Genomic DNA, 123,281 nt, shown 5'->3' with positions numbered 1-123,281 from the left:
TCAGCTCTATTGGTTTTTTTAACTATGTATATATTACCTTTTTTATTATTTTAAAAGAATAACGAATAGCGTCAAATAGCCTCATTTGTATCTTTCAAAAAGTTAAAGGGAATATCTCATTTCAAAGCCACCCAGACAATAATATACTTAGTAAGTTGCATAAAAATTTAAAATTTAGTTCCCCAAACAATGGTTACATATTATTTACAAAATAGAAGGAATCAAATAGGTAAGAATAAGTGTTTATTTGACAAATTAAACACAGATATAATAAAATAAATCTTATATAGCAATTAAATATATCCCAGTTTACTCTATAAAACATTTTTAGCAAGTTACAAAAATATATTTAACAGAAAAAGTTAGATTGAGAATGAAATAGATATGAAATAAAAAACTGAAGAAGAGTGTATAAAATGTAAATAAACAAATCTTTAATTAAGTAATTTATAGTATCCACAGCATTTTCCTTTTCTAATATGGATTTCATTTTTTTGTTAAATAAAAGAAGTATATCATTGAATTTTCAAGTGACACCAGAAAATTATAAAGAAGCTAGCATTTCTCAACTTTCCAGCAACTGTACAACTGTTTCTGTATCATTCATGAGAAATCCAGTTGCCACAGAGGGAGAGCCAATTGCTCAAGGTCACACAGCTGCTATAAGGAAGAGCCCAAGGCTTATGGGTCTATACCAGGAGCTCTCTGCTCTTGTTCCAGACATCCATTCATTAAATGCTTACCAAGCACCTACAGGGACAGGTGACACACTAGTTGGAGGGGGCAAAGAAAAATAAAGTTCAGTCCGTTCATAAGGACTTTCTGGCTTAGCAGGTTGAAAAGGGACTTCCATTAACACAACTGGTTGGAGCATTTTGATCTCGCCAGGCAGTTTGTAACTGATAGAATTAACATCTATGGATATGTGTGCAGAAGGGGTGGCTGCAGACACAGCCAGGCTGATTTTAAAACATGATAAGTATATTCTAGAATTCTCCTAGGAAAGAGTGAATGTAACAAGGGCTGAGTCTCTTGAAAAGAGAACAAGAGCCTTGTCTTGCCAGATACAAAAACATATTAGAAATCTACAGTAGCAGATAAGTTTTGATATTGGCCAGGAGATAGACAAGCAGCTCACCAAGCAGCTGTGAACACATGGGAGCATTTGGAATTGCTGAGGGAAAGGATGGCTTCTTTATAATTCCTGGGTAGGGATAATTTTATGAGCAAGGCAAAACTACTGGCCACATGGAAAACACTGGAAGGTCTGACAAGACAAAAATGTGAAACGGTTGACAGAGAGACAACACACTCAATAACAGAGAGGAAAAAAATATTTAAGATATGAGTAACTGATAAAATATTTGTTGGTATCTATCAAAGGCTCTGCAAACCCTTTGATACAGCAATTCCAATTCTAGCAATTCCAATTCTAGCAATTCACATCACAAAAATTCTTACAGATGTACATAAAGTTACACGTTCATATCAGCATTATTTGTAATAGAAAAAAAAGAAAAAAATGTGTACAAAAAGAAAATTGGTCAAATAAATTGTACTACATCTGAACTGCAGAATACTCTGCAAGAATTAAAAGGCATAAAGTACTTGTATGGAAATACTCCTACGTTAAGTCTGAAGAAGGAAGTTGCTCTGTTTATGTTTTTTAAAAAAAATGTTTGAATACAGGTATGTATGTGTCTAGAAACTGTTCTTGGAGGATAGCCAACAAACTGTTCAAAGAGTTACCTCTGGAGAGGGGAGTGGAATTGGTGAAAATAGGATTTTCAAGTTTTATTCTGCATGCTTCCTTATTGCTTGGATGTTTAATGTGAATGCATATCACTTGTGAAACTTAAAAAATGTAAACAATGGAAAAGCAAGCCTTCTCATAGGTGGCGCCTTCTCTTTCTGTCCTCATGTGGTGGAAGAGGCCAGGGAACTCCCCTGGGCCTCTTTTACAAGGTCAGTAATCCCATTCCTGAGGGCTCCACCCCTGCGACCTCATCACCTCCCAGAGGCCCCACCTCCTAATGCTGTCATGATGGGGAGGAGGTTTCAACATATGAATTTCAAGAGGATACAAACATTCAAACTATAGCTTATTTGGTAAATTTGTGTTAACTTTTTAAAGAAACTGCCAAATTGTTTCCCAAAGTGATCGTAGCATTTTACATTTCCATCTGTTATGTATGAGGTTTCCACTTTTTTCATATCTTGATGATACTTGGTATTAACTAGGTTTTTTTTTTTGAGATAGAGCCCGGGCTAAAGTGCCATGGTATCTGCATAGTTCACAGTAACCTCAAACTCCTGAGCTTAAGTGGTCCTCCTACCTCGGCCTCCCAAAATGCTAGGGTTACAGGTGCGAGCCGCCGCGCTTGGCCTCTGTATATTTGAGGATGGCAGTTCCAGTGAATGTGTAGTGATGATGCCTCTTCATAGTTTTAATTTGCACTTGTTGGTGACTGAGAATGTTGACTTCCTCTTTCATGTGCTTATTACCATGTGTATGGCTGTCCTGGAAATGCCAAGTCTTTACACTCATTTGTAAATTGGGTTTTTAATTCTTATTTTTGAGTTGTGTTATTTATATCTGGATGCACATCCTTTATTAGCTATGTACTTTGCAAATATTTTCCTATAGTCTGTAGTTTGTTTTCCTTTCCTTCATGGTGTCTTTTGAAGAACAAAAGTTTTAAATTTTAATGAAATCCAATTTATCAATATTTTAATTTATGTCTCATGTCTTTGGAGCTCTATATAAGAACTTTTTGCTTAACCAAGATTTAAAAGACCTTCTCCTATGTTTCTCCTAGAAGTTTTATTGTTTTAGCTCTTACATTGAGGCCTACAGTCAACTTTGAGTTAATTTTTATATAGTGTGTGAAGTAGGGTCTTTCTTTTTTTGTCAAATAGATTTTGTATTAATTGCCTATGGCTTCTGTAACAAATTAGCACAAACTGGTGGGTTAACAACAGAACTTTATTTTCCCACTGTTCTGGGGGCCATAGTCTGGCACCAAAGGTCAGAAAGGCTACCCCCCCCCCGCCCCCCACCCCCCAAGGCTCCAGCATGGGGTCCTTGCCGCCTCCAGCCCCTGCTGGCCTTCCTTGGCTTGTCACCACCTCACTCCACTCTCTGCCTCTGTTTCCACTTTGCCTTCTCTTCTGTGCAGTCCCCTGTGTGTCTGTGTGTCTGTGTGTCATCTCCTTCTGCTTTTACCTCTAAGGGGACTTGTGACAGTAATTAGGGCCTGCCAGCGTCATTCAGGGTAGTCACATCACAGAACCCTTCACCTAAGGATTCACGTCTGCACAGATCCCTTTTTCCAGAGAAGGTTCCATTTGCAAGTTCCATAGATTGGGACTTGATCCTCTGGGTGGCCATTATTTAACCTACGACCATATCCAATTCTCTTGGCAACATTCGTTGAAAAGATTATCTTTTCCCCATGAATTGTCTTGGCCCTTTGTTGACAATTAAATGACCATAAATATAAGGGTTTATTTATTTCTGGACTCCCAATTCTGTTCCACTGATGTATCCTTGTATCAGTAACACACTTTGAAAACTTAGTATAACATGGCAGTTGATATGCCATGTTATACTAAGTTTTCAAATCGGGTGATATAAATCCTCCAACTTTGTCCTTCTTTTTAAAAATTATTTTGGCTACCGTAGGGCTATTGAATTTTTATAGAAGCTTTAGGATAAGCTTATCAATTTCTGCATAAAAATCTGCTAGAATTTTGATAGGGACCATATTGGCTCCATAAATCAATTTGGGGTATCTTCTAGTCCATGGAATGGCTCTCCATTTATTTAAATCTTTAATTTTATAGCAATGTAGTTTTCAGTATATAAGTCTTATATATTTTTGTTAAATTTAATTCTATTCTTTTTGATATTATTACAAGTTGAATTATTTAAAAATTTAAGTATCAGATTTTTGTTACTAATATAGAAACAAATTCATTTATGTATATTGCTCATATATCTTCTCTTGGTAGGCACATTTATTAATTCTTATTTTTTAGTGCAATCTTTAGGATTTTTTACTTGTAGTGTAATATCATCTACAAAAAGGAGTATTTTTTTTTACTTCTTTCTTTCCAATCTGACTACTTCTATTTTTTTTTTTTTGCCTTATTGTATAGGCTAGATTCTCCAACTCAATTTTGAATAGAAATTAAAGATATTTGTGTCCATGATTATGAGGAAATACTGGTATGCAGTATTCTTGTAATTTGTCTGGCTTTGGAATCAGGGCATTAATAACCTCATAGAATGAACTGGGAGATTTTCTACCTCCTCTATTTTTTAAAAAGAAATTTGTGAATTATTGATATTTTTTCTTGAAATGTTTCATAGAATTCACTAGTGAAGCCACCTGTATCTGTACATTTTTTCCAGAGATTTTAAGTTACTAATTCAATTTCTTTACTTGTTCTATTTCTATTCAGATTTTGTATTATTCTAGAATTTGTTTTGATAATTTGTGTCTTTCTTGGAACATGTTCATGTCACCCAAGTTGTCTAATTTCTGTAAGATTGGTAGTGATGCAACCTCTTTAGGTCCTGATTTTAGTATCTGTGTCTTCTCTGTTATCTTCTTGGCCAGTCCAGTTAAGAATTTGACAATTTTGCTGATCTTTTTAAAGAAAACCTTTCGGTTTCATTAATTTTCTATTATTCTGATTTCCTCTCTAAACTTTATCTCTTTCCTTCTGCCTGCATTGGGTTTACTTGCTTTTCTTTTTCTGGTTTCTTACGGTGGAAACTTAGGTTACTTAATGGAAACCTTCCATCTCTTCCGATGCACATTTAAAGCCTGTATAAATTTCCTCTTAACCACTGCTGTAGTTGTCTCACATAAATTTCGATTTGTTGGCTTATGGCAGCAGCAGGAGAGCAGAGTAGGAACTGTGATGGGGATCATGGCAAGACAAGCATTTAGAACGTTTCTTCCAACGTTTCTTCCTGAAGAAATGTTCAACTAACCTTTGAGTATTGGTTGAAAAGAGTGAAGCTGAACTGTATGCAAAAGAGACATTATGCTTCCAGAAAAATCTCAAGGGATAGTATCACAAGGTACAATCATAGCTGTTGGATTAGGGCATGAAAGTTGGAGATATGAGTTCTTCTTCCAGAATATGGAGAAACCAAAGTGGTTCTAGATGACAAGGACTGTTTCTTATTTAGAGATGGTGACATTCTTGGTTAACGTGTAGACTGAAATAAATCGCTGTAGAAAGAGCACCAACATGAAGCTCATCCACTGAAGTTCTGAAATCTCTCACCATGTAAATGATTTCCATGTCTCATAATAAACTAGCAAGGCCTAAATTTTTTGATACGTTGTATTTAATTTGTTCAGTACATAACATTTTAAAAACTTCCTTTGTGTACTTCTTTGATCCATGGATTATTTAGGAATGTGCTGGTTAATTATCAGATATTTGGGAGTTTTCTAGTTTCCTTTCTAGTGTGGATCTCTGATTTAATCATGTTGTGGCCAGAGAATATACTTTTTATGATTTCAATCTTTTTAAATTTATTGAGACTTGTTTTATGCCCAGCATGTGGTCTGTCGTGGAGAATGTTTCATGTGTACTTGAGAAGATGGTGTGTGCTGGGACCCTGGGTGAAGGTTCTGTAGACACAAGTTGGTTCTGCTCAGTGGATAGTGCTGTTCATGTTTCTGTCTCCTTTATTACTTTTCTTTCTGGCTGTTCTGTCAGTACTTAGAGTACTCAAATTTCCAACTGTTATTATTAAATTGTCTATTTCTCCTTCCAATTATGTCAGTTTTGCTTCATCTATTAATATTTTAGGACTCTGTTTTTAAGGCACATATACACTTAAGTTTGTAGTAATATTTCTTATCTTAAAGTACATTATTTTTCTATTATTAAGACAGGACACTCTAGCTTTCTTAAAGTTACTGTTTGCATGGTATATCATTTTTTATTTCTTTACCTTCTACCTATTTGAGTCTTTGAATCTCAAGTGTGTCTCTTATAGGCATCATAGTTGGTCTTTTTTTTTTTTTATTCAGTCCATCGCCTCAGCCTTTTGATTGGAGTTCAATGCATTCACATTTTAATGGGATTATTGATATGGTTGGGTTTTTGCTATTTGTTTTCTGTTTGTTTCATATCTTTTTTGTACCTCTGTCCCTTTTTACTGTTTTCTTTTGTGTTAAATATAAAATTCACTATTTTACTCTGTTAATTTATTATACTTTATTACTTATCTGCTCTAGCGATTAGAATTTACATTTTAATTTATCATACTCTACTTCAGAGTAATAGCAACGTAATCCTGGTAAAATAGAAAACTTTTCTTTTTATTCCCCATTCCTTTGAGCTATTATTGACATACATGTTATCTCTATATATGTTATAAACCTCAAAAGAACAGTTTTTTTTTTATTTTGGCATATTATGGGGGTACAGATTTTAAGGTTTCAATAAATGCCCATTTCCCTCCTCCCCCCAAAAGTCTGAGTCTCCATCATGACCATCCCCCAGATGGTGCACATCTCACTCATTATGTATGTATATACCCGCCCCCCTCCCCCCTCCCACCTGCCCAAAAAGAACAGTTTTATAATTACTGTTTTATATAATCTTACATCTTTTAAAAGAGTAAAGAGAAAAAATGAGGAACATAGTTTTTTAAAAATTAACTTACATATATACCATTTCTAGAGGACTTCAATTCTTCTTATAGATTTGATTTACTGTCTGGTGCTGCCTCCTTTCCACCTGATAAACTTTCTTTAGTATTTCTTTTTCTTCTTCTGTGTGTGTGTGTGTGTGTGTGTGTGCACGCACACGCCTGTGCATTCCCCCCCTGCCCCCCAAAGACAGGGTGTATGTTGCCCAGCCTGGACTTGAGCTCCTGGAATCAAGTGATCCTTCTGCCTCAGGCTCCTGAGTAGCTGGGACCACAGGCACGTGCCAGCCACTGTTCCTGACTAGTATCTCTTACATGGAATGTCTGCTTGCAATGAATTCTTTCAGTCTTTTTCTAGAAATGTCTTTTCTCATTTTTACTTTTAAATGATTATTTTGCCAGATACAGGATTCTGGGTTGACAGGGTTTTCTTTCAGCACTTTAAATGTGTCTGTCCACTGCATTCTGGCCTGTATTATTTCTGAGGAAAAATCAGTCATTAATCATGCTGTTGCTCACTTATACTTGATGAGTCATTTTTCTCTTGCTGCTTTCAAGATTTTCTCTCATTATTTTTCAACATTTTGACTAGGATGTGTTGAGGTGTGAAACTCTTTGTGTTTACTTTGTGTTTGCTGAGGTTTTTAAATGTGTAAATCAATTTTTTAAAAATCAAATTTGACAAATGTTTGGGTATTGTTTCTCCAAAAATATTTTTTGGCCCTTTCCCTTTCTTGTCTCTTCTTGCCTGCCTCCTGCTTTATAAATATGTTGGTATACAATACATTATAAATATATTGCTCCCAAGGTCTCTGATGCTCTATTCATTTTTCTTTAATCTTTATAGTCTCTCTTCTTCAAATTGGTTATTTACTACTGATCTATTTTCAAGCTCACTGATCCTCTGCTACACCCCTTTAAACCACTTTGGTACCAGCGTCGACTATAGTCGACAGCCACAAATGAACACGCACAGTGACTTTAGCTCTAGACTGCCGTGATATGACTTTTCTAATTTTTCATGTATCAACATGGAATTGTGAACATTTAAAAATAATGTAATGAAAGCATATATGTATATGTTACCTATTCTGATTGATATTACAAGTAAAGCTGCCTGTAAAGTAAAACAAGCTTTCAGTGCTTTAAACCTTTCCTCATCACACAAGAGCAAAACGGATTAGTCGTCACTGCACAGCACAAGCTGTCGTGTGGACTGTGAGTGCCGGTGTGGGCGAGGTGTTGCGGCCGGTGAGCGTGGTACTGAAGTGGTTAATAATAGCTTTTTAGTTATTTTACATTTCAACTCCAGAATTTCCATTTGAGTCTTTTTAATAGTTTCAGTCTTTGTTCAGTCATTGTTGTCATACTTTATTAACAGGGTTTCCTATACTTTTGGGATACGTGTAATAACTGCTTTAAAATCTTTGTCTGTTAAACATCTGGTGACAATGATGATAGCATCTTTCAACTGCTTTTTTCCCCAAGTATAGGGTGTACATTTTCATTTCTTTCAAAGTCTTGTAATTTATGAAACAAATACATGCTTTCTACTGCATGACCAATATCTGTGAAATTCCGTGTTTGAAAATACGTTATATTCTCTAATATCCGGGTGTATATTTATGAAATGTAGCCCATCTATACATCATACATAAAAATACACCCGTGTGTACATATGTATATGTGGCTATACATATATATATATTGCACATATACTATGATAGCTTGATGAATTGGTATATAATCTATCTTATATTGTTTAGGTCATCTAAAGCCCACTTAATTTTTGCCCACTTGACTTTTCTTGCACTGAAAAACTCAAATCTCCAGTGTGTTACTATTTTCCCTTGAGTCTCCTATAGTATGTTTTGTGAATGTGGGTTGTGTTTCCGAATACAAAAATACTTACATTTATCATTATTTTGAATTGTGTCCTTTAGTATTACATGCTTACTGTCTATTGGCCAGAACTCTACCTTGTCTGATATCAGAATTATCTCTGTTTTTTTGTTTCTATTTTTATGTTAGGTTTTCTGAGTCATTGAGCTTAAGGTGTGTCTCTTGCATAGCAGAATTTGCATTTTGCTTGTGAACCAATTTGAAAACTTTTTCTTAGAGTAGAAATTGAGTGCACACACATTTACTTATATGATTAATATGTCTGATCTCAACTTGTTATTTTGTGTATTTTCTGTATACATTATATACTTATTTTTCTTCTCTATGTGGTCTAATTTTGCTTTTTTAAAAAAGAATTTTGGAAAGTTTGCATTTTTGTTCTATCTTTATAATCAAAACTTCTTACAATGTCCTTAATCCCCCCCATTCTTCCATTAGTCCAAATAATATCCTTGCACTGAACTCCACTATTATTTACATCATGAGTTTATTTTGCATTTCTTGATTAGATGCTTTCCCCTAGTAGATTCCTCAGGAAGGGCTCATGAATAAGTATCAAATTCTAACTTCAAATTTTTTTTCTATAATCTTGTTACTTGAGTCTGCTTTGTGCATGTCAAATCTTTGATTCACATTTTTCTCTTGAATCTATGGAAAATGTTCCACTTTTGCTTGCTTTGTGTATTGCTGTTGAGATGATTTATCTGTGCTCCATCATCCTTAAGGCTCCTATTCCATCCTCCTCTTTACCAGGAAGTAAGTAGGGAAATAAGTAAGTATTCTGTACAGCCTGATTCTACCGTGGGTATTGGTTATGGATGTTTTGGTTTCATGTCATCACAAGGACAGTGTTTTGGGAAGATGTGTGAAGATATTTAGATTAGACATTCACTATTTTCCTTGGACATCTCTATCTTCTGGGACTAAGGTTTTATGTCCGCAAGGAAAAATGGCATCAGGCCCACACATCGATGATTACTGTCCTATTTCATAGATTTTAAGATGTACCTTCTTCACCCATATTATATTTCTAACATTGAAATACATATTACAGCTAATACCATATTACAGATTTGTTGTTACAGAGTTGTTTTCTTTCCATGGTACATAAAATAAGTACACATGGTATAATTAGTGAATTTCTGAATTTGATGAAATACTGGTCTTTTTTCTGTCTCAACTTGCCTCAAAGCCTCCCTTTTCCTGAGTTGGAACCTAACGCTACACAATAAAAAGGCCATGTGGTTCCTTCTCCCTGTGGGCAATCCTGTTGAATGGAAATGGTTCCATGCCCATCACCCCAAGTGACTGGCTTTTCAAACACAGGATTACTCAAAGGGCATGCAAGAGCTCTTTCACTCTTTGTAAAAGAAATTTGTAACCTGCTTCAGATTTGAGATGATTGTCCTTTCTCAGCATTTTGCTTCAGTTTGATCCAAATTTTACTGTTCCTAGCAGACTTTAATTTGGTAGTGCATATTACTGGACTGTAGTCACCCCAGTTTTAATATAAGGACTTTATTTTTGGTTCTTTCTGTTTAAAATGTTGGTATGTTTCAATGATTGAAGTAATGTGCCTTGCTCCATCTTGCCTAGAAACTTCTCATCAAACATTTAAATGCTGCTATTTTAACTTAGAAAGTACTATAAAAGCTGAAAAGTTACTATTCTTATCTGTTTATAAAAATAATGACTCTGGCATATATATATTGAGATGGTCTCACTCTACCACCCAAACTGGAGTGCAGTGGTGTGATCACAGCTCCCTGAAGCCTTGAACTCCTAGGCTCAAGTGATCCTCTCATCTCAGCCTCCCATGTAGCTGGGATTATGGGGATGTGTCACCACACCCAGCTAATTAAAAAAAAATAAATTCTTTTTGTAGAAATGGGGTCTTGCTATATTGCCCAGGCTGGTCTTGAACTCCTGGCTTCAAGTTATCCTGCTGCCTTGAACTCCCAAAGTACTGAGATTATAGGCCTGAGCCACCGTGCCTGGCCACGACTGTGGTATTTTTGTAGTCTTAAGAGACCAATGCTTAAATCGGCAGAACCTAGGAAATTTCAGATATTATATATTCTTGTATATTCACATCGTTGGGTGTAAAAAAAAAGAACTAAGGAATTCAGCTGTTGTTTTCTAAAATAAAAAAAAAGGCACACACACAAAGACTACCACCCTGAGTTTGCCCAAAAAAGTTAAAATTACATATGAAAATAGAATGATCATCAGGAATGTAGGTTTATTCCATTAAAAAACAAAACAAAACAGATTTACCCCCCCCAAAGAGTAATGTATCCTTTAAAGCAGCAGCAATCACAGGGCACATATATATGTAAGAAATACCTCAAGAAAAACAGAAACTGATCATTAAAAAAATACATGTTATTTAAAAAGATGTTGAAGACATTTGTTAATATGAACATAGATTATTACAATGACACTTTTTAAATAACTTTATTCCTTTACCTTTAATAAGAGAGGGAATAATGGTGTTATCTTGTGGCATGTATCACAAACCTTTATACCACTTAACTAGGGTTGCTAAAGAAAAAACAGGTAAAGGACAGTTTAAAATTTTTTAGTGCTTTCACATATTTTTTAGATATTTGGAATTCATATGCTGAAAAGAAAAATAATTCTCATTTTTCTGAGGTTAGGAAAAGCCTGCAGTTATACATTCCTAGGCAAACCCACTATACAAAAAAGGAATTCATTTGAGATATTCTAAAATGTGAAGGACATGATTTATATTTTAGGAGCAACATAATAACCAACCACCTCCTAAAACAGACTAAAAATCAACACATAATAAATGTAAAGGCCAATTATATTAAAATAAAATAGTATTTGATTTAAATTATTGTTCATTTAGGAACAATTCTCTGATTAGAGATGCTCAGGTTAGAAATGGTATAACATCAATATTTAGTATATATAAAAATTCTAGGATTCAAATATATTATCATGAAAAGTTTACAGTAATCACACAGAAAGTGTCCCTTTTAGTCCCATTTAGCTTCACATGATGACGACTGGAAAAGATGTGGTTGAATGAGATCTTTAATAACAAATTTTGTATCATGTATTTGGAGTGTTCCTCTTAGCCTTATGTTGCTAAGTCACTTTTCTATGAAATATTAAGGGGTTAAGGAGTGCTCACAGAATTGTTCTATCGGAAGGTAGAAAAGAGAAACAAACTCCAGTTTTAAATGACACCAATAAAGAATATAAAATACTAGTATAATAAAACATTTAAATAGTACTAAAGATACAATTTAAATACCAGTTACACTGTCATTAGTTTTCCTCTTTAAAAAATCAGTTCCTGGGCATATAGATGTGTTTTCTTTTTTAAAATAATAAGCATCCTTCTCCTGGTCACACATTTGGTCCATATCCACACCATTTGGTAACAATCCCATCAAATGTTCATGTGCTTGCACTCTCTTTTGGGCCACTCCCTGGCCAGCAGGAGGTCTGCATATTGTGTGGCAGGAGGCCACAGTCCTGGGATTCAGCCTAGAGCAGGACAGCCTGGGTCACTTCCTTGATGGTGGATGCAGCTCTCTCCAGTTCTTCTTCTGTTTGTTCCACTGTGACCACAACCCTAATGCTGAGAAACAGTAAAGGATACAAAAACTTATCAAGGGAGAAAAAAATTTACCAAGGTCAACCATCTGTGGCCACAGAGCCAAATCGAGCACCACCAATTTTTGCAAATAAGGTTTTGCTGCAACTCAGTCTGCTCGTCTGTGTACCTGCCATTTTCTCAGTACTGTGGCAGGTGAGCTGCTGTGACAGGGACTCTATGGCCTGTGAGCCTCAGCAGATACCACTAGGGTGCACACAACCTCCCGTGGGTTCTGCCACCAAGGCCAGGAAACAGCGTCCCGTCTTGCCTACTGCTTCATGCAGTGCCAGGAGCAGGAACTCAACCTTTCTCAAATTAGTGAGTTTGGTCTGGTGTTTTTTTCTTAAGTCAATAAGCAATGTGGAAGTTCTATAATACTCTGAGGCACAGCAGAAATTTTCCAGTTTTCAGGAATCTGAAGACATATTGGTCTTGGTCTCCCCTCACTTGCCTTTGCAAACATGTGTTCCATGCACTGGATACATTTATTGAGCTGCTCTGTGCTGGGCAGAGTCCCAAGAGCACACAGAAAAGCATGCCCCTCCCACTCATGCATTTGTGGTCTGACAACAAGTAAACACAGGATTGTGCCCTTGGATGGGTGTGGTGACAGGACAGGGGCATGGTCTCTAAGGTGCCTTGAGCTGCTGCCAGAGTGACCTTCCAAATCCTCATTTGGCCACCCCCGCCCCAAGCCTGCAGATTGTTGCCACTCCTCAGCGGGCTCTCCCTCGGCCTCCCTGACCTGGTGCCTGGCCTCCCCCAGGACCTGTTCTGCGGCCCCTCTGCTGCTTGTGCTCTGGGCTCCCAGATGGACCTGGAGGTCTCCGAGCCACTGCAAAATCTGAGCCAAGGTCACACCACCTCATGTGCTAAAGGGCCCCAATGCCCCCTGGTATCTGACACACACACTTGTTCCTCCAGGCTTGGTTTAGGCGTCACCTGCTCTTAGAAGCCCGGGTGTCATCTCAGGGCAGAGCTGGCCACACCTCTCCTGTGGCCGCCTGACCCAGTGCCATGTTTGGGTGTCCACCAGCTCTGGAGGCAGAATCCAATCTCCTTTAATATCTTTAAGCTTTGCTGTGTCTTGTGGACTCTGCAGATTTTCTCCACCTTTGCTCTGTGTTTCCCAAGGCGCTGAGTGTTTGCTGGAGGAAGTACCAGCAAAAGCGGCATGACCACCACGACCCAGACTGCTGTCCCTCCCTGCAGTGGAGGAACTGGCCCTTGTGGCAGGAACTGCTGGCATGGTGTGTGCCACCTTTGAGATGTGGGAGGGATGAGCTGATGGAACTGCAGCTTGCCTCGGTTCACTACCAAGATCCCAGACATTTCTCTGAGTTAACCGGGAGGGTCCACAATGAGTCCTGAGGGGCTTTTAGTTAAAATTTAAAAATATCTAGTTTAAAAGCAGAAAACAGGTGACATTCTATATTTTAACGACAGATATTCTTCCTGATCCTGTGATAGTCTTTCAGAATTTTTCAAAACATAATGTATTTCATAGAGTTTAAAGTAGGAAAGAAATGTAAGGTCATATTTTAATGCCAACCAACCTGGGAGGAGGGAGGCACTTCTCTTCTTTCTCTAAGTAGCGCGCCTGAGTCAATGCAATATTTCTGTTCATGCACTGTGTGAAGAAAAAGTCAGATATTTGCAACCTGGTCTTCATACACGGTGGAAATTCAAACAGGAGGATACACTGAGATCCCTCAACAGAAGTTTTCATTCACTTTTCCAATTATAACTGCTGGAGGCCACACTAAAATACCACAGTGAAACCTCCAGCAGCCTGGTCCACAGAACGTCCTACATTGTTCTGCGGTATCCAGTCCTGTCGCCATGAGCCTCATGTGACTGCCAAGCACTTGGAGATGTGGCTGATGCTACCCAGAGACTGAATTTCTAATTTTACTTACTTCTACTTAGTTTAAATTTAAACAGCTGTGGGTAGCTAGTGGCTACCATTTTAGACAAAGCAGTTAGAACATGGGGAAGTAGTATGAGTAAGGCCTGCAGGCATCAAGAGCCACACTGAAGATCCCCGCACCCCAGTAGGACCGTGTCAGAGAAACATTGCTACACTTCAAACAGTAGCAATAATTTGATTTCCACATGCTACACTTGGGCAAGGTGCTACCAGGACTAAAGAGTCTGGTATTAAATTTTTTGCAAAGCTTTCTCATATGTTAACCACTGTCAACATTTTTTTTCCCATTAAAACATTCTCTGCTAAAATTAAGCATAAAAATCAGAGTAAGGTAGTAGGACACAGGTCTTTCTTTTTAAGGTGATAAAAATGGTTTGGAATTAGATAGCAATGGCTGTACAACTTTGTGAATGTACCAAAAATCACCTAATCTTATACTTCAAAACAGTGAGTTTTATGGTATGTGATTTATATTTTTAAAAAACCCAGAGTAAGGGGTAGCATACAGGAAAGCACAATTATTCCACATGCCTGGCAGTCAAAGCATCGCCTGAAGAGGGGTCACACTATAAGGGGCAAGGACGGGAAGGAAGCAAAGCCAGGCTATGGCAACAGCCTCTCACTGACTCTAAGTGCTGGACGTATACCTGGGAAAGTGAACTCCTGAAAACATCTGGACTAGCTCTGTTTCTAGCCCTGGCTGGTTAAGAAACATTATAAATAATAGCTGAGTTTGTAAAAAATAGTGTCCTGTCGAGCAACTCAACAAACTTGGCAAAACCTCTAGTTCTACAAAGCTCTTAAACAAGAGTTAAAGCACCATGATTCTTCTTTCAAATATTAAAAAGAGGGGAGTGGGGCAAAAGATTTTGAAGACATTAAACTGTAAGATCTTCCTTTTTTTCTTCCTATAGATGAAAAATTTCCACATAGCATTCTGTTCTCCATCCCAGACTGTTCTCTTCTCACTCAACCCCCAAGACCACTTCCTTAAGACCTCAATATCACACTGGCCCATGGATATGCTTTTGGGATCTCAGAGTTGCCCATGGACTTTCACTTTCTCTTTGTGTTACATGGATAATCTATGCAAGTGCAGTATATTCATATCGAGTCATTTCATTCACATCTTCCTCTGTCTCTCTTTGGAACAAAGCAGCAGTAGGACTTTAACCATTGCTGTCTAATGAAAACAGAACAGAGGAGGATTTAATATGGAATCAGTGCACTGGCACCTAGAGGAGGCAAGTGTCCCGACCACGAAGTGTGTGCAGATGGCTGTCCTGAGGCTGCTCAAGGGGCGGCTCTGAGAGAGGATGAGGAGTCACCGCTCTGAACCCAGCACAGGCACAGGCAGCTCACACAGGCCTGCTTTGTGTGGGTCTTGGCCAGACCACAGGGGGGCGATTCCATTCACCTGTCACTCGAAGGCAATGTAATGAATTTGAATTTTATTGGCTTGTTCATTTAGCATGTATTAAATTAATAAAATTTGTTTTGGTTTTATATTTGTACAAGAACATCAATCATACAAATGCTGCATTTAGTTTTATGTTAGTATAGATTTAAGCAATATTATAATAAAAATACCAATGCAGTAAAGCAAGAAGCAGGATATTTTTTCCCTTCTAGGAAGGTCTGTCTTTCTGCACGTCTGCAGAGCTGTTTCCCAGGGGACATTGGTGACATTTCCTCACCCAGCAAGGCAAGGTGGCCACCCACTGTATGAAGTTCTTGATGAATCTTGAAGCCAAGTATGTATATTTCAGTATAAAGTGGCACAGAATGCAACAATTTTGGAGAGAGCTGAAGACTGATACATGGGAGGACTGCAGCCTGTCACTATGGCCAGACGCTGGGAAGGACCTGGAGCATTAGGACAATTCTGTGTCACGAGCAGGTGACCAGTAACTTCCTTTATACCCACTCTCTTGGGACAAAGAAATCTTTCTTAAAAATGATGTAAAAAATTGCTTGTGGTGGTTGCAGAAGTGGTGTGTGGAGATGCACTCAAGTAACTGGACACTTACCTGATCCACAATTTCCTGAAGCAGTTTCACGTCTTGCTCTCGAGACCCGGTGCTGTCTTCCAGCTGCAGGTGAAAGGCTGGGGAGAAGGACTCCCCCACCACTTTCAATCCAGAGATGCTGAAGGAAACACACACATCCACAAACACCTCCAGGCTTGAAGACAACTCACACAGAAACTATTTGAAAGTCTACACTGTTAGGGCCCACTGACTATAACAAACTTGTGGCTGATGGGAAGCATCAGGTCGTGGGATTCCACTTCTCACAAAGAAAGGTAGATCACGCCCTCTGGGCAGCACTTTCTTGGCTGGGAAACCACCTATGATGCTGCTTCTGTGAGCAAAGCACCAGGTTTCCCAGCCCCAGCCTCCTACCAGGGGGTCTGCGCTCACCGCCTGCTTGGCAGGCCCCTGGCCTGTCGTTTCCTGGCCTGATGTGCCCCCTGCCTCCTGCTCTCCCCTGTGCTGGCTGCTCATGCTGGGTCTCAGCCGCAGCGTCGCTGACCATGGGGGCCTCCTTCATCACCCAGCTCAGGGCAGTGCCACTGAAACGTTTCCTGTAACTCGCCCTGTCCTGACTCCTTCGTGGACCACGTACTGCAGCCTCTAATGTTACGCTTCCGTGCTTAGCACCTATGTCTTTACTTGGGTTTTGTCTCTCATAAATTATAGGGATGGTTTCTGACATTTAAAAAAATCATATTTTAACCACCAGCAATATGTTTGGATTGAAAAACTTCCTTATTTCCATGTTTTAAATTTTATGTGGATTATCTTCTTATTTAGGACTAATAGTACAGAAATCTGCAGCTTCTCAGGGAGGAAGATTTCTTTAGGGGTGAAATCCTATATTTTTAAATGATTATTACAGATACAATGAGAACTTTGTGCCACATTTTATTTAGTCAGTTCATTTAAAGGCCATTTTATCCTATAATAAAAAATAGTGTTTGATTTTTGATCTTCTAGGATACAAATGGTGAAACACATTTATTTGAAATTGGGCTAAACATTTCAGATTGCTTTCATTTAGTTTGTCCACCTAGAAAGATTTGTTTTTCCCTTAGAATGAAATGACCATAAAAAACATTAGGTAGCACAATTGAATCCTCCCAATGTAGGACTCAACAAGCTTTTATAGAATGACTACCGTGTGTTATAATCACATGATGTACTGGAAGCTATCTCACTTGGCTTTCAAAACACCCTTGGAAATAAGTAATTTGTGCCTCCTTTCTTTAAATGTAATACATCATGCTAGGATCTCTCAATAAAGCAGGCTGAAGGTACAAATCATGGAATCTTAGAATCTATGTGAGGGAGCCTTCTAGATGAATTCCTTTACTAATGTAGAAACTAAGCAATACATTTCCAAAACTCATTTCTTATGTGAATCTTGACTGTATTAAACTCATATACTAAGAAGTATCAATTTTTTTAGGTCATGGTCTCTTAGAACTTAAAAGATGCTTTTCAAATAGCATTCACATAAGTTGAATGGCCTAGATTTTTCTCAATATATACAGGATACCTGAAGCCCCAATCTAGCTTGTGCTTTGATCAAATGGGTTCATCTCACATGTTGAGTGGGAGAGGAGAAGGAATTAAACAAAATGCCCTATTTCTAGCTGCCTGGATGTTGAATATTAGAAGAGTTTAACTAAACCCAAATGGATACAGAATTGTAGCTCAGTTTCAGAAACTTAGAAGCTGTGTTTCAGAGACCATTATATACTCTTTAAAGACAAACTTTGGCAAACATATCATTTTATTTAAATATCCATATAAATACTGGACACTGGGTTAGGTCCCACAGCAGAGCAATCGCCATGGCAGCCATGGTCTCCACTGTGTGCTTATAGTCTAGGGAGAAAGCCAGATGCCCATAGATACCTCTATGAAAATCTGGGGAACCTTCCAGTTTCTGACAAGAGGCAAACTAGCATAGGCTGTTGACTTCCTCTCCCAAACTCAATCTCAGAAATGAGACAAAGTAAATCACTGATTAGAGAAAACTTGGGGGGAAAAATTACTTAGAACTAAATACTGAAGATACTGCCTCTGAAAATGTTTATCTTTAATATATTTATTGGGAAATGAGAACTATAACTAATAAGCCAAATGTTAGGAGCTGAAGAAGAGTAAGTATACAACGCAATGAAATAAGAGCATATAAAAATAAGGAATAAATCAATGCAAGGGAACAGACTATGACAAAAACACACAAAAACCAAACTAATACAAATTAAAAAAGGAAATGATATAGATAAGACTATCCTCAACCCAAAGGCACCAAAGGTAGAGAGCCCCAAAGCGGGGAATCCACTCGACATTGAAGAAACATAAAACCTGGTCCTAATGGCTCCATGAAGCAGAAAGTAAAAAACAGCAAAATAATTTACTGAAGCTACCAGAACACTGATTCCTATGTTACTTAAAGTTTGCAAAACAAAAATTATGGGATCACTTAAGCTATAAATATCAATGTAAAAGTTCAAATTAAAATATTAGCTAAATAAATATGAAAGTATGGAAAAACATAATCAAGTAGGGGTCGTCTCAGGAATATAAAGATGGTTTAACATCAGAAGATACATCAATGTAATTCGGCCATGGGATAAATTTATGATTTATCTTAATAGATATGAAAAATATTAATATTTGACAGAGTTCATCTAGTTATGATTTTACAGAAAGATCTTCAAATCTAAGAATAATCGGATAAAGGTCACCCACCAAAAATCTTTAGTATGATTTTTGATACTTAATAAAGGAATGCTTCTATACTGGGAATAAGACAAGGATGTCTGCTATTACTGCCATTGTTTAATACAGTATTAGAGACCCAGAACAATGCAATAAAACAAAAAAAAGAACTAGGATATATAAGAATTGGGAAGGAAAGAAAACTATTATTGCAGGTAATAGGGCTTTCATGCACATCATCATAATAGAATGAAACATACTACTGGAATTAATAAGAGCTTAGAAACACTGATGGATACATGATCAGTTTAGAGATAACAATAATATTCTTCTTAATCACGAATAGTCAAGTAGAAAATATAAGAGAAAAGGTAACCCTGTTCATAACAGCAACAAAATCTACAGGACATCTAGAAATCCCCTTTAAAGGTTCCATAAAGGTACAAGGGCTTGATGGAGAAAATATTCAAATTCCATTAAAGGACACAAAGGAAGACTCAAATAAATAGACCACATTCATGGATGACAATTCTCTCTCCTCATTAATCAGAAAATTTAATACAATTCCAATTATAATTCTAGCAATAATTTTGGAGGAACCTGTGCTCTAAAACTTACATAGTGATAAAACAGACACACTGATGAAGACAGAATCTGAGGACTGAGTAATTAGACCAATGAAATTGAAGAGATAGTTCAAAAACAGATCCAGGTACAAATATGAAACTGGTATATGATAGATAGTACCACCAACCAGCAGGAGAAAGGACGTGTCTGGATGTTAATCAGAAACTGACCCCAATAATCCTTAACCTGAGACATCCTTCTCCCTCCAGACTCCACTTGTCCTTCAGCCACCATCTAGTTTCAGTTCCTCCTTCAAGCAAAACTCCTCAAGAGTTATCTAAGCTGTGTCCGCCTGCTCTCTTCCCAGTCTCTTTGGAACCTCTGTAAATCAGGCATTTTGCCCACCACTCCCCTGAAACTGCCCATCAAGTCACAATGCCCTCCACATGACGAAGTCAAAGGACAGGCATTCAGTGAGCTGGCCTGGCCTGTTGGCAGCAGCACATCACATGCTGACCATCTATGAAAGCACTTTTTTCACAGGGCTTCTACCTGACTCTTCTGGTCTGCCTCCTCCTCACTGGCCACTATTTCTTTCTCTTTGGCTGGATTCTGACCTCTTCACACTGAAATGTTTGAAATTGTTATCTATAGGCTAATGACTCAAAAATTTATCTCTAGCTCAGTACTCTCCCTCACACTTCACACCTGTGTACCCAGTGGCTGCTCTCCACTCACTGTCCACTCAGTGTCTGATGGGCTGTTCAGATTACCATAGCTAGCACTGACCTTCCCCAATAAGCTTTCTTCCACAGTTCTTCCCTCTCTCTCACTAGCAACCCCATCTAGTGGCTCTGATCAAAAACCCTATGCTCAACCTGGAGCCTTCTCTTTCTCACTCACCTGGCATATGAACTTCAGCCAAATCCAGCTGGCTCTTCCTTCAAAATATATCCAGAATCCAAACATCTCATGGATACCATGAAGGTCAGGGTCACTGTCATGTCCTGCCTGCATCAATCTTCTAACTGGTCTCCTTGCATCTGTTCCTATTGCCGTATAGTTTATTTTTTTCACACCATGAAAGAGTAATTTTGCTAAGATGAAAGTTCGGCTGGGCTGTCACTTTTTTGCTGAAAATGATGCCAAGGCTTCCTATGTGGGCCAAGACTCTCATCACAGCCTACCTGGGGTAGCCTATTATCTACCTGGCCCTCATCTTCCACATGGTTCTCCTCTTCTCCTTCTTGTCACACTGGCCTCTTTTCTGTTTTGTTTGCTGTTCTCTTTAACCATCTAGATACCTGCACACAGGTACTTCCTTCAACCTTTTTTAGTATGTTTAGTATGAGGTGCTCGTGGGGTCCTCCCAATGTGGATACTGAGAGGCAACTGGAATGAAACCTGGAGCCCTGAAGAGTGGTACAGAGTAGAGATAGAAATCAGTGAGCTGTCGACACACAAGTGGCATGAAACGACGGGAAGCTACAGGTGTGGAAGAAGGGAATTCTTCAAAATGGTAATGAGAAGAAAAGAGGACCAAGGACTACTAAGCCCTGAAGAGCAGGGTGTTGGAAAAAAACCTTCAAGGGAGACTGAGATGAAGCCATTCAAAGACATAGAAGGAAACCCAGAAGTGCAGTGTAGCAGAGTCCAAAGGAAAGAGTGGTCATCTGTGCTGCAAGCTATGAAGACATCAATCAGATGAGGTTTGAAGACAGTCCACTGCATTCAGCACCATAGCAGTCAGTGTGACCTCCACAGCAACAGTCTGGGTGAAGTGCAAGAGTAGAAGCCATATCTCAGAGTTTCTAGTGTCAATGAGGGATGAAGATGTGAAGAAAGCATAAATAACTCTTGAGATGCTTAGCTACCCAGAGAAGCAAAGAAATGGGTAGTTGCTAGAGGGAAATGTGGGGTCATGGGCAAAAGGAAGTGTGCAAAGTGGACTCAGATGCTCAAAGAAGCAGCACCTGTGATGACTGCAGGGACATGTCTGGACTATGACAGGACGAAGGCTGGTTCAAATATCCACAGGTGTGTGGACTTGTTAGGAGAAATGCGAGAGTTCCCCAGTAGATAGCACAAGGCCAGGCTGCTAGCTGAAAATGGGTGGAGTGAAGGCAGAGGGTTAGGGATTTTGGAAAGAAGAAAAGCTATGACAGAGCTGGGGAAGGGGAAGATGGGGCTTAGGAAAAAACCCCACCAGACAGATGAATTTACAGGGACTCTAATGTGCTGGGCTATGTTGGTATATTACTATTTCACAAACCAATGTAACTGGAACCAATACAAATATATCTCTCTACCATAAATGTGATGCAAGAACTTCTGTTATTATCACACAGACAAACCCAGAACTTTGTCTTTGCCCTTATTTTATTGAGATCAGCTGTGTCTATTCATTTATCATGTGTCCTTTTAAAAGTCTCTAGTTTCCATATCTGGCTACAGACATAGGACTTGCATGACCAAAAAAGCTCGCTTCACCTTAGGAAAGGCAAAAAGAAACACCTTGGGCAATGTTGAGATCACTTTCTATAAGATCAGAAATATGCCTGAAAAAGTTACCAACCTCAATTTTTTTCTTCAACTTCAGAGGACTCTTAAATAACTATTTTTGTGTAGTAATTTTTTAAAAAAGAAACCTATAAACTCACAATTAATGGATGAAGAAGAAAAAAGAAAAAAAAAAAAAAAAAAAAAAAGAAACCTAGGCCGGGCGCGGTGGCTCACGCCTGTAATCCTAGCACTCTGGGAGGCCGAGGCGGGCGGATTGCTCAAGGTCAGGAGTTCGAAACCAGCCTGAGCAAGAGCGAGACCCCGTCTCTACTATAAATAGAAAGAAATTAACTGGCCAACTAATATATATATAGAAAAAACTAGCCGGGCATGGTGGCGCATGCCTGTAGTCCCAGCTACTCGGGAGGCTGAGGCAGTAGGATTGCTTGAGTCCAGGAGTTTGAGGTTGCTGTGAGCTAGGCTGATGCCATGGCACTCACTCTAGCCTGGGCAAAGTGAGACACTGTCTCAAAAAACAAAACAAAACAAAAAAAACCTAAGGTTCATATCAATTTCATTTGTTCCTTTTTCTTAATTTAAATCAAAACTTGGCAATTTACTAAAAAGGGAACATGGGCAGTACGAGCCCGCTGTCATCTCATCATGGAACACAGGGACATCTTCTATCTGTGTAGTTGTGGAGGACAGGCCAGCCTTTACCTTGGCTATTTCTGGTAGTAAGATGCTGGGTTGTTATTTTTATCTTTGCATCTTTTGTATTGCTATAATATTTAATTAATGAGTTTGTTTCATTTTCTGAAAAACAAAGTCATGATTCTTTAAGACAATGACAAAATGGATGCTCTCGTTTTAAACAAATAAACTAATTTGAGTAAACTAAATTTTTGGTTTGTTAGTTGCAATTTGGTCAACTGACCCAAGTCTGTAAAATTTAAAACTTTTCATTAGTTAAGTATGGTGCAGATAAACTTTATGTTGGTTGAAAATATGTTAAACTTACCCTTGTAAAGCTTTATGAATTTGCTTGCACTTTTCCTTCAACACTGCAAAAATACCTGAATGAAAAAAAAATATATTTGGTAGTCAATTTGGAATATTTGATGATACTAACTTAAAAATATTTTTAAAAACCCAGTTCAAGTTCATCAATTTAAAATGCTGCAAATCCTCACACATACTAACAGAGAGCCAGTAACTCACACTCCCCTGAAGGCCCATTTTAAGCTTTGGTAAGGTGGCACTATCACAGGCCACGTTTTAAATTCTTAGTTGACTTTTTATTTTTCCTACTAACTAAGCTCTTGTTGGTAAACCAGGTTTGGCCTCAGTACCAATTGAGGATTCAAAGACTAAAGGGGAAAAACAATATTTATAAAATTATATAGACCAAAAAGCAGTGCACTTCAGCTAATTTCTCAAAGAACTATAAAAAAACGATAAACTAAACAGCAACTGGTTTTCTTACACCAGTGGAATATGTGGGCCCAGAACTGACGGAGATGGAGAACCATTCCTCCTTCCAGCATCCCCACCCACATCTGAGTCGGCCTCACTTGGGCTCCAGCTCCAGCATGAGAGAAAAGCTCTGACCCCAACTGCCTGAAGCAGGGACAGCTTCTTCACTGCCATTCTTCTGTAAATGCCAGATAATGCAATTAAGGGCCAGAGTCTTGTCTGGTAAATAATTTCCTCTAGCTAATTCCTTCAAAAAGCAAACAAGTAACATGACTAACATAACCAAAGATGTCTTTGGTTTCCTGGGGGTCAAAGGTTATACCTGGATTCTCTTCCATGATGTTGAGGGCCTCAATTGCTGCAGCAGCTAACAGGGGAGGTAGCGAAGCTGAAAAGCAGTATCCCTGGCCAGAAAGTCGCTAAGAAGAAACAAACAAGTTAAAAACACATATACATTTTATATCCTTTTTGGGTAAACATTAGAAAGTGATTCTCTACACTATCTACTTAACAGTGCATACATGCAGTGAGGGGGTAAGATCCAGCCATAAATAAATGCTATACATGTAAAAATAAAACCAAGACCTTTTGTTAAAAGGGAGATAATTTCTAAATTATAAATATTTTGAGGGATTTTTAAAAAATTGACTTTTAAATTAAAAAGTCAATAAACTAAGTAATAGTTTATACTCTGAAGTTATATTTTGAGGTGACTAATGAAGCAATCAGTTTCAGTTTTTTGCTTGTTTTTAAAAAGAACCCACCTGATGGTCAATTACAAAAGATCTGCCACAGCAGAAACCTCCAATAGAAGCCAGTGAGTTCTCCATGTTGGCGCTGATAAGATCAATATCATCAATCTGCCAGAAAAATAGGAGTGAAAGTTATTCTCCAATTTCAAGAAAAAAAGAGCAGCTTCAAGCCTAGAGAAAAAATTTCAGCATTAAACACATCTGTTAACATCTGGATTCAAACAAACCACACAAAAATAAAAGATAAACCACAGAAAATCTATCTCTACAGGGATGGATTGTATTTTATGGTCCATCTCTGAAACTGTCTTATTTTATACTTTTTTTTTAACCATTTCATTATGCATTGACTACTCACAGTGGAAGAGATAAGTTAAAAGGAGATAAAAACCAAAGTTATTTAATATTAAAACTAGTCAGAGGTACAAACTAAGATGATTTCCTTACTAAAACAGTGATCTAGATGGCCTTTCCCGATGGAATATACTTGAGATAAATAAAAATAATCTATCAAAGTTTTGAGAACTTTATCCCTATATTCAATTTACCTTTCAGTATTTCATAAATGAAATCAATTTAGCCAAATCTCATGGCAACAGAATCTCTGACTAATCTCGACAGTGGATGAACCTAATGTGCTCTAATGACCTAATGGCCTCTGAGTTCCCAAGTCTTCCCAACTGCACGGAATGCCTTTGGTCCTCATCTTCCGCCCAGGCCCCAGCACCAAGTTCCACTCTGTGTTCACAGCAGGCATTTAATAACTACATATTGACAGCCATGATAATGGTTTGTCAGATCACATCAATGTATAACATTTTCTAAGAGTTCCACAGATCCAACAGAGAAACCTCTGTATTCTCTTAAAAATTTTTTTTAACCTTTTATTATGAAAATTTCAAGCCTATAAAAAGTAGAAAGAATAAAGAATCCCTGTCACCCAGATTCAATTATTAACAACTCAAAGACAAAACTGCTTCATTCTACAGCCCTGACTGCCCTCATCCTTTCTTTGTAGCAAACCCCAGACTTCACAGGGTTTTAGCTATAAACATTTCAGTGTTATTTCTAAAAGATATTGGGCTCTTTGAAAAATGTAATAACAAAACTGCTATTATTAAACTTAAGATGGTTCACAAAGTTGTTGTTGTTTTTTTCTAAACAGCATTTGTTTGACTCTGGATCAAAATAAAGTCCATACATTCTGCACTTTGAGTTGTGTTTCCATTTATCTTAAACTCCTCCATGCATTTAACTGCCAAACTTCAAGCTGTCTGGGAAGAGTGTGCTTCCATCTAACCTCATGTGACATCTACTCTGCTCTATTTTTTTTTTTATCTAGGACTGTATGGGTAGTATGATGTAGATAATCTAAGGCGACTTTCTAATTGTGTTCAATTCTGTAACACAGGTTGCAAAGCTTTTATGCACACGTTTTGGAGAAAAAGCTTCCTGTAACTCTATCCACCCCACCACAGCTGGTAAAGATAGCTGCTCAAGACTGGCCGACTTCTCTCTGCCTTAAGGCCCCCAGAGCACAACCCACTAAGCACTGTGGGCAGTCTGGGTCCATTTCCCTTCAGCACAAGGAAACACGACAAATTCATTCCAATTGTCTAGGACCTTGAGGGGCTTTACTGAATCTATGTCACTGGTGTTATATATATACACACACACGCATCTATGTAAAATACATTATAACTGTATCTACCACTCACAAATTACAAAGAACACAGAATTTTAAATTACTAGAAAGACTGTCCTTTCACTGCCATCATAAACACTTTCTAAAGGACTACTTAAGGAATTCTTAATGATTTTAAGAAGTAAATGGAAGGCAAATTTAATCACTTCTAGAAAAGAGACACTAAAAGCCAAGATCAAACACTACTATGTAAACAGTACACAAACCAAGGCACTTTGAATTTATAGGTTCAGAAGGAAGACCAGACTCCCTGGGCTGAGTGAAGTGACAAACACCAAAGTTTCATGATCCGCCAAACTGGTGAGGAGGACTGTTTTATGCTTGTAAAAATATGACTAGCAGAATAAAACTACACATTTCATATATGAGGGGAAATGTTCCAAAAAAGGAGAACTTACACTGATTCCATAGTGTTCAGTGACTCCTCGGCCATGCTCCCCTAGGACTCCAAAGGAAAGGCTTTCCTCTAGAAAGATTCTTGCTTTGTATTTGTATTTTAATTTAACCTAAGTGTTACATAAAAGACAACTTTAAAATACTGATGATTAGCAGCATATAGAACATACTGTGAAGAAAAGAATCAAACTTAAGATTAAAAAAGCATATACAACTGACCCTCAACATTCACGGATTCTATATTTCCAAATTTACCTACTTGTTAAAATTTATTTGTAACCAAAAACAATACTTGGGGCACTTTTTCAGTCATTCACCGATATGCGCATGTGCAGAGTAGTGAAGAATTTGAGTTACCAACCTCACTTTCCTGGCTGAGGTTGAACAAGCCACTGGTTTCAGTGACACTGTAAACAAGTGTCCTTTTCATGGTTGATTTATTGTCATGTCTTTTGCATTTTTGTTGGTACTTTTGCTGTTTAAAGTGACCCCTAGCATAGGGCTAAAGTGCTGTCTGTTGTTTCTAAGTGCAGGAAGGCTGTGATGTGCCTTATGGAGAAAATCCTTGTGTTAGAGAAGGTTCAGGCATAAGTTATATTTAGTGCTGTTGGCTGATCAATGGTAATGAATCAACAATAAATATTAAATAAGGCAACTTTAAACAGAAACAAACATAAAACAAGTTATGTACTGAATGACTGACGAAAATGAGGTCACCAAAGGCTCACAGAAACCTTAATCCTAGTAGCAGTAATTCAGTATTCCCTACTGCAGGGTTCATGGCAACTATAGAACATAACCATGTTGACTGTACTTTGGATTGTCTAAAATGATTCAATTTAACTCACCAATAAGACAGCACAATACCAATTTTTAAAAAGAAATACCCTGACATTTATGGATATAGACATGTAATCTATCTGTTAAACACTGGTCTGATTATACATAAAAACTGCTGAGGAAATATAGACATTCCTCCCTTGGTGGTTCTGTTTTAATTTGGACACATGGCATTTTTTTAATGCAGAAAAGGTTTTCCTTATTAGGTCTTTCCCTTGTTTTCAGGCTTATAAGAAAATCCTTTGCCATCAAGGATTTGGATGCATATTTATCTATAGCCTTTTCTAATTATTTCATGTTTTTTTTTTTAAAAAAAACCCACAATCCAACAATTCATTGGGAAGCTGAAACATGCATATTTGTGTATAGGTATTTATTTCCTATGTAATGGATTTATCCATATGTGATTTGTACATAATCATGACAACCAAATTAAAATACAGCAATCACCACCCACTAGATTTTTATATATATGACTTAAGAAGTTGTTGAGCTCTCAATTCTTCCTCTGACTCATGTATCTTGATGCCAGAATCATACTTGAAGGCTTAATTAGTAAGGCGCTTTCCTACTAAAACTACAGAAATAAAGCATAGAATGTATAAGATGGTTTGATGTACTATATTGTAATGCTCTAATAATTTATTTTTTAATTATCAAAAGTTTAGGCTGGGCATGGTGGCTCATGCCTATAATCCTAGCACTGTGGTAGGCTGACATGGGAGGATTGCTTGAGGTCAGGAGTTCAAGACCAGCCTAAGCAGGAGCAAGACCTCGTCTCTACTAAAAATAGAAAAAAAAATCAGCCAGGTGTGCCGGCACACACCTGTAGTCCCAGCTACTGGGAGGCGGAGGCAGGAGGATTGCTTGAGCCCAGGAGTTTGAGGCTGCTGTGAGTTAGGCTGATTCCATGGCAATCTACCCAGGGCAACAGAGTGAAACTCTATCTCAAAAAAAAAAAAAATTTACTTGCTATCTTATGCTAATCAATGTCAAATCGGTGGGGGTCCTTACTACTAGGCTATTGGTTGGATTTTCATTAACAATGAATAAACTACTTTGGAAAAAACCACAGCCTTTCAACACTGACTCTTTTCCATTCCTTAATATAAATGAGGTATTACCTAGTTTGTGAAAAGCATGTTTTAGAAAATATTTAATAATATTACTAGCACACAAATAGACAAATCAGTGAAAGAAAACAGATACCCCATAGTCAAACCCTAATTTTTTTTTTTTTTTTCTTTTGGAGGCCAGTCTACAGGGAGCAAACCCTAATTTTTATCATGTAATCTTTACGTACTCAATGCTTATATATACTTGATATGTTCACATGTTACGTTTCACTGTCTGGCTCTATATTTGTCAATCAGCATTGCTTTATTATTGTAGCCCTATAACATACATTTCTAGTAACAGTATCTTTTGGTCTACTACCTTCCCTACATTATTTTATCAGTCTGTGAGAAGCTTACAAAAACAGGGAGAAGAAAAAAAATACATCTCTTTTATTGATATTTAGGATGTACATAGATTTCCTTGGAAATAGTGAAAAACTTTACAAATAACATATGAAACCCTTATTTTGAATCCTTGTTCATTTAATGAACTCCTAGATTCAAATCTCAAAGGATAAATGCAAGCAAGGGTGGTCCAATATAGGAAAATGAACTGATGTAATACACCACATTAACAGACTGTTGGGGGAAAATCACGATCATCTCAATTGATGCAGAAAAAGCATTCGATGAAATCCAACAACTTCTCATGATAAAAACATTTCAACAAATTAGGAATTGGAAGGAACTTCCTCAACCTGATAAAGGGTATTTATGAAACACTCACAGCTAACATCATACTCAATGATGGAAGACTGAAAGCTCTCCCTCTAAGATCAAGCACAAGATACCTACTTTTGCCATTTCTAACCACTTCGGTAGGGCGCACAGCCTCAAAACCTTGCCCATAGCCAGCGCTCATAGTTCACGCTCGGCTGTGTGCGTTCATCTGTGGCTATCTACTATAGTTGACGCTCGTACCGAAGTGGTTAACACTATAGAAGTTCTAGCCAGAGCAATCAGGTAAGAAAAATAAAAGGCATCCATTTGGGAAAGAAAGAAGTAAAACCATCTCTATTCATAGATGATATGATCTTATATATAGAAAGATCTACAAAAGTACTATTTGAGCTAATAAATGAATTCAGCAGAAGTTATGCGATATAAAAACAATACACAAAAATCTATTGTATTCCTATAAACTAAATAACCTGAAAAATAAATAAATAAATAAATAACCTGAAAAAGGTTATTTTTTCAGTAAACAGCTTGAAAAAGGAATGAATAAAACAGTTCTATTTATAAATGAGTAAAAAAGAATCAAATATTTGGTGATAAATTTAACTGAGGTACAAGATATGTATACTGAAAACTATAAAACACTGCTAAAAGAAATTAAAGATCTAAATAAATGGAAATGTATCTCATGTTCATGGCATGGAAGACTTAATTACATTAAAATGGCAGTAATTTCCTAAATGAGCTACATAGTCAATGCAACCCCTATCAAAATCCCAGTGACATTTTTTTACAGAAATGGAAAAGCTGATCCTAAAATTCATCCTATACAACAATGGTCAGTTGATTTTGACAAGGGTGCCAATATCAGTAAATTGGGAAAACAAGTCTCTCCAACAAATGTTGCAGGGACAATTGGACAATCACAGGCAAAGGAATGAAGTTGAGTCCCTACGTAAGAGCATATACAACAATTAACTCAAATGAATAACTGATCTAAATGTGATACCAACAACCATAAAGAAGGAAAAGCAAAGGAGTAAATCTTCATAACTTTGCATTAGTCAAAGATTGTTAGATATGATACAAAAACACAAGTAACAACATAAAACATAAATTGGACTTCATCAAAATTAAAAACTTTTATGCATCAAGGGACACTATAAAAGAAGTGAAACAAAACCCTACATAATGGAAAAAATTTGCAAATCATATATCTGAGAAGGGTCTAGTATCCAGAATATATAAAGAACCCTTATAACTTAAAAAAAAAAAAAAAGACAAATCACCCAAATAAAAATGGACAAAGTACTTGAGAAGATATTTCTTCAAAGATATACAAAATGGCCAACAAGCAGAAGAAAAGAGGCTCAACATCATTAGTCATCTGGGAAACACAATCCAAAACCACAATGAGATACTACCAGGATGGCTAAAACAAACAAACAAAAAAACCCAGAAAATAATAAGTGTTGGCAAAGATGTAGAGAAACTGGAATCCTGTTTCTGGATTTACATTCTCACATAGCTGCTAGGAATGTAAAATGGTGTAGTCACTGTGGAAAATAGTATGCCAGTTCCTCAATAAATTAAACATAGAATTACCACATGATCCAGCAATTACCTAGGTATATACACAAAAGTATTGAAAACAGGGATTTAAACAAATACTTGTACACAAATGTTCATAGCAGCACTATTCACAATAGCAAAATGGTAGAAATAACCCAAATACCCATCAGCAGATGAAAAGATAAACAAAATGTATTATCCACACGAAAGAGTATCACTCAGCATTAAAAAGTAATGAAGTACTGACAATGGTACAATGTAGATGAACTTTAAAAACATTATACTAAGTGAATGGTGCCAGAAACAAAAGGTCACATATTATATATGATGCCATTTATAGGAAATATCCAGAATAGGTCAATCCATAGAGACAGAAAGCAGACTGGTGGTTGCCAGGAGCTAGGGAAGGGGCAAATGGAGAGTGACTCCTTAACAGGTATGGGGGCTGCTTTGGGAGTGGTGAAAAGGTTTTGGAACTAGAGTTGATGGTTGCAAAACGTGGTAAATGTACTAAATGCCACTGTCCTGTACACTTTAAAATGGTTAGTTTTGTGTTATGTGAATTTCACCTCAATAAAGAAAATCTCTATGGTCATGCTTTCTAAAAACATTATATTGTTTTCACTACCAAAAAGCTGAGTTTTACAAAATGCATATTATATGCTTCCATTTAGTAAAACTAATCTATAGGAAAAGGAAGCAGATCAATGACTGCCCAGGGCCAAGGATGGGTACTGACTACAGAGAGGCATGAAGGAACTTTCTGGAGTGATGGAAATGTTCTATTTCTTGACTGTGGTGGCAGTGGTAACAGGGGTATATACATTTGTCAAAACTTATCGAACTATACACTTAAAGTAGGAATATTTTATTATTTGTCAATTCCACCTTGATAAAGTTGGTTTTTACTCTTTAGAGGCCAGCACTGGTATTCAGTGTTCATCTACTTCTCTGGCATGATCAAAATATGCTTGTGATATCTACTGTGCAAAGCAATGCAGATGTTATACATTACAAGTGGTCATGAACAAAAGGCACATCTGCCAAATAGTCCCAATACTAAAATAATGACTGCACATGGTTGCTTACCAATTCTGGAAGAGGACAAATAGTTCCAGTATTCATATACAATCCTTCTACTACAATGAAACGTCGAGTTACACGAGCCTTGCGGGGATTCTTTAAAAGAAAAAGAGCAGACATCTTAAATTTCAGTAACCTCAAATATATAATCTATTACATACTCCCTAGCATTTTCACCTTAAAAGATTTCTTCATTAAAAAATTAGTGTGAATGAATTTAAAGCTCAGTGTTTGAAATCTGGTTATTCTGAAATGAATAACAGAACTGTCTTCTCTCAGACATGTTTTTCAGTTTACAATACCAACTAGGTGATCTCGAACACACACAATTTAGGCATTCTGAGAATACTAAAAACACAAATAAAACCCTCCAACCCCAAGGAGCCCAAAGGAACTTTCTGGAGAGATGGGAATATTTTATATCATGAAAGGGCCAAGATTTCTGGGTTACATGGGTGTAACCAGTGTTCAAAATTGTATGGCAAGGATTTGTGTGTTTCAGTGTCTGTACATTTCACTTAAAGAACTATAATGAAGAACCGTCATCATCACTGTCATCATCCTGAAGATGGGGTGAAGAGGTGGTGCAGGTATAGATGGTACACGAATGGCAGAATGTTGATAAGGCTGGAAGAAGGGTTCAGGGGGATTCACTATATACCATAGTTGTTTCCTTTGTATGTACTGGCTATTTTCCCTCATAAAAAGTAAAAAACCAGATAAATTCTGCTCTCCTTCACTTACTAAAAAACAGATGCAACCCTTTTCCTTACTCCCCAGTGACCTCTCACAGGGACAAGTAAACTAGACTATGATCTTGTCCAGTGATGTTCCCAGGTGGTGGAGTGGAGGGCCCTTTCCAAACAACACTCCCCCACTCCACTCACGGCAAGTCGCTCACATGCATTAATCTGTAGATGCTTCGGATGTGTTGGACTAAAAAACAATGACATCCACAAACAGTTTGCCACTACCTTCCTTTTTAAGGATTCTTGCCTCTAAGCTTCTGCTCCAAAGAACATTAGAAACTATCAAAATGAGAAAGCATCAGAGCAATGCTTTAAGGCAGTGGTCCCTAACCTTTCTGACACTAGGGACCAGTTTCATGGAAGACAATTTTTCCACGGACTGGGAATGGGGCAGAGCTCAGGTGGTGATGCAAGTGATGGGGAGCAACTGTAAATACAGATGAAGCCTTACTCGCTTGCCACTCACCTCCTGCTGTGTAGCCCAGTTCCTAACAGGCCACAGACAGGTACTGGTCTGCGGGCCAGGGGATGGGGACCGCAGCTTTAAGGGGTATTGTAGAACTCACAGCAGTAGCACTAAAAACAAATGTGTCTGTTGAGGTATAAAAAACCATGTATCGTTGAGGTTGCTCAATCACCTTCACTCTGTCAACTCAAAACCAAATGCCTAGAAGCTTGCAATACTGATCTGTTAGGAGTCACTGCTGAAGAGAAGCCACTTTTATTTCAACACATGGGCATCCTGCCTCTGCCTGCCATTTAAAAAATGAAATACTTTTTTTATGATTTAAAAATAATCAATGTAGGAGTCTTGGAAAATATAAAGAGAGTATAAAAAAGAATTTTAAAAATTAGCCAGTCATGCCACACAGTGATAACTTTTGTCTTTTTTTCTTGTAAATACACATATTTATAAATTACTTTGTTCAAAATCAGGATTTTGGCCGGGCGCTGTGGCTCACGCCTGTAATCCTAGCTCTTGGGAGGCCAAGGCGGGCGGATTGCTCAAGGTCAGGAGTTCAAAAAGAGCCTGAGGCCGGGCGCGGTGGCTCACGCCTGTAATCCTAGCACTTTGGGAGGCCGAGGCGGGCGGATTGCTCAAGGTCAGGAGTTCGAAACCAGCCTGAGCGAGACCCCGTCTCTACCAAAAATAGAAAGAAATTAATTGACCAACTAAAAATATATATACAAAAAAAAAATTAGCCGGGCATGGTGGCGCATGCTTGTAGTCCCAGCTACTCGGGAGGCTGAGGCAGTAGGATCCCTGAGCCCCGGAGATTGAGGTTGCTGTGAGCCAGGCTGACGCCACGGCACTCACTCTAGCCTGGGCAACAAAGTGAGACTCTGTCTCAAAAAAAAAAAAAAAAAAAAAAAAAAGAGCCTGAGCAAGAGCGAGACCCCGTCTCTACTATAAATAGAAAGAAATTAATTGGCCAACTGATATATATATAAAAAAAAAATTAGCCGGGCATGGTGGCGCATGCCTGTAGTCCCAGCTACTCGGGAGGCTGAGGCAGAAGGATCACTCGAGCCCAGGAGTTTGAGGTTGCTGTGAGCTAGGCTGACGCCACGGCGCTCACTCTAGCCTGGACAACAAAGCGAGACTCTGTCTCAAAAAAAAAAAAAAAAAAAAAAAAAAAATCAGGATTTTATTGTAATAGTTTTAGGACCTGATTTTAAAAAAAATTATGTTGTGAGCATTTCCACATTATTTAGCATTATTTAAAACATGATTTTAATGGAGATATTCTACCTTGTGGGTATACCACAAATTACCATTTCTCTAATGTTCAATTTAGGTTTATTTCCCCTCATGTTGCTTTTTTTATATAACATATAAATATCTCTGACACCATTGCTGATTATTTTCTAAAGAAAACACCCTAGGTATGGATCAAAGGGTATGGATATTCTAGGATCCTAGAATATATCTGCCCATTTACCTTCTAGAAAGACAGTGGATTTTCTTTCGAGTGTTACAGGAGTATCCTTTGTCTCACCACACCCGTGTTGGAACTATTATTGTTAAAAATGTGCCCTATTTTGACAGGCAAGAACTCCTAGCCTAATTTCCTTACTTATTAGTGAGGTCAAGTTATATTTTCACTTTCATAGCTATGTGTACTCTATGAGTTACTGTTGATATCTATTGCCCATTTTTTCTATAAGAATTAATATGGGACAAAAGACGCCTGTAGGAAAAGAGATTTAAAATAATCCATGAACCACAACACTTGGAAAATTGTCAAAGTTAAAACATTCAAAAAACTAACGATTGTATGAAAATGAAACTGGAAAACAATATATCTAAAAACCCAAATGTAAAATTATTTAGAAAGCCTATTCTTGGCAAGACGATGTAGTATAAATTAATTAGTAAAAAAGTAAAGATTATAAGGTAAAAATAACTTTCAAGATACTTAATTTTATTTTTTGTTCTTAACTCATTAACAAAAAAGTTCCAAGGATTACAAATCTTATAAACTGCCCCCCCCCCGCCATATAACACTGGAATATGATGTTTTCCAAATTTATACAATAGTAACTTGGCAGCAGACTGGCTCACTGGTCATACTTTTCCAGACAATGTTCATCAATCTGGTGGCTAGCATTCTATTACTGAATCAGAATAAGAGATACCTTTTCACAGTCTGTAGAAAGAAATTAATCAGTGGAATGATATCAATTTTAAGATTTTTCCCTGTAGATTTTTCTAAACTGTATAAATATGAAACACTGGGCTATAGCAGATCTAACATAAAATAGTGAGTTCATGCATATTCATCATGAGAATGTGTATATTCAGTAAGGACTACACTTGGGCTGATACCTAAACAAAGATGACAGAATCCTAAATGAATAAGGCAAATATCTGGGAAAGTGGAAATTAACACACAATTAATGTGAATGTAATAAGCATTTTTATCAGTTATTTTGGTTATGAATGAGTTGCACTAGCAAAATCCACTTGGAAGTGGTGTTTGAGACGGAGGTTGTGGTGACCAGATTCCCAGTGCAATAAACACAGCATGTTGTGCATAGATACACAGACCAGAGCTATCCTATTCATCCATGTTGTTAGGCAAAAATAAGCTGTAATTCTAATGGTGACACTCTAAACACACTTCCTTTGTTCCATTCTCTCATCAGAACACCAAGGAGCTATTTCCAAACCATCATCGCCAGGGGATATGTAGGTTCCTGGGAAAGAAGAATAGAAAACAGGCCGGGCGCGGTAGCTCACACCTGTAGTCCTAGCACTCTGGGAGGCCGAGGCAGGCGGATTGCTCGAGGTCAGGAGTTCGAAACCAGCCTGAGCAAGAGCGAGACCCCGTCTCTACTATAAATAGAAAGAAATTAATTGGCCAACTAATATATATATATATAAATCAGCCGGGCATGGTGGCGCATGCCTGTAGTTCCAGCTACTCGGGAGGCTGAGGCAGAAGGATTACTTGAGCCCAGGAGTTTGAGGTTGCTGTGAGCTAGGCTGACGTCACGGCACTCACTCTAGCCTGGGTAACAAGCGAGACTCTGTCTCAAAAAAAAAAAAAAAAAAAAAAAAAAAAGAAGAATAGAAAACAGGGCTGCAAGCTGTAAGGAGACCATGTTTGGGACAGTCATTTCCAACAAGCAGCAATTGCTCAGAGCACCAGGATAGAGGTGAGGTGGGGAAGAATGGGTCTCACTTTGCTCATATATTAATATTAATTAAGATTTGCTATCATTGTTTCCTCCATGTAACTGATACATGATTTATTCTGATATGAAAAAGTCCATTTTGAATTTACTAGGTATATCTAATTCAGGTCCTAATGAGTTTTGGTATTGTTATGCCTAGTTGAGGGTGTATTATCTCCCCCACTTATCAAGTGCAGGCTGTTTCTCTCCCTCTCTTGATCTCTCTTAGAAAGCTGCCCGGATTACCTCCCTCAAATGTGCCATCTATGATTATGGCAATGACAAGGCAATTACATTCAGACCTGGCTCTCCAACATGAAGTACATTTAATAAGTAGGAACACCCTTCCTTAATATCCAAATGTGATCCGCAGGCAAGCTTCATGACAAATTACTATTTCATATATAATTTAGCTGGTGGAAAGTACAAAAGAACTGTATAATTTTCTTCAAAAGAATCATACCTTCTGATCTTCAATCTCTTGTTCTTTTAGTAGTCGCTCCAGGTCAGCCATATCATTATGCTTAAATAACTTAATGTCACTACGGGATGCCTGTAATCCTTTCTGAATAGCAAAGCAGGCAGCTTTATCTCTGCAAGGAAGAGAGACCCACCAAATTAGGGTTTAAAGGGCCTTGTCAACATTCTCAGAAAAGGAATGCTTGCTTTTGTAAGTTGACCATCTCCAATTGTTAACTTGAACACAGCAAGTAAATACAACATGTTTGAACATTTATACGTTATTGTTTGCTCTTTACTCTTCAAGTCCCTTTCACATAACTACTGTATTGAAACTACTTCAAGAAGCATACTCTTGCCATAATTTAGCCTCTCTGAAATCAGCATGCATCTTACTATGGATGACGGCACATCGGTTTATTCACATACTTTCCTCTTTCTAAGAAATACATAAAATATTGGTGCTTACCTCACCATCAGTGGTATCTCCAACTCTACTGACACATTACTCTGCCATTATTTTGCCATGAGAAGCAATACTGGCAGGCCAGCTAGAAAGAAAACTTTTGGACACGAACCACTCTACTGCAGCCAAACACCACAGAAAAACTGTTGCCCCCAACTGCATCCACACCTTCAAAGGCTGAGTAGGGAACTAGACTCTGACCCTTGAAAGCCTGTAACAAGGCACCCCAACATCCCTCCTAAAGTGATGTCAGAAAAGGCCAGTTGGTAACAAGTGGACACCCCACCACCCCATGGTGTCAGTGGATACCACATGGAGAATCTGAACTTCTACCTCCACCTAATAGGGGATTCTCCCCATCTCCACTGGGGCCTACAGAGTGTCAGCACTATCACCATTACTCAGCAACAACAAAGAACCTCCCCGACCCTGTGTCTATGGAGGCTGAGTAGAGAATCTCAAGTGTACATCCCCACAGTAGTAATGAAGCAACATACCCCTAATCCCTTTCCTTGTTAGAATAGTGTCTGAGAATGCCAATTAAAATAGATGGCTTAAATAAGGTATAGATGATAACAGCATAGTATGAAAATGTCCAGGTTTCAATCAAATATCACTTATACCAAGAATCAGAAGACATCAAACAGAAGGAAACAAAACAACAAATGCCGATAGTGAGATGATGGAGATATCAAGATTATTTGACAACAATTTTAGAGCAGCCACGATAAAAATGTTTCAATGAGCAAATTATGAACATGCTTGAAACAAATACAATAATATAACAGAAAGCTTCAGCAAAGAAATGAAAGATACAAAGAAGAGTCCCCTGCAGATATCAGAACTAAAAAACAAAATAACCAAGATTAGAAGCTCAGTGGATGGGTTCAAGAGCAGAATGAAGGAGAGAGAGGAAAGGATCAGTGACCTGAAAGACAGGGCAATAGGAATTATTCGCTGCACAACAGAAAGAAAATAGACTAGAAAGAAATGAACAGAGCCTCGGGGACCTGTGGGATTATAATAAAACATTTATGTCATTAAAATTCTAGAAGAGAAAGAGGGTGGAGCTAAAAAAGTACTCAAAGAAATAATAGCTAAATATCCCCCAAATTTGCCATGTGGCTTAAACCTGGAGATTAAAGAAGATGAGCAAAACTCACAGGTAAACCCAAATAAATATATGTCAAGACACAACACAGTCAAACTTCTGAAAGCTAATGACAAAGAAAAAAATCTTGAAAGCAGGCAAAGAAAAAGGCACCTTACACAGACGGAAAAATAATTTGAATGACAGCAGATTTCTCATCAGAAACAAGACGCCATAAAAAAGTGTCACCATATACTTCAAATGATGAAAGAAAAGAACTGACAACCAAGTTTCCTATAACCAGCAAAAATATCCTTTAGGAATGAAGGAGAAATCAAGATATTCTCAGTTGAAGAAAAACTAAGAGACTTTGTCACTAGCAGATCTACTCTAAAGGAATGGTTAAATAAAGTCCTCTAAATAGGAAAAAGAGCCATAAAAGAAGAACCTTAGATCCTTAGATTATCAGAAAGGAAGAAAGAGTACAGTAAGTTAAACAAACAAACAAAAGAGGGGAAAATACACTAGGCTTTTCTTCTCCTCTAGAGCTTTCTAAATCATTTTTGACAGTTAAAGCAAAAGAGTATAAGATATGGTTCTCACTGTATGTACAGGAAATATTTAAAATGATCATAATATAAGTGAGAAGAATAAAGGGATGTAAAGAGGTAAGGGTTTCTATAACTGAACTGGTAACATGGTGACACCAGTAGACTGTGATAACATATAAATATATATATATATATGTAATGTATTATTATACTTAGAGCAATGACTAAAAAAGCTATACAAAGAGAAACACTTAAAAATACTATAGATAAAGATGTAATTCTAAGACAGTTTCAATTAACCCACAGAAAGGCAGGAAAAATAAAATAGAGACAAAAAGTAGAGAGAAGAAACAAGAAACAAAAAACAAAATGGCAGATTCAAATCTTAAATATCAGTAATTACATTAAGTGTAAATGAACAAATGCATGATTTAAACACAGAGCAGGTTGAGTGGACTAAACAATGTGACCTAACTATATGCTGTCCACAAGAAACTCATTTAAAATATAATGATATAGGTAGTAAAAATTATATATATATATACACACACACACACACAAATACACAAAATAAATACGTAATGAAAAGGACATCTGATAAAGTAGACACTGGAAAAAAGAAAATTACCAGAGACAAACACAGACACTGTATAATGCTAACAGGGTCAATTTACCAAGATAATGTGGCAATCCTAAATATGCACCAACCAAACAACAGAGTTACAAAATGTGAGACGCAAAAACTGATCCAACCCACACAAGTTACCAAAACCTGTGGGACACCGCTAAAGCAGTCCTGAGATAAAAGTTTATTTCCATAAATGACTATATCCAAAAGTTGAAAAGATCACAAATAGACAACCTAATGAATCATCTCAAAGAGCTGGAAAAAGAAGAACAGACCAACCCCAAACCCAGCAGAAGAAGTGAAATCAACAAGATCAAATCAGAACTAAATGAAATTGAAAACAGGGAAGCTATTCAGGAGATTAATAAAACAAAAGTTGGTTCTTTGAAAAAATAAACAAAATTGACACACCATTGGCTACACTAACGAAAAGCAGAAAAGAAAAATCTCTAATAAGCTCCATCAGGAATAATAAAGGAGAAATTACAACTGATGCCACAGAGATACAAGATATAATTTATGAATACTACAAAAACCTCTATGCACACAAACTGGAAAATGTGGAGGAAATTGACAATTTCTTAGAAACACACAGCCTCCCTAGGCTCAACCAGGAAGAAATAGAATTCCTGAACAGACCAATATCAAGTACTGAAATTGATACAGCAATAAAAAACCTTCCTAAAAAGAAAAGTCCTGGACCAGATGGTTTCACACCTGAATTTTACCACACCTACAAAGAAGAACTGATGCCTATCCTGCAGAAATTGCTCCACAACATCGAGAAGGATGGAATTCTCCCCAACACATTTCATGAAGCGAATATAACCCTGATACCAAAACCAGGAAAGGACGCAACAAAAAAAGAAAACTACAGACCAATATCCCTTATGAATATAGATGCAAAAATTCTCAACAAAATACTAGCCAATCGAATCCAGGTGCTTGTCAAGAAAATAATTCATCACAACCACGTGGGCTTCATCCCAGGGATGCAGATATGGTTCAACATACACAAATCTATAAATGTAATTCACCATATAAACAGAAGCAAAAACAAACACCATATGATCCTCTCAACAGACGCAGAGAAAACATTTGAAAAAATTCAACATCCTTTTATGATAAGAATGCTCAACAAATTAGGTATAGACGGGGCTTACCTAAAAATGATACAAGCCATATATGACAAACCCACAGCCAATATCATACTGAATGGGGAAAAACTGAAAGCATTCCCACTTAGAACTGGAACAAGACAAGGTTGCCCACTATTTCCACTTCTGTTCAACATAGTGCTGGAAGTCCTCGCAACAGCAATTAGACAAGAGAGTGGAATTAAGGTGTCCAAATGGGAGCAGAAGAGATGAAACTCTCACTCTTTGCTGATGACATGATATTATACCTAGAAAACCCCAAGGATACAACCAAGAGACTCCCTGAATTGATAAACGAATTTGGTAAAGTCTCAGGATACAAAATCAATACACAGAAATCAGAGGCATTCATATAGGCCAACAACAGTAAAAGTGAGAACCAAATCAAAGACTCAATTCCCCTCAAAATAGCAACAAACAAAATAAAGTACCTTGGAATATATTTAACTAAGGAGGTAAAAGACCTCTCTACAGGGGGAACTATGAAACACTGAAGAAGGAAATAGCAGAGGACATAAACAGATGGACGAATATACCACGCTCATGGGTAGGCAGAATCAACATTGTTAAAATGTCTATACTACCCAAAGTGACCCACACAGTCAATGCAATCCCTATCAAAATACCATCATCATTTTTCACAGATATAGAAAAAATAATTTTACGATTTGCATGGAACCAGAGAAGACCCTGTATAGCAAAAGCAATCCTAGGCAATAAAAACAAAATAGGAGGTATCAATTTACCAGACTTCAAACTATACTACAAGGCTATACGCATTAAAACAGCTTTTTACTGGCACAAGAACAGGGACATTGACCAGTGGAACAGAACAGAGAACCCAGATATAAAACCAGCCTCATATAGCCAACTAATCTTCGACAAAGCAGACAAAAACATACACTGGGGAAAAGAATCCTTATTCAATAAATGGTGCTGGGAAAACTGGATAGCCACATGTAGAAGACTCAAACAAGACCCACACCTTTCACCTCTTACAAAAATCAACTCATGCTGGGTAACAGACTTGAACCTTAGGTGTCAAACTATTAGAATTCTAGAGGAAAGTGTTGGAAATACTCTTCTAGACATTGGCCTAGGCAAAGAATTTATGAAGAAGACCCCGAAGGCAATCACAACAGCAACAAAAATAAACAAATGGGACCTGATGAAATTAAAAAGCTTCTGCACAGCCAAAGAAACTGTCAAAAGAACAAACAGACAACCCACGGAATGGGACAAAATTTTTGCAAGCTACACTTCTGATAAAGGGCTGATCACTAGAATCTTTTTAGAACTCAGGAAAATCAGCAAGAAAAAAATCAAACAACCCCATCAAAAAATGGGCAAAGGACATGAACAGAAACTTCTCAAAAGAAGACAGAATAATGGCCAACAAACATATGAAAAAATGTTCAACATCTCTAATCATCAGGGAAATGCAAATCAAAACCACAATGAGATATCACTTATCTCCAGTGAGAATGGCCTTTATCAAAAAGTCCCCAAACAACAAATGCTGGCCTGGATGCGGAGAGAGGGGAACACTCCTACACTGCTCTTGGGACTGCAAACTAGTTCAACTTCTGTGGAAAGCAATATGGAGATACCTCAAAGTGATACAAGTGGATCTATCATTTGATCCAGCAATTCAACTACTGAGCATCTATCCAAAAGATCAAAAGTCACTTTATGAAAAAGACACCTGCATTCGAATGTTTACAGCAGCACAATTCACAATTGCAAAGCTATGGAAACAACCCAAGTGCCCATCAATTGATGAGTGGATTAATAAAATGTGGTATATGTATACCATGGAATACTACTCAGCTTTAAGAAACAATGGTGATATAGCACCTCTTGTATATTCCTGGATAGAGCTGGAACCCATTCTACTAAGTGAAGTATCTCAAGAATGGAAAAACCAGCACCACATGTACTCACCAGCCAACTGGCGTTAACGGATCAACACCTAAGTGGACATATAGGAGTAACATTTATCGGGTGTTGGGAGGGTGGGAGGGGGTGGCGGGGAGGGTTATATACAACCACAACGAGTAAGATGTGCAACGTTTGGGGGATGGACACGCTGGAAGCTCTTACTCGAGGGGGCAGGGGGGCATGGGCAATATATGTAACCTTAACACTTGTACCCCCATAATATGCTAAAAATAAATAAATAAACAAACAGACAAACAAAAAACTGATCCAACCCAAAGGAGAAATAGACAAACTCACAATTACAATTGGAGACTTTACTACCCCTGAACAACTAATAGAACTAGATAGAAAGTCAAGGAGCTACAAGAACTCAACATCATTAACCAATATGATCTAATTGACATTTACAGAACACTCCAACAAAAAACAGCAGAATACAATTCCCTTTTAAGTGCCTATGGCACATATTCCAAAATAGACTACATCATAAGCCATAAAACAAACTACAAGAAATTTAAAATCTCCAAACACCTGGAAAGTAAACAACATACTTCTAAATAATCCATGGGAAAAAAAAAAAACAAAATTCAAAGCCATACGTGTTGGCACATGCCTATAGTCCCAGTTACCCAGGAGGTTAAGGTAGGAGGATGTCTTCAGTCAGGAGTTTGAGGCCAGCCAGAGCAACATAACAAGACTTTATTCAGATATTTCTTTCTTTTTTTTTTTTTTTTTTTTTGAGACAGAGTCTCACTTTGTTGCCCAGGCTAGAGTGAGTGCCATGGCATCAGCCTAGCTCACAGCAACCTCAAACTCCTGGCTCAAGCAATCCTCCTGCCTCAGCCTCCCAAGTAGCTGGGACTACAGGCATTCGCCACTATGCCCGGCTAATTTTTTGTATATATTAGTTGGCCAATTAATTTCTTTCTATTAGTAGAGATGGGGTCTCGCTCTTGCTCAGGCTGGTTTCGAACTCCTGACCTTGAGCAGTCTGCCCGCCTCGGCCTCCCAGAGAGCTAGGATTACAGGCGTGAGCCACGCGCCCGCCCAGGCCCAGATATTTCTTTTAAAAAGAGAGGAGAGAGAGAGAGACAGACACTTAGGGCAAATAAAAAAAAATACAATGAACTTAATAAAAATGAAAATATGACACATCAAAATTTGTGGGACACAACGCAGTGCTGAGAGGGAACACTAACTGCATATATTACAAAAGAGAAAAGGTCTCAAATTAATAATTTAAGTTCCCACCTCAAAATCGAGAAAAAGAACAAAACAGACTAAAGTGAGCAAAAGGCAGGAAATAATAAAATAGCAGAAATCAATGGAATTCAAAACAGAATACAACAGAGGAAAAAAAATCAATGAAATATAAGAGCTGATTCTTTGAAAAGACCAATAAAGTTGACAAACCTCTAGCAAGACTGACAGAGAAAAAAAGAGAAAGACACAAATTACCAATACCAGGCATGAAACAGGGGATATCACCACAGACCCTGCAGACACTAGTAATGAGGGAATACTGCAAACAGCACTACGCATATAAATTTGACAACTTAGAAAAAAACTGATCAATTCCTTGAAAAACACCAATTATCTCAACTCATTCATTAAGACACAGATAATCTGAATAGCCTAATAACTACTATGGAAATTGAATTCATAATTACTTCCAAAAAGAAATCTCCAGGCCCAGATGGTTTCACTGAAGAATTTTACCAAACATTTAAAGAATTAAAAATAATTCTATATAATCTGCTCCAGAAAACAGAAGAGGAGGGAACACTTTCCAAGTGATTTTATGAAGTATTATTCTGCTATCATAACCAGACAAACTATCTGCCTCATGAATACAGATACAGAATCCTTAACAAAACATTAATATTACAATTCAGCTATATAAAAAAAACAATTATACACCATAACCAAGTGGTGTTTATTCCAGGTATAAAAGGCTAGTTCAATATTTGAAAATCAATCAATGTAATCTACCATATTAACAGACTAAAGAAGAAAAAAATCACATGATTGTATTAACCAATATAGAAAAAAATATTTGACAAGATGTAACACCCATTCATGATAAATATGCTCAAAAACATGGTGGGTGTGGGATGGGGTAAGGAGATGTCATAAAGAGCATCCACCTAACATTATACTTTATAATGGTGAAAAATTGAATGCTGTCTCTCTTAAGATCAGGAATAAGGTAACGATATCTGTTCTTATTACCCTTAACACATAGTCGCAGAAGGTCCAGCTAATGCAATAAAGCAATAAAAGGTATACGGATCAGAAAAGAAATAAAACTACTTATTTGCAGATGACATGATTGCCTACATGGAAAACCCTAAGAAAGCTACAAAAACAATTCCTAGAACTAGTAAGTGAGTTTGGCAACATTGTAGGATAAAAGATTAGCACACAAAAAACCCAATTTTATTTCTAGACATTAGCAATGAACATGTGAACATCAAAATTCTTTCTGCAAACCATATATTTGATAAATGACTATTAACTAGAATGTATAAAGAACTCTCAAACTCAACAGTAAAGAAACCAAATAATACAATTAGAAAATGGGCAAAGGACACAAACAGACATTTCACTGAAGAGATGGCAAATAGGCATATGAAAAGATGTCCAACATCAGGGAAACATAAGTTAAAACCACGACGAGATACCATTACACACCTATCACACTGACTAAAGAAAAAAAAATAGTGACAACACCAAATGCTCTAGAGGATGTGGAGAAACTGCATCATTCATACATGGTTGTTGGGAATGTAAAATGGTATAGCCACGTTGGGAAAATAGCTAGATAGTTCCTTACAAAACTAAATATGCAACACTATAAATTGCACCCCTTGGCGTATATCCAAGAGAAATAAAAACTTTTGTTCACACAAAAACCGGTACATGAATGTTTAGAGTAGCTTTATTTGTAATGCCTAAAACTGGAAACAACCCAGATGTCCTTAATGGGTAACTGGTTCAACAAACTGGTGTATCCATGCAATGAAATAACACTCAGCAATCAAAAGGAATCAAGCCTTGATATAAGCAACAACTTGGATGAGTCACCAGAGAATTATGCTAAATTCCAAAGGCGATTCCAAAACGCTATCTACTGGATAATTTCATTTATGTAACATTCTTGAAATGACAAAATTTTAGAAGTGGAGAAGAGATTACTGGTTGCCAGGAGTCAAAGTGTGAGTAGGGTGGGAGGTACGTGGGTATGGTAACATGAAAGATCCTTGTGGTGATGTAAATGTTCTGTATCTTGACCACAATAAGTCAATACCCTGGCTGTGAAACTGTGCTAGTTCTGCAAGAGGCTACCAGTAGGGGAGACCTGGTTAAGAGTATACAGAATCTCTGTATTATTTGTTATAAGTGCTTGTGAATCTACAATTATCTCAATGTACAAAGTTAAATTTTAAAAAATATATGAAGTAATATGAACACAGACTTAGTGCAGTGACAGGAGACATTTAATTACATGAATGACCACTATGCTAAGACCTACCATTGGCAAAGCATTATCGCTGTTTACTGAAAGGAAGCATCAGACAATGTCTACACCTAACAAATTTATCAAAACCAATCTACCAAACACCATTTTTACCTCTAGCAGTCCTGCATTCAGGCAGAATATTTAAAATTATGTAGAACAGAATAATCAGGTTGTCTAATGATTCACTGGAAACTGAAATTTTAAGACACTGAGTATAACACAGAAGTGAATTTACCCTAGGCTTCCTGGTAGTTAAAACAAAAAAGACAATGTAGTGTTTATTATCAAACAAAGGATGTATACATGTTCACCTGTAACCATAAACTTTTTCTGGATTTAAACTCAAAAAGCAATTTTAGTGCGATGTTTATGGATAAAATGATACTAGATGACACTGCAGTTGTCTGTACTCTGTTTTCACTAAAAACCTAGACACAATGTTTAAATCAATGGCTTTCAAGTTTGTGAGGAGTATTTCTGTGATTTTTTTTTAACTTTGAAAAAAATAAAAATATTCACTTTCATGATCACATCAGAATACAATACTACTTAGGCTCAGGCCATTGCTGGAGTTATCATAACCAGGTTGTTGTAGGGCCATGGTGAGGAACCGGTGCCATGAGTCCTGAAAATCCCAGGTGGAGTCAGAGTCAGCTCTGCAGAAAGTGTGATGGAAGATTCTGCCACTGCACAGGCAGGAGTTTCAATGGTGAGTGACAAGTAATAGGACAATGCAGGTGCTGAGGAAGGTCACATTCCAATGTTCAGTCACTTGGATGCCTCTTTGGAGTTCTAGCTTCTATTCAATCATTTACTGAACTAATGTTTATTTAGCACTACTAAATGATAAATGCTATCCTAAACAATGGGCTCTCAGTAAGAAACAGAAGCAAATAACCCTACAGATATAAAATTATAAGCTGTTGTATTACAAAAGAAGAGTGCAGCAAGTGTGAAACAAGTGAGCAGAGTTGGGTATGTACACCCATGCACATGTGTGTACAAGGGAGGCTCCAGAAGCATAGTGATCTTGACAGGCAGTGTTGAGTGCTGGTGTGAGCATGGACTCACGAGGATACCAAATACTCTTTGGCTGTAAGATCTTCCCCACATGCAGCAGGGGTCTTGACCTGCTCTGAGAGGTTGGGGAAGGCCCCTCCACAGAGGTAATATGTGTGTGTAGGATGAGCAGGAACTAACTAGGAGAGGAATGAAGGAACAGTATTTTAGACATGGGCACTAGCATGTGGAAAGGCCCTGAGGGGAGAGGAAATCAGTGTATATGGCTGGCAAGGCTACACCTTAACCACTTTAGGGGAAATGATACACAATTAGCCTGAAAAGGTGTCCAGAACTCACAAGAACATAATAAGAACTTGGGGGTCTTTATTTTAGGAATAACAGAAGCTCTTACGCATATCAATAGAGTGTGACATATTCAGATGTGCATTTTTAAAAGATTACTCAGGCTATAGTGTTAAAAAGGAAAGGAGGAAACCAAACTAAATTTGAGACTGTAAATTAGGAGTCATTTAATAGTTCACTCAAAAGAGGACAGAGTCTTGGGCTGTAGTGGCGGTCGCTTCTGATGGGTGTGAGCAGCTGCCTGGGTGAGGGCAGCCCTTCTGTGTCTCCTCTCGGGCCTTTCCCTTCACAAGAAACAATAGCCCAATGCAGCGGCTTTGGGGCATTCAGAGAAGTTCCCAATTCATGGCCCCTCTGTCCTTAATAAGCTTAAGAAGCAAGATTAGCAGAGACAAGGAGTTTGGAGTGAGTGGGAGATGAGACATGGAGTGACTTTACAAGGCAGAGTGAATGGCCATGTGAGGCTGTGACCAGGGACTCACAAGGACACCACACAGCCACAGCTGCACAGGGAAGGCAGACGGCTGGTCTCATTTGGATATCAATAAATAAAATCATAAGGGCAGATAAGCTACTACTGACACCTTTAAGCATATTTGAGTGAAGGTCTTATACATTTTGTAGAATTACTTGGCTGAGGTTACTATACCTTTCTTTAGAAACAAAAAATATCAACATTATTTTAGGCAGATAACTTCTATTGACATAATTCTCTAAGATGGTGAGTATTATTTCCAAAGAAATTTTGATTAGAAAAGTAGGTAAAGATTACTTACGCAAATACAATGTCCCCTCTCTTGGAGTAAGCAGGAATAGCACTGGCTATGGTGGCAAATCCATATGAGTATATAATGGCTTCTTCTGTCTTCATAAATTTTGCCAGGCGGTCTTCCAAATCCAAATGAACATCTATTTCAATAAAAAAGTTAAATGGTTAAACCATCTTACAATTCTTTTCTCTGTTCAAGACTAAAGAAAAGAACAGGCCGGGCACAGTGGCTCACGCCTGTAATCCTAGCACTCTGGGAGGCTGAGGCGGGAGGACTGCTCGAGGTCTGGAGTTCGAAACCAGCCTGAGCAAGAGTGAGACCCCGTCTCTACTATAAATAGAGAGAAATTAAGTGGCCAACTAATGTATATATATAAAAAATTAGCTGGGCATGGTGGCGCATGCCTGTAGTCCCAGCTACCTACTGGGGAGGCTGAGGCAGGAGGATCGCTTGAGCCCAGGAGTTTGAGGTTGCTGTGAGCGAGGCTGACGCCACGGCACTCACTCTAGCCTGGGCAACACAGTGAGACTCTGTCTCAAAAAAAAAAAAAAACAAAAAAGAAAGAAAAGAACATAAGCAGTTTAATTATCAATACTTTCACTTCATGGCCAATACATAATTATTTTTAAATAATAAATTATATAAGATCTATTAAAATAATTCTGAGCCAAAACTAATTCTAAAATACATGAACTGAATCAGCTACTCATCTGTCTGCATGGCAACTCTGAGGAGCAGTAGACAGTGTGGCCTGGCAGAATCCAGTGTATTTACAGACTTCTTAAAGGACATTACACAACTGTTAAAATGAGCTATTTATCCCATTCTAATCAAAAAATGATAAAACATGAAGCATGCTTCTTTCTATTTGTAAGTTAAAATGTATATAAATGTGGCCTACCATCATATAAAAAAAACACGAAATATCACTTGATGTCCATTACGAATTGCTTATAGTCACTTTATAAAAGTGCTTATAGTCACTATATACACTTTTCATTGTAACCACATTAAATACATGTGGAATTTTGCAAGAACACAAAGTCTAGAAGAATGTATCCCAGTTAATCTTCAAGTATCGGATCTGTGACATTAACATAACCAAAGTCAAGGCCTTGACCCCTTGTGCTTGACAGCCGCCTTTTGGGAGAGATGCCAACAGTGAATGGTTTCAAGCAAAATTTGGCAAAAACAAGGAAAACAGCCAAGTAGCTGAGCACAGGTTAGTCTCAGGGGTGTCTTCCTTTTCATCCTTGTTAGTATTCTCTGAGTGCCATCACTCTGCCACCTCTCACTTCTGCATCAGGCAGAACCCCAATAGGAGACCTCCTAATTGTAACACTGCCTCTAGTTGGGAATATCGAACACAAACCTTCACAATTTAGCTGGCAGATGGACATCCCAACTGCACTGAATTGCTTTCATTTGCTGTCTTCATGTCAAAAAGAAAAACATGCTATGGATATAGACAGACTATTTTTGCTAACTACTAAAGGGATTTTAAATAATTCTATAGACTTCTTAGCTCTAAATGACTCTTCACTGATGAGTGACAGATTATAAAACTAATATGACTCTGGTTCAGGCCTTTAGAGTAAATTTCCCAGTTGATGAAAATGGGCATATTATGAATATTCTCATCATTAAGTACACTCATAACCACTTATACACAGTTGTTGTAAAGTCATAAGAACCTCTAAACGATACACCAATGACTTATTGGCTCTTGTCTAGCTCCAAAAGTTTAAAAAAGATTGGCCCTTTTCCTTCTATCAAAAGACACTGGGTTTTAGCTGATGTCAGTCTTGCAAAGCAGGTTTTGTGACAGGTGACTGCAGAACTTGTTTCTCTTGATGCTACTTTGTGCAATGAAGAAACTCTCAACACAAGGTAGGGTGAGGCAGCAAGTGGGAAAACTGCCAGGGCAATTTTCAACTTCTGATGTCCTTAACTTCTGTGTATATGATCCACTTCACCAACTAGGGCTATAGATTTACATGGAATAAAACTAAAGCACTACATTCTCTGATCCATTGCTAGGAGCAAACACAATACAGAAGAAGCCCTCAAGGCAGGTGCCCTAGAAAGCCTCCACGTGCCCCACAGCACCTGGCACTTTCCTGTGCTTGCTTATCTGCCTGTCTGGCTCCCTTATCAGAACCTCAGAGACAGGAGGCCTGGCCACCTTGGGCATCGCAGAGCTAGCTGACTGCAGCCAGGCCTCGGGCATTCAAACCTGGACACTCTCATCACCAGGTGCTTGTTCAAGCATCTGGACAAGCTTGAAATGGCTCTGTGCCTTACCGCGCTTTCCTCTGTCTAACAGGGTAACAGCCCTGACTTCCTCAAGGGTTGGTAGGTGGTGTGAACTAAAATCCTCAACCCCTACCGGCTGACTGAATGGACCCCCTCCTGGCCAGAGGAATATTCAAGGGCAAAGTTGCCTGCCAGGAGGAGGGAGGTCAGACAGGCCTTATCATGCCCCCCTCCCTTCTTGGAGACTTCCTTTGTAACCTATTAACAGGCCTGAGGGTATGCAAGACAAACCTGCAGGCCTTCTATTTGCAACAAATGGTGGCTTACCTCTGGTAAACAGTTTATGTTAAAACATTCCACCTCTTTAGACAAAGCTTCATGTCTTTAGCCAATTACGATCTAAAGAATCTTTAAACCCACCTATAACCTGTAAGCCCCCCCCCCCTTCAAGATGGCCCTCCTTTTTGGGCCAAACCAATGTATACCTCCCACACATTGATTGATGGCTTTACCCATAACCCTTGTCTCTAAAATGTATAAAACCCAAACTGTAACCCAGCCACAGCGAGTCCACTTGCCCAAGGCCTCTTGGCAGTGGCTCCGGGTCATGGTCCTCAAATTTGGCTCAGAATAAATCTCTTTAAAATTATTTTGCAGACTTGGCTTTTTTTTCCGTCGACAGTGGACTATACAAGTTAATGCTAATAAAACACTCGGAATAATGCCTGGCATGGAACAAGCAATATGCTATGTAAGAATTTGTTTAATTAAATCAATATTTGTAGAATAAAAGGTTTTCTTTTAAAAGGAAAAACATGATCATACTTTAAGCTATCTTTTAATTAAACTATCTGAATTCTGTATGGTTAAAAGACTATATTCTATTAAGAGTCACAAGGCAATATATGTAACCTAAACATTTGTGTCCCCATAAATTTCTGAAATAAAAAAGAAAAGAAAAAGAACAGCAACAAAGAGCCACTTGTTCGGCTTCTCACAAGAGAGATTATGGGCTTCTCAGTTGTTTTCCAGGGAAAGACCATAAAATAGTCAACTTTAGAACCATTTAGAAACAATGAAACAACTGCATTTTCTCTTAAGGCTGAACTTATAAGGCCTTCACATTTTGCATACATACTATCTTAAAAAAATTTCTACAGAGATGGATAATTTTTCTTATTCATTAGAACCTCAATATAGTACTGCATGTTTTTCAAAATGTTTTCCCATGCAGTATCTTATGTGATTCTTACCAAAATGTTCTAAGTTTTACAAACAAGGATTGTTCCCATCCTACACCTGAGAAAACTACGATCCCATGACTGGTAGAAAGAAGAAGCAGATCTAGGAATTTTATAACCAAATGTTCTTCCTATTAAAGCACACAGTCATGGATCAGCTGGCTGCTCTAAAACAAACAAGGAAAATACTTTTGAAAACTACCCAAATGAACAATTGTTTACTCTAGACTGGCTCTAGAACACAATTAAGTACCATTATCTCTCACAATGAAACCCTGCCACACAATTTTTTTCTTGATCTAGTTTAAGACCCAAGAGCCATTACACATACAAAACAGCTTCCAGGGCATGAGGGATAAATTACAGATAAATAAGACATTAACGGATTCAAACAAAACAAAACAAAGTTCAACAAATGATACTATCATAAGTGCTTTGGGACCCCTCCAGCCTTAGAAGGAAGGCAGGCTCCACAGCTCGATAAAACCACTTGCTCAGTTCTAAAATACACACAAGTAGGTGGGAAGAAATTCAGATCACACAGCCCTTAAGAAACTATTCTTAGAACCTGGGTAGTTCTACCTGCCAGGCCTCTAGGAATTAGGGGAATATTTAGCCTTAAAAACTAGATGAATTTTAACTCTGTTGCTCCCTTTTCTTGTTCTGTATTAATCATCTAACATATATGTTACCATGAAACAGTAACAGGAGAGAATGTTTAATAAGGAAATTTATTTTTATAAGTAAAATGATTTACATTCATTATCTGAAAAGTTGAGAAAAGAGCTATAAGAGGTAGTAGGCTTTGGAAATAGATGCCTCAATGTGATACTTTAAGGATAAAAAATAACAACCAAAATTAAAAGCAACCCAGAGCCCAGAGAAAGAGATCTTAAGCCTTGACCTAACCTCTTGCAGAACACACAAGCAACTACATAAAAGAGGCAAGCATCTCATATCTGCTTTACCGCTCAGCACAAAGGGCAAACCTACCTTAAATATTTAGAATAATTTAATTGTACAAGGTATTTTAGAGATTTAAAATTTAGCCTGAGATGACCTTCTCTGATTTTATTTAATGCTAAAATTTCAAGGTAATTTAATATAACTATAACAATTCAAGTAATTACTTCCAGAGTTAAGAAAAACAGAAACAATACTGTTGGAAAACCAAAAAAGTACAAATATGAAATATATATATAATAAAGAAAAAAAAGATGACAAGTAAACATGGGAAACTGTTAAGAAGGAAAGAAAACAAGTTTATCTGAAGGACAATGCACCCTAAAAACATCACATATTGCTTCAAGACATTAGTGTCTTATTACAAAACTGTCCCACTGCAAATTAACTTGCAATCTTTGGGAGCCAGTCTGCATGAACCTTCAACTACAGTTTTAGGATAAGGATGACTCAGTCACCAATAAAGTAGTTTACAGAGGGTCTGATAAACAACTGTATATTCATTTTATACTGCCTCTGGTGGCCCATATAGACATCTAAAAGATCAAATCCAATTTAAATTTAAAACACACTCAACTTCAATAGCAAGGTACAGAACAATGTGTATGGTATGCTAGCATTTTTGTAAAAATGGTGGTGGGGAATACATGTATGGAAGTGGTTTGCATATGCTGAAAGTCTCTAGAAGAATTAACAAGAAACTATTAATAATAGCTTGTCTTTTGGCGAGTGGGATAGCAGTAGGAAGATAGAGCCGGGATTAGAAGACCTCTCACACCTATCCTTACACACGTTTTGAAGTTTATATTGCATACTGAAGTACCCAATCAAGAAAATTAATTTAAAAACCATTAATCTAAAGACCTCATGTTTGAAACTACCAACCATGCAGGTCATGTAAATGAAAAACTGATGGTTTTAACAACATATTTCACAGCTTTGAGAAAACTGGTCTCGAAAATTTGAAACATTTTTTCCTCTACAATTTGATCTGGCAATAAATAAATCTCTCATCTATCTTTCCAGATTAAGTCTCAACCAAGGGCCAAGGTCACACATGTAAATAAAATCCACTAGAAAGAGAAGCTTTTAAGAAAGCAATTCCTTTTCCCCAGCAAGCAGTCACAGAAAGAGAGCCTTGTTAATTAGATTACAACCAATAATCCCATTAAAAAATACCTTTTCTAGCTTACTAATTCTTGTCAAGGAAATAATTCTCTACCAATAAAAAACAAGTAAACAACTCATGTTCACATTAGACTAAAGGAAAGTGGGAGACTGATCTGAGCTTATTTCTTTGATCTTGCCATCAAGTCTTAGAACTGTGTCAGAATATCTGCTTTCCAACTTTGGGCTGAAACTAATGAGCTGTGTGGCTGTGAGAAAGACACTTAACCTCTCTGGGCTTTCTCTTCCTCTTCTGAATAGGTGGAATGATGGAATACTAGATTTTTAAGATCCCTTCCAAGCTGCAGGATCTCAGGCACTAACTCTTCTCATCTGTTTCCAAAACAAATAATGGAACTAACCACCAAACTAGCTAAGGAATAAAAAAGGTGCTTCCTTACATTAAAAAACAAACAAACAAAACTTTTAAAGCAAAAAACCACAAAAAGATCCAGAAATAGAAATAAGGATAGAAGACAACATATTTCCCTTGCTCTACTTTCTGCACACTCTGACATTTTGTAAGCCAGATGTTATTTCCAGCAATATATTGTTTGAACAATTTTTTAGTGACATTTTCAGAAACAAAAAATAATATACACTTAATAAAACAACCATAAAATGACAGGGTCTTTCTCCTTTGATGACTGAGTTAGGGAGTTCACAGTATTTGAAATCATATACTCATCGAATATTTACTTATTCACACACAAGGAAATCAATGATCCTTCCTTTTCATTCCAGAAAGAAACAAAACTACATAGCTTATCCCATCCTCCTCTTGAAATCTGTTCTGGACTTTCCACCTGGCACATGGTTGCCTAGTTAAAGCTGTTTCCCAGGCTTCTTTGTGGCCAGTCACTGCCTGGGGTTACAATCTCATCAATGGGCTGTGGGTGGGACCATTAAATGCCACTTCCCCTGCATTCTGTGGATGCAAGACACAGTGTGTGATGCCACCTCCCTTCATAAAGGGCACTGTTGCTCTGCATTTCTGGTCCCCATATGTGACCCCCACACATGCAAACAAGGAGAGTGCCCACAGACACTAAGGCAACAAGGTGGGAAGATCCCAGTCCCGAAATGACTATGTGTGAGCAGAGCCACTCACACTGAACCCTTTACCTTGCAGCTGTTAGGCACAACAGAAACAAACTGTCTTCTCACACCACTGCCCCTTGGGGCACATGCAACAGCACCTCTGCCTTCACCCTCCTGGTGTGGCATAGCTTTGAGGGCTCCTTTGCTCCCTTCTCCACAAGTCCCACTCAATCTCAGACCAAGGCATTTCCCACCAGCAGTTCCCAACCACAAAATGTTCTAGAAAGTTAGTAAGAAATCACACATATCACCTTAACACCACAACTAAGTAAGGATATGTTTTCTAAGGTGTTTTGAAATAAAATTAAATCTTAATCCTTGAAAGTAATAGCATGAAAAAGAACACAACAAAACTTACCAAACGTGCCATAAAATCCTCTAGGTCCACAAGTCCCCACGCCATACTTCTTCAGAGATGCTAAAGCTGCAGCCTTTATTAAAGTAAAAAAAAATACTTCAGTAATTTATCTTTAAGAGTACAAAACTGGCATTTCCTATTCTTCAACCTACATAGCTCCTTTCTCCTTCCTTTACTTTTCTTCCTTTCTTAGGACTATGATAATTCTAACAGGATATAAAGAAAAGACATATGTAAAGATTTAGTATATGACTTAAAATATGGAAAAATTATATTAGCTTGATTCTGAAAATCTGGTTAACTTTTCTGCCTTTGTGGGACTAAGTATCTCCTGAAAAATGCTTATTAGCCTACAATCTCAACAGGAAACAGAGCAATTTCCCAGACATTTTCCCAACTGTTACTCAGGTCTGGCTTATTCAGTTCTTTGGCTCTCACACAACACTAAGCCAGATTAGACACTCTTGCCTCCCTCTGTGTAGGTCCAGGTCACAAGTCTGTTGGACAAAGAGTAATGGAAAACACTTACATAGACCCTTTCTGATATTCTGCACTAGTCTTCTATGTCCAGTTTCTTAAGTTAGTAATGTCATCTGTCCATGTCAACATTTTGTGCTACTTACCTTAACCCTAGGGTTATCCAACAATCCAAGAAAATTAAATGAGGCAAAGTTTACACATTCCTTTCCATTCACTACAATGTTGTGGCTTGGAGGGCTAGGCAAAAGAGACAAAGAGAGGTACATTTTAACACACATTTATGTTACACATTATTGTATCACCCTAGTGGCAGGCATGACACAATGGTGTTGTCATTCTACACATTGGCATCCTGGTTTTCTCCTTTATTTCTTGTTTTTAAGAAGTCAAATTAGAGAATGGTACATTAAAAACCAGATACTTTCCCACTAATTTTATTTTTAATAAGCTACCTTGTATGATTTAAATAAAAAGAAAACGACCTAGAATTCCAAGATAGCAGAATGGCAGATCTTTGCTTTGGCTTTAAAACTCACTTGAGAAAGAAGTTGCTAAACATTTTAGAAAAAATATGGAATAAGAGAAACAGGGCAGAAATATAAAATGATCAAGATTAAAGGCAAGAATGGGCAGAGTGAGTTACAATCTTACAGTTATGTGGTTTAAAATAAATGTTATCTATAGGTAGTCACTAAAAGAATAAGTGAGATATGTTCCCAATTTCTAAAGTTAACGCTGGAATGCTATTTAAGAGGTACCCCCACCCTCTGGGGCTGGCGCTGGGGGGAGACCAAGGATGGCCAGCTGCACAGGAGCTGGGTCTGAGCATAGCTGAAGCAGGGGAAGGGGCTTCCAAGGAGACAACCTGTGAAGCCTTCTGCTGACATCTATTCAAGCCATACTTCACAAGCCCAGGGTCAAAATACAGGTCACAACCGGCCTACTTTAACCAATGGAAACAAAAAGACAAAATAGAACAGAATAGAAAATATGAGAAACATCACACAGGGTGAGGGAAAGAACTACGTACTGTGCTGCTCTGTGTACTGGGTGGCTCCATAAAATGCACCGCAGCCAGAGACAATAGAGAAACACTGTTTTCATCAATACCTTTTAACAGAATTAGTAATCCATGAGCAAAGTAACACAAGATGCTGGGAAACCAGGGGAGGAAAAGAATGACAATTTGAAGTAAATTCACAAAAGCTGATCAACTCACATAAAAGGCAAGAAGACTTAGTGAAAAAAACGTGGGTTGTGAAGTCAGTTAGGGAGACCTCACTGCATTACAGCTGCTGATGACTTCAGAAGCAAGGATGTCACCTGGTCTCTGTGATCCTCAGTTTCTTCATCTATAAGTAGGGGGAGAATCTACCTCTCCTCTCAGGTAATTGTCGTAAAAGTGCTTGGTCCATAAGAGGCACACTCTACATATTTTTTTCCTTCTTTCCTGGGGCTTCAAGGGCTTCTCTTTCAATTCCAACATCACTTACCTCCTCAACCACCATGACTCTGAATCCATCATGTTATTTAGTTTCCTACTTCTCAGGGTTTAAGTTTCCTAAGTTCCCCCTGATTACAGAGGTATTTGGCAGTCACAAAAAGATGAGAAAACAAAACACCTAGGTAGACACACCTTGTAATAAAAGTTGCTGCTGTGAAAGTTGAGACCACTATATACAAATTGTAACACACAGGAACAAAACTATCAAGAATAAGTACATTTAGAGCCCCTTACCACAACCCAAAAGCTGTCAGGAAACAGCATGATGTGATGCAGGGATGCTATTTCTGTCTAGCAATTGGAGTAGGGAAGGAACAAAGTTTCCAATGAGAACACCTGTGCCTCATGCAGGCTAACAGTGATAAGTCACACTGGGCACTTGATACAGGAATCCTAGAGCCTAAAATTCTATAGGGTAGGTCCCAGAAGCAAGTAAAACCAACCAGAAAGACAACTCCATCATCAAGGCCTAACAGGACTCAAAGGAGGGAAAAGGAAACCCTTCTCAATCAAAAACCACACTACCACTACATGTGAGAGTCAGCAAGCAAAACATGCAGAAGGACCTACTTCTGAGAACTTGAGACACTGGAACGTTAGAAAGTGCTGAAGATCAAAAGCATAAACATAAGAAAAGTTTAAAGAACTATTAAGAAAAAGACAGGGAGATCTGTAAAATAACCAAATATAACTTCCAGAAACAAAATCTAAGAGTCAATCCAAGACATAGATTAAATACCCAATCAGACACAGCACAAAAATGAAAGGACTGAGAAAATTACAAAGAGATGTCAAAATATGAAATAGTGCATAATGGACACAGAGGATATAAAGAAAAGGTTGGGGCATCAAACAGAGGTTCTAGAAGAATGGAGGAAAAAAAGTGAGAGAATGTTTGAAGAGATAGCTAAAAAATTCCCAGATTTCATACAAGCCAGGAATCTGTAGACTGAAGAGGAAAAGTGAATCCCAAGCAGGATAAATATGAATTACAGGAAGACATACTATAGTGAAACTGCAGAATTCTGAAGATAAAGAGAAGTGTAAACGCCACCAGAAAAACAAAAGATGGACAACAACCGGACTATCACTAGTCTCATCAGAACAGACACCAGAACACAATGAAAGAATTTTCCAAGGGCTGCAGGGAAAATAACTATACACCTAGAAACCATTATCCACTGTCACTCAAGGAGGTAAAATAAAAACATTCTCACTAAGAGATTATCTTCTACAAATCCCTACTGACGGATCTGATAAAGAATATACATTAGAAAAAGGAATTTTAAACCCAAAGAAGTTGCATGGATAAAGCAATAAATATCCAAAGATCAGTGGAGACATTGGTAAATAGGTAAAGAAATGGTGATTTACAAAAATAATAATCTTGGGGATAAAAATAAAGGGAACTCAAATACCAAACTAGGATATCATAAAAGGTAATGTGGGGAGGGAGAATCACTGAAGTAGGAGTCTAGTAAGTCCCTATACTAAGGAGGAAAGAAATATTTATTAAAATTTAGACAAGAAATACTCATGTTGATTATGATGGGAAGGGAGGAATGAAGAAAACGCAATCAAGAAAACTTGATCAAGTAGACAAGAAGGAAAAAAAATGAAAAAGTCAGTCTTGTATCTAGAAAAAAAGATGATAGGAATAGTGTAAGACATTTTTTTCCTAGGTATTATCCTTAAGGTAACAGGGAGTGCCATACAGTGTTCTCAGTCCCCTGTATCACTGTGTACTCCTGCAATCACACTCAGCACAGATCAACAGTTGCCAACTCAACATGTATCTCCTATTCCTACAATACCCTGGAACAAAAGACCATGCCTGTCAGTTGCTCTTGCAACTAGGTGTGGCCAACACTGCCTTAACCAAGCTTACAAAGCTGGAAGGGGCCTCTTTTCTGCCCATTTGCCTGTCATCCTGTCTTAAGGTGACTCATGAGAGGAAGCCACATGCCTCAAGGGCAGAGCAACAGGATAGTAACCTGTATCCCTGACCATCTGTGGAGCTGCCTCTCTCCACACTTGCACATGTGGACAAACAAACTCCTACTTTGCTTAAGTCATATAAGTTTGGAATTCCTAATATATGCAACTTAACCCAATCCTAACTAGTTACAACTTCAGCCAGAACTGATCTCTATTAATGCTACTTCTAGGTGTTTTGAAGAATTCAGGGTTTTTGTTTTGTTTTGTTTTTAAAGAGAGGTGAAATAATTTGACACAGATATAGTACATATGTTCATTTATAGTACATATTCCTGGGAGTGGGACTTCACAATGCAAGCACTATGTACGCAGGTAAACAAACCTTTTAAAGACCACAACAAAAAGCAATACTGCAAGGGGTCAAATGTAGGAATCACAAATACTGAATGGATATTTGAGGCTTGGGTAAATTTTTGAGGGACAGCAACATATACTCATTTAAAAAGTTATGAATTTCAAGTATTCAGATAGAAGTGAAAATGAGAGACTTTGAAAAATATAAATTTTTCAAAAAAGTGATTCTACTGATGAATGTGGTGCCCAAAAATCTCTATAAAGAATGAGAATAAAATTACTGCACAGGGTAAGGGAAAAAGCAGTATTTTTGAATATATTATTTGTACAATGTGATTTTAAATATATATTTGCAATTAAATTAATACATTAAATAAGATTATTTCTGGCTAATATTTCTTATATACCCCTTTAAGTTTATATAACAAAGTGGCCAAAAAATGGTTTTAAATCTTACTGGGAAAATTGTGAATCACCTTACATTTCAGCAGATATTAGTGTTAATTATACAAATAAGTTGGTAATCATGATAAATGTAAACAGATTAAACTTTTCAGTTTAAAATGAAGATACTAAGATTGGCTTTTTAAATTCAATTATGCACGAAAGAAACAACTACACATAAGGGCACAGTAAAACTGAACACTGAATTAATCATATGCTAACTATGTATCACAAAAGCTGGTATACCTATACTGCTATGAGACAAATGGACTTTCAGGTAAAAAGTATTATTAGAGATAAGAAAGGTCATTTATAATGCCAAAAGGAACATTCAAAAAGATGTAAAAATGTGAGTCCACATATATCTAATAACAACCTTTCAAACTAAAAAACACAGAATAAATCCACACAGTGGGTAATACTGATCTCTCTTTTTCATTTATATATCAAACAAATAGAAAATGGCTAAGACTGTGAACTATTTGAACAATAATTAAAATGCTTGATGCAACAGACATAAGAGACCCTGAAATAAAACAAATATAGAATATACATTTTTGTGATAAATCCATGAAATATTTGTAAAAATTTACAATGAAGTGAGAAATAAAGCAAGTCTCAAAACAGTACTAGCATCATTCATAAAAGGTATCATCTGGAGTATGTTTTCTGACCACCTGGAAATAAATTTTAAATCATTGAGAAACAGCTCAAAGAAAACATTATGCTTTGGTCAAAGAAAATAATCAAAATAAAAATTAGAAATATTTAAATCCCAATAACACATTTAAAGTATAGGCTTTAGCTAGAACAGTACTTAGAAGGGAATTTAAAGTCTTAAACACAGATACAAAAGTTCATTACCTCTTACACACAATTTTTAAAGTTTGCAACAAATTAATTTGGCAGCAAAACCTGTCCTAAACTGATATGAAACTGCTTATTGCTTTTGTTTACCCCACTGAATGAAATATCCATATGGCATGCTGCCCCAGACGTCATGAGAGCAATTCTGTAATAAGGAATATATACTTCATTATCCTCTAAAATCTAATAAACTCTGAATTCCGAATTGTACCCTTAGGGTTTTTGGAAAAAAGATGTTGAATCACTATTAGAAAAGATTAAAAATGCATAAATGTTCAATGTGGAAAAAGAACAGAATAAACCTAAAAGATATGGAAGTTAAATAACAAAGCATGATTTAATTTCAGAAAATATACTTAATGAAAGAAAGAAAAAATCATGTGATGATCTTAATAGATGCAGAAATGACATTTGATAATGTTCACTATCTGTTTATAAATTAAAACTCTTAGAAAACTAGGATTAGAGGGGAATGATCTCAAATTGATAAGACTATACACCTAAAACTTAGATAGTAAGTGGGAAACAATGGAGGCATCCCTTTAAGAATAAGAACAAAACAAGGATGCTTGGTATCTTTTTACTGTTCAGCATTCTATTATACTGAAGGCCACACTGGTACTCTAAGGCCAAAAATATAAATATACAAACAAACATACACATGGCTGAGAAGAGTCACATTATTGTTATCTGCAGTGCTATGATCATGTTACATAAAAAAACTCAACAGAATCAACAAACTATCCAAATTAGTAGTAATAAAGATAATAAAATACAAAATACTTATAATATTAAAAAATATAAAGACAGAAATAAATAAATGATAAGATGTTATGATATTCATTTGAAGGGATGGCTCAACATTTTAAAGATATTACACTGTGCCAAAATAAACTATAAAGTCCTTGCAATCACAATTAAAATTCCTTTAGGATTTCTAATGGAGCTCTACAAACTTCAATGATTACATAGAAGGATAAAAGTTCATAAATGGCTAACTGAATTTAGAAATAGGGAGGAGGGTGCTTTATAAGAAAAAAGCAAATATCATAAACCCCTGTTAACAATAGGTTTGCTACTGGTGCAGGTAGACAAATACAATGAAAGAATCCAGAACACAAGAGGACTGTGTATACATGTTACCTGGAGAAGGACGGCAGGTGTCTCATTAAACTACTAGCTTATACAGAATTTTTTTTCAATGAGTAAAGTGGAACAGCCACATACAAACGTGAATTCCAGACATATCAAAAACCTTAAAGATATTTTAGAAAAGATAACAGAAGAAAATATATAAGTATATCTTTGTGACCTTGGGATAGGAAATGATTTCTTAAGTCTCCAAACACATAAATCATAAGGCCAAATTTAATATTTGACCACGTCAAAATTAAGAAATCTGGTTTAACGAAATATACCAAAGACAAAGTTAACAGGTGGGTGATAGAGAAGAGACTGATTATATTTCATTGAACCTAAGATGTCAACAATTATATTTTATCTACCACTAACAAGAAAAATACTGCTAATTAAAATGTAACCGTGTTTGCCTATCATGTAGAATTTTTTATCTTTTTTTTTTTTATAATTTTATATTTGTGGGGGGAGGGAAAGAGGTGGGGGAAGAGACAGGATAAATGCTTATTTGTAGAAAGAAATTCAAGTAAGAGCCAAGTCAAAAGTTTGCCCATGTCTTTAGCACTGGCTGGCTGGTCAACACAAATCTCCCTGTCTAGTTAGTGAGGGGAGCTGCAGGCATGAGCTTGGCTGTCAGGGTCCATTGAAATCTTCCAGTTGATTTACCTTGATTCTATTTTCACCTAGCAACTGATGTTTTGAGGCTGTTTCCCAATTAGACTTTCCTCTCTGGCAAATATATATGCTGGCCCAGCCACACAAGTATTCCACTCTTGTCAGTAATCTTTCTCAAAACAAATTAGTAAATGGATAAATAGAAAACACCAAAATTCTATAGAATGGTTATAAGAATAGATTCTGAAGCCAGATAGCTTGGGTTCAAATCTTGGTTCTAGTATATTTCAGCATTTTGACCGCAGGCATGTCATTTAACCTCTATGCCTCAGTTTATCTGTAAAATGGAAATAATTATATCTATTTTAAGGGACTTAAAGGATTGTGGTGGGAATTAAATGAGCTAATATATGTAAAGTACTAGAACGATGTGTGGCACATGGTGAGAGTAATGTTTTCAGGCAGCAGTGAAAAGAAGCAAAGAGAGAGAGAGAGACAGAGAGAGAGAGTGTGGGGCCAAACAACATGGCTTTATTGAGAGCTCCCAGATGAGGTTCATGAGTCCCAAGGGGGGGCAAGAAGCCACGTTTGTAAATGGGGAAGGCTTTTATACCATTTTAAGTGGGCTGAGGACTTTTGATGGGAAGAGCTGGGGTGACCTTTGGTGGTCATTGAGAAATAGGAGGGGCTGTCTGTATTTACAAATTCAAGAACCAAAAACTTTCTTATCTGGGTGGATATCCAGGTGGTGTTGTTCTCAGTGGGGCCTGGCAGTTGTCCTTGGCAGGTCCGCCTATCATGTAGAATTTTTTATTTAGTTTAGTTTTAGTTTTAATGAAAGGGTCTATTAGGCTTTCTTAGACATAGATTTCTGTCATACTACCTGTGTACTTAGGAAAAGGAAAATATATTAATAATAAGATAAATCAATCAAGATATTCCTAAATTCTCTGTACCCGAGTTTTGTCTCTCTCCATCAGCATCTCAGTCATCAGCATCATGGGCATTCATGCTATATTCTCCCTGCTTTCAGGAGCATTCTGGCATTGCTTAAAAGGATGCTCCACTATCACCTCTGAGATGATCTGACATGTTACTGTCACTGGAACTTTCCTATTGGACTAACCTTGCAGTTTGGATTAACCTTGCAGTTTCATCTTTCCCCAGTCAAACCAGATTTCTAGAAAGTAAGCTGCTACTATCCAAAGGCAACAGGAAACAGATGAAAAGACCTTCAAAACCTTGTCATAGCAGCCTGTGTTCACCTGCTCAGTGGGTCTGGCCATTTCTCCTATAGTCAGCTGCCTCACTAACCAGCAGTGCACATACCCCAACTAGAGAGCTAACAGCAAGCCTACCACGACCAAGTTCAGTACACAGGCAACGACAACCACATATTCCAGAGAAACTCAAACATAGGTCCACAAGGGAACATTAACCACAGGATTCTTTGCAACAGTGGGAAATGGGGGCAGCTTAGGTATCCATCATAAGAAAAATGGCTAAGTAAAACATACTGGCTGTACACAACAGAAGGATATGTAGCAGTCAAAAGAACAGAACAAGAAACACATACAGCAACCCCAACTGTTTACCCTGCTTTGATATTTCTTCATACCACTTAATATCAGCTAACATTAAAGCCCCTCACCCAGCTGACAACAACCCATCAGTGACTCTCAGCAGCCATAAGATTCACTCCCTCTTCAGACATCTTAAACTAGGAAAAATGTGTATTAGAACAATGATGGTCCCCAACATTTTTGGCACCAGGGACTTGCTTCATGGAAGACAATTTTCCACAGACTGGGGAGGAGACGGATGGGGGGCCGGGGCGGGGGAGGCGGAGCCCAGGCAGTAATGCGCAGCCATTTACTAATAGGCCAGGGACCAGTATCCAGCCCGTAGCATGGGAGTTGGGGAACACAGTCTTATAATTAATGTAACAGAATATGAAATAAAAAGTTGACTAAGGATTAAAATCTACAAGGTATCTAAAATACTTGCTACTCAAAAGAAAGGCTGGAAATCTAGTAGAAAAATAGGTAAAAGATATGCAGAGGCATTCACAGAAGCAGAAAACCCCAGCAACTAAGTAGGTGAAATGATGCCCAATAAGAGAAATGCAAAATAAAACAATGTTATTATACTAAACAGGGATGTGTGAGGGCTGGAAACCCTATACTAACCCAGGGGAGCATATATGACATAGAAAAGTCCTACAGAAAGATTAAGTAGGCATATATCAATACCCATTCTTGGTTCTATATTCCAGAGAAACTCAAACATAGGTCCACAAGGAAACATTAACCACAGGATTCTTTGCAACAGTGGGAAATGGGGGCAGCTTAGGTATCTATCATAAGAAAAATGGCTAAGTAAAACATACTGGCTGTACACAACAGAAGGATATGCAGCAGTCAAAAGAACTGAACAAGAAACACATACAGCAACCCCAACTGTTTATCCTGCTTTAACATTTCTTCATACCACTTAATATCAGCTAACATTAAAAATCACTTTGACTTCTGATCTCTTCTGAAAACACAATGTGAAAGCCCACAGAAATGCCTACAAAGTTTAAAGATCTAAACTTACCCAGAGCAGCAGAAGATAGACAAAATGTTGGAAAATGGAAAGCAAATGGACAAGTTGTATTTGATAAGTCAAAGAGGATCAGAGAGAAAGCTGAGCCTAGGCTGGAAGTAAAAGCCTAGCAGCACCTCAGGAAAAATGTTTCAAAACTGGGGCACCAGCTCCTTTTAAACACGCAAGAATGGGAGGGGCTAACAACAGGAGAATTGGCTGGGTACCTGCACAAGAGGCAGTCATTCCCTCAGATCCCCTCTCACACCCTGAAGACAGGCTAGAGAAGTGCTCTCCGGAAAGGCTGGATATAAATTAAAACTTCAAAGGACGAGTAGGGCAAAACTGACATTCTGAAGATGAAAAGTAAGTGTGAATTATATAATGAATAGTGAGACTCTGAGCCTCCTCCCTCCCACTTAGCTCCGATGCTGGAAACCAGCTTTTTGTCACCAAAGTAGCACACTAAAGTATTCTTCTCTTGGGAAACTGAAAGCCAAGAGAATATAAACTATAAATACTAGCTTGGGGTCCCCCCAGATAAACAAACAGGACCCTGTCTGATGATCCTAACATGAAGCCCACCAGTCAAGAAGCTCAGTCTATCCTTACCAACCACCCCATAGCAACTAAATGTGGCGATGAATGCGTTAATTAACTTGATTAATCAATCAATTAATTAACTTGATTCTGGTAATCATTTCATAATGTATGCATATATTAAATCATAACATTGTATATCTTAAATACGTATATTTTTTGTCAATGATACCTCAATAAAACTGGGGGAAAAAAGCCCAGCTCATTTACATAACGCTTCCAATTAGCATTCTAATGTTTCTTTCTTGAAAACAGACAATCCTTACATTTATGGTGAACTGATTTTTAACAAGATAATTCAATAGAGAAATAACAGTTTTTCAACAAATGGTACTAGGACAGCTGGATACCCATTTGCAAAAAGATGAAATCAGACCTCTACCTCACACCACATACAAAAATTAACTCAAAATGAATCATAGATCTAAATGTAAGGGCAAAAGCTACAAATTCCTAGAAGGAAACAAAGGAGTAAATCTTCATAACATTGGATAAAGATTTTTAGATGTGACACAAAAGAACAAGCAACAAAAGGGAAAAACAGATAAACTGGATTTCATTAAAATTAAGAACTTTTAAATTTCAAACATTACTAACAGATGTAAAATAGGTATTTTACTGAGAGGAGTGGCAAGATGGTAGATGTGAAAAACTGCCAGCCACAGTGTCTCTGCAAGACAGACATATTTTAGAAGAAAGGAAAAAAATAAACAGGCAGACAAACATGGATCGGACTAGGTTTGGAAGGAAGGGTGAGTGAAACTATCGGAGATTCCACAGGAAGAAGTTGCAGAGGAGAACTGGAAGGAGAAAGGCCTACAAGAGGCTTGAAGACCAGTGACAAGTATAGGTGGAGCAGTTAAATTTCCTTTCCCTTGGATCTTGGACTTCTGATGGGCTCCTGAGTGGTTGGAGAAACCTGCCAACATCAGCCCAGAGACCTGCTCCAGACTGCAAGTCTCAGAGAGCCCCACTCCCCCACACAGACTTTTTGGCTGAGTGGGGCCATTTCATTCCCTCCCTGACAGCTTTGCCCAGAAGCAGAGAACAGATCTTTGACCCCTGCTAACAGCATTTGTGGAGCCTGAAGGCAGGCTTACCCAACCCAGCTCTGCTCAGACTCATTCCCCCACCTGTCCCCATTGAGGTGGAGAATAAAGACACACCTGGAAGTCCCAGGGCACCACCCACAGCATGAGACACAAGAGTGCCTCTCCACAGGAAAAAGAGCTGGTTACAGGACCCAAAAACAACACTGTAGCCTGCTCCTCCCAGCAAGTGCCACCTACTGACAGAGAGGTCATTAGGCATACCCTTTTACTGCATCAAATGACTCATCACAAAGGGTGTGGTTGAGTCTCACCCACAAACACCTACTGGCTCAAAGACTAAACAGGGCGTGTCATTATCCAAATGAAAATCTAAAGGTAAGAAGCCACAGCTGATGCAGATGGGAAGGAGTTAGCGAGAAAGAACTCTGGAAGTATGAAGAATCAAACGAAAATCACATTCCCAAAGGGGTACACCAGCTCTCTAGCAATGGACATCAGCCAAATTCAGAACACTAAAATGGATCAAGGTGGCAGATGAGAAACACTGCCAGACAGAGTGTCTCTGCAGAAACAACAGATTCTAGCAGAAATTCGAAGAAAGAAGCAAGAAGACGAGCATACATCGGATGAGGGTCGGAAGGAGGGGTACTTGAAACCATGGGAGGCTTCCCGGGAGGAGGTTGCGGAGGAGAACTGGACACAGAGACCTTCAGAGCACCCTGAAGAACAGCGGCAAAGGTAGGTAGAGCGATTAACTCTCCCCTCCTTTGCATCTTGGACTACTGGTGGGTGCCCCAGTGGGTGGAAAGTCCTGTGGACATCAGCCCAGAGACAGCTACCACCAGTGAGTGGTAAGCCTTAGCGGATGCGACACCAGGCTCCCAACTCCCGCAGAGCACATCCCTGTGCACAGACCCGAGCCACAGGGCAAGTGCCATATTGCCTCCTTCTCCCCTCCCCCAAACCTATCCGCGGCTGCCGAGAGAGACAATATAGCCACTAGCTGGAGGCACCTCCGGGGAATGGGACCTTCCCTTTTGGGGCCCTACAGCAGACTGAGGGGAACTCAGATGGTGAGCTCCCTACCCGCCAGCCCTCCAAGGTGCTGCTGGTGCGGTGATCCCAGGACAATGGGGCAGACCCTGAGGCTGAGAGACATAGACCCAGCATGGGCTCCTGGTGGGTGAATTGAGATTGGCACTCCTCTCCCTGGTGGGGATATAGTTTGAACTCTGGGACCCAGAGGTCAGACCTGCAGACCAGATCCCGTGCACCCAGGTCTTACATTACCCGGGACACAGAAGGGATATATGCAAACAGCCCACTGAGGTGTGTGTACCTTCAGAGGCAGATCAGCTTCCTAGAGGGCAACCCTCCTCCCAAAGGGAGGCTGTGTGCCCAACACAGGTGGCGTTCCTGCCCAGGGAACCTCCCGGGTGGCAGCACAGCCAAGGGAGGCCTGGTGGCATGAGATCTGGCCTGCTGGCAGAGGCCCAGGAGTAGCTGTGGAGTTGGAGAGGATGGAAAGAAGCCAGGCCCGCTCCAAACTGCGGGTCTCAGACAGCCCCACCCCCACACACAGGCTTTCTGAATGAGTGGGACCATTCCAGCCCCTCCTTGGCAGCTTTCCCTGGAAGCAGAAAACAGAACTTTGACCCCTGCTAAGACACTGGTGGTGCCTGAGGGCAGGCTTACCCAATTCAGCCCGGCCCAGACTCACTCCCAGACCAGCCCTCACTGAGAGGGAGAAAAGGACACACCTGGAAGCCCCAGAGCTTCACCGACCACCTGAGGCACTAGAGGGCCTCTCTAGAAGAACAAGAGCTGGTCGAAGGGAAAAAAACAACAGCATAACCTGTTCCTTCAAGCAAGCGCCCCCTACTGACAAGGAGGACACCACATACACCTTCTTGATGGCACCTACTGACTCATTATACAGGGAGTGGTCGAATCTCACCCACAGATACCACCTACCGGCTCAGACACTAAACAAGGCGTGTGAATACCCAAATGAAAACTTAAAGGAAAGAAGCAACAACTGATCAACATGAGAAGAAATCAGCGAAGGAACTCCGGAAATATGAAGAACCAATGGAAACCACACCCACACAGAGGAGCATCAGCCCCTTAGAAATGGACACCAACCAAAATGATAGAAGAGGAATTCCGAATGTGGATTATAAGAAAATTCAACGACTTGCAAGAACAACTCAATAACCAACAGAAAGAAACCACAAAAAGCCTCCAGGACCTGGAAGAAAAGTTCACTAAAGAAATTCATACAATGAAGAAAAGTTTAACTGAACTCCTGGAAATGAAGAATCAATTCAGGGTACTACAAAATTCAATGGAAAGTGTCAAGAACAGAGTAGATCAAACAGAAGAAAGAATCTCAGAGATTGAATATAACACCTTCCAATTAAATAAATCAGTCACAGAGATAGAGCAGAGAAACAAGAGAAAAGAGCAAAGCCTCCAAGAGATGTGGGATTATGTGAAGAAACCTAAAGTGAAGGTCACAGGGTTACCAGAAGGGGAAGAAGACAAGACTCAAGGATTGGACACGCTATTTGAAAATATAATAGAGGAAAATTTCCTAGGCCTTGCTAAAAATCTCGATATACAAATTCAAGAAGCACAGAGGACCCCTGGGAGATTCAAATGGTAAGACATCACGACATGCAGTCATCAGACTGACCAAAATATCAACTAAAGAGGCCCTTCTAAGAGCCGTAAGACGAAAGAAGCAAGTAACATACAAAGTAAAGCCAATTCGAATAACACCAGACTTCTCTACTGAAACATACAAGCAAGGAGAGATGGGGGCCCTATTCTCATTCTCCTGAAACAGAACAATGCACAGCCTAGAATCTTATTCCCTGTAAAACTAAGTTTTGTATATGAAGGAGAAATCAAGACATTCTCAAAAAGCAAAGACCAAGGGAATTCACCAAGACAAGACCAGCCCTTCAAGAAGTACTCAAAACAGTGTTACCCATGGATCAGCACAATAAACACTCACGAATGTAAATCTACTCAAAGCTAAAGATCAAAGCCCAGAAACTACAATGGCTCAAGAGAGAAAGCAAAGCAACAAAGTTCAACCCAACATAATGAACAGAAATCTCCCCTACCTATCAGTTATCTCAATAAATGTGAATGGCTTGAACTCCTCACTCAAGAGACATAGGCGGGCCAAATGGATAAAAAAACACAAGCCAAGTATCTGCTCCCTTCAGGAAACACATCTAACCTGCAAGGATGCAATTAGACTAAAGGTAAAGGGGTGGAGAACGATATTTCAAGCAAATGGAAGCCAAAAGAAAGCTGGCATGGCAGTGCTGATTACAGATAACTTAGTCTTTAAATCAACAGAAGTAATAAAAGACAAAGAAGGTCACTATATAATGGTGAAGGGTACAGTTAAACAAGAAGACATAACAATTCTAAATATATATGCACGCAACCTTGGTGCACCCAGATTCATAAATCAAACTCTACTTGATCAAACAAATGGATAAACAACAACACCATAACAGTTGGAGATTTTAACACCCTACTGACAGCACAGGACAGATCCTCCAAACAGATAATCAACAAAGAAATAATGGACTTAAACAGAACCCTAGAACAAATGGTCCTGACTGACATTTACAGGACATTCTAACCCAAAACCACTGAATATACATTTTTCTCATCAGCTCATGGGTCATTCTCCAAGATTGACCATATCCTAGGACACAAAGCACATCTCAAACAATTTAAAAAAATTGAAATTATACCATGTTATCTTTTCAGATTATAATGGAATAAAATGTAGAAATCAATCCTAACAGGAATTCTCATTTCTACACAAAGTCATGGAAACTAAACAACCTTCTGCTGAATGATCACTTCATAAATGAGAAAATCAAGATGGAAATCAAAAGATTCTTTGAACTAAACGACAAAGGTGACACAAGTTACCAAAACATGTGGGACATAGCTAAAGCAGGCCTGAGATGAAAGTTTATTTCCATAAATGCCTATATCCAAAAGTTGGAAAGATCACAAATAGACAACCTAATGAATCATCTCAAAGACCTGGAAAAAGAAGAACAGACCAACCCCAAACCCAGCAGAAGAAGTGAAATCAACAAGATCAAATCAGAACTAAATGAAATTGAAAACAGGGAAACTATACAGAAGATTAATAAAACGAAAAGTTGGTTGTTTGAAAAATTAAACAAAATTGACACACCATTGGCTACACTAATGAAAAGCAGAAAAGAAAAATCTCTAATAAGCTCCATCAGGAACAATACAGGAAAAATCACAACTGATGCCACAGAGATACAAGATATAATATATAAATACTACAAAAACCTCTATGCACACAAACTGGAAAATATGGAGGAAATGGACACTTTCTTAGAAATACACAGCCTCCCTAGGCTCAACCAGGAAAAAACAGAATTCCTGAACAAACCAATATCAAGTACTGAAATTGAAAGAGCAATAAAAAACCTTCCTATAAAGAAAAGTCCTGGACCAGATGGTTTCACACCCGAATTTTACCACACCTAAAAAAAAGAACTGGTGCCTATCCTGCAGAAATTATTCCACAACATAGAGAAAGATGGAATTCTCCGCAACACATTTCATGAAGCAAATATAACCCTGATACCAAAACCTGGAAAGGATGCAACAAAAAAAAGAAAACACACCAATATCCCTTATGAATATAGATGCAAAAATTCTCAACAAAATACTAGCCAATCGAATCCAGGTGCTTGTCAAGAAAATAATTCATCACAAACAAGTGGGCTTTATCCCAGGGATACAGAGATGGTTCAACATACAAATCTATAAATGTAATTTACCATATAAACAGAAGCAAAGACAAATAACATATGATCCTCTCAATAGTCACAGAGAAAGCGTTTGACAAACTTCAACACCCTTTGATGGTAAGAATGCTCAACAAAATAGGCATAGACAGGGCTTACCTAAAAATGATACAAGCCATATATGACAAATCCACAGCCAATATCATACTGAATGGGGAAAAATTGAAAGCATTCTCACTTAGAACTAGAACAAGACAAGGTTGCCCACTATCTCCACCTCTGTTCAACACAGTGCTGGAAGTCCTACCTACAGCAATTAGACAAGAGAGCAGAATTAAGGGTATCCAAATGGGAGCAGAAGAGATCAAACTCTCACTCTTTGCTGATGACATGATATTATACCTAGAAAACCCCAAGGATTCAACCATGAGACTCCTTCATCTGATAAATGAATTTGGGAAAGTCTCAGGATACAAAAACAATACACAGAAATCAGAGGCATTCATATAGGCCAACAACAGTAAAAGTGAGAACCAAATCAAAGACTCAATTCCCTTCAAAATAGCAACAAACAAAATAAAGTACTTTGGAATATATTTAACTAAGGAGGTAAAAGACCTCTACATGAAGAACTATGAGACACAGAAGGAGTAAATAGTAGAGGACGTAAGCGATGGAAGAGTATACCATGTTCATGAGTCAGCAGAATCAACAGTGTTAAAATGTCTATACTAGCCAAAGTGACCTACAGAGTCAACGCAATCCCTATCAAAATACCATCATCATTTTTCACAGATATAGAAAAAATAAATTTACGCTTCGTATGGAACCAGAGAAGACCCCGTATAGCAAAATCAATACTAGGCAATAATAACAAAATAGGAGGTATCAATTTACCAGACTTCAAACTATACTACAAGGCTATACGCATTAAAACAGCTTTTTACTGGCACAAGAACAGAAACATTGACCAGTGAACAGAACAGAGAACCCAGATATAAAACCAGCCTCATATAGCCAACTAATCTTCGACAAAGCAGACAAAAACATACACTGGGGAAAAGAATCCTTATTCAATAAATGGTGCTGGGAAAACTGGATAGCCACATGTAGAAGACTCAAACAAGACCCACACTTTTCACCTCTCACAAAAATCAACTCACGCTGGGTAACAGACTTGAATCTTAGGTGTGAAACTATCAGAATTCTAGTGGAAAATGTTGGAAATACTCTTCTAGACATTGGCCTAGGCAAAGAATTTATGAAGAAGACCCCGAAGGCAATCACAACAGCAACAAAAATAAACATATGGGACCTAATGAAATTAAACAGCTTCTGCACATCCAAAGAAACTGTCAAGAGAGCAAACAGACAACCCACAGAATGGGACAAAATTTTTGCAAGCTACACATCTGATAAAGGGCTGATCACTAGAATCTTTTTAGAACTCAGGAAAATCAGCAAGAAAAAAATCAAACAATCCCATCAAAAAATGGGCAAAGGACATGAACAGAAACTTCTCAAAAGAAGATAAAATAATGGCCAAGAAGCATAAGAAAAAATGTTCAACATCTCTAATCATCAGGGAAATGCAAATCAAAACCACAATGAGATAACACTTAACTCCAGTGAGAATGGCCTTTATCAAAAAGTCCCCAAACAACAAATGCTGGCGTGGATGTGGAGAGAGAGGAACACTCCTACACTGCTCTTGGGACTGCAAACTAGTTCAACCTCTGTGGAAAGCAATATGGAGATACCTCAAAGTGATACAAGTAGATCTATCATTTGATCCAGCAATTCCACTACTGAGCATCTACCCAAAAGATCAAATGTCACTTTATGAAACAGACACCTGCCCTCGAATGTTTATAGCGAGACAATTCATAATTGCAAAGCTATGGAAACAACCCAAGTGCCCATTAATTGATGAGTGGATTAATAAAATGTGGTATATGTATAGTATGGATTACTATTCAGCTTTAAGAAACAATGGTAATATAGCACCTATTGTATATTCCTGGATACAGCTGGAACCCATTCTACTAAGTGAAGTATCTCAAGAATAGAAAAACAAGCACCACATGTACTCACCAGCCAATTGGTGTTAACGGATCAACACCTAAGTGGACATATAGGAGTAACATTTATCAAGTGTCGGGAGCGTGGGAGGGGGGAGGAGGGGATGGGTGTATACAACCACAATGAGTAAAGATGTGCAATGTTTTGCGGATGGACATGCTTGAAGCTCTTACTCGAGGGGGGAGAGGGGCATGGGCAATATAAGAAACCTTAACACTTGCACCCCCATAATATGCTAAAAAAAAAAAAGAACACTAAAATGACAGAAGAATTTCAAACATGGATTGTAAGAAAACTCCATGATATGCAAGAAAAAAAAAAGGATAACCAACACAAAGAAACCACAAATAAATCCAGGACTTGGAAGAAAAATCCATGAAAGAAATTGAAATATGAAAAAAAAAAAATACCAAACTCAGAAATGAAGAATTTATTCAAGGAATTACAAAACACAGTGGCAAGGCCGGGCGCTGTGGCTCACGCCTGTAATCCTAGCTCTTGGGAGGCCAAGGCGGGCGGATTGCTCAAGGTCAGGAGTTCAAAACCAGCCTGAGCAAGAGCGAGACCCCGTCTCTACTATAAATAGAAAGAAATTAATTGGCCAACTGATATATATATAAAATTAGCCGGGCATAGTGGCGCATGCCTGTAGTCCCAGCTACTCGGGAGGCTGAGGCAGAAGGATCGCTCGAGCCCAGGAGTTTGAGGTTGCTGTGAGCTAGGCTGACGCCACGGCACTCACTCTAGCCTGGACAACAAAGCGAGACTCTGTCTCAAAAAAAAAAAAAAAAAAAAACACAGTGGCAACCTTCAAGAACAGGGCAGATCAAATAGAAGAAAGAATATCAGGGATTGAAGATAACACCATTTAGTTAAATACGTCAGTCAGACATAGAGCAGAGAAATAAGAGAAAAGAGCAAAGCCTACAAGAAATGTGGGATTATGTGAAGAGGCCTACTGTGAGCATCACAGACATCACAGAGGGTAAAAAAGAAAATCTACAAGAATTGGATAAGCTATTTGAGGACATAATAGAGGAAAATTTCCCAGGCCTTGCTAAAAATCTAGATATCCAGGTACAAGAAGCTCGAAGGACTCCTGGGAGATTCATTGCAAACAGGAAGACACCATGACACACAGTTATCTGCTGACCAAAATAACCACCAAAGAGGCCCTCCTACGAGCTGTAAGAAGAAAGCAGCAGGTAACCTACAAAGGAAAACCCATCTAAATAGTGGCAGACTTCTCAAACGAAACCTTACAAGCAAGAAAAGACTGGGGCCCCATTCTCACTCTTCTCAAACAGAATAATGCACAGCCTAAAATGTTGTACCCTTCGAAAGTAAATTTCGTATACAAAGGAGAAATAAAGACCTTCTCAGAACTGAGGAAATTCATTAAGAATGGACCCGCCCTCCAGGAAATACTCAAAACAGTGTTACACAGGGATCAGCACAATAAACACAAATATAAAATCATCCAAAAGCTAAAGGTCAAAGGTCAGATGCCAGAATTGCTCAAGAGAGTAAACAAAGCAACAAAGTTCAACTCAACAGGATAAACAGAAATGTGCCACACTTATCAATTCTCTAACTAAATGTGAATGGCTTGAACTGCCCACTAAAGAGATACAGGCTGGCAGAATGGATAAAAATACAGAAGGCAAGTATCTGCTATCTTCAGGAAACACATCTAACCCACAAGGATGCATTCAGACTCAAAGTGAAGGGGTGGAAAACAATATTTCAAGCAAATGGAAGCCAAAAGAAAGCTGGTGTGGCAGTTCTGATTTCAGATAACTTAGTCTTCAAATCAATAAAAGTAATGAAAGACAAAGAGGGTCACTATATAATGGTGAAGGGTATAATTCAACAAGAAGACATAACAATTCTTAATATTTATGCACCTAACTCAGGTGTACCCAGATTCAAAAAGCAAAGGCTACTTGATCTAAACAAAATGATAAACAGTAACACCATAATAGCCAGAGACTTTATCATCCTGCTTACAGAACAGGACAGATCCTCCAAACAGAAAATTAACAAAGAAACAATGCACTTAAACAGAACTCTAGAACAAACGGGCCTGACTGACATATACAGAACAATTTACGCCCAAACCACTGAATATATGTTTTTCTCATCACCTCATGGGACATTCTCTAAGACTGATCATATCCTAGGCCACAAAGCATGTCTCAAAAAATTAAACAAACAAAACAAAAAACACAGAAATTATACCATGCATCTTCTCAGACCATGGTGGAATAAAATAAGAAATTAACTCCAACAGAAACTCTCATCTCTGCCCAAAGTCATGGAAACTAAATAACCTTCTGCTGAACAACTATTACATTAAGGAGGAAATCAAGATGGAAATCAAAAGATTCTTTGAACTAAATGACAAAGGAGACAAGTTATCTGTGGGACACATCTAAAGCAGTCTTGAGAGGAAAATTTGTATCCATAAATGCTTACATCCAAAAGACAGAGTGATCATGAATAAACCATGTAATGAATCATCTCAAAGAACTGGAAAAGGCCAAACAAACTGACCCCAAACCCAGCAGAAGAAGTAAATGATCAGAGCAGAACCTTTAGTTCTGAAATTGATAACAAAAAAGCTATAATGGAAGATTAATAAAAACAAAATGTTGATTCTTTGAAAAAGTAAAATTGACACACCTCTGGCTAGATTAATGAGAAGCAGAAAAGAAAGAACTCTAATTAGCTCCACCACAAATGAAAAAGTGGAAATTACAACTGATGCCACAGAAATATAAAATATCATCTATGAATACTATAAAAACATCCATGCACATAAACTGGAAAATTTGGAGGAAATGGACAAATTATTAGAAACACACAGCTTCCCTAGGCTCAATCAGGAAGAAATAAAATTCCTGAACAGACCAATAGTAAGTCCCAAAATTGAAACAGCAATAAAAAACCTTCCCGAAAGGAAAAGTCCTGAACCAGATGGTTTCACACCCGAATTTTACCAGACCTACAAAGAAAAACTGGTGCCTACCCTGCAGAAATTATTCCACAACAGTGAGAAGGAAGGAATCTTCCTCAACATGTTTTATGAAGCCAACATCACACTGATACCAAAACCAGGAAAGGAAGCAAGAAAACTATAGACCAATATCCCTTATGAATATAGATGCAAAAATTCTCAAAGAAAATCCTAGCAAACCAAATTCAGGTGCTTATCAAAAAAATAATTCATCATGACCAAGTGGGCTTCATCGCAGAGTTGTAAGATGGTTCAACATATGCAAATCTATAAATGTAATTCAACCATAAATAGAAGCAAAACCAAAGACCATGTGATCCTCTCAATAAAGGCAGAAGAAACATTTGACAAAATTCAACACCCTTTTACGATAAGGATGTGTAAGAAAACAGGCACAGATGGGACTTACCTAAAAAATGATACTAGCCATGTATGACAAACCCACAGCCAACATCATATTGAATGGGGAAAAATTGAAAGCATTCCCACTTAGAACTAGAACCAGACAAGGTTGCTCTCTATCACCAATGTATTCAACATAGTGCTGGAAGTCCTAGCCACAGCAATCAGACAAGAGAAGCAAACCAAGGGCATCCAAATGGAAGTAGAAGAGGTCAAACTATCACTCTTTGCTGAGAATATGATCTTATATCTAGAAAACCCCAAAGATTCTGCCACGACACTACTGGAATTGATAAACAAATTCAGCAAAGTCTTAGGTTACAAAATCAATGTACAGAAATCAGTAGCATTCCTATATGCCAACAAGAGTCAAACAGAGAATGAAATCAAAGACTCAATACACTTCATAATACCAACAAAGAAAATAAAGTACCTACGAATATATTTAACTAAGGATGTGAAGGACCTCTACAGGGAGAATTATGAAACACAGAGGAAGGAAATAGCAGAGGACGTAAACAGGTGGAAAACCATACCATGCTCATGGGTCAGCAGAATCAACATTGTTAAAATGTCTATACTACCCAAAGTGATCTACAGATTCAATGCAATCCCTATTAAAATATCAACATCATTTTTCACAGATATAGAAAAAATAATTCTACACTTATATGGAAAGAAAGAAGACCTGGTATAGAAAAAGCAATTTTATGTAAAAAGAATGAATTGGAAGGTATCAATTTAATAGTCTTCAAGATATACTACAAGGCTACAGTAACCAAAGCAGCTTGGTATTGGCACAAGAACAAAGACATAGACCAATGGAACAGAACTGAGAACCCAGATATAAATCATCCTCATATAGCCATCTAATCTTTGACAAAGCAGACAAAAATATACACTAGGGAAAAGAATCATTCAATAAATTGTCCTGGGAAAATTGGATAGCCGCATGTAGAAGACTGAAACAGAATCCGCACCTCTCACTTCTCACAAAAGTCAGTTCATGATGGAGAACAGACTTAAACCTAAGAGATGAAACCACAAGAATTCTAGAAGAAAACATCTGAAAAACTCTTATAGACACTGGCCTAGGCAAACAATTTATGACGAAGACCCCCAAAGCGATCACAACATCAACATAAATAAATAAATATGAGACCCAATTAAATTAACCCTTTGCACTCGCTTGCTTTTTTCTCGATTCCTTTATTCTACTTGGGATTTAATTTTTTAAATACCCCAGATTTTACAAAGCGTGGCAGTAGAATAAAACCTGGAGTTTCTTTTCATACAAACTTATTTATTTGGATTTTTTAATATTTCAAATTATTGATACATTCAAAGAGTAATTTTAATCTCTATAATTTTTGCTAACCAAGTCACACTCGACATCCGAGTGCAAAGGGTTAAAAATCTTCTGCAGAGCCAAGGAAACTATCACGACAGCAAACAGACAATCTACAGAATGGGAGAAAATATTCATATGCTACACATCTGATAAAGTGCTGATAACTAGAATCTATATAGAATTCAGGAAAATCAGCAAGAAAAAAATCAAAGAACCCTATCAAAAAGTGGGCAAAGGACATGAACAGAAACTTTTCAAAACAAGAAAGACTAATGGCTAACAAACATGAAAAAATGCTCAACATCGCTAATCATCAGGGAAATGCAAATCAAAACCTCAAGGAGATATCACTTATCTCCAGTAAGAATGGCTTTTATCAAAAAGCCCTAAAACAATAAATTTTGGTATAGCTGTGGAGAGATAGGAACATTCATACATTGCTGGTGGGACTGCAAACTAGTACAAACTCTGTGGAAAGCAATATGGAGATACCTCAAAGAGCTACAAGTAGAACTACCATTTGATCCAGCAATCCCATTACTGGGCATATACCCAAAAGAACAAAAGACATTCTATAAAAAAGACACTTGCACTCAAATGTTTCTAGCAGCACAATTCACAATTGCAAAGATGTGGAAACAACCCAAGTGCCCATCAATTCATGAGTGGATTAATAAAATGTGGCATATATATACCATAGAGTTCTACTCAGCCACAAAAAACGATGGTGACATAGCACCTCCTGTATTATGCTGCATACAACTGGAACCCATTCTACTAAGTATCCCAAGAATGGGAAAACAAGCACCACATGTACTCACCAGCAAATTGGTTTTAACTGATCAACACTTAAGTGCACATATAACAACAACATTAATAGGGTGTTGGGCAGATGTCAGGGGTGAAGAGGGGATGAGTATATACACACCTAACGGGTGCAGTGCGCACCATCTGGGGGATGGACATGCTTGAAGTTCTGACTTGGGTGGGGCAAGGGCAATATATAATATATGTAACCTAAACATTTGTACCCCCATAATATGCAGAAATAAAAAGAAAATATAAAAGAGTAACAAACAAAAAAGATGTAAAAGTAACAAAAAAGATGTAAAATTAAACCCCACACAGTGGGAGAGAATTTTGCAAATCATATTTGATAAGGGACTAGTACCTAAAATACATGAAGAACTTTTACAACTTAATGATAAAAAGAAACCCCAACTAAAAAATGGGCAAGTCATCTAAGTATTGAATGTACAGGTTTTGCATATACTGAAGACAAGTAACACTGAATTTATCCATATCAATAAAACATCCCTCAGTTTTTATTACAGTTTTTACAAACAATTTACATAATGTTCTTGATTATAATAAAATATTCTGCATATTGGGCAAAAAAATGAATGGATGCTAAAGATCACCAGATACAGAGAAGGTATCTAGCAGATCAATAAAGACAGATTAAACAATCAGTATAGTGTAACAGGATAAAATAAAAAAAAATTTTAAGATGTGTAAGGTTTTTAAAAATTCACCTTCTGTATACTCTGCTCAAGAGTATATCTATACGCTATTAATATAATGGAGTAAAACCAGAAAGAGGAAATAGCCAACATAAGCAAGAGACAAAGGGAACTCCCAAGCTAATGATGATGGGAGAGACTCCAGGGTCACCCTGTGCCCCAGAGCAACCAGTCAGTATTAGAGCAGGACAACACAGAATTCACTGAAGAAAACAGAAAATGAACCCAAAAGATAACAAATACATATGAATGTTCTGAACAGAGATTTGCACTCCTGAAGGAAGACAACAGGATGAATTACAGACTGAAATGTAGAACCAAGCAAGTGACAAAACAAAGCGACTAACTCTAGGGAAAACAAAAGCGTACAAGAAAGAAAGTGTAGTCAGTCACACAGCACTGACTCAACTGAATGATATTAATGAAGTCATAAAAATGGAAACATTAAATAATTTAAGGACACATAATGATATAACTGAACTCTGCTAGAAAGAAAGGAAAGAGCAAAACCCCTGCATATAGCTGAGCAGCTTGAGCTCTGTGGAAGGTGCCAAGTGATCTGCATCACAGCCCCAGATCCACACCAGGCTGCTCTACTTGCTGGAGGAAGAACATATTTTCCTAATCCACACAAAGGCAGGACAGGGGCTACCATAGGCCTGGGGAGACCAAACATAGGTGTGTTTTCAGAGTGCAAGTCTTTCTCTCCCACAATTAATGGATATACAGTCATGTGCTGCATAATGACGTCTCAGTCAATGGCAGGCTTCTCATACAACAGTGGTCTCGTAAGATTATAACACCGTATTTTTTACTGTATCTTTTCTACTTTAGATATACAAATACTTACCACTGCATTATATTGATAATTGCCTACAGTGTTCAACACAGTAACATGCTATACAGTTTTGTACCCTAAGAGTAACAGGCTACACCATATAGCCTCTGAGTGTACTAGGCTCTACCACCTAGTTTTTGTGTAAGCATACTCTGTGATGTTCGTATTATAATGAAATCAGTTAATGACACATTTCCTAGACTATATCCTCGTCATAAAGTGATGTGTAACTGTAATACAAAGTGAGAAAGAAAAAAAAATGAGAAATAATGGTATAAGCAAGTTCCTTAGAAAAACAAGAGGTAAATATCAGAAAAAAAGTTAAAGAAATAGAAAGTACCTCTAGAGAGCAGGAATGTGGGGTGAGAAGGGTAGCATGGAAGATTCCAGTTTTTCTTATAAAAATTTTAAATTATACATGTCTAATTAAAAGAACCTATCAGTAAAATTTAATATAGTAACTGATTAGAGGAAAAAAGTCATGATTATCTCAATAGATACAGAAAAAAGTGTTTGATAACATTTAATACTCTGATTTAAGAAACTACCACAAATTTCCCTTAGCAAACTAGGAAGAGAAAGGAATATCTGCAGTTCAATACAGGTTATCTCTTACTTTTTAAGGTATGGGAAAGAAGGCCACTGTTACCACTGCTATTCAACACTGACTACAAACTGGCCTAGCCAATATATTAAGAAAATAAACAGTAAAAAAAAAAAAAAAGGAAAAAAAAGACAGAAACAAAAACTCTCTGGTACCTACACATGAATCTATTAAAAGATATGCAATATCAATCTCCCAGCTGTGATACTGTACTAGTTATGCAAGACATTACCATTGGGGGAAACTGGGTAAAGGGTATAAGGAATCTCTCTGTAGTACTTCTCACAACTGTATGTGCATCTACAAATACTTCCAAATAACAAGTAGAAAACAAAAGAGTGCCTTTATAACAAAAATTATGTAACTTTATTGTAGGAAATAAAAGACCCAGTGTACAAGTGATATACTATATATATGGGTGGTGAGACTTAGTAATAGCAAGACACCAATTCTCCCACAAAGTAATCCTTAAATTCAATGCATATCTAATAAAAAAAACAAACAGATATTTTGGTCAAATTTGATCATCTAAACCTAAACTCATAGTGAAGAAGAGAGCCAAGAACTGCCTAGACAATTTTAAGAACAAGGAGGTGAAAGGACTCATTCTAGTCAAGGTTTATTATAAAGCTATGGTATTTATGAGAGTCAGGCCCTGGCACATGGAGAGAAAAATATACCAAAAGAATAGAAATAAAAGCCAGAAATGGATCCTTTGTAAGGGAACTTGGTATACAACAGAAGGGACATTCCAATCAGCAGGTAAAAACTGGACTATACAACTAATAATGTTGGGACAACTGACCATCATATGGAAAACAGTTAAGTTAGACCTTTGGGGTAGAAAAGGATTTCTTAACACCTCAAAAGAACAAACTACAAGATAAAATACTGGTAAGTTTGATTTTAGAATGCATAAAACTTTTATAAGACTAAAGAGATCCACAGAAGGAAAAAAGCCTCTCTTAGATCAGATCAGAATTAGAAGAATGTACTCAGGAGAATAATTCACATCACATTTTTAAACAAAATACTAAATGTCTTCAAGGGAACAGGCATATGCAATAAAACTATAAATATAAACAAAAGAAAGACATCTACTAACTTGAAGACACTGGTTATCTTGTATGGGAGGAAAGAGTAAATGATGGATGGGAAAGAGATTCTTGTTTTTTTGTAAAGACAGGATCTTGCTATTGCCCAGGCTGGTCTCAAACTCCCAGCCTCAAGTTATCCTCTCACCTTAGTCTCCCAAAGTGATAGGGTTTCAGGTGTGAGCCACTGCAGCGGCTCCAAGAAAAGAATTTCTTAAACTGTATTTGTAAATGTTTTCTTTTTAAGAATAGATTTGATGTAAAGACAGCAAAACATTAATGCCTATCAATTCGGGGGATGGTTACATAGTTGTGTGATATTTTCTGTATTATTAAAATACTTAATTAACAAAAACACCTACAATAAAGCAAAGATAACTAATGGGATTAAAAATAAAAAATAGATCAGATTTGGAAATAAGGAGGGAAATGGTATAAGCAAGTTAAAGTTCCATAATTCATATTTGGAGGATCAACGGGTATCGCCTATAGTTGATGAACCAAGAAACAGTAGTGTAACCATGCTATTAATATCTAGAGTTATCAAAGTAACCTATAACAGATCTAAAATCAGAAACAAACTAGGTGGAGAAAAGCATGAGTCTGTCTTTTATTTTAAGTGTGCTTGACCAATTAAAAGATTAACATGAGCGTGCATTAGTTTGAAAAAACAAAAGATGTTTTTGGAAAAAAGAGCAAATGTTAATGCTCAAATTGAAGACTTAAAAAATGCCCATACTATCCCTAGAAGAAATTTTTTTACTGGGAACTATTGACCATTTAAAAGATTAACATGTACATACATTAGTTTGAAGGAAAAAAAACGGGTTTTTTTAGAAAAAAAGAGCAAATGTTAATGCTCAAATTGAAGACCTAAAAAAAGCCCATACTATCCCTAGAAGAATTTTTTTTTAAATTGGGAACTAAAGTAGTTAGCTATTCCCAAGAATTTCTAAATGTTTTATTTCAGTTATTAAAGGAATACTATATAAGCTACCATATACTGTAGCAAATATACCTACAGGAAACCAAATACAAGTTCTTCAAGTAGCAAAATCAATTTACCCTGAAACTATATTATAGTTGAGAGCGGGATGGTCTTTTGGGACAGGAGGAACGAGAGGTTCTGGTTGCCACTCTTCAATCAGTTCTTCCTTTTCCTACAGGAGAAAGAGAGTTAAAATACAGTGCAGTGCTAGTCACCTCACATTGACTTCAGCAATATCTAAACAGTTTCTTGTAATAAGAAAGTCATAATGAATATACTGTTAGAAATACCATGTCTAGCTGCTGTGGCTAGAATGAAAACCCAATTGCTCTTGAGTTCTGTGCACTAACACCCTCGCCTATTTCCTCATAACAAGTGAAATGATCTTTTTCCAATAACTTGACAATTTATGAAAATTTTATTTCTCTACTGAGCAATTTTTTTCCTTATACACAACACATCAAAATTCAATTTGGAGTGGGTGTTGAGTAGGATTCTTTCAAATGTCAAATCTCTTTTAAGAAGACCACAGGGGAAACTTTCCCTCAGGCTTCAGAAACAGTTGTACTTTTCCCGAGCAACTCCTGTAACCTTCATATGAACATTCACAATACAGTAGTTGTCCATGCTTCCATCTATCTGTGAAATGGCTACTCACCCCTAGCAAAGTACACAGGGCCAAACTACGGTATTCCTCTAGGTATTGACTATATCCCTAGCTTTCCCCTTATTTTGCCTACCCTGATATTTCATTTCCCTTGATTTCCTTACACTACAGAAAACATTTTAACATAACATAGTTGAGCCACAACAAATTCTTTTGGAAAAATGTAGCAACTGTAATGACACATCAAGTAATAAAATAGAGATTTAGTGTCTTACCTTGACCGTAAGATCAGATCGTTCTTGTAATTTGTAGGTTTTAGAGAAAAGGAGTCTGACTATCCAGAGTATTAGAATTCCTTCCAAAATAAGATGGTAAGCAGGAGCCTAAGAGTAAATCAAAAATAAAACAATAAAAGAAATGAAACATACACTTCCAAAACCTGTACATAAAAGTTTAACACCTGCATATACTGCCTCCCATGACTTTTAACCTATTACTTCTTACAATTTACTTTCAAAGCTCCCTTAATTTCTACTTATTCCTTTTCCCATTTCTAATAGCAGGCAATTTCTTCTTCATATGAAAAACCTCTAATATTTTCAGCTTTTAAAACTTCTATACAACTGTATTAACTCCCCTAAAAAAAAAAGAAAAAAAAAAAAACTTCTGCAGGAATAAAAATTAAAATTTAAAAAATAAAATCCAACACAGAACCTCAATATCTAAAACAATATCAACTATCAGATCCTTTAGGTAATTTAAATTTTTACCTGTGGGAAATGACTATAACAAAACATTTCACAGCTTAACAAGCCTTCTATCAATTTCATCTAACCATAGATAAGTTAATACAGTCATGTGGAAACCAGTTTCCACAATTCTTAAAGTTCTGTGCATCTTGCACTCTCTGAATCCCTGATAAACTTCTTTTAATCCTTCTTGGGATATGGCAGAGGAAAAAAATGTGATAATGTTTAAATGCTTAAAGGAATAGAAGGTCTTGTTTCTACCACAGTTCCCCAAAAGTATATAGTGTTTTCCACTCAATAGGCATAAAGATACTTTATCCTCAGATCTTCTTTTCAACTGTATGTTTTCTGGATAAAGGCTAGGCTGACTTTTTTGTTTTATGTAAACAGACATTAGTGTTGTACACGTGGAAGATTTCAGATATCAACTAAACCCCCAGTCAGTCATGGAGTACTCTACTCCAATTGGTTACCCTTGGAAAAATCACATAAAAGAGGCATTTGGAAATGTAAACACAAATTATTTTCAAATATTAGAAAGAAAGAAAATGATAATGATTCACATTTAAAAAACAAATCAGAATTTGGAGACTGGAAAACTGCTGACAAATTTGTATGCAAACCTTCAAGTCAATGCATAACTAACTTTAAACCATATACATATGCTACATACACACACAGTTATTTCTTTTTGGGGTACATTATACAAGACTCCTCAAGTTCTACATACAAAGCACATCAGAATTAGGTCAAGAAGTCTCTTTAAGATGATTTTTAAAATTTTCTGATCCTCTTGAATATAATTCATTGAGGAATAAGTCTAAATACCCTTTTAGTTTTCTAAATAATTGGATTCTAGCAGGCAAACATCTGCCCAAGCCACTAGTTAAACAGCCTGTACCACAAAGAAATCACTATAAGAAAAGTTGAGAAACTATTTATCTAGAATTAATAAAAATCACAAATGCCACTTCTTTTCCTCCTTAGGAAATGTAATATACAGGAGGTGTTCTCCCAAGTCTCACTGTTGGACAATTTCAGAGTATGAGAAGTTACCCAGTCAAACAGTCTTCAAAAAGGGAGCAAGCAACATAAGACATAAGACAATTAACTTCTAAAAAAAATCACTTAAAAAAATCATTCCATTTTAGTGGCCCTTCTAGTTGATTGAATTAAACTAATACTGCACATTACTTAAACAATATGTGAGGACAGGAGAGAGCCACAATTGCTTTCTTAGCTATTTTTCGAGAAAATAATTCCTCAATGTCTTGCAATGGAAGACACCATCCTTAAGCCTGCCAGTAAACAGTACTATTAAGTTTCACTAAAAAATTATCAAAAGAAAAGTAAAATTCACTTTAAATGAATGTATGTTCTAAAAACCACAGGGCCTTTTACCTGTTTCTTGTCTGTGCGGTTCAATACAGTAGTCACTATTCACATGTGGCTACTTAAATTTTTATTTAAGTTAAAAATAATAGCCATACATGGTTAGGGACTACTGTACCTCGTAAATAGAAGGCGCAGAAAGTGCTACAGGACGGCGCGGGGAATATCAGGTGTTAAATGAACATTCTCTGACATTGTAAGTGCATATTATCTGAAATAGCTAGCCTTTTAAAAAACTGTTAGCTCTTCTTTCTTTACAAATTTACTAAAATAGCTGTATCTTTATATGAAAGAAAATGGGATCTATGCGGAAGAATGACAAACTATTTTTTATTCCTAAATCCTAAATCACTCGATTTCCCGCGCCCCCTCCCACGTGTTCCTTTCCTGCGCTCCGACAGGACCGAAGACCGGGAACCGGGAACCGGGAATCGGGAACCGGCCGCCAGTCCCTTCTTACACTTTGCCGCTGGGACTGGGAGCCCCCAGGATCTCTTCCAGCGAGAGACGCTGAGTCGCTGTGGGGCGGGACCGAGCCAACCCGGCTGAGGCCTCCACAAATCCACACGCGCCGTCCTACCCTCCCCAGGGCTGGGTGTAGTCATGGGCCTCTAGGGCGGCGGTGCCCACCTCGTAGAGCGCCTGTACCATCTCCACCAGCACCCACTGCTCCGCCGTGGTCGCCATCGTCTCCAGGAATTTCTTCCGGAAGGCGGGCCACAGGTACGTCTGAAACAGCCCGCGGCGCGGCTCAGTGACGTCTTCGCCTTTGCTGGGGCGGGGCGGCTTACTGGACGCGCTTCTTCGCGCTTGCGCACTGACTGGCGGGTGGGACTCAACGTGGCCAGATGCTCCAAGTATCGTTTATGGCTTGTCACTGATGTGCCAGGCCCCCTGCTGGACTCGGGATGGAGGGAGTAATAGTAAATGGCTTTTGCTTTGGCAGTCAGTTGAGCACAGAGATAAGAAATCCAGTTGTGCATTATGATTAAAAAATAAAGAACTATACACAAAAACAGCCAACTCTTACATAGCACTTACAATGTGTAAAGCATAGTCTAAGGCTTTGCGGTTATTAAGTCATAGAGCAGTTTGGTGCTGAACCTTTTAGCGCCTTCGTGTGCACATGCAAACTATGCACATGCATGCACACTCACACGCTTAATTGGATTGGATTTCTTAAATATAATTGGGGCCCACATAAATATATGATCATGTGTAATTTTATCTGCAACTTACTTTTTTCTTATTTGTTTTTCTAGCAGTTGTTTCACTGTGTATCTTGTATTTTTAATGACTGAAGACTATTTTCTTGAAATAATTTGTTGTGTGTATGTCTCCATCTATTTTATTTAAACATTTCTCTGTTGGTGAACACTTACAATATTTCTACCTTTCCCCCCCTTACAAATAATACTACCCTAAATGTTGATGTTCTGTACGCATATATTGCTGTGTATATCTGAGTATTTCTGACTGGTTTCTTTAAAGTGAAATTTTAGTCAAAATATTATGCACGTTATTAATTTTTATAAATACTGTCATACTGCTCTTCAAAATGGCTCAACCAATTTCAAATATTTGAAAGTGTTTCCATGCTCTAGTCCACAATGGATATTAACTGTCTTCTAAAATATTTTTTGCCAATTTAATGGAAATAAAATTGAGCTTTCTCTTTTATGCTTCTGGTTACTCATGAGGTTGAGCAACTTTTTGTATGTTTATTGGCATTTACCGACCTTCTATGGATTGCCAATTCATATTCTTTATCTGTTTTTCTATAGGTTAATTTTTTTCTTATGGATTTGTAGGAACTCCATGCATTTTGAATATTGTTTTCATGTTTCATATGTGAAAGCTATTTTCATTCAGTTTCTGTCCAGTTGTTTCTGTTCTTTTGTCATGCCTTCATTTCAAATTTTATGTGGAGTGATGATTCAATCTGCTTCTTTATTGCCTCTGACTGTGTCTTGCTTAGAAAGGCCTTCTTCACCACACCTGTGCTTTCCTACCATTCTCACATCAGTTTTCTGTTGTTACAGCTCTTTGCTCTGCAAATTATATTTTTGTATGATGAGAGGTAAGGGACTTAATTATTCTTTTACAAAAGAATAACAAATTTATTGAGTGCCATTTATTTGAATAATCCTAATCCTGACTTTCCCTAATACTCTGAAATGGCACTAGGACTACATACTACGTTTCCAGAGTTAGCATTATTTAGCTGTAATGTCAGTGCTCTGCCCACATTCCCTCATATGCATTCCTACGCTTGTGCACATTGCCTCCCCTAGGCGCTTTCATTCCAACAGACCACACCTGCATTTCTCAGAGGCCTACCTCAAAGGCTGCCAGATCCATGTTTCCTGCTCTTGTGGAGAGTTGGAACTATCTTGAGAATTTATCCTCTCCTGGCCAGTACTTAATAGCATGAGTGATTGATGATTGGTGGGATACAAATATTGCAGCTTCCTTGCCCCTCATAGCAAGACAACTCTTAGGGGTGAACTTCACCACCTGCCCTGCAATTCTGAATCAGTGGTACTATGTACGAATTATTTTACACACCCATCAAGAAGTGTAGTCTATGTTTCCTTCACTCAAGGCTGGGAATATCTTTGTGACAGCATCTACAATAGAATGCTGCTGCCACGTAGAGAAATCATGGGGGACTACATGGTTAAGGGGCCACATCTGCTCCAAACTTTAGTTATTTGAGTCCTTAGGTGTCAGACACATGAGGGAAGACACCTTCAAGACTGGCCCAGCCCCGGCCACCTCTGGTTACAACCCCTGAGAGACCCTGAGTGAGATATGCTTAACTAAGCCCAGATGACCCCAAATGTGTGAGCAAAAGAAATGATTGTTACTGTTTTAGGCCACTGTCTTGGGATTAGTTATATAGCAGCAGATAACTGGAACAGATATCCTGTGGGACTTTGCTTGATTTTGCACTCTTGCTTGACTTCTGTATTAGTTTTCCAGGGCTACCATGACAAATGATTGCAATCTGGGTGCCTTGAAACAGCAGAAATTTATTCTCTCACATTTCTGGAGGCCAGATATCCAAAATAAAGGTGTTGACAGGGCTGCATTTTCTCCAAGGGCTCTGGGGAAAAATTCTTCCTTGCCTCTTCAAGCAAGAACCTTAGCTTAGTCACATCTGCAAGGAACCTTTTTCCAAACAGGGCCACATTCACAAGTTCCAGGGATTAGGATGTAGACATGTCCTTTTGGGGGCTGCCATTCAACTCTCTGGCCTCCCGAATTCACATCTATCTCATGTAAAAAATACATTCATTCCATCCCAACACTTCAACTTTCATCTACATATCATAAATATTAATTCAAAAAGTTTCAAATATCATTTTCTAAATAATATAATATAATATAATATAAAATAATATAATATAATAGGTAAGTCTCTGGGAATGATCCACACAGGGGCAAAATTCCTGTCCATCTGTTGACTAGAAAACAAGAAACTAGACACTAAAAAACAAGTTATCTACTTCCAAATTACAATGGTGGGGCAAGTGTATAATATGCACTCCCCTTCCAAAAGGGAGAAAATGGAAGGAATAAAGGGGTCATTAGTCCCGAGCAAGTCAGAAATTCAGCAGGGCAAATTTCATTTGCTTTTGAGGCCTGAGAAATAATCTTCTGTGGCTTGAAGCTGCATCTTCTGGACCCATGACATCGTAGGCCTCTTTGCTCATGACACCTTGGTAGGTCTCTGCTGCTGCACCTTCATTCTCTACTGCTGTGACCACGACTTTGCTCTTGTAGTCACTCTTGCTTTTTCTTGAAGGGCAGCACAATGGTTATAGCAAAGTAGCTCCATCAGCCCTGCCTGTAGAATTGTGGAAATCTGACAGCCCTCTTTTACTTTGTCCTGCCTCTGTTCCTTCAGGCCACGCTGACAGTGTTTCTACTGATAAAACATTCTCAAAAAGCTTGTGAGTTTCCCATGTATGTCACAAGGATCCATGCCATTAGACAAAAGGGCCCTGCACAGATCTTTCCTGGATAACCCAATATCTATTCCTAGATCTGCTGAGATCGTTGAGGGGATCCATTAGTCATACATCAAATCTCTTTAGCAAAAGTTGTCTAGGTATACCCTTGGCCCTATATCCAGAGCACTCCTTTTCAACAGTGAATTCGCTAATTTTAGCATCCTTTGCAATCTGGATAGGCCAAGAAACTCCCAAATCATCAATTGCCGTTTATTTTTGCTTAACAGTACTTTCCTCAATTTACCTCTTTCCTTCTGTGTTTTATTATAAGCAGCAAGAAGAAACCAGGCCATACTTTCAACATTTAGAAATTTCCTCATCTAAATATCGAACTTCATCACTTACAAGTTCTACTTTCCTCATTTCCTTCTTAGCCTTCAACAGAAACACCTTTAACATCCATATTTTTACTGTAATAACATTCTGCTCATGTTGAGGTATAAATTCTTTAAGATGATAAAAGTGTTCTCTACTATGCTCTTCACTTCCTTCTGTGCCCTCACTAGAATTGCCTTTAAAATTCACATTTCTACCAATAGTCTCTTTAGTAAAGTCTAGGAGTTTTCTCTCAAGCATCTCAAAATTCTTCCAACTTCTACTCATTACCCAATTCCAAAGCCACCTTCTACATGTTTGGATATTTGTTATAGCAGTATCCCATTTCTTGGTACCAAAATCTGTGTTAGTTTCTTAGGGCTACTGTAACAAACTGTCACAAACTGGGTGGTTTAAAACATGAAAAAGATTCTACTTCTGGAGATGAGAAGCTCAACATGAAGGTGATGGCAGAGCCCACTTGCTCCAAAGGCTCTAGGAGACTCTCCTTGCTGCCTCCAGGTTCTGCAGGCTCTGGCATTCCTCAGCTTGTGGCTTCACCACTCTAATTTCTACCTCATCTTCCCATGTCCCTCTCTTTCTTTGTATATTTCTCCTCTGCATCTCCTAAAAAGACATTTCTCACTGGACTTAGGGCCCACCTGGATCATTCAGGAAAATCTCATCTTGAGATTCTTCATTACATCTGTTAGGACCCTTTTTCCAAATAAGGCTGCATTCATAAGTTCTGGAGTGTATTAGTCAGGGTTCTCTGGAGAAACAGAAACAAAACCAATAGGATATGTGTGTATGTGTGTGTGTGTGTGTGTGTGTGTGTGTACATATGTATATCCTATATATATAGGCACATATGATTATGGAGGTTGAGAAGTCCCATGATCTGCCATCTGCAAGTTGGAGAACCAAGAACATTGGTGGTATAAATGAGTCCTAGTCTAAAGATTTAAGAACTGGGAGCACCAATGTCCAAGGGCAGACGAATATGGATGTCCCAGCTCAAACAGAATCAAATTCATCCTTTGTCTACCTTGTTGTTCTGCTCAGGCCCTCAACAGATTGGATGATGCTACCCACATTGGGGAGGACCACTTGTTTTATTTATTAATACAAATGCTAATCTCTCCAGGAGACACCCTCATAGACATACTAGACATGTTGTTTTACCAGGTATGTATTCCTTAGCCCAAAAGTTGACACATAAAATTCACAAACACATGGGAACTAGGACATGGCCATGTCATTTTGGGGTCCATTCAACCTACTATACCCTCCTTCCCCTCCTCATCCCAACTTCCCACTCTCCTACCCATTTTTCTTGAGGATATTCACTAATAAATTACTTTTATGTAATTACACAAATCCTTGTTTCATGGTCTGCTTGTGGGGAAACAAACCTAATAGGGTTTATAACTTGAGTCTCAGATTCCATTAATCTGTTTGTGCCTATGCCAATATGATATTGGATGTTAAAATTAAATTATTTGAGATAATTATAGAGTCATATACAGTCATAAGAAATAATGCAGAAATGCCTCATGCACTCTTTACCATCAATATCATCAATATCCAGTTTCCTCCAATGTTAGCATATTGCAAAACTATAGAACAATATCACAGCCATGTTATTGACATTGATACAGTCAGGGTACAGGACCATTCCCTCACCACAAGGATCCATCATGTTGCCTTGTTATATTAATAGCTACACTCCACTCAGTTCCCTTCCTTTCTCAGCCCCCAGGCCCTGGTCCTGATACCCACTAATCTGTTCTCCATTTCTATAATTTTGTGTTTCTAGAAGGTGATATAAATACAATAGGAAATCTTTGGGGATTAACTTTTTTAATTCAGCAAAATTCCCTAGAGATTCATCCAGGAGGTTGCATGTATCAGTAGTCTGTTCCTTTTTATTGCCAAATGGTATTCCATGGGATGGGTGTACTGCAGTTTGTTTAGCTATGTCCATGCTGAAGGACATTTGGGTAGTTGCCAGTTTTAGGCTATTACAAATAATGGGGCTATGGACATTTATGTATAGTATAGATATTTGTGTGAACGTCAATGTCTATTTTTCTGGGATACTTGCCTAGGAGTACTTTTTGGTGGATCATATGGTAGTTTTATAAAAGATGGCCAAATTATTTTCTAGAGTGGTTGTATCAATTTGCATTTCCAATAGCAATATATAAGTGATCCAGTTTCTCTGCATCCTCACCAGGAGTTGTCACAATTTTTTACTTTGGCCATTCTGATAGGTGTGCAATTATATCTCATGTAGTTTTAATTAGAATTTTCTGATTGGTTCATGATGCTAAAACCTTTTCATATGCTTATTTTTCATCAAATAAAAATGAATATCTGTATATACTTTTTGATGAAATGTCTATTCATGTCTTTTACCCATTTTCTAATTGAAATGTTTATGTTTTACTGTTCATTTTTTATAGTGGTAGTGCTATGGAATGAATATTTGTTTTACTGTTCATTTTTTAAGTGGTAGTGCTATGGAATGAATATTTGTGTCCCCTAAAATTCATGTTGCAAATCTAATTACCAAGGTGATGGCATTAGGAGGTGGGGCCTCTGAGAGGTGCTTGGGTAATGATGATGGAGCCCTTGTGAATGGAATTAGTGCCCTTATAAAACAGGCTCCAGAGAGCTGCCTCATCCCTTCCACCATGTGAGGACACAGTTGGAGGGTGCTGTCTATGAACCAGGAATAAGGTCCTTATCAGAAATTGAATTTTCCAGTGCCTTGATCTTGTACTTCCTGCTTCCAGAACTGTGAGAAATAAATTTTTGTTGTTTAAGAGCCACCCAGCTTATGGTATTTTATTATAGCAGCCGAAATGGACTAAGATAAGTATTTTGTACCATATTGGTTTGTGGGGTTTTTTCATCAATGGTCAAAAACACATATCATAAAATGTACCATTATAATCATTATTGAGTGTATAGTACACTAGTGTTAACCATGTACACATTGTTGTGCAACAGATTTCTATAACATTTTCATCTTGCAAAACTGAAACTCTGTAACCATTGAACACCTACCCTTTGCCCCCTCCTTCCAACCCCTCCCATTCAACTTTATGTTTCTAAGAGTTTGACTATTTTAGATATTTCATATAAGTGGAATTATGTAATATTTGACATTTTATAACTGGCTTATTTCACTCAGCATAGTGTCCTCAAGGCTTATCCATATTTTAGCATATGATAGGATTTCATTTTTTTTAACCTTTCAAATAGAGAAAAGACAGAGTTTCACTCTGTCACCCAGACTGGAGTGCAGTAGTACAATCACAGCTCACTGCAGCCTTGAACTCCTGAGCTCAAGTGATCCTCCTGCCTCAGCCCCCAAGAGTAGCTTAGACTCCAGGCTTGTGCCACTATGCCTGGCTTGTTCTTTTTTAAGTCTTAAAAATAGTTCATTGTAGGTTTATATCACATTTTCTTTATCCATTCATCCGTTGATGGATATTTAGGTTGTTTCCACTTCTTAGCTATTGTGCACCATATTGTTTTAATACACTAATTTTGTGACATTTTTTTTTCCTTGGTGGATATAGCAATTCAGTTGGCTCATTCAACACATTCTAAATCACCACTCCCATTGTCTTCCTCTACTATAAAGGAAGGAAAGTTAAATATTTGGTTGTCTTGGCCATAGCTAAGAGTTATTGAGACATTTGTGTTGTTTCTACTTTTGGACTATTATGAATAATGCTGTTATGAACATTCATGTACAAGTTTCCGTGTGGACATCTGTTTTTAATTTCTCTTGAGTATATACTTATGAGTAGAATTGCTGGATTATATGGTAACTCCAGTTTTAGCATTTTGAAGAAATGCCAAACTACTTTTCAAAGTTGCCAGACCACTTTACATTCCCACTAACAAAAAATGAGGGCTCCAATATCTTCACATCCTCACCAACACTTTTTATGGTCTATCTTATTGGTTATGGCCATCCTTGTGTGAAGACTGTGATGTGACATCTCATTGTGGTTTTGATTTGCATTTCCCTAATGACTAATGATGTTGAGTATCTTTTCATGTGTTTATTGGTCATTTGTATACATTCTTTAAATAAATGTCTATTCAAATTCTTTGCTCGGTTTTAAATTGTTTTGTTTCTGTTTTTGTTATTGTATCTGCTTTGCACGTTCAATGTGAGTAGTTATATAACTTTCTTCAATTCTGTGGAATTACTCTTAATAATATCTTTGAGTGTTTTCTCTCATCTATTTTTTGTGTTCCCCTCTTTTGAAACTCCTATTAAACAAATTTTAGATCTTCAGAATCTATCTTACATATTTCTTAAGTTTACTGCCTGCAACTTACTTCCCCTGTCTTTATTCTTTGATATCAAAACTTTGAGAATGTCCAGACCAATGTTTCAGCTCAATAATTCATTTCTAGTCATGATTATTCTGTTATTCAACCATCTATTGAGTTTTATAAATTGGAGGTTTTTTTATTAAAATGTCACTGTTATTTATAGCAGCCAGCTCCTCTTTCATGAGGCTATAGTTTCCTTTTATTTACTCACCCAATCAATATTTATTGAGCACCCACTATGAGCCTAAGGAAATAGAGATAAGGAAGTGAACAAAATAATAAAAAATTTCTTCCTTCATTGAACTTATAGTCTGCTGAAGCAACCAGACAGAAACAAGTTAAATAAGTAAAAGGCATGGATCATGATAAACGCTAGAGAGAAGAAAATAAAGCAGGAAAGCGATTGAAACTGGGGAAGGAGGCCAGAATTTTAGATAAGATGACCAGGGAAGCCTTACTGTGAAGCTGTCTTTTGACTTGAAGATCAGATGGAAATGAGTGAGCCAGCCATGCAGATATCAAGTGGTTATCTCTGTACTTTTGTACTATAACTATAAGAGTTTCTCAACTTCCATGGACTTTGTGGGTAGAGGGCATAGCAGATACAAAGGCCCTGAGGTTGGACCATTCCTGGATGTTCAAGACAGAGTGGGGCAGCCTGTGTAGCTGGACGGGAGTGGGCCAGAGAGAGTTGAGCAGGTGGTGAGGTTAGGAGTGAGTAGGGGGCCATGTCTTGTGGGCTAGTGGGTCCCCCTGAGGACTTTGCCCTTTCCCAGATGATGTGGTGGCTGCTGGAGGTTTTGAATGGAGGAGGGACATGCTCTGACTTGCGTTTTGCCAGGATTACTCCTTCTGCTGTGTTGAGAATTGACTGGTGGGAACAACGCTGGAAGCAGTGTACCAGCCAGGGTCTAACTGGGAGAAAATAAACCACTTGAGTGTTAAGAAAGTACAATTTCCACCTAGCTCTGAGCCTGGTACTGCCACGAGTCAAGTTTGCACTGGGCTCCCTGTGCCCTGCCTCAAGTTCTTTAGGCACCTTAAGGCCAACAGTGGCCTGAGCAAGCAGCTCAGGTGCAACCTGACAGCACTGCAGCAGCTCCAGTGTGTCTCTTCCTCTCTGGGCAAAGGGGCTCTCTGACACCAGTTGATAGACGGGGTCCGCACTGGCCTGGCACCCACCCATATGCCACCAGGACACAACAGGGAATTGGCACCCTGTGGCACCCATTGTTGTCTTCCAACCTAAAAAACCCAAACCCAAAACAAATCCTCAAATATTGACTTTTTCCCCTTTCTTCTTTCATTCAGCTTATCCCACACTCCTCTTCCCCAGGAGCTTGTTCCAAAATAACCTTCTTGGCCGCACACCCTTGTCTCAGGCTCTACTTTCTGAGGGAAGATAGTTCAGTGAAGAAATGCCTACATTTCAGGAGAAACTGTAGAACAAAAAAGCAAAAACCAGGAACAGCCCCATAATATGCTGAAATAATAATAATAATAAAAAAAATCAGGAACATCTTCCCTTTTCTTAAATTGATCAAATCTAGTGCTTTGGGCCTATTTCCCCTAGGGTTCAACTCCCTAAATGAAATCAACTTTATCTCTGACTTAATGACCACCACAGATATACTCATCATATGAAGAAACTGCAATTTTTCCAGCAAAGAGAATGAAGAGTAAATTGGCTATAACTTTTCTGTTTATCCTCTGAAATAAATAATGCTGTATCTATTATTCCGAAAGGCAGTTCTGATATTTGTACTCCTGAGCAATTGCAGGGTTTTGTTTCTTTTTAAAACAATATTTAAAACAGAGTGATTTTAATAGAGGCAATGGAAGGAACCGAAAAGAGACGCAGGAGGAGGGTGTGGTGCCTCAGAGGGCCATGGGCCCAGGAGCTGCACAAGCAGAGTCCAGTTAAGAGCTTGCAGATTAGAATATGTTAAGTTAAGGAATCTAGGAAGTGGCCAGGGCCAATGTCAAGTACCCAGTTGGATGAACAGGGGAGAATCAGGGCTGAAGATGTAAACCCAGGAGTTGTCAACATAAAGGTGGCGTGGCCCTTAAAGACACCCCAAGAGATCATCTGGGGGAGGAATGGAAGAGAGAAGGGGCTCAAGACCTGAGCCCTGGGGAATGGCCAGCCCAGGGGTCAGAACTGGAGCATCAGGAAGGTCAGAGGAAAATAGGAAAGTGTGCTGGGGACGAGAGAGTGGGCATGTCAGCAGACACCGCCAAAAGGATGGTAGGTGGACAGGTGACTGCAGCCTTGCAGCCAGGGGTGTCGTGGGCTTGAACAGAGCAAGTTTTGGAGGAGTGGTGTAGAGGGTGGCTTGATTAGAGTGGGCAGGGAGAAGACTGGGAGGTAGCCCATACAAACAACTCCACTTGTCCCTCTGAGGACACAGTTACACTTACCTCAATATTTCCAAGGATTTGGTTTATGAACTCTTTCCAGGGGCATTAGTTTCATTTAGGTGTTGGTTTTTTTTTTTTTTTTTTTTTTGATCTCTGATTTTGTTTTTAAATCTTCGGCGATTATCGAGTTGCTATTAATCCATTTGCTTAGCTCCAGTAAGGTTTGCTTTATGAATCTGGGTGCACCTAAGTTGGGTGCATATATATTTAAAATTGTTATCTCTTCTTGTTGGACTGTGCCCTTCACCATTATATAATGACCCTCTTTGTCTTTCACTACTTTTGTTGGTTTAAAAACTAAATTGTCTGAAATTAGAACTGCCACGCCAGCCTTCTTTTGGCTTCTATTTGCTTGGAATATTGATCTCCACCCTTTCATTTTTAGTCTATATGCATCCTTGCAGGTTAGATGTGTTTCCTGAAGACAGCATAGACTTGGCCTCTATTTTCTTATCCATTCAGCCAGCCTATGTCTCTTGAGTGGAGAGTTTAAGCCATTCACATTTATTGAGAGAACTGATAGGTAAGGTAGATTACTGATCATTTTGTTGGGTTGGATGTTGTTGCTATGATTTCTGTCTTGAGCCATTGTAATATCTGGCCTTTAATCTTTGGGTTTTGGTTGTTTTTATATTCGTGGGTTATTATTATTATGTTCCGTGCGTAACACTCTTTTAAGTACTTCTTGTAGGGCTGGTCTTGTCTTGGTGAATTCTCTGAGCCTTTGCTTGTCTGAGAATGTTTTTATTTCTCCTTCATATACGAAGCTTAGTTTTGCAGGGAAAATATTCTAGGCTGGGCATTGTTTTGTTTCAAAAGGGTGAAAATGGGGCCCCAGTCTCTCCTTGCTTGTAAAGTCTCATTAGAGAAGTCTGGTGTTATTCGAATTGGCTTTCCCTTGTATGTTACTTGCTTCTTTCGTCTTACAGCTCTTAGAAGGGCCTCTTTAGTTGATACTTTGGTCAGTCTGATGACTGCATGTCGTGACATCTTCCTGTTTGCATTGAATCTCCCAGGGGTCCTCTGAGCTTCTTGAACTTGTATATCAAGATTTTGAGCAAGGCCTGGGAAATTTTCCTCTATTATATCTTCAAACAGCTTGTCCAACCCTTGAGTGTTGTCTTCTTCCCCTTCTTGTAACCCTATGACCCTCACATTAGGTTTCTTCACATAATCCCACAGCTCTTGTAGGCTTTGCTCTTTTCTCTTGTTTCTCTGCTCTATTTCTGTGACTGATTTATTTAATTGGAGGGTGTTATCTTCAAGCTCTGAGATTCTTTCTTCTGTTTGATCTACCCTGTTCTTGAGACTTTCCACTGTATTTTGTAGTTCCTTGAATTGATTCTTCATTTCCAGGAGTTCGGTTAAGCTTTTCTTCATTGTGTCTATTTCTTTTCCCATATCCTGGAGGCTTTTTGTGGTTTCTTTGTGTTGGTTATTGAATTGTTGTTGCAGCTGGGTGAGTGTTCTTATGATCCACATACGAAATTCCTCTTCTTTCATATTGGTTGCCTGATTTTGGTTGGTGTCCGTTTCTAGGGGGCTGGTGCTCCTCTTTGGGGGTGTGTTTTCCATTTGGTTCTTCATATTTCCTGAGTTCTTACGCTGATTTCTTCCCATGTCAATCAGTTGTTGTTTCTTTCCTTTAGGTCATTGTTTGGGTATTCACACACCTTGTTTAGTTTCTGAGGCGTTAGGTGCTGTCTGTGGGTGAAATTGGACCCCTCCCTGTATATTGAGTCAGTGGGTGCCGTGAAAAGGCTGTGCAAGATGCCGTCCCTGTCAGTAGGTGGCGTTTGCTTGGAGGAACAGGGTATACTGTTGATTTTGTGTCCTGTTAACAGCTCTTGTTCTGGGCGGAGCTGGGTTGGGTAAGCCTGCCCTCAGGCACCACCAGTGTCGTTAGCAGGGGTCAAAGTTCTGTTCTCTGCTTCCAGGGAAACCTGTCAGGGCGGGGCTGGAATGGTCCTTCTCAGCCAGAAAGTCTGTGTGTGGGGGTGGGGCTGTCTGAGACCTGCAGTCTGGAGCGGGCCTCGCTTCTTTCCACCCTCCCCAAGTCCGCAGCTACTCCTGGGCCTCTGCCAGCAGGCCAGACCACACACCACCAGGCCTCCCCGGACTGTGATGCCGGCAGGGAGGTTCCCTGCACAGGAACGCCACCTGGGTTGGGCGCACGGCCTCCTCCTGGGAGGAGGCTTGCCCTCTAGGACGCCGATCCACCCCTGGAGGCACACACACCTCAGTAGGCTGTTCACGTAGAATCCTTCTGTGCCCCGGACAATGCTAGCCCTCGGTGCAGGGGATCTGGTCTGCAGGTCCGACCTCTGGGTCCCAGAGTTCAAACTGTATCCCCACCAGGGAGAGGATTTCCGGTCCCAATTCACCCACAGGTAGCCCAAGCTGGGTCTATGTCTCTCAGCCTCTGAGTCGGCACCGTTCTCCTGGGAACACGGTGCCAGCAGCACCTGGGAGGGCGGGCCCGTAGGGAGCTCACAGTCTGAGTTCCCCGAGTCAGGTTTAGGGTCCCAAATGGGAAGGTCCCGTTCCCTGGAGGTGCCTCCGGCTGGTGGCTGTATTGTCTCTCTGGGCAGTCACGGGTAGGGTCGGCGGAGGGGAGGAGGAGGCAATATGGCGCCTGCCGAGCGGCTTGGGTCTATGCACATGGAGGTGCCCGGAGGAAGTTGGGAATCTGGTGCCACGTCTGCTACAGGCTCACCGTTGGCAGGCGGCGGCGGTCTCTGGGCTGGTGTCCGCAGGTCTCTCCACCCGCTGGGGAGCCCACCAGCAGTCCCGAATGCAGGGGAGGGGAAACAGCAACTCCACCTACCCTTGCCGCTGGTCTCCGGGCTGCTCCGGTGGTCTCAGCCTCCAGTTCTCCTCCGCAGCCTCCTCCCGTGGAGTCTCCCGGGGTCTCAGGTACCCCTCCTTCCGGCCCTTGTCCGCTGTATGATCATCTTCTTGCTTCTTTCCTCTAATTTCTGCTAGAATCTGTCTTTTCTGCAGAGACGCTCTGTCTGGCGGTGTTATTTGTCCGCCATCTTCGAGGCTGTTCATAATAAACTTTTGTACGCTTGTTCTCTTCGAACTGAAGCAAGGTGCACATTGTTTTCACAAAAACATAGAAGAAACATACAGTGCTTTCATAAAGAACTCCCACATATATATGTTTACAATGACTTTGATAAAGAAAATAGAGAGTTCCTTGTTTATTTGCTTGTTCCCTGAGCATACAAACACCGTGTACATTGTTTTCACAAATGCATATAAACATTCAGTTATTTCATAAGAATTTTCATATATAAATGTTTACAGTGTCTTACAAAAGGAGAAAATGTTTTGGTTATACGCTAGTTCTCTGAAGCGCTTTGTAGAAAATTTTGAGAAACCCATGTAAGAAACATTCAGTTCTTTCATAAAGAACTTCCAGATATAAATGCAGTGAATTAGACTATGGGTATAGAATGTCTTGCTTATTCGCTTATTCTTCTCTAAGAATGAAACACTGTGTGCTGTGTTTTCACAAACGGATATAAAAAACATTCAGTCCTTTCATAAAGAACTTCCTACATAAATGTTTGCAGTTAGACTAAAGAGATAGAATATGCCCTGTTAAACGCTTTTCTTCTCTAATACCTGAAGCACTGTTTATATTTTTTTCACAAACGGATATAAGAAACATTCTGTTCTTTCTTAAAGAACACAGGAGATAAAGCCTTGCATAAACGTTTGTTCTTCTATAAGAACAAACAGTGTTTACATTGTTTTCACAAACACATATTAGAAACATTCAATTCTTCTATAAAGAACTTCTATTCTTTACGGCTTCACTTCTCAAAGAAAATCAAGTAAATTTATATGATCAAGTCTTTGTGTAATTTGCAGTAAATATTGCTGTTGGGAACTTCTGTATGCGAGTGTTTACCTTTTCTAATGTATAATTCTTAGGAAACTAAGCACTTTTCAGAGAAACGCCAGTGTATAGTCACTGTATTTCTAAGACAGTGTTGGATAAAAAGGTTGTAGACAGTTTTAAGGTTAACGTTATAATTAAGGTTTATGGTTTAGGGTTAGGGTCAGGGTTAGGGTCAGGGCGATTGCTATGTATTATTTACCTTTTATAGTCAGTTCACTTGGGGGAGTTCTTAGGAAATCAACAAGCTTCATTCTTGTAACATACCCAGAAAATTTCGCTCACGGGATGGGCACAAGACAAAGGCTGAGACTGTCTTACCATCTAGTCCTTCTGGACCCAGTGATTGGTCCAGACTGAGCGTGAGCCCTGAGTGGGGGCAGTCAGAGTCTTTCCCCAGGATTCTTTTAACTGCAATCAATAGAGGAAGGGGATTTTTTTCATCTCATTGGTTTTGAGCTGTCAAAACGTGATAGAATTTCTGGCATCTGTTTTTCCCCCCTGCTATGGTGCAGAATCCTTTCTATGGGAGAGTGTGAAGCCACGCAATTAATAAAAATGAGAGATAGGTGGAGAAAGAGAGAGAGAGACAGAGAACAAGAGTACAAGAGAAGAGACTACAAGAGAGGCAAGGAGAGGGGAATAGAGAAGAAGAGAGTAGAGTAGAGGAGTATTTGGTGGCATCCAGATTCTGGTTTCAATATCCAAGATCCTGGAAACTGCATGAGTTTTTATAGCTCCTTGATTCTGTAACAAAGCCAAATATCCTTCCAGTAAATTCTTTTTTTAATGCTTAATTTAGTGTAAGTTTATATTGCTTAGTTTAGTATGTTTTATGCTTAATTTAGTATAAGTATAATCTAGCACTTGTGACCAAAGTGTTCTAATATACTCTCTCTTTTTCTTTTGCTCTGGATCTGTGTAATATTATAAACACTCAATGTATTCATTAATATCAAGAATCCCTGTTTGTTTGTTTTTTTTACATTACCATGCTCTAACAAGTATAATTAAATTTTTTCTTTATGTATGCATTGGAAATACCCAGTAAAAAAGAGCAAATCTCCAAGAGGTGGCTTTGAGTTCAGGCTTACATACTATCTTCACATGCAACAAAGAAAGAATGGGTGCTGTAGGGGGTCACTAGTGGAGAGAGAACCAGGAAAAGCAAGGTGAGCGAGGGTAAGATTTGTTGTCCAGACTTAAGTGGTGCCTTGTCCATTGATAAGAATCTCTCATGATTTAGTCATCCTTCTCTTCCTGGTACGAGAGGGCGAAACTTTTACAAATGGAGGTAAGTTTCCTTTATAGACGTGAATTTCCCTTACAAAAAGGTAACTTCTATCCTGTTTTGAGAGCTTCTCCTGTGTCTGTAGTTTCTTAAAATAATCAGCTCAAAATAATCCTAACGCTGGGTTGGGTATGGTGGATCATGCTTGAAATCTCAACACTTTGGGAGGTCCAGACAGTAGGCTCCCTTGCAGCCAGGAGTTCAAGACTAGCCTGGGCAATATAGCAAGAACCTGCCCGTACAATAAAAAAATTAGTTGGGTGTGGTGGTACATGCCTGTAGTCCCAACTACTTGGGAGGCTGAGGATCACTCCAGCCTGCGAACTCAAGGTGGCAGTGAGTTGAGATCATGACACTGTACTCAGCCTCGGTGACTGTACAATACCCTGTCTCAAAAAAGAGAGGTATATTTTTGGGTGGTCTATTGTGGTCTTCTACAGTCATATTTCGGGGTGGCATATTCTGGTCTCCTACGTTGTCTTTGAAAGGAACTGTACCTTTATGGACTCTACCAGCAACGTGTGAAGCTCCTGCGCTTGCCTGCAGCAATGGCTTGTCAAGTTTGTAGAGTTTAGCAGTTTTAAAAGAAGTGCCGTACTCATTGTTCTTGCAATGTGCTGTACCCTAATGACATATGAAGTTGGACGTCCTTTTGCATGACCCTTGACCATACGTGTGTCTTCGTTGAGGTGTCTGTGCAGTGCTGTGCTGTTTTTTAATTGGTTTATTTGTCTTCTTTTTGGCTTTTAAATGTTTTTAGTGTGTGTCCACAAACTCTCGGGAGATGGGCAAGCAGGGCGCTGTGTGGAAGTGGCGGTGTCCACGCACTCACGAGAGACGGGCAGGCAGTGCGTTCTAAGGACCTGGCTGTGTCCACGCTCCCGCAGGACACGGGCAGGCAGGGTGCTCTGTGGAACTGGCTGTGTCCACCACCCAAGGGAGACTGACAGGCAGGGCACTGTGTGGAAATGGCTTTCTCCTGGCACACACAAGAGACGGGCAGGGCGTTGTGTGGAAATGGCTGTGTCCACACACTCACAGGAGACGGAAAGGCAGGATGCAGTGTGGAACTGGATGTGTCCACACACCCACAGGAGATGGGCAGGCAGGGCGCTGAGTGGAAGTGGCTGTGTCCATGCTCCCACAGGAGACGTGAAGGATGGGCACTGTGTGGAACTGGTTGTGTCCTCACACCCATGGGAGACGGGCATGCAGGGTGCTGTGTGAAACTGGCTGTGTCCACGCAACATGGGGTTGGGCAGGCTGGATGCTGTGTGGAATTGGCTGAGTCCACACACCAACAGGAGACAGGCAGGGCGCTAGGAGGAACTGGCTGTGTCCACACACCCATGGGATATGGGCAGGCGGGGCACTGTGTGGAACGGGCTGCTTCCACACACATAAGGAGGCGGGCAGGCAGGACGCTGAGTTGAACTGGCTGTGTCAACTTACCCATGGGGTTGGGCAGACTGGATGCTGTGTGTAACTGGCTGTGTCCAAATACCTACAGGAGACGGGTGGAAGGGTGCTGAGTGGAAATTGTTGTGTCCACACACCCACGGGAGACGAGGAGGCAGGGCGCTGAGTGGAACTGGCTGTTTCAACACACCATAGGGAGATGGGCAGGCAGGACGATTAGTGGAAATGACTGTATCCACACATCCACAGGACACAGGTAGGCAGGGTGAAGTGTGGAACGGGATGTGTCCACACACACATGGGGTTGGGCAGGCTGGACGCAGTGTGGAACTGGCTGTGTCCACACACCCATGGGAGACGGGCAGGCAGGGCACTGTGGGGAACTGGCTGTGTCATCAAATCCACGGGAGACGGGCAGGCAGGGCGCTGTGTGGAACTGGCTGTGTCCACTCACCCACGGGAGACGGGCAGGCAGGTTGCTGTGTTGGACTGGCCGTGTCCACACACCAATGTGAGACGGGCAGACAGGGCGCTGTGTAGAACTGGCTGTGTCCACACACCCACGAGAGACAGGCAGGCAGGGCGCTGTTTGGAACTGGCTGTGTCCACACACCCACGAGAGACGGGCAGGCAGGGCGCTGTGTAGAACTGGCTGTGTGCACTCCCCCACAGGAGACGGGCAGGCACGGCGCTGTGTTTAACTGGCTGTGTCCACTCACCCACAGGAGATGGGCAGGCAGGGTGCTGTGTGGAACTGGTTGTTTCCATTAACCCATGGGAGACTGGCAGGCTCGGCGCTGTCTGGAACTGGTTGTTTCCACTCACCCATGGGAGACGGGCAGGCAGGGTGCTGTTTGGAACTGCCTGTGTCCCCTCACCCATGGGAGAACGTCAGGCAAGTCGCTGTGTGGAACTGGCTGTGTCCACTAACCCACGGGAGAAGGGCAGGTAGGGTTCCGTGTTGAACTGGCTGTGACCACGAAACCACGAAGGATGGGCGGGCAGGGCCCTGTGTGGAACTGGCCATGTCCTAACACTCACGGGATAGTGGCAGACAGGGCGCTGTGTGGATCTGTCTGTTTCCACTCACCCACGGGAAATGGACAGGCAACGCACTGTGTGGAACTGTCTGTGTCCACTCACCAAAGGGAGATGGGCATGCAGGGCACTGTGTTGTTCTGGCTGTGTCCATGCACCCATGGGAGATTCGCATGTAGGGCAGGGTGTGGAACTGGCTGTGTTCACACACTCACGGGATAGTGGCAGGCAGGGTGCTGCGTGGAACTGGCTGTGTCCACAACCCATGGGAGACGGGCAGGCAGCGCGCTGTGTGGAACTGTCTGTGTCCACTCACCCACGGGAGATGCGGATGTAGGGAGGGGTGTGGAACTGGCTGTGTCCACTCACTCACGGGATAGTGGCAGGCAGTGTGTTGTGTGGAACTGGCTGTGCCCTGACACTCATGGTTGATGGGCAGGCAGGGCACTATGTGGAACTGGCTGTGTCCACTCACCCATGGGAAACCGGCAGGCTGGGCGCTGTGTGGAACTGGCTGTATCCCCTCACCCATGGGAAACCGGCAGGCAGGTCGCTGTGTGGAACTGGCTGTGTCCACTAACCAATGGGAGATGGGCAGGTAGGGCGCCATGTTGAACTGGCTGTAACCACGAAAACACGAAAGACGGGCAGGCAGGGCGATATGTGCAACTGGCCATGTCCAAACACTCATGGGATAGTGGCAGGCAGGGTGCTGTGTGGATCTGGCTATGTCCACTCACCCACGGGAGACGGGCAGGCAGGTCAATGTGTGGATCTGTCTGTTTCCACTCACCCACGGGAAATGGACAGGCAACGCACTGTGTGGAACTGGCTGTGTCCCCTCACCCATGAGAACCGGGCAGCAGGGCGCTGTGTGGAACTGGCTGTGTCTACTCACCTACGGGAGACGGGCAGGCAGGGTGCTGCGGGGAACTGCCTGTGTCCACTAACCCACGGGAGATGGGCAGACAACGCGCTGTGTGGAACAGCTGTGTCCACACACCCACCCGAGATGGGCAGGCAGGGCGCTGTGTGGAACTGGCTATGGCCACACACCCACGCGAGACGGGCATGCAGGGCACTGTGTGGACCTGGCTGTGTCCACTCAAACATGGGACACGGGTAGACAACGCGCTGTGTGGAACTGTCTGTATCCACACACCCACCCGAGATGGGCAGGCAGGGCGCTGTGTGGACCAGGCTGTGTCCACTCACCCACAGGAGACAGGCAGGCAGGGTCCTGTGTGGATCTGGCTGTGTCCACACACCCATGGGAAACCGTAAGGCTGGACGCAGTGTTGAACTGGCTGTGTCCACTCAGCCATGGGAGTTGGGCAGCCAGGGCCCTGTGTGGATCTGGCTGTGTCCACTCACCCACGGGAGACGGACAGGCAGGGCGCTGTGTGGAACTGGCTGTGTACACTCACTCACGGGAGACAGGCAGGCAGGGTCCTGTGTGGATCTGGCTGTGTCCACATACCCACGGGAGATGGGCAGGCAGGGCGCGGGTGTTGGACTGGCTGTGTCCACTCATCCACGGTAGACGGCCAAGCAGGGCGCTGTGTTGAACTGGATGTGTCCACACACCCATGGAATACTGGCATGCTGGGTGCTGTGTGGAAATGGCTGTGTCCAGTCACCCATGGGAGACGGGCAGGCACGGGTTGTGTGGTACTGGCTGTGTCCATTCAACCACGGAAGACGGGCATGTAGGGCGCTGTGTTGAAATGTCTGTGCCCACACGCCCAAGGGAGATGGGTAGGCAGGGCGCTGTGTTGAACTGGCTGTTTCCACACACCCATGGGAGACGGGCATGCTGTGTGCTGTGTGGAACTGGCTGTGTCCACTCACCCACGGGAGACGGGCAGGCAGGGCTCTGTGTGGAACTGGCTGTGTCCACTCACCCAAGGGAGACAGACAGGCAGGGCGCTGTGTGGAACTGGCTGTGTCCACTCACCCAAGGGAGACAGACAGGTAGGGCGCTGTGTGGAACTGGCTGTGTCCACACACCCATGGGAGACGGGCAGGTAGGGTGCTCTGTGAAATTGGCTGTGTCCATTCACCCATGGGAGAAAGACAGGCAAGGCGCTGTGTGGAACTGGCTGTGTCCACTCACCCACAGTAGATGGGCAGGTAGGGTTAGGGGTAGGGTTGGAACTGGCTATGTCCACTCACCCACGTGAGATGGGCAGGCAGGGCGCTGTGTGAAACTGGCTGTGTCCATACATCCTTGGGAGACGGGAACGAGGGCGCTGTGTTGAACTGGCTGTGTTCCCTCACCCATAGGAGATGGGCAGGCAGGGTGCTGTGTGGAACTGACTGTGTCCACTCACCCACTGGACACGGGTAGACAGGGCGATTGGGGAACTGTCTATGTCCAAACACTGAAGGGACAGTGGCAGGCAGGGCGCTTTGTGGAACTGGCTGTGTCCACACACCCACGGGAGACGGGCAGGCAGAGCCCTGGGTGGAATTGGCTGTGTCAACTCACCCACAGGAGATGGGCAGACAGCGTGCTGTGTGGAACTGGCTGTGTCCACTTACCCACGGGTGACGGGTAGGCAGGGCGCTGTGTGGATCTGGCTGTGTCCACACACCCATTGGAGACCGGCAGGCTGGGCGCTGTTTTGAACTTGCTGTGTTCACTCACCCATGGGAGATGCACAGGTAGGGCGGGGTATGGAACTGGCTGTGTCCAAACACTCACGGGACAGGGGCAAGCAGGGCGCTGTGTGGAACTGGCAGCATCCAGACACTCATGGGAGACGGGCAGGCAGGGCACTGTGTGGAACTGGCTGTGTCCACTCACCCACGGGAGACAGGCAGGCAGTGCGCTTTGTGGAACTGGCTGTGTCCACTCACCCACTGGACTCGGGCAGGAAGGGCGCTGTGTGGATCTGGCTGTGTCCACTCACCCACGGGAGACGGGCAGGCAGTGCGCTTTGTGGAACTGGCTGTGTACACTCACCCATGGGAGACGGGCAGGCACGGTGCTGTGTGGAACTGGCTGTGTCCACTCACCCACGGGAGACAGGCAGGTGGGGTGCTGTGTGGATCTGGCTGTGTCCACACACCCTTGGGAGACGGGCATGTTGGGCGGTGTGTGGAACTGGCTGTGTCCACACACACATGGGAGACGGGCAGGCAGGGTGTTGTGTTGAATTGGCTGTGTCCACACAGCCACGGGAGACGGGCAGGCACGGCGCTGTGTGGACTGGCTGTGTCCACACACCCACCGGAGATGGGTAGGTAGGGCGCGGTGTGGACCTGGCTGTGTCCACACACCCACCGGAGATGGACAGGCATGGCAGGGTGTTTAACTGGCTGTGTACACAGTGTCACGGGAGACGAGGAGTCAGGTCACTGTGTTGAACTGGCTGTGTTCAGTGACCCACGGGAGAAGGTCATGCACGGTGCTGTGTTGAACTGGCCGTGTTATCACACCCACGGGAGACGGGCATGCTGGGTGCTGTGTGGACTGGCTGTTTCCGCTCACCTTCGGGAGACGGACAGGCAGGGTGCTGTGTGGCACTGGCTTTGGCCACTTACCCAAGGGAGACGGGCAGACAGGGCGCTGTGTGGAACTGGCTGTGTGGAACTGGCTGTGTCCACTCACCCATGGCAGACGGGCAGGCAGGGCACTGTGTTGAACTGGCCGTGTCGAAACACCTATGGGAGACAGGCAGACTGGGCGCTGTGTGGAACTGGCTGTGTTGAACACACCCATGGGAGACGGGCAGGCAGGGTGCTGTGTGGAACTGGCTGTGTCCACTCACCCACGGGAGACGGGCAGGCAAGGTGCTGTGTGGAACTGGCTGTGTCCATACACCCATGGGAAACGGGCCAGCAGGGCGTGGTGTGGAACTGGCTGTGTCCACTCACCCACGGGAGACGGGCAGGTACAGTGCTGTTTAACTGGCTGTGTCCACACACACATGAGAGATGGGCAGGCAGAGCACTGTGTGGAACAGGCTGTGTCTACTCACCCAGGGTGACGGGCAGGCAGGGCGCTGTGTTCAACTTGCTGTGTCCACTTACCCACGGGAGACCGGCAGGCAAGGCGCTGTGTTGAACTGGCTGTGTCCACACACCCACGGGAGATGGGCAGGAAGGGTGCTGTGTGGAACTGGCTGTGTCCACTCACTCTCTGGAGACAGGTAGGCAGGGCGCAGTGTGGAACTAGCTGTGTCCACTCACCCACGGGAGACGGGCAGGCACAGTGCTGTGTGTAACTGGCTGTGTCCATTCACACAATGGAGATGGCAGGAAGGGCGCTGTGATGAACTAGCGTGTCCACACACCCAAGGGAGATGGGCAGGCTGGGTGCTGTGTGGAACTGTCTGTGTCCACTCACCCACAGGAGACGGGCAGGCAGGGCGCTATGTTGAACTGGCTATGGCCACTCGCCCACGGGAGACGGGCATGCTTGGTTCTGTGTGGAACTGGCTATGTCCACACACCCACGGGAGACGGGCAGGCAGGGCGCTGTGTGTAACTGGCTGTGTCCACTGACCCACAGGAGATGGACTGGCAGGGGCCTGTGTTTAACTGGCTGTGTCCACGCACTCTTGGAAGGAGGGCAGGCTGGGTGCTGTGTGGATCTGGGTGTGTCCACTCACCTACGGGAGACGGGCAGGTAGGGTGCTGTGTTGAAATAGCTGTGTCCACTCACACAAGGGAGATGGGCAGGTAGGGTGCTTTGTTGAACTGGCTGTGTCAACACATCCACTGGAGACGGGCAGGCAGGGCGCTGTGTGGAACTGCCTGTGTCCACTCACCCATGAGAGATGGGCAGGCAGGGCGTGGTGTGGAACTGGCTATGTCCACACACCCATGGGATACGGGCAGGCAGGGTGAGGTGTTGGACTGGCTGTGTCAACACACCCACGGGAGATGGGAATGCTGGGTGCTGTGTGGACTGGATGTGTCCACTCACCTTCGGGAGATGGACAGGCAGGACGCTGTGTGGTACTGGCTGTGGCCACTTACCCAAGGGAGACGGGCAGGCAGGACACTGTGTGGACCTTGCTGTGTGAAACTGGCTGTGTACACTAACCCACAGGAGACAGGCAGGTGGGGTGCTGTGTGGATCTGGCTGTGTCCACACACCCTTGGGAGTCGGGCACGTTGGGTGGTGTGTGGAACTGGCTGTGTCCACACACACACGGGAGATGGGCAGGCAGGGTGTTGTGTTGAATTGGCTGTGTCCACACAGCCAAGGGAGATGGGCAGGCTGGGCATTGTGTGGAACTGGCTGTGTCCACACACCCATGGGAGACGGGTAGTCAGGGCCCTATGTTGAACTGGCCGTGTCCACACACTCATGAGAGACGGGAAGACAGGGCGCTGTGTGGAACTGGGTTTGTCCACACAGCCACGGGAGACGGGCAGGCAGAGCGCTTTGTTGAACTGGCCGTGTCCACACACCGATGTGAGACGGGCAGACAGGGCGCTGTTTGGAACTGGCTGTGTGCACTCCCCCACAGGAGATGGGCAGGCACAGCACTGTGTTTAACTGGTAGTGTCCACTCACCCACGGGAGATGGGCAGGCAGGGTGCTGTGTGGAACTAGTTGTTTCCATTCACCCACGGGAGACTGGCAGGCTCGGCGCTGTCTGGAAGTGGTTGTGTCCACTCACCAATGGGAGACGGGCGGGCAGGGCGCTGTTTGGAACTGGCTGTGTCCACTCACCAACGGCCGACGGGCAGGCAGGGTGCTGTTTGGAACTGGCTGTGTCCAAACACCAATCAGAGATGGACAGGCAGGGCGGTGTGTGGAACTTGCTGTGTCCACTCTGCCACTGGAGACGGACAGGCAGGGTGCTGTGTTGAACTGGCTGTGTTCACTCACCCACGGGAGACGGGCAGGCAGGACGCTGTGTGGAACTGGCTGTGTCCTGACACCTACAGGAGACGGGCTGGAATTGCGCAGTGTGGAAATTGCTGTGTCCACACACACACGGGAGACTTGGAGGCAGGGCGCTGAGTGGAACTGTCTGTTTCCACACACCCTAGGGAAAAGGGCACGCAGGATGCTTTTTGGAAATGGCTGTGTCCACACATCCACGGGACACGGGTAGGCAGGGCGCAGTGTGGAACGGGTTGTGTTCACACACCCATGGGTTTGGGCAAGCTGGACGCTGTGTGGAACAGGCTTTGTCCACTCACCCACGCGAGATGGGCAGGCAGGGCGCTGTGTGGAACTGGCTATGTACACACATCGAAGGGAGATGGGCAGGCGGTACGCTGTGTGGAACTGGCTGTGTCCACACACCCACGGGAGACGGGCAGGGTGCTAGTTTGAACTGGCTGTGTCCACACACCCATGGGAGAACGGCAGGCAGGGCGCTGTGTGGAATGGGCTGTGTCCACACACCTAAGGAGACAGGCAACCATGACTCTGTGTGGAAATAGTGTGTCCACACACCCATGGGAGACAAGCAGGCAGGGTGCTGTGTGGAGATGGCTGTGTCCACGCAGCCACGGGAGATGGGAAGACAGGGTGCTGTGTGGATATGACTGTGTCCACACACCCACGGGAGACGGGTTCGCAGTGCTCTGTGTGGATCTAGCTGTGTCCACGCACTCACCGGAGATGGGCGAGCAGGACGCGATGTGGAACTGGCAGTGTCCCCACACCCACGGGACACGAGCAGGCAGGGGGTTGTTTGGAACTGGCTGTGTCCACGCACCCACAGGAGACGGGTGCACAGGGCGTGTTGTGGAACTGGTTGTGTCCACACACCCACGGGAGACGGGCAGGCAGGGCGTTGTGTGGAACTGGCAGATTCCACACACCCACGGAGATGGGCATGACGGGTACAGTGTGTAACTGGTTGTGTCCACTCACACACAGGAGACGGGCTTGCAGGACTTTGGGTGGAACTTGCTGTGTTCACATACCCACGGGAGACAGACATGCAGGGCGCTGTGTGGAACTGGCTGTGTCCACACACTCATGGTAGACGGGCAGGCAGGGCGCTGTGTGGAACTGGCTGTGTCCACACACCCACGGTAGACGGGCAGGGTTAGGGTTAGGGTTAGGGTGAGGGTTAGGGTTAGAGTTAGGGTTAGGGTTAGGGTGAGGGTGAGGGTGAGGGTGAGGGTTAGGGTTAGGGTTAGGGTGAGGGTGAGGGTGAGGGTTAGGGTCAGGGTTAGGGTTTAGTGTAGGGTTAGGGTAGGGTTAGGGTTCAGGGTTAGGGTTAGGGTTAGGGTTAGGGTCACAGTCAGGGTTAGGGTTAGGTTCATGGTCAGGGTTAGGGTTAGGTTCATGGTCAGGGTCAGGGTCAGGGTCAGGGTTAGGGTTAGGGTCAGTGTTAGGCTTAGGGTTAGCGTCAGGGTTAGGGTAAGGGTCAGGGTTAGGGTCATTTTTAGGGTCAGGGTTAGAGTTAGGGGTTAGGCTTAGGGTCAGCGTATGGTTAGGTTTAGGGTTAGGGTTAAGGTCAGGGTCAGTGTTAGGGTTAGGGTCAGGGTCAGGGTCAGGGTCAGTGTTAGCGTGAGGGTTAGGGTCGGGGTTAGGGTTAAGGTTGTTGTTAGTGTTAGGGTTGGTATTAGGGTGAGGATTAGGCGTAGGGTTGGGCTAGAGTTGGGGTATGGTTTAGGGTTAGGGTTGGTGTTAGGGTTAGGGTTCGGGTTGGGGTTAGGGAGTGTTAAGGTTAGGGTTAGGGTTAGTGTTAGGGTTAGAGTTAGGGTTAGGGCTGTGTCCACTCACTCTCTGGAGACGGATAGGTAGGGCGCTGTGTGGAACTAGCTATGTCCACTCACCCACGGGAGACAGGCAGGCCCAGTGATTTGTGTAACTGGGTGTGTACACTTGCATATTGGAGACGGGCAGTCAGGGCGCTATGTGGAAGAGGCTGTGTCCACTTACTCATTGGAGACGGGCAGGTAGAGCCCTGTGTGGAACTGGCTGTGTCCACTTCCCTAGGGGAGGCGGGCAGGCACGGCGCTGTGTGGAACTGGCTGTGTCCACTCACCCATTGGAGACGGGCAGGCAGGGCGCTGTGTGGAACTGGCTGTGTCCACTCACCAATGGCAGACGGGCAGGCAGGGTGCTGTTTGGAACTGGCTGTGTCCACTCACCCACGGGAGACAGGCAGGCAAGGCACTGTGTGGAACTTGCTGTGTCCACTCTGCCACTGGAGACGGACAGGCTGGGCGCTGTGTTGAACTGGCTGCGTCCACTCACCCACGGGAGACGGGCAGGCTAGACGCTGTGTGGAACTGGCTGTGTCCTGACACCTACAGGAGACGGGCTGGAATTGCTCAGTGTGGAAATTGCTGTGTCCACACACACGGGAGACTTGGAGGCAGGGCGCTGAGTGGAACTGTCTGTTTCCACACACCCTAGGGAAAAGGGCACGCAGGACGCTTTTTAGAAATGGCTGTGTCCACACATCCACGGGACACGGGTAGGCAGGGCGCAGTGTGGAACAGGTTGTGTTCACACACCCATGGGTTTGGGCAAGCTGGATGCTGTGTGGAACAGGCTTTGTCCACTCACCCACGCGAGATGGGCAGGCAGGGCGCTGTGTGGAACTGGTTGTGTCCACTCACCCACGGGAGATGGGCAGGCAGGGCGCTGTGTGGAACTTGCTGTGTCCACTCTGCCATTGGAGATGGACAGGCTGGACGCTGTGTGGAACTGGCTGTGTCCTGACACCTACAGGAGACAGGCTGGAATTGCGCAGTGGGGAAATTGCTGTGTCCACACACACACGGGAGACTTGGAGGCAGGGCGCTGAGTGGAACTGTCTGTTTCCACACACCCTAGGGAAAAGGCACGCAGGACGCTTTTTGGAAATGGCTGTGTCCACACATCCACGGGACACGGATAGGCAGGGCGCAGTGTGGAACGGGTTGTGTTCACACACCCATGGGTTTGGGCAAGCTGGACGCTGTGTGGAACAGGCTTTGTCCACACACCCACGCGAGATGGGCAGGCAGGGCGCTGTGTGGAATGGGCTGTGTGCACACACCTAAGGAGACGGGCAACCATGACTCTGTGTGGAAATACTGTGTCCACACACCCATGGGAGACAAGCAGGCAGGGTGCTGTGTGGAGATGGCTGTGTCCACGCAGCCACGGGAGACGGGTTCGCAGTGCTCTGTGTGGATCTAGCTGTGTCCTCGCACCCACCGGAGATGGGCGAGCAGGACGCGATGTGGAACTGGCAGTGTCCCCACACCCACGGGACACGAGCAGGCAGGGGGTTGTTTGGAACTGGCTGTGTCCACGCACCCACAGAAGACAGGTGCGCAGGGCGTGTTGTGGAACTGGTTGTGTCCACACACCCACGGGAGACGGGCAGGCAGGGCGTTGTGTGGAACTGGCAGATTCCACACACCCACGGAGATGGGCATGACGGGTACAGTGTGTAACTGGTTGTGTCCACTCACACACCGGAGACGGGCTGGCAGGACGCTGGGTGGAACTTGCTGTGTTCACATACCCACGGGAGACAGACATGCAGGGCGCTGTGTGGAACTGGCTGTGTCCACACACCCACGGTAGACGGGCAGGGTTAGGGTTAGGGTTAGGGTTAGGGTTAGGGGTAGGGTTAGGGTGAGGGTGAGGGTGAGGGTGAGGGTCAGGGTCAGGGTCAGGGTTAGGGGTTAGTGTAGGGCTAGGGTAGGGTTAGGGTTAAGGGTTAGGGTTAGGGTTAGGGTTAGGGTCATATTCAGGGTTAGGGTAAGGTTCATGGTCAGGGTCAGGGTCAGGGTCAGGTTTAGGTTTAGGGTCAGTGTTAGGCTTAGGGTTAGCGTCAGGGTTAGGGTAAGGGTCAGGGTTAGGGTCATTTTTAGGGTCAGGTTTAGAGTTAGGGGTTAGGTTTAGGGTCAGGGTTAGGGGTTAGGGTATGGTTAGGTTTAGGGTTAGGGTTAAGGTCAGGGTCAGTGTTAGGGTTAGGGTCAGGGTCAGGGTCAGGGTTTGTGTTAGGGTTAGGGTTAGGGTCGGGGTTAGGGTTAAGGTTGTTGTTAGTGTTAGGGTTGGGGTTACGGTGGGGATTAGGCGTAGAGTGGGGCTAGAGTTGGGGTTGGGTTTAGGTTTAGGGTTGGTGTTAGGGTTAGGGTTCGGGTTGGGGTTAGGGAGGGTTAAGGTTAGGGTTAGGGTTAGTGTTAGGGTTAGAGTTAGGGTTAGGGCTGTGTCCACTCACTCTATGGGGACGGATAGGCAGGGCGCTGTGTGGAACTAGCTGTGTCCACTCACCCACGGGAGACGGGCAGGCCCAGTGATTTGTGTAACTGGGTGTGTACACTCGCATATTGGAGACGGGCAGTCAGGGTGCTATGTGGAAGAGGCTGTGTCCACTTATTCATGGGAGACTGCCAGGTAGAGCTCTGTGTGGAACTTGCTGTGTCCACTTCTCTAGGGGAGACGGGCAGGCAGGGCGCTGTGTGGAACCGGCTGTGTCCACTCACCCATGGGAGATGGGCAGGCTGGGCGCTGTGTTGAACTGGCTGTGTCCACTTACCCACGGGAGATGGGCTGGCTGGAGGCTGTGTTGAACTGGCTGTGTCCTGACACCTACAGGAGACAGGCTGGAATTGCGCAGTGTGGAAATTGCTGTGTCCACACACACGGGAGACTTGGAGGCAGGGCGCTGAGTGGAACTGTCTGTTTCCACACACCCTAGGGAAAAGGGCACCCAGGACGCTTTTTGGAAATGGCTGTGTCCACACATCCACGGGACACTGGTAGGCAGGGCGCAGTTTGGAACGGGTTGTGTTCACACACCCATGGGTTTTGGCAAGCTGGACGCTGTGTGGATCAGGCTTTGTCCACATACCCACGCGAGATGGGCAGGCAGGGCGCTGTGTGGAACTGGCTATGTACACACATCCAAGGGAGATGGGCAGGCGGTACGCTGTTTGGAACTGGCTGTGTCCACACACCCACGGGAGACGGGCAGGGTGCTAGTTTGAACTGGCTGTGTCCACACACCCACGGGAGACGGGCAGGGTGCTAGTTTGAACTGGCTGTGTCCACACACCCATGGGAGATGGGCAGGCAGGGCGCTGTGTGGAATGGGCTGTGTCCACACACCTAAGGAGACAGGCAACCATGACTCTGTGTGGAAATAGTGTGTCCACACACCCATGGGAGACAAGCAGGCAGGGTGCTGTGTGGAGATGGCTGTGTCCACGCAGCCACGGGAGATGGGAAGACAGGGTGCTGTGTGGATATGACTGTGTCCACACACCCACGGGAGACGGGTTCGCAGTGCTCTGTGTGGATCTAGCTGTGTCCACGCACTCACCGGAGATGGGCGAGCAGGACGCAATGTGGAACTGGCAGTGTCCCCACACCCACGGGACACGAGCAGGCAGGGGGTTGTTTGGAACTGGCTGTGTCCACGCACCCACAGGAGACGGGTGCACAGGGCGTGTTGTGGAACTGGTTGTGTCCACACACCCACGGGAGACGGGCAGGCAGGGCGTTGTGTGGAACTGGCAGATTCCACACACCCACGGAGATGGGCATGACGGGTACAGTGTGTAACTGGTTGTGTCCACTCACACACAGGAGACGGGCTTGCAGGACTTTGGGTGGAACTTGCTGTGTTCACATACCCACGGGAGACAGACATGCAGGGCGCTGTGTGGAACTGGCTGTGTCCACACACTCATGGTAGACGGGCAGGCAGGGCGCTGTGTGGAACTGGCTGTGTCCACACACCCACGGTAGACGGGCAGGGTTAGGGTTAGGGTTAGGGTGAGGGTTAGGGTTAGAGTTAGGGTTAGGGTTAGGGTGAGGGTGAGGGTGAGGGTGAGGGTTAGGGTTAGGGTTAGGGTGAGGGTGAGGGTGAGGGTTAGGGTCAGGGTTAGGGTTTAGTGTAGGGTTAGGGTAGGGTTAGGGTTCAGGGTTAGGGTTAGGGTTAGGGTTAGGGTCACAGTCAGGGTTAGGGTTAGGTTCATGGTCAGGGTTAGGGTTAGGTTCATGGTCAGGGTCAGGGTCAGGGTCAGGGTTAGGGTTAGGGTCAGTGTTAGGCTTAGGGTTAGCGTCAGGGTTAGGGTAAGGGTCAGGGTTAGGGTCATTTTTAGGGTCAGGGTTAGAGTTAGGGGTTAGGCTTAGGGTCAGCGTATGGTTAGGTTTAGGGTTAGGGTTAAGGTCAGGGTCAGTGTTAGGGTTAGGGTCAGGGTCAGGGTCAGGGTCAGTGTTAGCGTGAGGGTTAGGGTCGGGGTTAGGGTTAAGGTTGTTGTTAGTGTTAGGGTTGGTATTAGGGTGAGGATTAGGCGTAGGGTTGGGCTAGAGTTGGGGTATGGTTTAGGGTTAGGGTTGGTGTTAGGGTTAGGGTTCGGGTTGGGGTTAGGGAGTGTTAAGGTTAGGGTTAGGGTTAGTGTTAGGGTTAGAGTTAGGGTTAGGGCTGTGTCCACTCACTCTCTGGAGACGGATAGGTAGGGCGCTGTGTGGAACTAGCTATGTCCACTCACCCACGGGAGACAGGCAGGCCCAGTGATTTGTGTAACTGGGTGTGTACACTTGCATATTGGAGACGGGCAGTCAGGGCGCTATGTGGAAGAGGCTGTGTCCACTTACTCATTGGAGACGGGCAGGTAGAGCCCTGTGTGGAACTGGCTGTGTCCACTTCCCTAGGGGAGGCGGGCAGGCACGGCGCTGTGTGGAACTGGCTGTGTCCACTCACCCATTGGAGACGGGCAGGCAGGGCGCTGTGTGGAACTGGCTGTGTCCACTCACCAATGGCAGACGGGCAGGCAGGGTGCTGTTTGGAACTGGCTGTGTCCACTCACCCACGGGAGACAGGCAGGCAAGGCACTGTGTGGAACTTGCTGTGTCCACTCTGCCACTGGAGACGGACAGGCTGGGCGCTGTGTTGAACTGGCTGCGTCCACTCACCCACGGGAGACGGGCAGGCTAGACGCTGTGTGGAACTGGCTGTGTCCTGACACCTACAGGAGACGGGCTGGAATTGCTCAGTGTGGAAATTGCTGTGTCCACACACACGGGAGACTTGGAGGCAGGGCGCTGAGTGGAACTGTCTGTTTCCACACACCCTAGGGAAAAGGGCACGCAGGACGCTTTTTAGAAATGGCTGTGTCCACACATCCACGGGACACGGGTAGGCAGGGCGCAGTGTGGAACAGGTTGTGTTCACACACCCATGGGTTTGGGCAAGCTGGATGCTGTGTGGAACAGGCTTTGTCCACTCACCCACGCGAGATGGGCAGGCAGGGCGCTGTGTGGAACTGGTTGTGTCCACTCACCCACGGGAGATGGGCAGGCAGGGCGCTGTGTGGAACTTGCTGTGTCCACTCTGCCATTGGAGATGGACAGGCTGGACGCTGTGTGGAACTGGCTGTGTCCTGACACCTACAGGAGACAGGCTGGAATTGCGCAGTGGGGAAATTGCTGTGTCCACACACACACGGGAGACTTGGAGGCAGGGCGCTGAGTGGAACTGTCTGTTTCCACACACCCTAGGGAAAAGGGCACGCAGGACGCTTTTTGGAAATGGCTGTGTCCACACATCCACGGGACACGGATAGGCAGGGCGCAGTGTGGAACGGGTTGTGTTCACACACCCATGGGTTTGGGCAAGCTGGACGCTGTGTGGAACAGGCTTTGTCCACACACCCACGCGAGATGGGCAGGCAGGGCGCTGTGTGGAATGGGCTGTGTGCACACACCTAAGGAGACGGGCAACCATGACTCTGTGTGGAAATACTGTGTCCACACACCCATGGGAGACAAGCAGGCAGGGTGCTGTGTGGAGATGGCTGTGTCCACGCAGCCACGGGAGACGGGTTCGCAGTGCTCTGTGTGGATCTAGCTGTGTCCTCGCACCCACCGGAGATGGGCGAGCAGGACGCGATGTGGAACTGGCAGTGTCCCCACACCCACGGGACACGAGCAGGCAGGGGGTTGTTTGGAACTGGCTGTGTCCACGCACCCACAGAAGACAGGTGCGCAGGGCGTGTTGTGGAACTGGTTGTGTCCACACACCCACGGGAGACGGGCAGGCAGGGCGTTGTGTGGAACTGGCAGATTCCACACACCCACGGAGATGGGCATGACGGGTACAGTGTGTAACTGGTTGTGTCCACTCACACACCGGAGACGGGCTGGCAGGACGCTGGGTGGAACTTGCTGTGTTCACATACCCACGGGAGACAGACATGCAGGGCGCTGTGTGGAACTGGCTGTGTCCACACACCCACGGTAGACGGGCAGGGTTAGGGTTAGGGTTAGGGTTAGGGTTAGGGGTAGGGTTAGGGTGAGGGTGAGGGTGAGGGTGAGGGTCAGGGTCAGGGTCAGGGTTAGGGGTTAGTGTAGGGCTAGGGTAGGGTTAGGGTTAAGGGTTAGGGTTAGGGTTAGGGTTAGGGTCATATTCAGGGTTAGGGTAAGGTTCATGGTCAGGGTCAGGGTCAGGGTCAGGTTTAGGTTTAGGGTCAGTGTTAGGCTTAGGGTTAGCGTCAGGGTTAGGGTAAGGGTCAGGGTTAGGGTCATTTTTAGGGTCAGGTTTAGAGTTAGGGGTTAGGTTTAGGGTCAGGGTTAGGGGTTAGGGTATGGTTAGGTTTAGGGTTAGGGTTAAGGTCAGGGTCAGTGTTAGGGTTAGGGTCAGGGTCAGGGTCAGGGTTTGTGTTAGGGTTAGGGTTAGGGTCGGGGTTAGGGTTAAGGTTGTTGTTAGTGTTAGGGTTGGGGTTACGGTGGGGATTAGGCGTAGAGTGGGGCTAGAGTTGGGGTTGGGTTTAGGTTTAGGGTTGGTGTTAGGGTTAGGGTTCGGGTTGGGGTTAGGGAGGGTTAAGGTTAGGGTTAGGGTTAGTGTTAGGGTTAGAGTTAGGGTTAGGGCTGTGTCCACTCACTCTATGGGGACGGATAGGCAGGGCGCTGTGTGGAACTAGCTGTGTCCACTCACCCACGGGAGACGGGCAGGCCCAGTGATTTGTGTAACTGGGTGTGTACACTCGCATATTGGAGACGGGCAGTCAGGGTGCTATGTGGAAGAGGCTGTGTCCACTTATTCATGGGAGACTGCCAGGTAGAGCTCTGTGTGGAACTTGCTGTGTCCACTTCTCTAGGGGAGACGGGCAGGCAGGGCGCTGTGTGGAACCGGCTGTGTCCACTCACCCATGGGAGATGGGCAGGCTGGGCGCTGTGTTGAACTGGCTGTGTCCACTTACCCACGGGAGATGGGCTGGCTGGAGGCTGTGTTGAACTGGCTGTGTCCTGACACCTACAGGAGACAGGCTGGAATTGCGCAGTGTGGAAATTGCTGTGTCCACACACACGGGAGACTTGGAGGCAGGGCGCTGAGTGGAACTGTCTGTTTCCACACACCCTAGGGAAAAGGGCACGCAGGACGCTTTTTGGAAATGGCTGTGTCCACACATCCACGGGACACTGGTAGGCAGGGCGCAGTTTGGAACGGGTTGTGTTCACACACCCATGGGTTTTGGCAAGCTGGACGCTGTGTGGATCAGGCTTTGTCCACATACCCACGCGAGATGGGCAGGCAGGGCGCTGTGTGGAACTGGCTATGTACACACATCCAAGGGAGATGGGCAGGCGGTACGCTGTTTGGAACTGGCTGTGTCCACACACCCACGGGAGACGGGCAGGGTGCTAGTTTGAACTGGCTGTGTCCACACACCCACGGGAGACGGGCAGGGTGCTAGTTTGAACTGGCTGTGTCCACACACCCATGGGAGATGGGCAGGCAGGGCGCTGTGTGGAATGGGCTGTGTCCACACACCTAAGGAGACAGGCAACCATGACTCTGTGTGGAAATAGTGTGTCCACACACCCATGGGAGACAAGCAGGCAGGGTGCTGTGTGGAGATGGCTGTGTCCACGCAGCCACGGGAGATGGGAATACAGGGTGCTGTGTGGATATGACTGTGTCCACACACCCACGGGAGACGGGTTCGCAGTGCTCTGTGTGGATCTAGCTGTGTCCACGCACCCATCGGAGATGGGCGAGCAGGACGCGATGTGGAACTGGCAGTATCCCCACACCCACGGGACACGAGCAGGCAGGGGGTTGTTTGGAACTGGCTGTGTCCACGCACCCACAGTAGACGGGTGCACAGGGCGTGTTGTGGAACTGGTTGTGTCCACACACCCACGGGAGACGGGCAGGCAGGGCGTTGTGTGGAACTGGCAGATTCCACACACCCACGGAGATGGGCATGACGGGTACAGTGTGTAACTGGTTGTGTCCACTCACACACAGGAGACGGGCTTGCAGGACTTTGGGTGGAACTTGCTGTGTTCACATACCCACGGGAGACAGACATGCAGGGCGCTGTGTGGAACTGGCTGTGTCCACACACTCATGGTAGACGGGCAGGCAGGGCGCTGTGTGGAACTGGCTGTGTCCACACACCCATGGTAGACGGGCAGGGTTAGGGTTAGGGTTAGGGTGAGGGTTAGGGTTAGAGTTAGGGTTAGGGTGACGGTGTGGGTTAGGGTTAGGGTTAGGCTTAGGGTGAGGGTGAGGGTTAGGGTTAGGGTTAGGGTTAGGTTTAGGGTGAGGGTGAGGGTGAGGGTTAGGGGTTAGTGTAGGGTTAGGGTAGGGTTAGGGTTAAGGGTTAGGGTTAGGGTTAGGGTCACAGTCAGAGTTAGGCTTAGGTTCATGTTCAGGGTGAGGGTTAGGTTCATCGTCAGGGTCAGGGTCAGAGTCAGTGTTAGGGTTAGGGTCAGTGTTAGACTTAGGGTTAGCGTCAGGGTTAGGGTAAGGGTCAGGGTTAGGGTCATTGTTAGGGTCAGTGTTAGAGTTAGGGGTTAGGTTTAGGGTCATGGTTAGGGGTTAGGCTATGGTTAGTTTTATGGTTAGGGTTAAGGTCAGGGTCAGTGTTAGGGTTAGGGTCAGGGTCAGGGTCAGTGTCAGTGTTAGGGTGAGGGTTAGGGTCGGGGTTAGGGTTAAGGTTGTTGTTAGTGTTAGGGTTGGGGTTAGGGTGAGGATTAGGCGTAGGGTTGGACTAGAGTTGGGGTTGGGTTTAGGGTTAGGGTTGGTGGTAGGGTTAGGGTTCGGGTTGGGGTTAGGGAGGGTTAAGGTTAGGGTTAGGTTTGTGTTAGGGTTAGAGTTAGGGTTAGGGCTGTGTCCACTCACTCTCTGGAGACGGATAGGCAGGGCGCTGTGTGGAACTAGCTGTGTTCACTCACCCACAGGAGACAGGCAGGCCCAGTGATTTGTGTAACTGGGTGTGTACACTCGCATATTGGAGACGGGCAGTCAGGGCGCTATGTGGAAGAGGCTGTGTCCACTTACTCATGGGAGACGGGCAGGCAGAGCCCTGTGTGGATCTGGCTGTGTCTACTTCCCTAGGGGAGACGGGCAGGCACGGCGCTGTGTGGAACTGGTTGTGTCCACTCACCAATGGCAGACGGGCAGGCAGGGTCCTGTTTGGAACTGGCTGTGTCCACTCACCCACGGGAGACTGGCAGGCAGGGCGCTGTGTGGAACTGGCTGTGTCCTGACACCTACAGGAGACGGGCTGGAATTGCGCAGTGTGGAAATTGCTGTGTCCACACACACACGGGAGACTTGGAGGCAGGGCGATGAGTGGAACTGTCTGTTTCCACACACCCTAGGGAAAAGGGCACGCAGGACGCTTTTTCGAAATGGCTGTGTCCACTCACCAACGGCAGACGGGCAGGCAGTGTGCTGTTTGGAACTGGCAGTGTCCCCACACCCACGGGACACGGGCAGGCAAGGGGTTGTTTGGAACTGGCTGTGTCCATGCACCCACAGGAGATGGGTGCACAGGGCGTGTTGTGGAACTGGTTGTGTACACACACCCACCGGAGATGGGCAGGCAGGGCGTTGTGTGCAACTGGCCGATTCCACACACCCACGGAGACGGGCATGATGGGTACAGTGTGTAACTGGTTGTTTCCACTCACATACAGGGGACGGGCTGGCAGGACGCTGGGTGGAACTTGCTGTGTTCACATACCCACGGGAGACAGACATGCAGGACACTGTGTGGAACTGGCTGTGTCCACACACTCATGGTAGACGGGCAGGCAGGGCGCTGTGTGGAACTGGCTGTGTCCACACACCCACAGTAGACGTGCAGGGTTAGGGTTAGGGTTAGGGTGAGGGTTAGGGTTAGAGTTAGGGTTAGGGTGACGGTGTGGGTTAGGGTTAGGGTTAGGGTTAGGGTTAGGGTGAGGGTTAGGGTTAGGGTTAGGGTTAGGGTTAGGGTCAGGGTAAGGGTTAGTGTAGGGTTACGGTTAGGGTAGGGTTAGGGTTAAGGGTTAGGGTTAGGGTGAGGGTCTCGGTCAGGGTTAGGGTTAGGTTCATGGTCAGGGTCAGGGTCAGAATCAGGGTTAGTGTTAGGGTCAGTGTTAGGCTTAGGGTTATCGTCAGGGTTAGGGTAAGTGTAACGTTTAGGGTCAGTGTTAGGGTCAGTGTTAGAGTTAGGGGTTAGGTTTAGGGTC

General features: G+C 41.6%; 1 protein-coding gene across 1 annotated transcript; it reads right to left on the bottom strand.

Annotated features, from left to right (window-relative positions):
* Positions 1–10,809: 10,809 nt before the first annotated feature.
* Positions 10,810–86,883, bottom strand: SPTLC1 (serine palmitoyltransferase long chain base subunit 1). The gene is made up of 15 exons (XM_012773836.2): positions 86,728–86,883; positions 84,232–84,339; positions 83,427–83,521; positions 55,666–55,759; positions 55,043–55,115; positions 47,963–48,095; positions 36,470–36,599; positions 31,583–31,672; positions 26,288–26,395; positions 24,197–24,292; positions 23,755–23,851; positions 22,978–23,032; positions 16,182–16,299; positions 13,778–13,851; positions 10,810–12,203 (listed from the first exon to the last, which is right to left on the bottom strand). The coding sequence occupies exons 1-15, from the start codon at positions 86,782–86,784 to the stop codon at positions 12,110–12,112; spliced, it is 1,422 nt and encodes a 473-aa protein (XP_012629290.1). The 5' UTR covers positions 86,785–86,883; the 3' UTR covers positions 10,810–12,109.
* Positions 86,884–123,281: the final 36,398 nt, after the last annotated feature.

This window comes from Microcebus murinus, chromosome 12 (assembly GCF_040939455.1).
Source record: "Microcebus murinus isolate Inina chromosome 12, M.murinus_Inina_mat1.0, whole genome shotgun sequence".
Classification (NCBI taxonomy): Eukaryota; Metazoa; Chordata; class Mammalia; order Primates; family Cheirogaleidae; genus Microcebus; species Microcebus murinus.
This window is presented reverse-complemented; position numbering and strand designations above follow the sequence as displayed.

Bases quoted from the DNA above. Each gene is read 5' to 3' on its own strand.
- SPTLC1 (XM_012773836.2), bottom strand. From the start codon at position 86,784: ATGGCGACCACGGCGGAGCAGTGGGTGCTGGTGGAGATGGTACAGGCG. The intron at 48,096-55,042 runs GTAAGTTTTGTT...TTATTGAAATAG, and splicing joins AGGATTTTATGGCACGTTTG to ATGTTCATTTGGATTTGGAA. The intron at 26,396-31,582 runs GTAAGCAACCAT...TGTAACACTTAG, and splicing joins TTTGTCCTCTTCCAGAATTG to GTTAAATTAAAATACAAATA.